Source organism: Gadus macrocephalus, chromosome 8 (assembly GCF_031168955.1).
Source record: "Gadus macrocephalus chromosome 8, ASM3116895v1".
NCBI lineage: Eukaryota > Metazoa > Chordata > Actinopteri > Gadiformes > Gadidae > Gadus > Gadus macrocephalus.
Window position 1 is genome coordinate 20800941 of NC_082389.1, and position 143337 is coordinate 20944277.

At 45.5% G+C, this 143337-nt stretch overlaps 6 protein-coding genes across 11 annotated transcripts; 3 read left to right on the forward strand and 3 right to left on the reverse strand.

Annotated features, from left to right (window-relative positions):
- Positions 1–297: 297 nt before the first annotated feature.
- On the forward strand, positions 298–19648 carry LOC132463598 (ATP-dependent zinc metalloprotease YME1L1-like). Of its 2 annotated transcripts, none has more exons than XM_060059876.1 (18): positions 298–459; positions 1123–1242; positions 1601–1778; positions 3882–3980; positions 4323–4429; positions 5531–5681; positions 7891–7974; positions 8461–8634; positions 9323–9475; positions 9765–9897; positions 10289–10351; positions 10574–10686; positions 12848–13003; positions 16420–16571; positions 16969–17095; positions 17313–17386; positions 17509–17595; positions 18112–19648. In XM_060059876.1, the coding sequence occupies exons 1-18, from the start codon at positions 427–429 to the stop codon at positions 18253–18255; spliced, it is 2148 nt and encodes a 715-aa protein (XP_059915859.1). In that variant the 5' UTR covers positions 298–426; the 3' UTR covers positions 18256–19648. The 2 variants fall into 2 exon arrangements, with proteins under 2 accessions (XP_059915859.1, XP_059915860.1); XM_060059877.1 differs by having other exon boundaries at positions 8482–8634.
- Positions 19649–19658: 10 nt separating this feature from the next.
- Positions 19659–23301, reverse strand: LOC132463602 (patched domain-containing protein 3). Its single transcript, XM_060059883.1, has 4 exons — positions 22312–23301; positions 22117–22238; positions 21880–22025; positions 19659–21443 (listed from the first exon to the last, which is right to left on the reverse strand). The coding sequence occupies exons 1-4, from the start codon at positions 23032–23034 to the stop codon at positions 19939–19941; spliced, it is 2496 nt and encodes an 831-aa protein (XP_059915866.1). The 5' UTR covers positions 23035–23301; the 3' UTR covers positions 19659–19938.
- A 1317-nt stretch (positions 23302–24618) lies between these two features.
- rab18b (RAB18B, member RAS oncogene family) lies at positions 24619–30116 on the forward strand. Its single transcript, XM_060059857.1, has 7 exons — positions 24619–24823; positions 25149–25204; positions 25614–25675; positions 25887–25959; positions 26682–26800; positions 26964–27030; positions 28542–30116. The coding sequence occupies exons 1-7, from the start codon at positions 24756–24758 to the stop codon at positions 28712–28714; spliced, it is 618 nt and encodes a 205-aa protein (XP_059915840.1). The 5' UTR covers positions 24619–24755; the 3' UTR covers positions 28715–30116.
- A 1088-nt stretch (positions 30117–31204) lies between these two features.
- Positions 31205–41825, reverse strand: LOC132463583 (homeobox protein Mohawk-like). The gene is made up of 6 exons (XM_060059856.1): positions 41038–41825; positions 40445–40604; positions 39081–39228; positions 38539–38877; positions 33653–33686; positions 31205–31839 (listed from the first exon to the last, which is right to left on the reverse strand). The coding sequence occupies exons 1-6, from the start codon at positions 41385–41387 to the stop codon at positions 31509–31511; spliced, it is 1362 nt and encodes a 453-aa protein (XP_059915839.1). The 5' UTR covers positions 41388–41825; the 3' UTR covers positions 31205–31508.
- A 4397-nt stretch (positions 41826–46222) lies between these two features.
- LOC132463585 (MAGUK p55 subfamily member 7-like) lies at positions 46223–70901 on the reverse strand. 3 transcript variants are annotated; one of them, XM_060059858.1, is made up of 20 exons: positions 70755–70901; positions 70384–70554; positions 69693–69724; positions 67787–67905; positions 67179–67256; positions 65814–65891; positions 63875–64009; positions 61735–61816; positions 61508–61593; positions 60899–60979; positions 60363–60559; positions 58278–58336; positions 58060–58071; positions 57748–57792; positions 54704–54871; positions 51861–51941; positions 50491–50584; positions 50182–50290; positions 49509–49655; positions 46223–47259 (listed from the first exon to the last, which is right to left on the reverse strand). In XM_060059858.1, the coding sequence occupies exons 3-20, from the start codon at positions 69715–69717 to the stop codon at positions 47014–47016; spliced, it is 1842 nt and encodes a 613-aa protein (XP_059915841.1). In that variant the 5' UTR covers positions 69718–69724; positions 70384–70554; positions 70755–70901; the 3' UTR covers positions 46223–47013. The 3 variants fall into 3 exon arrangements, with proteins under 3 accessions (XP_059915841.1, XP_059915842.1, XP_059915843.1); XM_060059859.1 differs by lacking the exon at positions 58060–58071; XM_060059860.1 differs by lacking the exons at positions 69693–69724; positions 70384–70554; positions 70755–70901 and having other exon boundaries at positions 67787–68217.
- An 8438-nt stretch (positions 70902–79339) lies between these two features.
- Positions 79340–101426, forward strand: LOC132463586 (WW domain-containing adapter protein with coiled-coil-like). 3 transcript variants are annotated; one of them, XM_060059861.1, is made up of 13 exons: positions 79340–79698; positions 80150–80183; positions 80908–81103; positions 82833–82927; positions 86910–87025; positions 88227–88321; positions 93883–94164; positions 95828–95959; positions 96505–96665; positions 97252–97349; positions 98809–99001; positions 100505–100632; positions 100836–101426. In XM_060059861.1, exons 1-13 carry the CDS (start codon positions 79658–79660, stop codon positions 100903–100905), a joined length of 1641 nt encoding a protein of 546 aa, XP_059915844.1. In that variant the 5' UTR covers positions 79340–79657; the 3' UTR covers positions 100906–101426. The 3 variants fall into 3 exon arrangements, with proteins under 3 accessions (XP_059915844.1, XP_059915845.1, XP_059915847.1); XM_060059862.1 differs by having other exon boundaries at positions 79363–79698; positions 97255–97349; XM_060059864.1 differs by lacking the exon at positions 79340–79698 and adding an exon at positions 79705–80056.
- The last annotated feature ends 41911 nt before the right edge of the window (positions 101427–143337 follow it).

Below are 143337 nucleotides of genomic sequence, written 5' to 3' on the forward strand. Positions count from 1 at the left end.
TACTTAGTCTGTTGTAGACTTTAAGAACAGTGTTTTATCAATTTTCAATATCATATGATATATATTATTGTTATTTAACTATGAAAGTAGTGTATTTTTTATTTGTTTTAAATCAAATAAAGAAATTGAAGACCATTTTATTACCATACCAGGTTGCTTGTAGCCTACTTATGTGTGTGTTATATGACCATGGTTCATTTGTTATCTTGAATAATGTACAATAGTTTATTAAATAATTAAAAAAATTAATGTTTGCTTTAAATTTATAAGAGCGTCGTCACTAAAGCGGCATCCGGTTCACGGGGCGTTTTAATGTCGTCACTACCGCTCTAACTGGCTCAAGAAACAGCAATAAAGTGTTGAAACAGTGAAAACAGAGATATATGCACAACTCCACGGTAGTCTAGGGCCACTGACACTTGAAAAATGTTTTCCCTTTCGATGACAGTCCAGCCCCAGGTAAACTCACTTTGTATTTCTGTTTCTGTTGTGTTGTGTTGTGTTGTGTTGTGTTGTGTTAGTAGGGGTCAGGGAGCTAGCTTCTGGAGTTAGCTATGTTTCGCTAGCTGATCATAATTGAAAGTTATGTCACATTATGACACCTCTTATTCTGATTTCCTCATTGAACTAAACGTTTGGCGTAGTTGTCAGCTGTGTTATTGACATTATTATAATCACAGTATTGGACAAGCTACTTATTGCCAGCTGATGCTAGTGTTATCTCAAGACTATCCCTCTGAACCCTTACATATCTATTTTATATATCTAACGTCCATTCACTGAGTGTTGACGTCTGGAGTATATCACTCCGGAAAGTGTTTTATTTATTTAAAGCTGTTTGTGTAGGAGAGCACAGGTGACACTAACGTGTGTAATATTTAGGCCAAACCAAAGTACCAGCCACTGCCAGGCATGTCATGGTATCTTTGGCAGCGTTCATCACTTGTGTGTTGATGTCAAAGGTTCAGACTTTAATATGAACATCCTTACTGTCCCAACAGCGATATATTGTTTCACTTTCTTATGCCAAATGCTCTTATTGTAAGTCGCTTTTGATAATAGCGTCTGCTAAATACCCTAATGCCTATGTAAATGTAATACATCATGTCGCCATGATTCCAGGTGACTGTTCCGTTGAGCCATCTGATCAACGTCCTCCACTCTCTGAAGAGCTCAGTGGGGAGCTACAGCGGGGCGTCCGTCAAGCCCAGTCAACACCAGGAAAACACGATCCAGTCAGAGGTACTGGTACTGCAGTTATATGACTGGATCGCCATGAAGGATGGCGTGTCTTCTGTTACATTCCAAAAAGCGAACAACACTTATGTCCAGTTGTTGAAACATCCGAAATTATTTGATTCTATTTGTGGATTGTCCTGAGCTTCACCTTTCACCTCTCACATGTGGCCCTGATTAAAAGGACTGAAATGTAAATGTGACGTCTACCTCACACATTATATCGGTACCATGCACAAGCACATTGGCCATGACTAATATCTACTGTGTGTGTGTGTGTGTGTGTGTGTGTGTGTGTGTGTGTGTGTGTGTGTGTGTGTGTGTGTGTGTGTGTGTGTGTGTGTGTGTGCGTGCGCGTGTGTAGCCTGTATGGAACCTGCGGGAGTTGGGCATCTCAGACCTGGGAGACCGACAGCTGGATGATCTTATAAACAATGTGTTACCTCGCCTCAACCAACATGCAGAGTCCAGCGCGTCCATCGGCCCAGCAGCTTGGCGGACCTCTCATCTCTCCACACACTCGTTCTTCTCAAACAAGCACGGTACAGTACAACCTCAAGGATTTGGTTTGGTAATATACCAAAATAAAAGCATAGAATCAATGATAGACGTTGTCAAAGTAACTGATCTAAAAGTTATTCTATTTATACAATGACATGGCTTTTCTCCTTCTGAAACCGCACAGAGGTGTCAGTGCTGTGTAGATATGTTTGAAACTGGATTGATATTATGAAATGCCAATGAATTATGGTTTGATGAGTTGCTTTCTACTAGCCGCACTACTAGCCGCACATCATGTTATGCATGTGCAATAATTATGGCTGACACCTTCTAATCAGTAAGTAAATTGGTTTGCTGACATCCTGCCATATGACCAATTGGTCAGCGGTTGGAAAAACGCTTGTTTTACTTCAAAAGGGTAACGCTGCGTCTTAATCTTAATCCATTATTTTTGGGGGCGGGAGGGACATTTGAAGGCCGATGTATTTTTCTTGAAAAACACACGCGCACACGCACACACACACACACACACAACTTGAACTGGCCCAACCTAATGGAGACTGCTAGTCCTAATGTAGTGAACATCTTCTCGGCCCCAAACTAATTGACACCATTTCAAAGAAGACGTCAGTGTTGCAGAAATTTGTTAAAAATAACAACTCAGTAAGCAGGCATCATCTAAAAAATATTACATTCTCTTTTATTTCTTGTCTGGGATAATCATGTTAACTTTAGGGTTTAACGCTTGATAGGCTGTTGGTGTTTTTCCACAATTCTATACCTCCCCGGCAGTGGTCGACCTGGCAGCCCAGCACGGCTGGGATTTGCATTTCCGTTACAATCGAGCTTTCCGCTTGAAGGGCTATCTTTCACTGATGATGCTTTTGTCTTGAGTCGATGACAAAACAACACGTACACGTTTATTGCTTGTGTTAAATCAGATTGGTTCATTTAAGACACATTTAATGTATTTGGGTTGCTTCAGACGGATGATAACACACAGTTTATTTATTCAGTTTGAAATTCAATATTCCCCCTATTTTACTTCCTAATCTCAATAGCTCATTGAGAGCCAATTTTTTCAGTTTAGACCTGTTTACACATCGACATTGTGTCAACATGCTCGATGTCTCATTTAATATTGATATTGGCGATCTGTATCTAAAGTATTGTCCATTCTTTACATTAAGAGTACATAACAAGCTATTTTGTTTTGCGAGGGAATATTGTCAAACTAACCACTTCAACTAAAACTTAATTAATAATTGTAATTAGACTCATAGGAATAAACAAATATAAAGAATCAAGCTTTTGAGAACCCTAGCCATACTCTTGGTTCCTGGCGTTGCATCTCATACACAAGAACGTACAGATCATTGGAGGAATATAGACTTAAAGGAAATACGGGGGTGGCAGTAGCGTGGGAGGTAGAGCGGGTTGGCTGTTAACCGCAATGTTGCTAGTTCGATTGTCGAGGTGTCCCTGTGCAAGGTACCGATCCCTAACTGCTCCCGACGAGCTGTCTCTCACCTTGCGTTGTTGACTCCGCCGTCTGTGTGTGAATGTGTGCATGACTGGGTGAATATCAGGCAATATTGTAAAGCGCTTTTGATAAAAGCGCTTTATAAATGCAGTCCATTTACCAAATACAAGTTGAGAGACAACCTCTGGCTCCTAACGGCGCCCAGGCTGATGTCATCACAGCCCGCTTGGAGGCGAAGGCTCAATCTGGCCCGACCTCGGAGAAGGTCCATCTCGGGCGCAGTACCGCACAGCACTGAGCGGTTAAACTGGAAGTGGCGACGATAATCAGCTCGGTTAGGCTCGGTACGGCTCGGTACGGCTCGGTACGGCGTGAACATATCTGAATTAGCTCTTTGCCACCAACACAGTGAAAAGCCATTGTCAGCCCTTATATTAAACACAGAACTACACGTGTTATTAAGGCTTCCCAGTAGAGTCCATTCAGTGCACCGGGGCCCATTGAGTTCATCTATAGATAACGTGCGTGTGTCTTTCCATCATCGTCTGGTCGATTGTTCGAAGAGAGGGTCAATTTACTTTCAACAAGATGTATTTGGTTGCCATCAGATACCATATTGTTAAACAGCACCGTAATAGGACCTTTTGCCTTCCCTCCTTAGGGTTTTCTGGTATGACGACCCCCTCGGCCCCTCATGTCTTTTGCCGGCAGCATCCCTCCCCTCTTCAAGCTGTTTGCACAGACCTTCAGTCCTGGCCAGGTACTGAGTAACCAGTACACCTCCAGTGTATCTGAGAAGGGATCCCATACTATTTATAATACAGTGTACTGTTATTAATACAGTACACTGTTATTAATATTGTTTACTGTTGTTAATGCTGTTTAATGTTATTAATGCTGGGTACTGTTATTATTAATATTGTTTACTGTTAATACAGTTTAATGTTATTAATGCTGTGTACTGTTATTAATATTGTTTACTTTTGTTAATACTGTTTAATGTTATTAATGCTGTGTACTGTTATTAATGCTGTGTACTGTTATTAATACAGTGTATTATTATTAATACTGTGTACTGTTATTAATACTGTGAACTGTATAGTTTGGATCCAGAGCCGAGGATTCAAAACCTTGAGAAAAACCAGAAGACTGCAGTTGTCCCTGGATCGTCCTGCAGAGTCGGACAGCTTCACGCCGTCCTTCATGAAGGTAAACTTGCATGAAGAGCATCGCTCAGTCTTACAGTTTTTCTCAGTCGCTTTCGTGCATTTCTCAGATCAGAAATGAAATTCTCAAAACTACCTGTTCAATCTTCACATCATTGTGTCACTTGTGCACATCAAAATTGCTGTTTCTCAATTCTTTGAACAAGTTGCAAATACTTTAGTACATCCATGCAAATGATTATGTACAATTCTCTGCTCTTTCCTACATTTTCAATTGCTTATGTCATGTTGGTTCTAGTCAGCTCAAAAGGTAAACTGATGCATCTCATGAACCATGAACTGGCACGTATATAGCTGGAGCACAACACAATGTTAAATTGTCTGACAATGGAAGGACAAGGAATTGGACGGGGTCAACAGCCAGAGAGAAGAAGAGGAGTGAGGCTGCCTGACAGACAGGAACGTGAGGAGGTGTAGGAAGACTGCACTGTAATTCCTAAGGAGATTGACCTATGTTCACATTTCTAGCAATGACATGGTCTGTCAACAAATGATAGTACAAACAGTCAAAGCGTAAATGTGAATCTTGTCCAGTCTCTTGCGATCAATCTCCCACATACACTAAGGTGTAACTTTCAACTTACAATTGTCTTCAAAACTTTAGCCATAGTTTACATCAGAACATCCCTCCAGAGTACACTGTTATATTGACAACATGACTAAGCAATTTGACCGTCTTATCCGTACACAATGACACAAGGACTTATCATTCTGATGGCACTGACATGTTCATTGACATATTTAGTTTTGAAAGATGAATTTAGGATTTTGAGGAAGAGACAGGCTTTTGCAGATAATCCATGGTGTTTTGCTATCTGTACAAATTGTGTTGCAGAACAGTAAATGCATTTACTGTTCTGCAAATGTTGAGGATGATTCGAAAAATTTACCAAAGCGACTGAGAGAACGAAAAAAAAAATTTACAGTTTTATTTTGCCGTCTTTTGTTCATTTAGATATCGAAACCCTCTCTGTCTACTTGGCTGGAGCACCAGGTTTACTGATGCATCTGGTTCTGCATGTTGTGACCCTCCTGTGCTCTACGATTATCATCATGGTCTACCGTCCTCTGACCTCCACGCCAGGGCTTCCTGAGCCGGGACAAGGGCCTGGAGGTGGAGACTCTAGAGGGGCTGCTGAAGACCAAGAACGTTGCCGACGGACATCAGGATGCCTTCAAGAGTGGCTTCGCCGAAGGCTTCATGAAGGCCCAAGCCATGACCCAGCGCACACAAGGTAGACGCACTCTGCCACACAGTTATCCCACTAGGGGAGCAAACGTGAGCAAATTAGTACTCTACAAGCAAACCATAAACGACTGTCTGTGTTTCCTTATTTACAGAACTCTGTGTGAGTGAGTGAGTTAACAAAAAAGTTTAGCTTAAAAACATAACTTTTCGTCTCCTATTGGGTCCATGTTTGGAGCTTTTCATTCTTTCTATTTAGGTTTTACTAATATATTATGCTGATTTATTAGACTTCATTAGACAGGAGCTGATTCTTGGTTGATTGATTAATGTACCCCCAGAAAGCCTCTAAGTGACTTCAAGAGGTGTTTGGACTTGTCTGGCAACAAGTAACCAATCAGTAACCACATTTAGGGATTCAATGGCCATGGCTGACTCCGCCCACTTGGTGCCAAAAAAATAGAGAAAGTCTGCATTATTACAGTAAAACGTGTGTTAGTTATGCACATGCACAAAGTCATTTTATGTATGATATTTACAAAATAATTATTACCGTTGAGATTTGGACCGTGAAAGACCCATTTTCCCGGTATTTCTTGCATCCCTAATGACCACACACATTGAGAGGTTATTCTCTCTGACGTGGCGGATTTACTGGACCGTTAGTTCTTCTTCTTGTTTTCATCATCAGTCAGTGAACGGGGGAAGATGATTCTGGGGGTAGATGGGGTTCCGAGCCCAAGGCGCAATAACTCCTACCTGCTCCTTATAGGCCATGCAGTGTTTCCCCTCTATGCACCTAGCAGCAGCGGTACGCCGCTCCTGAAATATGACCGCCGCTGCTGAATTTCTTTTTTTTTTAACAAGAGGAGCGCTTCAGCTTATCTCTTTAAAATACGACTGTTATATAATTTTGCGTAGCGCAAAATAATATAACATTCAATGCGCAACGGACGCTGGATATGCGCTTAATCTCCAGGTCAATTCACACACTCACCAACTAATGTATTATTTTGCGCTACTGATGCTTCATATCAAGGTCAATTCACCTTCAGTTTTGAAAAATATCTCTTATCTTTTAGGATTTTTTTATTTTGCAACAATTTCAATAGCGGCCTGTAACATAATTCACACATTCATACCAACAGGCCACATATGCCCTTGCCAATTAAAGAGGCTTCTTTCTCACGCTAAGGGGGGATACTGAGCCTAGGGAGGCTTCCAGCTCATACAGGAGGCCATTCATCATGTGTCATTTCTAGAGATACGAGCGGTCAAGATGTTTGAGAGACCAAGATGCTCAAGGCCACAAAATCAAGTGTAATTCCCGCACATAGCCACAAACCAAGTTGCAATGCCAACACATAGCCATAAGAGAGCAGCAGAAAGACACATACGGGTTACCCAGAAGGCGGGAGTTCAGCACCATGCTTAGCCAATCAGTGCACATAACTGAGTCCACGCCTGCCCAGTAGATAAGTCACAACGCATAGCCCAGGGGGCCAGAACGCTCCAGGTAACGCATTTATCTGATGCCCTACTAAGTGTATCTCCACGCGTGCGTAATACAATTCCCCTCCTTTTGCCTCATAGAGACTAGTCAAAACCTTTACCAAATAAAGTGAATTCAAGCGATCCTGACTCTGCAGACTTTTTCCAAAAAGAACACCGCACCCCTTTATTGTCTCTAGAGGCCCAAAACTCGTTCCATATAGGCATGGGCTCGTTTTGAAAAATATATCTCTACTTATTTTTAAGGAATGTCTTTTTAGCAAAAATGTCAATATACCCCAAAACGTGTTCAATAGAGGCATGGTCCTACTACAACCTTTGTGATGGGGAGAGGGGAGGGAGTGGGAAGATGAATGGATTGGAGGCACAGACCTTTTCGATTGTTGTAGTATTTTCTGTTGTGTGATTTTACTGTATAGGGTGGTTGTTGATATAATATATTTTTTGTTAAATTTATGTAAATAATTGTTCTAAAGATTATACTTACTATGTTCAATCTCTCCATATTTCCACTGCTCACTACTGTGCACAAATGTACTGTATGTCCACCCTTCTGGTGCCGGCAGACACATAGAAACCTCCCGGCAGGGTGCGCTTTGCGAGCACACAAAAAGATTTGCGAGCGGGAAAAAACATTTCCCCTCCGCTGCTGCAACTCCACCCTAGGGGAAACACTGACATGTATTTAAAGAAGTCATTATCAGTTGGGTCAAAGCGCTGCTAAACATTCTCTTGTGTGTTGCCAGACTCTCTGAGGAGGACTCGTCTGATCCTGCTCGTCCTGCTGCTGGTCGGACTGTACGGCATCTCCAAGACCCCCTTCCTATCGGGTAACGGCTCCTGTACCACGGCAGCACCTGGCCCACAGCCATCCCAGACCTCCTCTGTGTTGACGCTCCTTCTAACCACTAGATAACCTCTAGAATAGCCTTTTGCTCGGCATGTTGGTGGTTTACAGCTTGTTAAAGGGCAGCGGTTACACTCTTGACCTAACAGATAACTGCCACATACGCGTGTCTTGAAAGGAAAACCTCAACTCTATCTGCGGAAAAGTTGTCGAAAATTGACCCACTGAAGTCACCGCTCCAATTGTTTTATTGTGTTTGTGGAAAAAGAGGGAATTTTCTTTCACAACCCCGACTATCAGAAAATAGCCAAGTGTGACCATGGCTTATTCTGCTTAATCCACCTTCTTTCTGTGTGCTTCTCGTGTCTCTACGTAGTCAGAACAACCCTCAGCCACTTACGACTGCGGCGGTGTGTTTGGTGTGATTTTTTATTCTCTGCCGAACTTTTAATCTAACCATTCCGGGCAGTGCGATTCCGAACCACATCAGGCCTTGACTCAGCTGTGGACCCCGTGCAGATGAAGAACGTGACCTTTGAGCACGTCAAGGGCATCGACGAGGCCAAGAGCGAGCTGCAGGATGTGGTGGAGTTCCTCAGGAACCCCCAGAAGTTCACCGTCCTGGGAGGGAAGCTCCCTAAAGGTGAGGTCTCGTCCATCATCCTTAAGGTAATGCTTGTTGTCAACAGAATAGAGATAATGGAGGATGGATTCAGTTAAGGTTGGATTTATTAAAACCCTCCCCAATGACTATCCTCCTCCTCATCGTCATCCTCTTATCCGGGGTCGGGTCGCGGGGGCAGCAGCTCAAGCAGGGGTCCCAGACGTCCCTTTCCATGGCCACATTGAACACCTCTGACGGGGGGGATCCTGAGGCGTTTCCCCGCCAGTGTGGATATATAATCTCTCCACCTAGCCCTGGGTCTTCCCCAATGTCTCCTCCCCACTGGTCGTGCCTGGAACACCTTCCAAGGCATCCTTACCAGATGCCAATGTAATTAGATAATTTATTAGTTAATTGTTTTTGTTGTTGAATTTCAGTGTTTATCCACTTATTAATTCAAATCTCAGACTCAGTTTTCATGCCAATCTGCAACCCAATGCCGCCTTTCAAATCAACCTTTTGGTCCGACAATATAGGTTTGATGATATGATTACCAACTTTTATTTATACTTGTTCACATATCTTATGAAAGGGATCCTTTTCTTTTAATGGCAGCAATCCATGCATATCAATCAAAGGAAGGTCCCCAAATCCTCTTCTTTGCCTTGCTCACCCTGCCTATAACAAGGCTGTGAGTCTTGTGTTGTTCCTCCCTGCTGACCTCCAGGTCTGCTCCTGGTGGGGCCCCCAGGCACCGGGAAGACCCTGCTGGCCAGAGCCGTGGCCGGGGAGGCAGACGTCCCCTTCTACTATGCCTCTGGCTCCGAGTTTGATGAGATGTTTGTTGGTGTGGGGGCGAGCCGCATCCGCAACCTATTCAGTGAGAGAGCCCCTCTAGTTTGGTTTCAGGCCCTAAATAATGATTCCCTTTTCCGCTTGTCTGTTTCTACTTTTGTATGATTATTCCTCCAATATGGTTTAGTTAAAGAAGCTTAGCAGTCATAGTATGTTAATGATTGATGTTTAATGGATGGGTTTTGTCAGATTGTTAACGATGATGATGGTTAATGACTGATGGATAATATCGTTAATAATGAAGGATTAAATGTCAGTATTGAAGATGGTTGATGATTAATAGTTAGTTAATGAGCTGCTGGTGGTTTCCCCAGGGGAGGCGAAGGCCAATGCTCCGTGTGTTATCTTCATCGATGAGCTGGACAGTGTCGGCGGGAAGAGGATCGAGTCTCCCATGCACCCCTACTCCAGACAGACCATCAACCAGCTGCTGGCTGAGATGGACGGGTACGCTCTAAGCAGAGCACTCATAACGTTCATCACCTGTTATAGCCCTTGGGCTGGATCCAGTGGTGTAAATATCGACGGTGCAACCGGTGCACTGCACCGGGGCCCAGACGGCGTCAGGGGCCCATGGAGGAAGAAAAAGAATATATATCGCCTAGGGTGGCAAATGTGTTGGGGGCGCCCTCTGGTGGTGCCCTTAATTAATTAACTAAATTATACGAAACCCTCACCGTAGTGAGCAGGACAACGCAACCGCGACCACTCCCCCTGTCAGTCAGTCTATTCACCTGTTGTGTGATGGTCAGTCAGTCAGTCAGTCTGTTTACCTTTCGGTTGATGTTCTATCTGTTAGTCAGTATGTTTACCTGTTTGTTGATTCTTATTGTGACAGGTTTAAACCAAACGAAGGCGTCATTGTCATCGGAGCGACAAACTTCCCAGAAGCTTTGGACAAGTATGTTTATGTTCTTATCTTGTTTGAACAAATATCAAGTGATAATCTGCCCATTTCAAACCATTTATTCAAACTCATCGGGGTGGTTATGTTTGTTATGTTTTTCCATACTCGTGTGAGAGTCTACCTTCAGGCCTATATGCTTATGGATCAACATATCCAAAACCAAATGTTTCCTCTGTTTGAATGGGGCTGTTTGTTGTTCACCCCGCCTTCCTGCAGTGCGTTGATCCGTCCGGGCCGGTTCGACATGCAGGTGACCGTCCCCAAACCGGACGTGAAGGGACGCACCGAGATCCTCAACTGGTACCTCAAGAAGATCAAAGTGGACCAGGGTAGGGATCCTTTAAAATTCATTTCCTGTGTGATGGATTTCACAATGTGTTATTTTGTCTATCGTATTAGGTGTGCAACCTTTTTAATGTGTAATATTATTAGTTAGTTTTTATTTAAGCACACTTTGTTGAGATGTATTATTTCTGTATCTTTTGGATGTAACTTTTAAAAAATAAATAAATAAAAATATTCAATCATATGTTTATGTCTCAGTTAAAAAATGATGACGCAGCCAGTGTTTCCAGCAGGATGCAGCGGTGGTGTGGTCCCCGAACCCTCTAGGGGGGTGCGGGGGGGCGCGGGGGGGCATGCTCCCCCGGCCTACATTTTTTTGTACCCTTTACATTGGAATGCATGAACCTGGTGCACTTTGAGAGGAGAATATGCACTTAAATCCTATTCAAACAGTCCTGTGTATTACTGTAGATGGGATTATTGGTGTTGTAATTTTGCCTTTTGTGTCTTCATTTACAGATTTTATATTTTTGTATAGTAATATTTAAACAAAAAATGCCACAACGCAAATATAATTTGCACAATTTATTTACAGATTTTTGCCTAATGCTTAAACACTAAACATGGTTGCTATGCCCAAAGCATAACTGTTTTTTTTTTTACATAAGACACTTTGTTCAAAAATGTCCTTAGGTTTTTTCCCTGCATTTATGCTAATGACCACATGCTTACAGGCGATTAGCATAAATCCCTAACTAAAATACGCGATAAACAGATTTTATATGGCAATAAAGAACAACATCGGATCTAACAGTATGGATTCATTTTTCAAAGTTCCCGAAAATACCTAGGCTATAAATTCCTGACTGGATATAAGCTCCTGTAAAGGCTATGAGTGATCCCAAAAAGAGCGACAACACGCACACACACACATAGGCTTACACACACACACACTATACTAGAGGAAAAACGGCACAGAGGTTGCGGTTTATAGATACAATAAAATGATTGGGCTCAGAGGGTTTTTAACACTGGTGGTCATGTAGCGACACATTTTAGCAACTTACTCTGTCTGTCTGTCTGTCTGTCTGTCTGTCTGTCTGTCTGTCTGTCTGTCTGTCTGTCTGTCTGTCTGTCTGTCTGTCTGTCTGTCTGTCTGTCTGTCTGTCTGTCTGTCTGTCTGTCTGTCTGTCTGTCTGTCTGTCTGTCTGTCTGTCTGTCTGTCTGTCTGTCTGTCTGTCTGTCTGTCTGTCTGTCTGTCTGTCTGTCTGTCTGTCTGTCTGTCTGTCTGTCTGTCTGTCTGTCTGTCTGTCTGTCTGTCTGTCTGTCTGTCTGTCTGTCTGTCTGTCTGTCTGTCTGTCTGTCTGTCTGTCTGTCTGTCTGTCTGTCTGTCTGTCTGTCTGTCTGTCTGTCTGTCTGTCTGTCTGTCTGTCTGTCTGTCTGTCTGTCTGTCTGTCTGTCTGTCTGTCTGTCTGTCTGTCTGTCTGTCTGTCTGTCTGTCTGTCTGTCTGTCTGTCTGTCTGTCTGTCTGTCTGTCTGTCTGTCTGTCTGTCTGTCTGTCTGTCTGTCTGTCTGTCTGTCTGTCTGTCTGTCTGTCTGTCTGTCTGTCTGTCTGTCTGTCTGTCTGTCTGTCTGTCTGTCTGTCTGTCTGTCTGTCTGTCTGTCTGTCTGTCTGTCTGTCTGTCTGTCTGTCTGTCTGTCTGTCTGTCTGTCTGTCTGTCTGTCTGTCTGTCTGTCTGTCTGTCTGTCTGTCTGTCTGTCTGTCTGTCTGTCTGTCTGTCTGTCTGTCTGTCTGTCTGTCTGTCTGTCTGTCTGTCTGTCTGTCTGTCTGTCTGTCTGTCTGTCTGTCTGTCTGTCTGTCTGTCTGTCTGTCTGTCTGTCTGTCTGTCTGTCTGTCTGTCTGTCTGTCTGTCTGTCTGTCTGTCTGTCTGTCTGTCTGTCTGTCTGTCTGTCTGTCTGTCTTTGATGTTGGTTACGTGACGATGTGCCGCGTGCTGCGCAATTGACGTTACGCGCTGTACATTTTCTAAAAGGAGCTACGTAAAAAAATTTGGAGAAGGATTTTTATTGCAGCGGCGGAGAAAATTCAGCAGCGGCGGCGCGCCCCCTCTGCTGTGTGAACGTGGGGGAAACAATGCAGTCAAATAGTGTTTTCCTACTTCACGCCAAGCGGTGAGGCTAATGTGGTTCTACTGTGTCTTGCAGCCATCGAGGCCAGTATCATCGCCCGGGGAACCGTGGGCTTCTCTGGGGCCGACCTGGAGAACTTGGTCAACCAGGCGGCCCTGAAGGCGGCCGTGGACGGCAAGGACATGGTCACCCTGAAGGAGCTGGAGTTCGCCAAGGACAAGATCCTCATGGGTGAGCTGCAGCCACAGGAGAGCCTCTCTCTGATGCTGAGGATGAGTCTTCATCTTATCTGATGATTTAGAATTGTGCTTCTTCTTCCAAATGTTGGAGGTCATTGTAGGTTCAATCTAAGAACCTTTTGGTTGGAAGGAAAAACACCCTAACCGCAGTTAGCCCTGTTTGCCTCAGCCTCTTGTAGAGAGAAGAAACGGTGTGATTTAAGGTTGACCTCTTATCATTAGGGATCGACCGATACCGTTTTTTTAGGGCCGATACCGATACCGATATTTTTTCATCAGCCTTAGCCGATACGGCGATATGCCGATACCGACTTTCTTGAGCCGTTTTTTTTTTTTTTTTTTTAAAGAAACATTTATTGAACTTCAATATAAAAAACAATATTTAACAAATAGTAAAAACAGGTGAAGTAGAACAAGTAAGAACAAGTAGATGAACAATATTTAACAAATAGTAAAAACAGGTGAGGTAGAACAAGTAAGAACAAGTAGATGAACAATATTTAACAAATATTAAAAACAGGTGAGGTAGAACAAGTAAAAAAAAATAAAAAATCGGCGAAAATCAGCCGCGTATCGGCCGATACCGATACACGTAAAAAACGCGAATATCGGCCGATAATATCGGTCGATCCCTACTTATCATCATTCAATTCAATTCAATTCAAAGTGTTTATTGTCATATGCATAAATGAGACGTTCTCAGTTGTGCAATGAAATTCTTCCTTTGTTTCCACAGACTGAATGCCAAGATTTTTTTACAAGATAGATAGAACAAATAATACATTTAAGTTAAAATAAATAAATAAATAAATAAAACGGAATGGTGCAAATCCAAGAAAGCCAAAGTGCATGAGCAATATGTAAACAGCTGCGGCAGTCCTGAGGTAGAATACTCCTTAACAACAGACTCCTATCTGTTGTTAAGGAGTCTGAGGGCAGTGGGGAAGAAAGAGTTCTTTAGTCTTGAAGTTTTGGACTTCATACTTCTATACCTCCGTCCTGAGGGTAGAAGTGTAAACAGTCCATGCTGGGGGTGGGTGGGGTCCTTGAGTGGTGGCAGCTCTCCTGTGGACTCTGCAGTGGTAGATGCTCTGCAGAGAGGGCAGTGGGGTTCTGATGATCCTCTCTGCAGTCTTTACCAGTCTCTGCAGTCGTCTGCGGTCCAAAGCGGAAGTGCTGCCGTACCAGACGGTGATACAGCCGGTCAAGATGCTCTCAACAATGCAGCTGTAGAAGTTTCTGAGGATCTCAGGCGACATGCCAAACTTCCTCAGCCTCCTCAGGAAGTACAGCTGCTGTTGGGATTTCTTAACCAGCTGTGTGGTGTTGAGTGTCCAAGTGAGGTCGTCGCTGATGTGGACGCCGAGGTACTTGAAGCTGCTCACCCTCTCTACTTCAAGCTCCCCGATGAACAGTGGCCGATGAGGACTCCTTTTCTTCCTCAAGTCCACTATCATCTCTTTGGTCTTGTCCTTGTTGAGGGTGAGGTTATTGTCCTCACACCATGACACCAGACTGGCCACCTCCCTCCTGTAGGCCGCTTCATCCCCGCCCGTGATGCGTCCTATCACTGCGGTGTCGTCCGCAAACTTCAGGATGGTGTTGTCTATGTGGGAGGCGACACAGTCATGAGTGAACAGGGTGTAGAGGATTGGGCTGAGCACGCAGCCCTGTGGCGTGCCAATGTTTGTGATGATGCTGGCTGAAGTCCTATTTCCAATCCTGACAGATTGGGGCCTGCCAGTCAGAAAGTCCTGGAGCCAGTCACAGATGGTGGGGTGCAGACCTAATGTAGACAGTTTGTCTGTGAGTTTGTGGGGGATGACTGTATTGAAGGCGGAGCTGTAATCCACAAAGAGCGTCCTGATGTAGGAGTCTTTATTTTCCAGATGGGAGAGGGAATAGTGGAGAACAGCAGCGACAGCATCAGAGGTGGACCTGTTGGGCCGGTAGGCATATTGCAGGGGGTCCAGGGTGTCTGGTATTCTGCTCTGAATGTGGGTCAGCACCACTCTCTCAAAGCACTTCATAATGATTGGAGTGAGTGCTATTGGTCTGTAGTCATTCAGGCAGCTTGGTGGGCTCTTCTTTGGAACAGGGATGATGGTTGTGGTCTTGAAACAGGAGGGAACTGTGCAAAGGCTGATGGAAAGGTTGAAGATGGATGTGAGAACATAAGCCAGCTCGTTGGCGCATGCTCTGAGAGCTCGCCCAGGGATGTTATCTGGTCCGGCTGCCTTGCGAGGGTTGATGTTCCTCAGGACTCTGTGTACCTGTCCTGATGAGACGGTTGGTGGGGGGGAGAGGGGGAGGGTGCTCCTGGTGTGTGAGGGCCTCCTCTCTGTGGTGGGGCTGGAGGTCTCGAAGCGGGTGTAGAAGGTGTTGAGCTCATCCGGCAAGCTGTCTGTGGAGCTGATGGTGCTGGTGGTGGTCCTGTAGTCAGTGATGTGCTGCAGGCCTTGCCACATCCGCCCGGAGTCAGCAGTGGAATAGAAGCCATCCAGCTTCACTCTGTACTGCCTTTTGGCTGCTCTGATGGCTTTTTCCAGAGCATACATCGCAGCTTTGTACTCCGTCTCATTGCCTGATTTAAATGCAATAGAGCGAGCACGCAGCATGTGGCGTACCTGACTGTTAATCCAGGGCTTCTGGTTGGGAAACCTCTTGACTTGTATGGTGGGCACGATGTTGTCAACACAAGTGCTAATATACCCAGTCACATACTCAGCATAGTCCTGTATGCTGACAGAAGAGTCCTCCAGTGTGGCTGCAGCTTTAAACACATCCCAGTCTGTCTGAGCAAAACAGTCCTGCAGGATGCTCTCAGTGTCTGGTGTCCAGAGTTTGACTTGTTTAGTCACAAGGTTTGTCTGTTTCAGCCTTTGTCTGTATGCAGGATACAGGAACAAAGAGATGTGGTCTGAGTGCCCGAAGTGGGGGCGGGGTGAGGCCCTGTAGGCACCACGTATGCTGCTGTAAACATGATCCAGTGTGTTCTTATCACGGGTGGGAATATCCACATGTTGGAAAAATTTGGGGAACACAGTCTTTAAGTTGCAGTGGTTAAAGTCGCCAGCGGTGATGAACGCAGCATCAGGATGAGCTGTCTCGTGCGCGCTGATGACGTCATAGAGTTCGCTGAGCGCTGCCGTGGAGTTGGTGCGTGGGGGGATGTAAATAGCAGCCAAAAACACAGCAGTAAATTCCCTTGGTAGATAGTAGGGACGGCATCTCAACAGTAAAAACTCCACATCTGGCGAACAATGCTTATGCACAGTCCGTACATCTCCACACCACGAGTTGTTGATGTGACCACATGTCGATCTTATCTCTTTCTCAGGACTTTACCCTCAAGTCATGAGGTCTTCCCCGTTAAATCCCTTTCTCCTTATGATCTCTCACCCTCAGGCCCAGAGAGGAAGAGTGCGCAGATAGACAAGAAGAACAAGCAGATCACAGCCTACCATGAGTCGGGACACGCCATTGTGGCGTACTACACCAAGGACGCCATGCCCATCAACAAGGCCACCATCATGCCCCGAGGCCCCAGCATGGGGCATGTAGGTTAACAGACCCCCCCTACAGTGGTAGCCTCAACGCTAGCCTCATGAAGACCACTTACCAACTCAAACCGTGGTAGCCACTAAGCTAGCCTCATGAAGTACACTTACCCACTCTAACCGTGCTAGCCACTAAGCTGGCTTCATGAAGACCATTAACCCACACTAGCGGTGCTAGCCACTTAGCTAGCTTCAAGAAGACAATTAACCCACACTAACGGTGCTAGCCACTAAGCTGGCTTCATGAAGACCATAAACCCCAACTTGCTTCTAAACCACCCCATTTTGGCAGATACCTTTTGAACCAAAAAAGCTCACATTGAGTTTGTAGATACATAATATTAATTGCATATTTTTGTTATTTTATCTCAGCCGTCTTTTATCTCCTGTTCTCCAGGTGTCCATGCTCCCGGAGGACGACCGCTGGAGCGAGACGCGGTCTCAGCTGCTGGCCCAGATGGACGTCAGCATGGGGGGCCGGGTGGCAGAGGAGATCATTTTCGGCCCAGAGTACATCACCACCGGTAAGGAGCAGACCTGATGGTTGTTAAAAGCACCTCCATTTCCTGTAGCTAAGCATAGAAGTATCTTCTGATGCCTGCCTACCAACTGGGTTACACTTTAAAGTCTAGTTCATGCCTGCTTTTTGTTATTCATGTTTCCAATCAAAACATTGACAAGTGATAATAAAATCATATTTTCGATCAAAGGTGAATTTGAAGGCTGACTCTGTCTCTTCAGGTGCATCTAGTGACTTTGACAGTGCTACCAGTATCGCCAAGATGATGGTCACCAGATTTGGGATGTGTGAAAAGGTAATTCTTCAGGTCCATAACCGCCGCTTTCCTCAGTGCTGCGTGGATCTGTATACGAAGCATGCGCTGTTATTGATCACCATCGTAATGTGTTGGTTCTCTCCATCTTCTGTCTCCTCAAGTTGGGAGTTATGACCTACAAAGACCTGACCCGGCAGAGCCCTGAGACTCAGGCGGTGGTGGAACAGGAGGTCAGGAAGCTGCTCAAGGTCAGTCTTGGTGGCATTGAATCCTAACCGTTTCGCTGTTCCGTTCTCCATTCAGCAGAACACTTATCCAAACCACCTAGTGAGGCTGACTACAAATATAACAAGGTGTGATACTACGAATGTAGCTATAGAAATCAGGACACAAGTTAAGTGGTTTGTTATTATTGTTTGTGCCAATGGTTCCATCTGCGCAATGCAGAGGTAGCTCGTCATTACAAAGTAATGGATTGTCATTAAACACTCCCATTCAGTTTGTGGGCGTGTTTTAATACATCACTGGGAGAGGCATTCTGATCTTCACCAGATACATTAAAGTGGGTCTGATTCAGGATTTAATATAGTACAATAAATTGTACTATATATTGAATCTTCAAAATTTGGTTGAAAGAGAGGAATGACAGCGTGTCAGGTGAGATCGAACATGTGGCGGTACAAGCCCCATGGCCTCTGTGGTCTGAGTCACCAAGCCACCCTGAAGCAGTCCTTTTGTGTGTACGTGCGTGTGTGTGTGTGTAGGACTCGTACGAGCGAGCCCGGGCTCTGCTCAAGTCTCACGCTAAGGAGCACAAGAACCTGGCGGACGCTCTGCTGATGTACGAGACGCTGGACGCCAAGGAGATCAGGCTGGTCCTGGAGGGGAAGAGCCTGGAGGTCCTGTGAGACCAGAGGGAGGGCATGGGCGGGGCGGGGGGTTGGGTCATATACCGTGAGGTCAGGGATCCACAGCTCATGGGTTATATTTATGTATACTGTCAGTTTAGGTTTTAATTTGTTGGTCTGGTTGGGATGTGATATTGTGAGGACATCAAAGTCATCTAGTAATTCCTAGCCATCCTACGTCTGCAGTGCGAGAGACAGCGTATCAATACAGAATGTTTAGAAAAGCAACATAAAAACGATTTTTACATCCAGCAAGAGGAGTCAAATGTTTGTTTGAACTCGCGTATGAAGAAGCCTGGCCGGTCCTGATCTACCCGGTGAACAACACTGCAGCACATCAGATCTCCCTTTGTGCGTGAGTTGAGGACAGTGTGAATGCTCAGGTATGTGAGGAGATGAATGTATAATTTGTACAGGAAGGGAGGGGAGGGAGTTGATGTTCTCAGTCATGAATGTAAATAAGCAAGTCCAAATTAACTAGTCAGGAAAGCATTGTCCTTTTTACTTTTATTATGCCTTTGTTGTGTTTCTGTTGGCACTAGTAGGTTGACTCTTTCTATTCGGTGTCCACACTGAAACGTTGACCTGATAGTTTTCCTGTCCTCTCCTTTTACTTAAGTGTCCCCCGCAATGACACAGACGCGCAGCAAACTGGAGATGTGCTGGTGTTTCTAATGGTGGCCTTGTAAGAATTGAGTGAAGAATACCTCTCAGCACTTTTAAGTGTGAATGGCAATTGCACACTTTTTATGTAATGTATGTAAAGGCTTGGTACTAAAGAAGTGTTTTGATTTTTGTTTGACCGTAGAAACAGGGTGCGGAATTAAAAAGGTGTTGTAGCTTGTCAAAACAAGTTTCTCAAATAACATCCAAGAAGGTCATTCTCTTGCCCATTTTCAGACTCGCGTCACAAGGTTTTGTTGTGCAAACGTGCACACGTGGCTATAATTCTCCAAATGTAAAGTATCTATATGCTGGCTCTCAGGCACTGGGGAAGAGGACAAATGAACATAGCTTTATTTTCATTAAACTGAGGATTGTAACGTGATTTATTTTAAAGGTGACTTTTGTGGAATCATGTATTTGCTTATCAATCATATTGGAAAACATCTTTTTTTTGCTTAGGAGCTTATTTACACAACCTCACATGGTTGTTTCCAGTAACCATTTGTCTTTTTTTGGCTCTGCTCATGCAATATTTCTATGTTTATTGGCCTTTTACTGTCCCGTAGCTGTAAATACATGATAATGAGATTGATTCATAATTGTACATAGATGTATTTTATGCTGTACAAACATCCAGTTTGGCCGAAATCTGTAGACAAAATTAGACCAGAGATGTTATGGCTGAGTTGGTAAAACATTGTTGTCCAAAATAAAATATATAAAATCATGTTGAGCTTGCAACGTTTTATTTTGACGTTTTTGAAATAAACAAGATATTTGTTACAATGGCCATTATTGATTTAATTGTGAAACTATCCTTAATGTAATGAAGTCTGATTAACTATTCTAGTTAATCAGAGGTCATTATGGTTAACTGATCATTTGGCTTACACTTGCACAAAATCTTCATTGCTTGGCTGGCCCCAATGGGCATCAAACCCATAAGCTTTGCACTTTTAATGCCACACTCTTCAAGTGGAGCCAGAATATACTTTCAGTATTATTTTATTATTATTATCACAACTTCCTGCATGCAGTAAAAAATGTTAGAAACACAGGGATGAACAGCAGGCCATGGAGCAGCCCAAACACAATGACCAAAAACATGACCTTGAAGAAGGTCCTGAAGATGTAGCTTCCAGATGCGGACAGCACCAGCACCCCCAGGATGGTGGACAAGGCCCCCTGGAGCACGGGACCGCCCGACTGGGCCAGGGCCTCCACCGCCTTATCATTCGGAGCACATTTGGCGCTGCAGACAAAGGAGTAGGAGATGTGGGTGGAGAAGTCTACAGAGAAGCCGATGCAGATGACAAGGTTGATGGCGGAGATGGAGTCCAGGCTGACGCCCCACAGGGCCATGAACCCAGCCACGCCGACGAGGACCGAGCACACGGCGAAGGCCACCCACAGGCAACATACCGGGTTCGGTATCAGTATGAGCGAGACCAACAGCATCACGGCCACGGCCACGAGAACAGTCTTCACAGTGTGGTCCGTTATGATGGCGTATTGGTCATAGTAAATAAACGCAGGGTGGTAGACCAAGAGCTCCACCATGCAGTGTTCTGCTGCTCTCCTCAGACCAAGCAAGGTCTCCTTCTTGGTGGCTGTGTTAAGGGTCTGAACAAAAAAACGAGAGGCGTGAATCTCGTCCATGCTGTAGTTGAGATCTTGTCTGAAGATGGGGTTGAGTTTGAGGAAATTAGGCAAGTGGCTTAGAAACGCCTCTTTAGAACTAACGTTGAGGTTGGTTTCATTTGCGTACAGCTTAAATGACAGGAACCAAGCCGATGTGCTGTTGACGTAGCTCAAGTTTTCAAAATCAACGAAACATAAAAAATGTTGTGCCTCTTGGCTCCAGTAGGGGAAAGGCTGCTTCACAGCCACCATTACATTCTGACCATACTCTGAGAAGTGCTGTCTCTGGGTGTTGTAGTAGCGGATGATGTAGGAATCATCCAAGGCCAGGTGGCTGACATCAAGCCCCTCCTCCAGTGTGGAACAGCCGTAGATACCGCCAGCCAGATACCCAACATAAACCATGGATACCAACCCTTTAGTCCACGCCTGTGTCACAAACGGTCCGTAGAACTTCTCAAAGAATCGGCTCACTGGGTCGGCCTCCTTACCTGTCGCCCGGTCGTAGCTCCCGCCAACACAGCAGACGCCAAATGCCCCTGACCTCCCAGGTGGAAGTTCTTCGGGGATCTTGCTGCAGATCAACCAGTGCCTGTTCTCAGCTTCCCTCTGGCCATTCAGAGCCAGGAATGCCCCCAGGAACGTGATGTTGTACAGGTAGCAGAACACCACAGCAGCCCCGGCGTAGAGGCTGAAGGAGCGCACCGAGCCCAGCGGCGAGCAGCAGCCCATGAAGAAGGCCAGAGCGTCCGTCAGGCTGGTGATGGTGATGGAGACGGCCGCCATGCCGTACGTACTGGCCAGCCGGTCGGGAGGGCTGTCCATTACCCGCGTCCTCTGCCAGCAGGACACCATGATAAACATGTCGTCGATTCCGATACCTTAATTTGAAAAAAGTCACAATTTAAAATTGTCAGTTATTGTCTGAAAATATAGGAAATTGAAATGATTTGTAGGGTTACAATTTACTACTGAGACCTACACACGACAATTAAGAATCACTCACAGTACCTTTTGGCTGGAAGTCAAACACCTTAACCACTACTTTATGCTGACCCCATTATTCAGTTCTTATCTTTCTTAAACTGGGTGGCTTTACAGGGCCCCTCCGACCCCAGGACAAGGGTTAATGCAGAGCAGCGGTTCAATACGGTCACATTGAGCCCTCTCGCTTCACGCTACCCCAGCCGGCAACCAACCTGACTCAGGCCGGGTGAGGCTGAACCACACGCACTCCACACTGCTGTTGGACATGGGTCCTTCCTTAAAAAATTTGTCCGGTGGTTTTGGATGTGTTGATGCCCATTAGAACCTTACCCAGAATCATGAAGGGACAGGAGGCCACCGTCATGACGAAAGGACAGCCCAGGAAAAGCAACATGCCGAAACTGCTCAGGACAGCGAGTCCGGTGGACAGAACTCCAACGCCTCCCACCCAGATCTCACTCCGCACGTTGTCCAACCTACATCAGTCAGTGACAAAATTACAGTTCAATATTGCATTTTTTTTTCTACCTTTGATTATTTTGATGAATTAAGTAATGCGTTACTAACCTCCAACAACATAGGACTGTAAATAAGATAGTAATGGCATATGTGATGGAGAACAGCTGGACGATTGAAGCGGGGGTCTTTTCAAATTCCCACTGCATTGACATGGAAGTGGTGTGTGATACCTGGAAAGATATATAATAATTAACACATACCACAACATACAAAAAAGGTGGTCCAACACTACGATAACCATACCTTAATCTTTTTCATAGACGTATTGGACATCAGAGCCATGAAGTCCTTCAGCCAACGATCCGATACCATCTTATTATCCCCTAGTAAAAAATAACTTAGCTGAATGGCTTCAGCACTTTGGACAACCCAGTTCCCTTTGTTCAAAGAGACACTCCCTAGACTATTGTACAACGGTACCCTCCCAAAACGACCGTCATACCACGGAAACGTCAAATTGATGAGTTCCAAATTCCTTGCATTGTAGTTAAGGATCTTCAGGATATCATTGGAGTAGCAGGCTCCCCTCGCCACCTGAGCACACAGATCTGCATATTGAAATGTTTGGTTGTCCATCTCCACCGACATATTCCTCACGTGTACATCCAGGTCAAGGATCTCCTGAAGGGACTCTGCTGTGAGGATGTCTCTTTCATGGGTGACTATGAAGGTCCCATAAGTCCCAGCGGTGCTCAGCCTCAGACTGGAGAACATGGAGCCGTCCTCTGGGAAGGTGTCTTGAATGTACCTCCTCTCCGTCTTGGCTGCTCCGCTCACAGGGGTGAACTGCTCCTCTATGTCGTTGGACAAGCGGTTCTGCACGAGGTAGAACCCGCTCCCCAGCCCGGCTGAGAGCATCAGAGGAGCTGTGAGGAACCACCAGGGATGGCTGCCGATGAGACGACCCAACGCACAGAAGAAGATGCGCAGAGGTCGTTCCAGGCAGTCTGTGTAGCATCGGGCCATGAGGAAGAACAAAAGAAACCTGATAGAATATAACTCTGAAGTGCAGAAATAATGTGTGCTAATGCTCTGCTAGTGCTGATGCTTGAAGCTCTCCACCCCAAAGACTGAAGAACTCATGGACATGATTTAAGCTGCTCATTTATTTGCTGTGTGTGTGTGTGTGTGTGTGTGTGTGTGTGTGTGTGTGTGTGTGTGTGTGTGTGTGTGTGTGTGTGTGTGTGTGTGTGTGTGTGTGTGTGTGTGTGTGTGTGTGTGTGTGTGTGTGTGTGTGAATATCTAATACATGGGTAGATCCCCTAAATGGGTAAAGGTGTAATTATCGGTAGCCTAACTGAAAAGACAATTGAATACTTGTGCTATCCAATGGCTGACAGGTTCCATTCCCCTGTGTTACTGGTGTTGTGTCTCCCCCCAGCGGGCCCCGAGGCTCCTTCCTGGGCTCCGGGCCCCTCAGATCACTGCAGTGTTTGTAATGCCTTAGGCCGCACCACAATGGGGGCTTGTGGTTGGATGGTTTTCTCTTTGTTTAGGATAAAGCAGACTCTTTGTTTAGGATAAGGAATGGGAGAATTCCACCTGTGTTTCAGGATGAAAGTGGAAAGCGATACTCAGGATAAGCCATGGATAGCATATCTTTCAGATTTTATTCAGTGAAAAACACATTGTGTTACAGAAAGGCAAATGAAAGACTTTTTTATTTGCATGACAACAATATTGCTGGGGGTGACCATGTTTTATATTGTAAACCAGATGGGCATGTAAACCAAGATGTTCCGTATGAGGATGATTCTGTGTAGAGCCTCATTATTGTTGATTTAATACCTTTTTTTTTAAGGGTGCCTTTGCATTCATAAACGATACACGTGGTTTCAGCAGTTACGTAATCGTCTTACAAAGTGATTGTAAAATGTATAAAGTAGTTAAACCCCGCAGACCAACTGATTCTTCAGCAAACAAGAAGATGGTTTTGGACTTTAAGCCAGGGGTTCCCCACCTTTTTTGTTCCAAGGACCGGCATATTCATGAAAGGATTTTGAGGACCAGCAGTCATTTTATTGCATTATTTTAAGATGCATCATTTTAAAACTAAAGATGTGGCTGTTTTTCAAGATGTTTTATTTGTCATATTCACAACAATTAAAGCAACACTATTGAAATGCTTGAGTCTCAGGCTCCCTTCAACAATGCAATAATAAAAAAAGTTGAAATTGAAGTTCAAGAGTTCTATTGGACACATACAGATAGAAGAAATGCAACGATATGAAAATTGGCAGTGTCTACTAAGACACAGTGTGTATTTACAGTGCTTAATTTACAGTGGTTTAGTTATATATTACGAACTAGGTGGCAACAAAGACTGATTGTGTGAATTGAATACCAATATGTAAACTTTCAGAACATTTAAAAAAAATAAAAAACTTTTCTCCACTACAAATAAGTGTATGGAGTCTATGTGTTGGAGGAAAGAACATGACTCGTTTAGCCTCCCTTTTTTGTTTTTTTTCTAAATATTTCAAGGCCCGGTTCTAGGGTTGGGTATCGCTGCTTTAAGCGACATGGACCGGCATGACGTCACATGCGGTTTGCGGGCGGAAGTGGCTCAGAAACCATCTGGAGGCTTCGGATCACCCGCTAGCTGCTCCTCCGCTCCCCGAACAACACGTTAACACAACACGTTAACAAACCTCAAAGCACTGCCAGAGGTGGTCTATAGTAACACTATGGACGAAGACATCCTGACAACCCTCAAACTATTGATTATTGGCGAGAGTGGAGTCGGGAAATCCAGGTTGGAAACTCAGTGGCTAGCTGGCTAGCTGTTTTGTTGACATTGTGTTGTGTTGTGCACTCGTCCTGCTGTCCGCTCCTCCTCAGGGCTTTTGTGTACAGACATATGGAGCCTACATGTATTGTGTGGGATAAGAGACTGATCTCCACTGTCTGCAGAACTTATAACGTGTTAACTAAGTTGTTACAAGTCAGATAGTTTATCATGTTGTTTAATCAAGTAAACAAAGTGAAAGTACACATTTTGTTGGAATGCCTATCAAAACACGACACGTTTATATCATGTATGAATCGCTATTAACCAAAATGCCTTCCCAACCCTGTAGTCTCCTGATCAGGTTCACAGATGACACGTTTGATCCAGAGCAGACAGCGACCATAGGTAACAAAAACACACACACAGGACCATATGTAACACACACACACACACACACACACACACACACACACACACACACACACACACACACACGACTAGAGGTAACGCACTCACACGAGACCATAGAACACACACACACACACGCACACATGACCATAGGTAACACACACAAGACCACATATATTAAAACACAAACTAACACACACAAACACATTCATCTCGCCAAAAGTAAGAGGTATGTTTTGAGCAGTGTTAAGGGGTCATTCAACTTTGATAACCCTTGATGTGCTCCTAGGCCTCACCCATATGTATTCAAATGTACCAAACAAAACCAATAGTAACTCTCCTCTAGTGCTAACTACACTTCTTAAAACTCTTATGTTCTCTAAGCATTTTACTTGTTTATTCGAAGGCGTGGACTTCAAAGTAAAGACAATCGCCATCGATGGAAATAGTGCAAAACTTGCCATTTGGGTAAGATGAATTCAGATTCTTGTTACAGCATTACTGACATCATAATCTTTGGTCATAGTGAAAAACATATTGAAGTGTAACATCTCGCCACTAGGGGGCAACAAAGCACAGTACTGTCAACAAAAAGTGAGCGATGAGTAAGAAGATATGATTGGTCACTGGGTAAGATATCCACCCTCCTTTGTTTTTGTTGTTGTATGTGTTTTTATAGGACACAGCTGGGCAGGAGAGGTTTCGCACCCTCACTCCCAGTTACTACCGTGGTGCGCAGGGTGTTATTCTGGGTGAGTCTTCTGCAATCGGATCTAATGAAACCATACCTTACTCCATATCCAAAAGGATATCCCTCTTTGACCTGCTTTGTCCAGCTAGAGTTAGTGTCCCCACATGACTCTATAACAGTGGATATTATTCACTGTTACTGTCCCCACGTGACTCTTTATAACAGTGGATATTATTCACAGTTACTGTCCCCACGTGACTATATAACAGTGGATATTATTCACACTGTCCCCACGTGACTCTATATAACAGTGGATATTATTCACAGTTACTGTCCCCACGTGACTCTATATAACAGTGGATATTATTCACAGTTACTGTCCCCACGTGACTCTATATAACAATGGATATTATTCACAGTTAGTCTCCCAACGTGACTTTTTATAACAGTGGATATAATTCACTGTAGGGTTTAAGAAAGCTTGCTCACTGTATCATGTAGTGTGTTCCCTCTCCTCTCTTTCATCCGTCTCGTATGGAATCGTGTGTTACCTGTTGTCTCTGTTGGTTCAGGTGTGTTACCTGTTGTCTCTGTTGGTTCAGGTGTGTTACCTGTTGTCTCTGTTGGTTCCAGTGTGTTACCTGTTGTCTCTGTTAGTTCCAGTGTGTTAGCTGTTGTCTCTGTTGGTTCAGGTGTGTTACCTGTTGTCTCTGTTGGTTCAGGTGTGTTACCTGTTGTCTCTGTTGATTCCAGTGTGTTACCTGTTGTCTCTGTTGATTCCAGTGTATGACGTCACTAAGAGGGACACCTTCACCAAGCTGGAGAACTGGCTGAACGAGCTGGAGACGTACACAACCCGGAACGACATCGTCAAGATGCTTGTTGGCAATAAAATTGACAAAGTATGATTTATTTTCCTACATACAGCATTACTTACTGCATGAAACATATTATTTTATCAATTTCTTAACTATATAAGCAATAGAATATCTTTTATCATTTTAATTTATTGTATCTGTAATCTGAGCCATTTATTTTACGTCTGATCTTTTCTTTTCTTTCCAGGACAGCCATGAGGTGGACCGAAACGAGGGCCTGAAGTTTGCTAGGAAACACTCCATGTTATTTATCGGTACGTGTCTCTCTATCCCCAGAGACCACCATGGGTGGGTTAGCCTTTTAGGGACTTCTTCAATGGTTTTTAAAGGGACACTGTAACATTTTAAGTAATTTATTACCTCAAATCAACGTATTCATTCATAAATAAGTCCTCATTGGTGTAAAATGATCTCTGCCAAAAATCTCACTTATCCTATCTGAGCGAAGAATAATTAATATGTAGTTACATAGGACGGGTAAGCTTCATGGAGGCTTCCATGTTCTTCCGGTCTATGAACTGCCGTGAGGGACAAAAAGCACTACGTGGTACAGGAAATGCAAACGCGTTTTCACTCTGAGCCAGCGTGAATGATGACTGAAATAATTCACTATCTTGCTCAAGGAGTAATTACTCGTACATCATTAGCTTACACTAATGATTCAATGCAGTTTGAAATTTGTTTGAAATAACAAACCTCATCATCACTCGAATGACTCGATGAGGTAGTATTGGATGTCATGACACAGATTCTTGGCACATACTGCCCACCGTAGTTTTTGAACAAGCGAGCACTATCAGTTTGAATGCAATATACAATTGTACCACTAGATGGGAGTAATTTTTACACAGTGTCCCTTTAAGTCTGTGAAATTCTATTTTTATGTTGATGATTGTTGTCTGCCTGCCTAGTTTATTCATCAGATCTCCCTAGGAAATGACACGCATCATTTTAGTCCCAATAGGCCAAAATAAAGAAGATAAACAATACGTTATTTACATTTTTTTGTCAACATTTTGAAGTTGTATACAGTACGTTGAAAAATGTATCTAATCTCAGCAGGGGTTGCGTGCATCACAGTGAATTAGCTTTAAGTGTGTTCTGTACCAAAGCCCAGCGTCCATCCCTCAGACTGGGGAGAGAAGACGAGGAGACATTAGCCCAAGCTGCTCTCTCTTTAGTTCAGGTTTGTTGCTTTGTTTATTCAGCTCTGGCAGCCCATCACTCTCTGCCATCAGCGGCTGGAAGACTCTCCACAAGGAGCTCATGTTGGAATTAAAAGGAGCGGGCTGTCTTTGGTTTATCAAACCACGTCTCTACACGTGTTCCCCATTCCCCCTCGGTCCGCCCCGCTCCGGGGAAATTAGGTTAGCCTCTTCTGTGGAGTTTCCATTTTAGAATGAGTGAAAGTGAAGAGAAAAAAAACCATCGGTGGCCAGGACAGAGAAGATGTCATGGGGTTTTAGGGCCTTCACTGCGTGCACCCGTCGTGTTTCCACAGGATGTCTTTTAGCAGCTTGGATGAAGTCATCTCGTGCCATTTTATGACATCTTTGTCAACGCGTGTCCATCATAGACGAGTCCAAATCAAATTGGTTAGATTTGGTTATTTGGATCTTGCAATCACATTTGACTGGCTGACGTGACAGCTGTGTTTCCTTGACATTTATTGGAAATTTTAGAGAAGTTCTCCTAACCATGAAACTTGTTTATCTGTTTTTATTGTACTGTATTGACATTTGTTGATCGACCCACCCTGTTGCAGAGGCCAGCGCCAAGACCAAGGACGGTGTCCAGTGTGCCTTTGAGGAGCTGGTGGAGAAGATCCTCCAGACACCAGGGCTGTGGGAGAGCGACAACCCGGGCCAGGGGGTCCGCCTGGGGGAGCAGGAGCCGCGGGCTGGTGGGGGCTGCGGAGGGTACTGCTCCATACCCTGAATACCACCGACCTACCTGGGGAAATGACCGGACACAGGAAAGGCAACCGAATGGGGGGGGGGGGGGAGAAGGAGAGAGAGCGAGAGAGAGCATAGTCGTACAGGTTCTGTATTGAAGGATCTCATTGATCGAAGGCCTCAAATCTTATCCGGTCAGGCGAACTTTTGCTGTTTGCACACTTCCTGTTAACTCTCGTTTGTCTTGGTTTTTTTGTTCTTTCACAGTTTTTTTTTTTTTAACTTCCTGGTCAACTCTATATCAAAAGATACAAAAAACAACTCATGACAGGAAGTGCATTATTTTAATTAGTCCACCCATGCTAGATGATTATCATCTGGTTTCCATTCATCACGTCAGCAACAGTTACTCTATTTCCCCCCATTTTTTTTGTTCTTGCTCAAACTGCTGCAAGATAAGACTTAATGTAAAGCGGCTATATCATGCGGCAATTTGTAGGATACAGTGCAGGGCTGGGAACGGTAAATCCAATAACAATATCTACATCTAAAATCCTGCAGGGCTTGGGCCACGGCTCTCATGTATGTATGTATGTATGTGTGTGTGTGTGTGTGTGTGTGTGTGTGTGTGTGTGTGTGTGTGTGTGTGTGTGTGTGTATATATATATATATATATATATATATATATATATATATATATATATATACACACACAAACACTTGGAGAGAGGCTGTTGGACCTGGAGATTTGGCTCTTTTAAGATGACCCTTATATCAAAGAGAGGCCTGTTTTCCTTTTCATTTGAAGCATTAATAGATTTTATGCATAGACCCCCCCCCCCCCCCCATTAATATGTATACCAAATCAGCAGTTTTTATTATCTTTCTTATGTAATTAGATCTATTTACTCATGATTTTCATTATTCTTTATTTATACCATTTTCTGTACTTTGATGTCTCATTGCAGATTTGCTGCCACGCAGTTCTCTAAAATCGACTCAGTATTTGGTCAGGAGAGTATGCATACACTAATTTTGGCAATTTAATTCAAGAAGCTTTTGCAGTAACACAAAGCCTCTTTACTCACTGGCACTTTCTCCTTGCGTACCCCTATCTACTCTGGCAATTACAAATGGCCTCAAAAAAAAGATTATTGATTAGACCTATTGAGTAAAGACATGACACTCTACCGTTGTAAGTCAATATTCTATCAGAGGCACGTCTCAGTAAGTTTCCTCCAGTATCTGTGCCACCTGCAGTTATTTCATGGTCACTGTACTGCAACATGTTTTCTTCATCATTTCTATTCGTTTTTGCTGTTGGCTGTTAAACATGTAATATATGAAGGGTTTGTTTTTTCTTTATAGGTTACCGGTGTGCTCTTTTCTGCATTTTAGTTGAGTCGAATACCCTTAAAATAAAGAATTGCCTTATTATTCCATGACACGTGGGACCGTTATGAACTGCTATTAACTGGACACGTCTGTGTTTCCAACCGAAATAAAATAAAAATGCCTACCGTAAAAAACAAACATCTTTGTAACAACAACAACAAAAACACCCAAATGGTTACCTCTGGACAGCCGTAGACTAAACATTGTCCTGGACTAATCAGGCTGGCCTCTGCTCAGTGTGTCCGTGCTAACCAGAAGCAGCTTGCGGCGGACGGACGGAGTGAGGCTCAGTGTTTCCACTAAAGCCTTGCAGATGACTCTGAGCCGGCTCCACGTTTTTCGTGCAGAGAACATTCTTCAGTCCAAATGTCACAAAACAGGCTGGAGCAGGGACCCCGAAGTGGAAACCTTCTGGTTAGTATGTCTCCCAGTGCGGGCTGCCAGAGGAGTGTGTGTGTCATTAGGGGACGGCGGCTGTTTGTGGCGACGTGGGACGGTCCCCACGTGTCACCAGTGGCTTATCGTGTTCTGTGGCCCTGCTGGATTCAGGGGCCCTTTTGCACGGGATTCTGAGGGGAGGTTACACATTTCCCAAGGTCTTGTTAATTATTTAAAACATGAAGAACTTGAAGGTATGATGTTTGCTTTTGGAGGTAATGAGGGCCAAGAAAAACAACTGGTTTTGTGCTTTGAAAGGGCTCAAATTAAACTGTAAATGTGTAGACTTGGACTCTAGGGAGAGCACACTCTCTATAAAGCAGCCCACACTATAGTCAGTGGGTCCTTACAGTGTGAGCCCCGCTATATGTTGACGTAGTTCTGGTGGTGGCATGGGTGTTTCACTCCCAGCTGAAGGCTTCTTGGTTCTCTAATTATTAAATAGTAAAAGTAATAGCCGGCCATCTAAAGAACTAAATGTTTTAAGAAAGAGTCAACTATCTACAACTAGAGTCCTTATATGTTTACTAATGTATTTGTGTTTTCGTTTACGACTGCAGCTTAGTGCCCTGATTAATTAAAAAAATAAATGTTACTGTAAGATGGTATTGACATGGGGCTGGATCATAATGATCATGAATCATAAAGGATAACCATGCAGATTGTTTTCACAATTTGTTTATTACAATTGTACCTTTAAGTATAAATGTATCATTGGATAACATTCCAGTCTCGTGAAAAGTTAATATAACTTACATCATCAGAGAGAAATGGAAGAAAAATAAAACTGCAGAACATTTCATTTTACAATTTAAAGATATCAAAGTTTAATAATGTTATAGAAATTAACAATATTAATCAAGACGCAAGAAGGAGTGTTTTCCATTCCTGCCTGTATATAAAATGATAAACCTTGACGTGAGACAATACATCTAAATGCTATAAGCGAGGGCGAACCTGACCAACAGCTTAAAGCTGTTAGCATGGGCCAAGCTAACCAACTGCTACACTCCGTTAGCCAGGGCTAGCTTGACCGTCTGGATTTCAAGGATGTGAGAAGACTTCTGGATGATGCGTCTGGTGAGGGTGTTTCCCACGCTGATAATGGAGCCCACAGTGCAGCTCTGCCACGGGCCTCCAGTAGGGCCCAGGGTGCAGGCCTTGCCTACACTATTGGTAATTGCGCTGCTGGTAGGTCCCCCGGTGCAGCCCTGTCCTGGGATGCTGGGGGACAGACACAAATGCTGGCCCTGGGCCAGGTTGGTCAGAGCCATGGCAGCGTGGATCTCTCCCCAGCCCTCCCTCTCCTGCTGGCCTCGGCCCCGCTGCTGCTCTCTGAACCACACAACCAAGAAAGAAATAAAGTGCAATGAATACCAGAGTGCCTAGCCAGAATAACATTCAACAAATAGATATTTATCGGCAAATAGTCATGCCCTCACTAATACTGGGTGGGGCAGAGAAAAGACTACTTTATCCTGCTTGTTGGTTTATTATTATTATAACTAGAGTTTTTCGCGCGCGCATTGCGTGCGCTCAACCTCTAATTGTAATTAGACCCATAGCAATTATGTGGAAACCCCAGGCGATAATGTAACAAATTTCTGAGCGCATAATATAACATTTTGCCTATAATGTTACAACGTATAACATTCGTTCACCACAAATTACTCTTAAAAGCAGTGCTAACATTAAAATATTTTTTAACCATTCAGCGAACAAAGGCAACAGGCTGATTATCATTTAGGGGGCAACTCAATGACATGCATAAGCGTCATCAACACGCCCACTGAAGTGGTGTGAGAAATACCAACTTTCTACTCCTTATTCACATTTAAGGTAATTTACATTTCCTACAGAGAAAATACTACCTCAGAGGTATTATTATTCAGAAGATTTTCAGGTTATAAATGTCAGGATATGTTGTTCACACATACGGCCCATCAGGAAAATATCAGGGCTTACACGTGTGTCTGAAAGCAGCTAGTGTGTGAGCATTTGATTACATTATCTAATTAGTCAATTTATGGTAACAGGGGTAATTGTTCAATGGAAAGTGCAGTATACTATTCATACAAATAAATTATTATATAATAGCTTTTACTGTTATTCAGGGCTGAAAAGTGCATTGACATTTTAAAATGCAAGGAAACTACTATTGGTTAGTTATTCATTGCGATTAAACATCTCTTCCAGTGTCCTGGCCAAGACAGGCAGCAGTAGCCTACAGTCACACATAGCATACACACACAAAACATAAGAAAAATTTAACGACTAAAACAGTCCGCAGGGGGGGGGGGGGGATTTCAATATCGCAAGCCACTTTGGGAGGCTCAAGGAGGAGAGTAGTATTAAGTTTGCGCAACAAATTGTCAAGACATTTCGGGAGGCTCAAGGGGATGAGTAATATTACATTTGAGCAACAAAGTGTAGTGTTGGGGTGGAGTCTATAAACATAATTCACCATACTGTGTTATTGTCATGTTTTCGTTGTGTTATAGGGACACTGTCTCTTTAAGATCACGTGACTTGTGTGTTGATATGCTGGTCGGCGTGATGTATGAATTTAACGTTTTTTATATGACAAAATGAACGACCTGCCTTTGCATGTCGAGGTGAAAAATTGTCTCGTCCCTTCTTTTATCGCAATTTCTACAGTATAAACAGGATGTCTTACCTGGGAAAGTTTGTCGACGGCAGAGCCGTTATGTTTAAAAACATAACGTCTTACCTGGGCAAGTGTCGCTGCCTTTGTCTTGACGTGCGGTGTGTGCGCGTGTGTGTTTGCGCGCGCACGAGTGTGTGCGCTTCCATGTATGTGTCACTGTCTTTGTCTTGATGTGCAGTGTGTGTGCGTTCGTGCGCATGTGCGTGTGTGTACGGTGTGTGTTTGCGGTGTGTATGTGCATGCTTGCGGTGTATGTATGCATTCGCGCATGTTGTGTGTGTGTGTGAGCTGCAGGCTGCTTGGCACATGCGCACGTGACCAACTTGAGTAACTGGTGTGACAGGCCTGCTATTATAGTAGTAAGATATATGAGAACATGAATCAGTGTGATACCATGAGTTCATGAAAGGAGTTGAGGATGAAAGAACAATGACAAAAGGACCAACATCACGATCGGTTGTCTCACATAAATACACTTACAGATCACGTTGGGTGGGGGCACAGTTGGTTGTGTCTGAAAGAGAAAGAATCCCAGAAAACCAGTCACTAGTGTGTAGGACGTGTTTAGGGACTCAAGAGAGCCTACAATTGCACAATTGGAAAATGACAGATCACAAGATTACACAGTGTTTGAGTGTCTCTATGGTCCAACCGTTTCTATGTGTGTGTGTGTGTGTGTGTGTGTGTGTGTGTGTGTGTGTGTGTGTGTGTGTGTGTGTGTGTGTGTGTGTGTGTGTGTGTGTGTGTGTGTGTGTGTGTGTGTGTGTGTGTGTGTGTGTGTGTGTGTGTGGCAGCCTATGTGAACCCTTATGGTCTTGCATGTGTACATATGTCTTCCAGGTTGTGTGTGACATTGCCAGAGAGAGAGAGGCTTTATGTGGGGGAGAGGGGCGGTGCAGCCAAACCAACGCAATTAGGAAAGAACATAGATGTGTATCTGTGTAGTGTTGCATAAATCTTCACTGGATTTACTCTGACATGGTCCCCAGGACCCTCCTGGACTAGTAGCAGTGAAGACCTGGCCTGGACCTGCAGTCCCCACCAAGCCCCCCTGGGGCCCGCTGAGATGTACAGCTTACCTCACATCAGCTGTATGTGGTATGTGTGTGTTGGAGGACCCTAGGGTTCATACAGTCTGGAGACAAGAGGGAGGATCGGAGTGTTTTGCTATAAGGCAAGTTCAGGGCTAGAAATGGCTACACCAGAACTCATTTGTGTTCAAGTCAACTTCAAATCATTCTCTTTTTAAAGTCAAAAGCGGGTTGACTGTCGAGTTTCTTGCCAAGAATGTACAAGTGGATAAGCCATCAAGATTTAAGGTTTCTATTGACCAGGTACCAAAGGAAAGCGAACATCAATCAACTTAAAGAACATATTCTTTCATAAAGTGTCACAAGCATGATGACATACAGTTGCTGCTGCTTATAAATCATGTGAAGGCTGCTAATATGGGTGATATGATGAACATCCGCCCAAAATGTATGCTTCAATTTGGTTACGATAGAATGACTGGTGGCTTAAATATCTAGAGTCTTAATTGTAGTCGACGCTCAGGCAGGAATCAGAAACTAGAGGTTTTAACTCTTGTTTCCTATTCCTATATCCTTCACTCGTGTCGCGTTGTTTTTAGGAAACCGTGCGAGGTTTACATTTGTAGTCTCTCCAGTATCAATTGTTTTCTTCAGTTGTTTTCAACCTAACTGCGAGTGGATGAAGAGTCTGCTGAAAGACTAACTGCTAACAGTTTTACCGTCAGCTAGAGCCCAGCTACAGAGCCTCAAAAAAGGCTCTAGACGAAACGCTTTAACCAAGCAGAGGTGAGGTATGTGTAATACATACTGAATGTGCAAAAAAAGCCTTCATAGTTTTTCCCCTTGTGATTGTTTATGCAATAATTTGCACAATGACAAAAACATATTTTCCATTTTGTCTTTTTTTTGGAATCAAGCCCCTTGGTTTTATTCCCTTGGACTGAGATGGGTCAGGAGACGGTTTCTTCTGGGAATTGAATATGAGAGAGAAAGAGTACAACTTTGGACAACAAAGTGCTGATTCTCTCTCGGTTAACATCCTTAAACAACCTATCCTGTGGTTTATTCCGTCCTGAGGTAACAGAAAACATCTCTTATCCACTAAAATCGACATATCTTGACTGTCACCTGAACATAACCCTGATTTATAGAAGAGCCCAGCGATGACCCTGCATGACTTCACTCAGAGCTCTGACCTATACACACCAAAATAAAATAAACATTTGGGACTTTGGCGACGTTCAGAGAGATGCTTCATCTAACAACGTGCATATTTTCTTTCAAAACAATACGTGTGGAAAAACTAGACGAGGTATGTGTCAATATAACTTTTCCTCTCCTCTCTCTCTGCGGCAAATGAAACAGCGTTCCAGTCCTTTAACGAGACTCCAGCCTTCATCAGGTAACTCCTGAAGGCTCCGAGAAGACCACTTGTTTTGCGCTCCATATGTTCCTCAGTGGTGTTCATCCAACACAACTCACAACTTTATCATATCAAAATCCGAATTCACTTTTGTTGGGCTGACAACCGACGAAAGACATGGTCGACTAGTTTTGTGAAACAATATCTGCTTTTACTCCTTCGTTTCGAGGGTAGTCCTGCTATGTTTGCCCTCTCCTGGGCAGAGTAGAAATGTGTTATTGGTGTTAAAGCTTGTCATAGATTTGGCTGCTTCGCTTTTCCACTCCACTTCCAGAAAGGAAGTACAGAGGAGAGTGAGGCAGGGAGCTTTAATGCGACCAGAAGGGACACATTAAAAGGTTACACAGACATCTCATCCGCTGCCATCCTGGATATTTTGGAAAAACTTTAAATTGACAAATTACCCAAGAGCTCCAGTTAGAAAAGAGCAACAATTTTGCTCATGAAATGAACAATTTGTTCATGAATGGATGAGGGGATTCTACCTACCTACTATCCAGAAACCACATCCAAGGGAACAGGCTTGGCAGAACCACCAGGGAACGAAGAGCTGGTGGAGCTCCACTCTCACGTGGCAAGGGGAGACTCACTGCCACTCACGTGGAGTCAGTCAGCAGGCCTACAGCTGAGGTCCTCTTTTCCCTTTGGTATTACCTCTACACCAGGTGACTGTATAGTTAAACGTATAGTTTACACTACATTAAACCAGTGTATTCCAATCTTGGGGTCAGGACACTCGGGTTCACAAGATATGCATGTGAGGGACTTGGGAGATGGATGTGATGTTAAGATCAAATAAAACAAATAAGCTTTGGATACTGGATGATCAATTAGGATCAAATCAAACCTCTAAAACAGTCGCCTGCTCGCTACGAGGAGGGGGCGTGTAGTACTCTGTAGGGCTGGGCGATATATCGAATATATGCGATGTATCGCGAGATGTTCTCCAGGGGATGTATAAAATGCCCATATCGCGAACATCGAATATAAATTGGGACGCAATGTTTCTTTTTGCCGCCGCCGGCATACTCGTTGTGCTTTCACGCGACGGGGCGACAAGATCTCATACAAAGTGAACGTAGAGACGCGTATCTGCCAATCAGCGTTCAACAGCGTGGCCACTGAGTGACATGTGTAACGTAACAGCCAACCAGCGTTCAACCGTCAAACTCGGTGCAGTGCAGTCCGGGGTGAACTGCAGCACGGAGGAGAAAGTGATTGTTGCCGTTTGCGACTCCCGGAGCTCTATATATAATAATATATAATATAATATAATATAATTGGTTATATAATATCACGGATAAAAGCTCTGTGCGCCTCCTGATGGCCGTAGCGTGGGGAGCTCTCATAGGGATTGGGCTTCTCGGGGTTTGTTTAACGCACAGCGTTCCCTTCTCTCGCTATTTCCGGTGGCTCTCTAAACTCACTCCCCCCGCCCATTGCGAGTCCACGAGATTCTCATGGACGCGCGTGTGTGACGTAGTCTGGAAGGCGCGCTGCTGTAGGTGCGTGTACCTCCGACTGGTGAGTGAGAACAGCCAGAAAGAGAAAAAAGGATGGAAACGGAGGATTTGGTTTCGAAAAAGAATAGCACTGGATCCTTCGTCTGGCAGTGTATATATAATAATTATTATTCAAACTGTTCATAAATAATTAACGGTTTGAATAAATGCTGTGTTGGTAAATCTAACTTGCTGTGATTTTCCTTTTCTTATGTGCAAGTTCTAAATTGTTCCAATAGAAAGCACTGATGAGTTTAAACAATATGTTGTTTCATGTAATCTACATGCAGACTTATGTTTCAGTAATACTAGAATTATTACTGACGTAACATTATGCCAGACATGGTTGAATCGAGCATTTATGATGTGCTCTAGAGGAGATTCAAAATATATCGAGATATATATCGTGTATCGAGATATAGTAAAAAAATATCGAGATATTCATTTTGGCCCATATCGCCCAGCCCTCTGGGACACATGACTGACAGCAGCTCTGAAGCGGCTCTGAGAGACCTCAACATTGTCAGAACACTTGATGGCGCGAGCCTCCACTTCTCACCCTGGGCAGAGTAAGCGTTGCAGACGTCGGAAAGTTGTCCTTGAGGCAGACTGGACGTTTCCACCACCAAGACGCTTGAGCGGAACAAATGGCACATGGCTTGATATGGAAATCATATTTGTGGTGTGGAGAACTTTGCCAGCTCAAAGCAGCGTCCAACTTTAAAATGAGCATGTTCTGTGTGCATGAGGCCCTAATCGAGACTTGTATTAAAGCCCCTGGCTCATGCCCGCTGGGAAATGTGAGGCGTGTCAACATTAAGTGGCAGCATTTCTTATGAGCGTTAGTTAAAGGTACCAAAGGGGTCCATGTTCCAGTTCCACATTTCTGTATGACTGTCTGTCACCCTCAAAACCGAAGCGAAATAAAACTCACAAATGCCCACATTATTTTGAAGAACCAGGCTTTTATGTAGGAACCAGGTAATAATTCACTACTTGTTTGACTGAACACTGCCGAACACGCTTCATAAAGGCAAATAGCAAGTAATTAAACTATCTTTTATTTTCTGTCGTCGAACATAGGACTAGGTCTCGGGTTAGGGTTTGGAATGACAAACCCTAACCCGATGTCAAACCCTAATCTCCTCGCTATTGCGCTCTGGCTGATTAGATGGGATGTCTAATGGCCTGAATCTGCGGAAATGTGCTTGACTTTTGCTGCTGTTTTCAGTTCTTTTCAAGTTAAATGTAAAATCTGACAAGATGAGGCTATCTAATGGCAGTATTTTGTGACCTATAACTTCCAGATGGATTAATAGGGCATTAATTACGAGAGTCGATGTGCCTACTACTCATGTGTGTATGCGTGTGGAGAATTAAATGCAAACGTATAGGTTTGAAGTCTCTCACCCACGTGGCAGACAAACTCTGTCTCCATCTCCGAGGAGCCGGCGGGAGAGAGCGCCTGCTGCTCGCCCTCGGCGGAGCTGAACGATTCCTCCAAGCGGCTCCGCGAGCGCCGGGCCTTGGCAGCGTCAGCGGGGTGCGGCGTGCCCGCCGGCCGCCGGCGGTCGCTGAGGTAGCGGTGCAGCAGGCCGCTCTTGTACTTGGAGGGCGGCGAGAGGCTGCCGTCGCTGTGGGTGGAGTCGGCCCGACGGAGGAGCCGGTTGTCCTCTTCGTGTTTCAGGGACGAGGACCGGCTGATGTCACACTGCTGGCTGACGGCAGTCTCCAAGGGACATTCTTCATCTGTGGATATATAGATATTTTTATATTTGGATTATTGTAACGTAGCCTAGGTCTACAATCCGAGCATTATTTTATGTTTGTTACCTAGTATCTGCATCCACCATACTTTAAGAAGTATAATTTGGAGCAGGATAGCCTCAATATTAATCAAATAATTATTAATAATAACACTTATATACATGGGTTGATTGTTGGACCCTTACCTTCAGAGTCGTCGCTGCACACACTGAGCTTCTCGGCGTTGCCCTGGATACACTGGTTGTACAGTTTGATCCTCAGCGCCCAGCTCAGGTCCGGCCGCCTCACCGTGTTCTTCAGGCGTCGCCGCGCGTTGGCAAACCAGTTGGACACCTGAACGACACACCGTGTTGTTGTGGAGAACGTTACGGTGGTTATAGTACGACCAGCCTGAAAAGCTTGTATGCTGAGGGTTGACTGATTGCCTGGTTTGTTGATTGGAAATAAATCTGACATGCTGATTAAATCAGTCTGTCGATGGGTTACTTTTAGTCAACCCAGACAATCAGTTAGTCGAATCCAACAGTCTTTGATCCAGTATTTAGCCTGTCCAGCAGGTGGTAAGTAAATGAGGTGGACTGACACATACACAGTCAGACATAGTCCTCAGTCTGCCAGACAACCAGATATACCATCGAGCTGTCAGTCATTAATAAAAGAAAACAACCAGTAAATCAGTCAGTAAGATAGAGATACAGGTAGTAATTTGGGAAGACAGATCCGTCAGTCAGCCAGATAATAAATTACAAAGCCAGTAAATCAGCCAGTGAGACGGTCAATCAGTCAGACAGCTATACAATGGATCAATCCGTCAATTAGACAGTGAAACGGACAGTCCCAGTCAGTCAGTGTTTCCCTGGTCCAGTCAGTCAGTGTGTCCCTGTCCCAGTCAGTCAGTGTGTCCCTGGTCCAGTCAGTCAGTGTGTCCATTTCCCAGTCAGTCAGTGTGTCTGTGTGCCAGGTGGTCTCACCTGAATCAGGGTCAGTCAGTGTGTCTGTGTGCCAGGTGGTCTCACCTGGACCAGGGTCAGTCAGTGGGTCCCCGGTCCTGGACCAGGGTCAGTCGGTGTGTCTGTGTGCCAGGTGGTCTCACCTGGACCAGGGTCAGTCAGTGGGTCCCCGGTCCTGGACCAGGGTCAGTCAGTGTGTCTGTGTGCCAGGTGGTCTCACCTGGACCAGGGTCAGTCAGTGTGTCTGTGTGCCAGGTGGTCTCACCTGGACCAGGGTCAGTCAGTGGGTCCCCGGTCCTGGACCAGGGTCAGTCAGTGTGTCTGTGTGCCAGGTGGTCTCACCTGGACCAGGGTCAGTCAGTGTGTCTGTGTGCCAGGTGGTTGCACCTGGACCAGGGTCAGTCAGTGGGTCCCCGGTCCTCGACCAGGGTCAGTCAGTGTGTCTGTGTGCCAGGTGGTCTCACCTGGACCAGGGTCAGTCAGTGTGTCTGTGTGCCAGGTGGTCTCACCTGGACCAGGGTCAGTTAGTGTGTCCCTGGTCCAGGTGGTCTCACCTGGACCAGGGTCAGTCAGTGTGTCTGTGTGCCAGGTGGTCTCACCTGGACCAGGGTCATGTTGGAGCCCAGGGCCAGCAGCAGCTTCTCGGTCTTGGTTGGGTAGGGGTTGTCCCGGTGCTTGTACAGCCAATGTTTCAGGGGTCTTGCCATGTCCTGCAGGGCCTGTCTCCTGTGGCGAACTTTGACCCCGCCCAGGTGCGACCTGGAAAAGATATCAACGTAACAACGTAGAGCCTGGACACCAAAGCGACATATACCTTAACTGTTGTAGTCGTTTGAGATTCATCATATCACACAGCACACAGTGGAGGCTTGGTAAGAAAACGATTGCAGTAGGCATGAGCAGAGAATGATTTGGAATTCAACCTTTAAACTTAAATAAGATGATAAGCTTTTTTCTCTGCAACTATACATTGATAATGCATTAATTGATTTGGAGCATGGCATTGGATCTGTTTGTTCGATTGATTAACATATAGTATCTGCTAAATGCCACTTTATGTGTAATAACAATATTACTCATTTTCATAAGTAAATACAATTACAGGACAACAAATACTTTTCATGAATAATATTGAACATGCAATAATGCCTTCAAAATAAGAGCCCCACATATATTATCCTCATCATCGTACCCATGTCTCTTGCACTTTATAGTAGAGCTTTGTTCTGGTGACTCTGAGCACGGCAGCAAGTCTGACGCCTGGCTGTCTGCTGAACCAGTTTGTCCCCGAGATGCTTCTACATGGATCAACCTGGTCCTCTCCTCTTGCACTCTCCTCCTCTCCTTCTCTGCTCTCCTCCTCCTGTCCTCCTCTGCTCTCCTCTCCTCTGCTCTCCTCCTTCCATCCTCTTCTGGTCTCCTTTCCTCTGCTCTCCTCCTGTCCTCGTCCTGCGGTCTCCTCCTGTCCTCCTCTGAATGCAGGAGATTCTCGGGCTGGTCCATTCTTCTGGTGCCCGGAGCACTTCCCATAAACAGGTGCATCAGTGGACACGGTACATTCCCACTGACTCCGTAATACGCTGATCAGACCACTAATGTCTGGCCTGCTCTCTTTTGGTTCTCAAAGCACTGGGAAAATCCTCACAGATCAGAGAGAGGACTCCAGTCCCCCCAGCAGAAAAAGTCACCAACGACACAATAGAGCAAAGATCTGAGAATGTTCCTCGGGTGTAGCTGTTGAAACTCCTGGAGGAGAGTTCAAGTAACCTGCTCCATCACTGCCTATTGGCTCCTGCCGTCAGCCAATCGTATCTCAGGAGGACTCGGGGAGCGCATGCAGGCGAGAACAGGCATCTCAGCAGCAGGGGCACCAGTGGAACTCCATGTGTTGAGAACTGTAGCATTTGTATGAATACTAGCAGATGTGGTTGTTCAATTTATTAGCGCGTGTTTAATAATGCTTTATACTTAATGTGAGCGTGTGTATGTTTCTGTTCAAAGTAATGTCTATGTATCTTAAGGTGTCATCCTTGCACCCTTCCCCCATCCCTTCTTGTGTTCTGTCAAATGTCTGTTGTTATTGTTCTCGTACATGTCTGTAGATATTTGTGTCATTGTGTTTTTATGTTTAAATAAAAAATAAATAATAATAATAACAATGTGAGCGTGTATGTGTGTCAGTGTGAATGGAAGCCAAAATCCCTGTAGTTAAGTAATACGACATGCTTCCATATTTCTTCACAAGGCTTATGAATCTCATGGATCTTGTGGTGTTCGAAAAACAGTCGCGTCAGCGAATAAAATATGTTGTGCCCAGAAATTCTGGAGATTTATGGGTGGTAATGACATGGTTCTTAATAAACCAGCAGAACCACTGAACAGCACTTTGTGTTTGTCGGTGAGTCCTGCTAAGTTCGAAGGGATATCAGTACAAATTGGCCTGTAAAATAATTGCAATATAAACAATGGAAAATAGAAATAGATCTCTGCAGGTCTGTCCTGTGAGCCAGGTCGAGTTACCGTTTGCACTGGTGTGTGTGCGTGGGTGTCAGATGGCGTGCATTTTTACGATGTCTAGAGAGAGTATATGCATAGTTAATGGTTAAGAAATAATAGCACATGTTTTCTTGTCTGCGTTTGGCCGTGTGCATTCAGGGCACAACACTGAGCGCGCCAAGGACGTGAACAAGGTCTGACAGCAGCTCGCCATGATGTTGTTAGTTCAACAGTAGGTAAAGATAACACCATGGAATGGGCCCAAAACAGGGGTTGAAAAGTCAAACTACTGTTCTCCAGATCATTTCATCAAGTATGTAATAATATTTAGAAAGGAAAGATCTGAAATCATCAAAATCATTTTCTTTTCATACACACAAAGTTTCACTTTCACTAAACCAAAACAACTCTTGTTCCAAATAGATCTGTCAACTCATTAGAGCATGTTACCTTTCTCATCCATGCCCATATGTCTCCCTGTGAGGTTAGTTCACAACGCTTTTTTCTCCTATTTTTTCAAAGCTAAAAAACACCTGGAGCAACGCGTCTCCGAAGGTGCAGTAAATTCCAGGCGAGCATTCCACGGCAGCGCTGTGAACGGGCCAGCGAGCCACGCGGTATCACAGCCCATTGAGAACGTCCCCTCTATGAGCACGCCACGCGGGATCACAGCCCATTGAGCCAGTCCCCTCTATGTGGTGCGGTCGCCGCTCCACTGTTTATATTAGGTGGGAAAACACCTTCTGACGGGAGCCTTGAGACCTCTCACATAAATATTTTGTCTTTTCGGGGGGTTCGTTTTGCATGGTATTTGCACCCTACACAGTTGGTCGTCAAATAGGTGCTTTCATACATAGCTTTTATATTTCCTGTCAAGAAGTCCCAATTAATAAAAAAAAAAGTCTGTTTCTACATTAAAAGACCATGAGTTTCTAGTAGCTAGCATGATCTAGACTTTTTTGAAATGGTACCATATATATATATATTTTTTAAATATTTTCTGAAATTATTTTTTAACCATCAAATAGCTAAAATGCTATAAAGTGATGGAGGCTAATATATAGTAATTAGTTTAGTTTAGTTTATTAATTTCACATACAATCGCTTTTAAAATTATAGAAAAAATTAAGTGTAGAGGCAAGTGTACAGGCTTATGTAGAAACCACACCCAAAATACATTGACATATTAGTGTCTGCTCATATGCTTACAAACTAGCATAAGAGCAGATGAGCACGTAAGCGCACACACACACACACACACACACACACACACACACACACACACACACACACACACACACACACACACACACACACACACACACACACACAAGCAGACAATCATGTTAAATATATAAATCAAATTCTTGTTTTAAAATAATTGCTTTTGATAGCATGGAATACCGCAATCTCTTTTTGTATATGGTCAATGTGACAGAAGAATCAAGTACATGTATATTTTCATTCCAAAGTATGACGCCACGGTATTTGACAGAAAACTGACTGCGGGAAGATTTATACAAAGGCAGATGGAGATTTTCAGCTTCTCTAGTACAATGATTATGAAATTTTGAGATTGGAAAAACATAACATCCAAATGTATACGGTAAACTTATGGATGAGAAAACACAAATGTGCAAATATGGAGAGTATTTATGTCATAAATAGACAATAATTTCAATTTATAAAAAAAAGTGGTGCACTTGGTACCAGAGCTTTTGAGAAGGTCGCTAATCTAGCAAACTTTTTCTGCAGTAGCACAATTTTATATAGATACATTGAAAATGTTGGAGTTAATTAAAATTTGGCTAGCGTTATTTTTAGCCAGTATTTATTTAAAAGCACATTTGTTCAAAAAGTGAATGCCTGAAAGGACAAGGAGTCCTTTCAGGAATAACTATGAAATATTTTCAGTCACTTTGAGTCCTTTTCTGTTCAAAACCATTTTTTTGTGAGGCAATAACCATAGTACGGTCATTAAGCATGTGTTACATGGCTTTCAGAAGCACAGAAGTCTGAACTCCCACGTAGAGACAAATCCTTTGCTGAACATGTTTATTTTTTCGCTCTCAAAGCGGGACCTTGTGTGAGGACAATTGACATCATTTCTCTCAGGGAAATGTTTGAAGTTGGCAGCAGTGAACATTAAACAGAGTGTGGGAATAATTGGAACATGCCACTGTCTATAGTGGCGTTGAAATGAGCTCAGAGTGTGCTTTGGATTATCAATGATGCAGTCAAATTATACTGTCACGTTTGGCATGCTTCGCCGTCGAGGCTTAAAGCCAGGCAAAGACTCGGCAGAATAGGCTGTGGGGAGGGTTGGCTGCTGGGCGCAGGTTTGGTAAGGAACCAGGTGTGGGGCGAGGGGTGGTAAGCCGATGGCTCTCCAAAAGATACCAGATTAGCATCCCTGATAGTGAACACATTTACGTAAACACACAGTTTAATAAGTGTGCTGGTTCTGTCATGGGCACTCCAACCCCCACCAGGTCACTCCCACCACCACCACCAGGTCACTCCCACCACCACCAGGTCACTCCCACCACCACCAGGTCACTCCCACCACCAGATCAAACCAACCCCCACCAGGTCACTCCCACCACCACCAGGTCACTCCAACCACCACCAGGTCACTCCCAGCACCACCAGATCACTCCAACCACCACCAGGTCACTCCCACCACCACCAGGTCACTCCCAACACAACCAGGTCACTCCCATCACTAGATCAAACCAACCCCCACCAGGTCACTCCCACCACCACCAGGTCACTACCACCACCACCAGGTCACTCCAACCACCACCAGGTCACTCCCAGCACCACCAGGTCACTCCAACCACCACCAGGTCACTCCCACCACCACCAGGTCACTCCCACCACCAGGTCACTCCCACAACCAGGTCACTCCCACCACCACCAGGTCACTCCCACCACCAGGTCACTCCCACCACCACCAGGTCACTCCCACATACAGGTCACTCCCACCACCACCAGGTCACTCCCACCACCAGGTCACTCCCACCACCAGGTCACTCCCACCACCACCAGGTCACTCCCACCACCAGGTCACTCCCAACACCACCAGGTCACTCCCACCACCAGGTCACTCCCACCACCAGGTCACTCCCACCACCAGGTCACTCCAAGCAGCACCAGGTCACTAACACCACCACCAGGTCAATCCAACCACCACCAGGTCACTCCCACCACCAGGTCCCTCCCACCACCAGGTCACTCCCACCACCACCAGGTCACTCCAACCACCAAGGGCACTCCCACCACCAGGTCGCTCCGTTGATCTTACCCTCTATTGCCATATCTCGGTCCACTGTAGCTGGTTTTTATTTTTGTGACATTATGGTTTTAAGTGCAGTCATAACTCCTGTTCAGTCTTTCTCTGGCAGATGGCCTGAGAGAGCCCTAAATCTACAAAGAAACATTCCCTTTACAACCTAAAACCCCATCCCGTGGCCACTCCTCCCTCAAACATGAAGTGATTGACACATTTACACTCATTGACGCCCAATTGACCACAACAACTCCCTCTGAAGAAAAAAGCCCACATTGATAGGTATCAAAAATCTCCTAGGAATCAGACCCGTTCAGACACAACGCTGAGGGTCTGATTATGGAGCTAATGATTGGAGCTAGTGACTCTCAACGTGTTCCTAATGAGGATGTGAAGCTTGCGCTTATCAACACATTTAATTGAATTTAGAGTTTTACATTGTTGATGATGAAGATGTTGTGACACATGTATACCATGTGTGTAAATAACCCCTTTCACATATATGTTTCAGCCTACATGCACACCAATACACACACTAGTGCACGCATCTGTTCATTCTATTAAACTGAAGAAATAATTCACACAAAAATTATTTAATTAATCCGATTTATCTGAAAAATTGGAAGTACGACAATCAGGCTAATGGTACACTACAATACTCCAACAAGCATATTGTTATAATGCTAGTCTTTAATAATAGATCTGGTTCTGATGATGTATTTGATAATGTCGCTCCTGCCGTTATGTTTTTGTATAAGAGTCGACTAATTCACTGTTAGTCGACTCTTTCTGGCTGCCAGGCACTAATAATGTTTCTCTGGTGTGCATTACAGTTAATTGAAGTGCAGCAACTGTCAGAATAATTAAATGCTGATGTTTTTAACTTGGCAGGAGACGGCTGTCTGTGGACACCAGTGACTGGGGCTTTTCCTTTTTCCTTTTTCCCCCTTTTTATTTTTTTACATTGTATGATTTTCTACTACTTTTTTTAATCCCCAGTCCCTTGGTGCCGACAACGTTCCAGACAAATAATGCAAAAAATGTGACTCTCAGACAGATGTGAGGGAGGGAGGGAGAGTTTCTGTTTGGGTCATTAAGCACATAGTATGCATAGAAAGGACCTCTGCCCTGAATGCACACAGCAAACAAGGGAAACTATTATAGAACTCAATATTTTGTTTACATTTAAAGTTCTAATATGCACACATGTCTCAACATTACCGTAAGCACAACGGTAAGCACAATATCTGCTCCTGTTTAGGGTAAAGCCTCAGTAAGCAGCCTACTAGACTAAGGACACATTTCCCCACATTACTGCGCTGCTAAGGGAGCTGTTGCATTTGTACCCCTGCATATGCCAGCCAGGCAGAGCCCAGAGCTCTACCTCCAGCCTGCCACGTGGTCCTGTGACCCCCTGGCTTCAGCGGGCGAGCCCTGTACCCACTCCGCAGGGCCCCACTCCGCAGGGAGCCACTGGAGGTTCGGCCCCGACGCCTGCTCCAGGGCCGCCCGCAGCTCCCTGAACGCCGTGGTCAGGTCGCCGTTGACAACCACCTTGTCGAACATGTGACTATGTTCGGTTTCCATGTCTTCGGCCGAGACGATCATGTCCTCAAAGTCTTCTTCCTGTGAAGGTGGGACACTGTGAGATGAGGTTGCATCTCGGAGGTTAGATAAGAGTGGATGGGTTAGTGTGTTAGTGCATTGGACATCTTAAGTTATAAAAGGAGGGAAATCAGTGATCACAATTCAAATAGACCAACTGGATATCATTTATTTGCCAGAGACTCGAGAAATGCCTTCCAGCGTTTATCTTATATAAGGGGTCAAATTAATTTGAATGATGTGCTCAATGATGTGAATTATTTCAATCCCATGTTTGGATTAGTATTTTTAATATTTGAACGCATCATATCCTTTTTTTTTGGAAGTCTATTGACCATTGACTTCCGCCATTTTCTCTGTGTCATCCAAAGGTCTGCTCGGTGTGAACGTCTCGCCTGAGAGGCGACAGGCCCAATAAACCCTGGGCTTGGAGACGAGGTATTTGACTTCAGCAGGCCCCTTAGACAACGTGGATTCGAATAATCTGAATGTAACAATGAAGCCTAATATGACCTTCCTGTTCACAATGCTCCCAAGAGCAGCAGACGCTAGCCCTTGTTACAAGCTAGCAGTAGAGCATAATTCTTATGATTTGGACGCATAGCCCTATAAGACACGCTTGATTTCTGTTAAGGGTTTTTGGTTCATGTTGCATGGCCACCGCGGTGCAGTACAGGTGTTTGGCCCAATAGGTTTTTAATAAGGGCCGCCCAGAGGTGAAACAGACAGGTGGACAGACAGATGACAGTAATGATCTGATCTGACTTCCTCTGGGGAAGACACAGGCCCCGTCCCACCTTGAACACACAACACAGACCAAGGGGTTTGAGGTTGTTTTGGTTCAGTGGGAACAGGCTTTCAATCTTTTTTTCATTGATGTCAAAAAGGTTACCTCCTCTGTGCTTTGTGAAACTCTTTAATGAAGTCAGTGATGTACTTTTTAAGATCCACATCTACATGTATCAATACTTCATTTGCATTTGCTCCATGTAAACGTTACATTCGTTGATTCAATCACCCTCTCTCATCAATGTAATGTTACTATTATAGGGATAAATATCTAACATTCACCCCCTCATTCACTCACTCTCCCGCCCCCTCACCCACCCACCTACCTGCTAAAAACCATGGACCCTCGTTTACTGACTCATTCATCTACACACACACACACACACACACACACACACACACACACACACACACACACACACACACACACACACACACACACACACACACACACACACACACACACGCACACACGCACACATTCACACCAAAAGGAATGGACGCTCAGTCACTTACACTCCCACACAACAAAAGGCATTGTCCATCTTATTCACTCACCCTCTCACTCACTTTATCACCCAACTAGTAAAATGGCATGTGCCCTTTTTTGCTCACCACCACACACACACACTAACAGACATGGAGCCTCAATCACCCTCTCAACCTATCACCTACCACGCAGAAGGCAGGGCTCGATACTGACGTATTCCCCCCATGTGTTCCCATACAGTACTCCCCACAGCCTCCCCTCCCCTGACACTGCGGACCACCTTTGGGGTCTTAAACGTCACATGGAAGTTACAAGGTCAGCCATGTGCAAGGTATGCATGTGTGTGTGTGTGTGTGTGTGTGTGTGTGTGTGTGTGTGTGTGTGTGTGTGTGTGTGTGTGTGTGTGTGAGTCTGTGTGTGTTTGAGTTTGTGTTTTGCGTGTTTGTGTGTGGGATCTCATGCTTGTCTGTGCAAGTTACAGGACACAGGACCACCACCTGACCTCAGAGATCACACATGTCCGATGGTATGCAGTCCGGGGGTTTTGTAGAGGGGTGTGTCGTCATGATGATGTGAATGCATGTCCTTCATGTAAACCAAATCTGTGTGTGAGCAGCTCAATGGTTAGAAAGTTATTGGTTCAAACCTTTAGACCTAACCTTTGAGCGCTCTGTGTAGAAAGATGTATGTTGTCCTTTCTGTTCAGGAATCTTGCTATCGCCAAAGACATGCATTTTAGCGCATAGGGTGGCATTTTACAGAGCTTCTGCATGGCATGCTTAGTCTCTTGGAATGCCTAGCACAGCATAGCTTAGTTTACGAGGGTCCGTCGCCCGTTGGTGGGCCTTGCATGTTAAGGTACGTAGCGCGGTGGTCCATATGGAACAGGCTCTTTGATACGCTGTACTACACCAATAGATGGACTCTGAGTGCTAGGCAAGCTGGGGTACTTAGCCCTACACCACTTTCCCCCACCTAAAGGTTTGCTTACTGAGAAGGTTCTGGCCTGCCCTGAGCCCTCCTCGGGTGGGCAGATAAACTTGGCTCTCCTCCGGGTGAAGCGCAGCTCCTCCAGCCGCGGCGGCCTCACAAACACCACGTACGGTCGGAACTCGGACGTGTACACACTCTTTATGGCCTGACATGATAACCACAAAACACACACACACACACACACACACACACACACACACACACACACACACACACACACACACACAAACAAACACACACTGTGAGTACGCCTGTTCTAGTCTCATTGAAGAAATACTAGAAGGAAATACAAGTGGAAAGTACATCATTTAGATACATCTGGTATAAGTAAGTTCTATCTGGTCATCAAGCGACACTTTTATCCAAAGTTGAACTAATTAAGACACAGTTTGTCAAGGATGATGGATCATCTTGCTCAAGAAGGCCAACATATTGTGGACGTTTGGAATCAAACCTGAAACCTTTTTACTTCTAGGCGCCCCAACGCCCCTGTACATGTTGTTTTTGTTATCTAGTTCAATTTATTATCATGTTATACAAGTTATAATTATCACTATTACCTTTGTAATTGTTATTGTCATGAAGCGTGTATTACTGATTACTGTGTGCATAATGTCAGATGTCCGTGTCAATACAGCACTCAGAACTGCATGATGCAGCCTGGGACTCACAGCCGGGTGTAGATTGACCAGGCACATCTTCCCCTCGGCCATCACTTCAGCCACAGAGTCCAGACTGGTCCCATAATAATGGCCCCGGTACATCCCATACTCTATGAACCTACAGAGACACAGAGAGAGTTTCATGTTCCACTATTCACCCATTTACTTCGTGATCCCCAGTGAGACGGGTACATGACCTTCAGGAGCAGGTGGGGGTGAAGGCCTCTGGCTCATCGAAGCCTCCAGGAGAACTGAAGACATGGGGAATCGAAGCCAGGACTTTATCTTGAATTCAATGTTAAGTGACAAAACGGGTACCTATGGTTCAGGATGTCTTCTTCAAACTGGCGCTGTGAGACAAAGTAGTAGTCCACTCCATTTTGTTCTTTTATTCTTGTCATCCGTGATGTATCTGCATGAGAGCGAGAGAGAGAGAGAGAGAGAGAGAGAGAGAGAGAGAGAGAGAGAGAGAGAGAGAGAGAGAGAGAGAGAGAGAGAGAGAGAGAGAGAGAGAGAGAGAGAGAGAGGGAGGGAGAGAGAGGCCAAGAGTAAGGGTATGTGTCAGAGATTATTTGAAAAGAGAGAGAGAGTAAGGGTGTGTGTTAAAGGGTGGGAGAGAGCGAGAGTTGAGAACGGGCAGGAGGTGAAGGGTGAGAGAAAAGGGAAGACAACGAGAGGGAAAGATTGGATGAGATGAGGAGGGCAAACATAGAGAAAGTACTACAGAGAAAGATCGAGGGGATTCGTGTACACAGTTCAGCTACCAAGTAACTAGTAGCCTTGTAGGCTAGACAAGTAGGTAGCATAGTCTACTCTACGTGATACGCAGGTATACGCCGTATACCCACTAGGAACGCTCCAGGATTTCCGTATACCCACTTAAAAATGTGCAAGGATACATATTATTCTTATCCTTGCAGTCCTTTTATTGCAGTTATATATTTCAATATATATATAATATATATTGATCCCACTGTATATCTCCTTGTTATTTTAGATGAGAACCCCTGGCCAACCTTGAGTGTCAGGCTAGGGAATTTAAAAACAGACTTCCTTGGTTAGAGTGGAGGGAAAGAAAGTTTGGTAAATGTCAGCCAACATGCAGTTGGTATACACAATTGAAATTCATAAAGTTAATTACCATGCAAATGAGAGTATAGCTAATTCATGGTAATTTTTAAGGCGCAGTAATTTCAGATTTTTACACAATTCAATGACTGTATGGTATGTTAGATAACAACAGTTAGAGCTATAATTAGAGCAATTGAAAGAGTGGAACATTGGTCTCATTTCACCTCCTTCTCATGCATTGGTTAGCCATGGTTGTAAACAGTTCATTCAATCATTGTAGTAGATTTTGACCTTGTTTAGCAGGTGCTATTGCTACTATAGATACACAAAGGACAACTTGTCATTTTTCTGTTCTATTTGTTAATTGTTAATACTGGTATTTAAACTGACAAGTCTATTCAGCTTTTCCATTGTTGTTGATAATACTTGTACTCTTAAATCCATGCAGCGGGTTGTGGACCCCTGCGTTAGTGAGTGTGGTGCACACCCTCCCAGCGTCTGCTGGAAGCGAATCATCACGGTATACCCACTACAATAAAATAGACTGAACCACTGGGCTAGACATCATTGCAAGGACACAACATTGCATCATGGAAACGCTCTTAACCTCGACCTACATGGTACGGTGACACCGTACTGCTCGGGGTCAGAAACCAGCAGCCTTCGCTGGAGCTCGCTCACACCGACCCCCGGGGGCCCTGTTGGGGTCACACAGCAGAACAGCAGGAGAAGAGTTGATGTGGAGGAGCCATGCTAGCTCAGCGCAAGCTAGCTGTGTTTAGCTAGGTCATATTTTCCTCACGTGGACATCGTGTCCTTCAATCAAAGGGCTGCTGAGGTATTTACCTCCACCAAGATTAGAAGAGAGACAGGAACAGAACAAATAAATGAGGGATGGTTTAGGAACGAGAGAGAGCTGAGAGGGGAAAGCGGCCGATGGTCAAGCAGAGAAAAAGACGAGAGGAGCAGACAGAAAGAGCTCTGATTTATTCCGATTTTATTCAGTATTCTCCAGAATCGATCCTCCTCTTTACGTTCACCATGAGCCTCTCTAAAATGTTTGGCTCTTATATATGAATGAATATGGGGCCCTTGGAGGGTCATTTATCCACAAGACATCTTGCATAGCCGTGCGGTATCAGTGGCACTCCAACATGACGGATGCAATGGATTAAGCACACACAGATTCACATCTTCGCATTGCACTGCAGAGCATATAGTCAAACCGACACAAACATACACACACACACACACACACACACACACACACACACACACACACACACACACACGCGCGCAAACACAAAAAGAAAGAAACACACAAAGGCACACAAGCACACACACACACACACACACACACACACACACACACACACGCACACATACACTGACAGGCACACACACACACACACACACACACACACACACACACACACACACACACACACACACACACACACACACACACACACACACACACACACACACACACACAAACAAAGAAACACAGGCCCACACCCACACACGCTTATACACATGCTATCTGGGGTTTGCCTTTATAGATCAATATCAGTATTACCAACGCGAGCCCTGGCCCCCAGATTGCATCAGACTTAAATGTCCGATGAGAAAAAGATTCCTGACATACCTGCCTTTTCCATCACATGACCTCAATACGAGCACAAACTATCAGGTTTACAGCTCCACCACCCCCTCCTCTTCCTCTTACATCGCTAATGTCTTCCCCAGCCTCCACCAGCCACTAAAAGCGGATAGGGCATCGCTGTGCAACATGGATACTTTCCTATGCTCAGGCCACCTTTTAAACCTTTTTAAACGTTACACAATCTTTAAGGATTTAAAGTGTCTGGCACCGGGGTTTTTCCTGGGGCCACAGCAGTACTAGTCTATTAGTTCATTAAGATATGTCAAAAAAGACCTCTGAAACAGGTAGATAGGGTTAAAGCCTCTGGCCCCTGGACCAAGCCCCTCAGTCTGCTGCTGTTGAAGCCATTCCACCTTCACTTTTCCCCCCACGTCTCCGCGGCTTATGTGCCAATACGCTATCCCGCTCCGCTGATGACCTCTGCTCCATGGGCCTTTACGGCGCACACTAAAACAGAATCCAGAGTTCGGATAAGCTCCAAGTCAATTAAAGCTGACTAAATCTAAATCCCGGCTGCGCCAACAGTTCCAGCTTGCTGATGGAGCTCTTGGCTGACATTATCAGGGGTCCATTTCGCCTGATCCAGCCCTCTACCCCCTCCTCCAAGCATCATTCATCTGCTCCATATCACTGTGTCCTCCCGCCCGTCACGACTCATTGCCCTCCGCGGCGCTCAATCACCAGTGTCTCTCGCAGATCCCTACTTACCGCTCTCGCTCCGCCCTGTTTTTGTTCTTTCCAAAGATTGCCTCCTCTCTTGATCGCAGTTGACTCCTGATTCTATTGTAACATGACCAGGCCTTTACTGTGGAGGCCCGGAGAGCCTCCACAGCCCCTCTGCAGCGGGCTGGAGCTGGGGTGGTCACGCTGCTCTCAGATCAGGAACCATTAAACCATCACTGCCCGTCTACAGTCACTATGGTCTGTCTGTCTTCAGTCACTATGGTCTGTCTGTCTGTCTGTCTGTCTGTCTGTCTGTCTGTCTGTCTGTCTGTCTGTCTGTCTGTCTGTCTGTCTGTCTGTCTGTCTGTCTGTCTGTCTGTCTGTCTGTCTTCAGTCACTATGGTCTGTCTGTCTGTCTGTCTGTCTTCAGTCACTATGGTCTGTCTGTCTGTCTGTCTGTCTGTCTGTCTGTCTGTCTGTCTGTCTGTCTGTCTGTCTGTCTGTCTGTCTGTCTGTCTGTCTGTCTGTCTGTCTGTCTGTCTGTCTGTCTGTCTGTCTGTCTGTCTGTCTGTCCGTCTGTCTGTCTGTCTGTCTTCAGTCACTATGGTCTGTCTGTCTGTCTGTCTTCAGTCACTATGGTCTGTCTGTCTGTCTGTCTGTCTGTCTGTCTGTCTGTCTGTCTGTCTGTCTGTCTGTCTGTCTGTCTGTCTGTCTGTCTTCAGTCACTATGGTCTGTCTGTCTGTCTGTCTGTCTTCAGTCACTATGGTCTGTCTGTCTGTCTGTCTGTCTGTCTGTCTGTCTGTCTGTCTGTCTGTCTGTCTGTCTGTCTGTCTGTCTTCAGTCACTATGGTCTGTCTGTCTGTCTGTCTTCAGTCACTATGGTCTGTCTGTCTGTCTTCAGTCACTATGGTCTGTCTGTCTGTCTGTCTGTCTGTCTGTCTGTCTGTCTGTCTGTCTGTCTGTCTGTCTGTCTGTCTTCAGTCACTATGGTCTGTCTGTCTGTCTGTCTGTCTGTCTGTCTGTCTGTCTTCAGTCACTATGGTCTGTCTGTCTGTCTTCAGTCACTATGGTCTGTCTGTCTGTCTGTCTTCAGTCACTATGGTCTGTCTGTCTGTCTGTGTCTGTCTTACCCACTAGTAGGACCAGGCGCGGCCGGTCATTGGGGCCCCTGCGGTAGGGGACCACCTCCAGGTAGGCGGGGGCCCGGGTGAGGCCCTCCAGCCCAGCGGCCCTCCTCCTCCTGGGGTCTGTCCCGTGACCGCCCCTCCGGCCCAGCCTGAAGCTCCTCCTCTGACCGGCTGGGCGAAGAAGAGGTGATTATTTTATGTTTTATGGCATGTTTTTGTGTGCGTTTGCACATTTGTGTGCATATCATACATGTGTATTTTTGTGTAGACAGAACAGAAAATTTATATTTGCCTTCCCCCAAATCCCCCCTTTGTATCCCATGTCCAATAGCCTTAAAGGCGCCCCTTTAAGTATCGTATACATATATATCAACTATGTTACATGGGTAAGAAACTAAATTATGATGGTGATGTCTCTCTTCAACAATACCATCACAAATAACTGATCTGTCAAACCTAACTTGTATACTTTCGTGTACAAGATAGATTACATTGCTATACAATAACAAGTTTGTGGTTCAAGTTATGTTCCCCTGTTTAATTTAAGATTTGTCCTCCTTGTCAAGACTTGGAGGAATTGCAGCAAAACATTGTACAATTTCTGACATGATGTCAAATTCAAGTTTACACACAAAACCGCCCCTTTAAGTATCGTCAGGCTAACGTCGGCTGCCAATCAATGTGCCGCTTTATCAACTCCAACATCGGCACTATACTCTCGGTAGTGGGAGGAGAGAGAGAGAGAGAGAGAGAGAGAGAGAGAGAGAGAGAGAGAGAGAGAGAGAGAGAGAGAGAGAGAGACTCAGACAGACAGACAGACAGATAGAGACAGACAGAGAGAAAGAGAGAGAGAGAGAGAGAGAGAGAGAGAGAGAGAGAGAGAGAGACTCAGACAGACAGACAGACAGATAGAGACAGACAGAGAGAAAGAGACGTAGACATGCTCAGAGCCTGGAGATTCTGGAGTACTTCTTCAGGCATGGCTTGCACTGCCGTGTGCGAGCGCCACGCTGCAGCGCGTGCCATGCGGTGTGGGGTTGGCAGCGTGACACCAACAGCTCTTTCCTGTTCCTGTTCCTGGGCTGATGTCGACGATGTTTATTGGCAGATTCAGCACTGTTTTTACATTTTCATTGATGTGTGTGCGTGTGTGGACGCACAGTTTGTCTGTTCATCAGATAGTCACTAGTCCTCCCTGTCTGCTGTTCACTATCGAAAGGGTAGTTCGGAAATTTGGACATAGGGCCTGATTCCCAAGTTAGCCTTGGTGTTCTTTATCATTGGAGTCAGTTTTCAACACATTTCATTCTGTCCTTCTAGTTGCAGAGTTTGCTCGTGCTAGGCTAGCACACGGCAACGGGCAATACTAGCCTGCTAATATAACAGTGTTACCCACTCCAAAGTACACCCACGGCAAATCAACTCTAACGCCAGACGGTCGATGTCAATGTCTGGTGTTCACTATCAAGGGCCTTAAGGTGAAACGACGGTCTGGTGTTCACTATCGAGGGCCCCGCTTAAGGTGAACTTACGGTCTGATGTTCACTATCGAGGGCCTTAAGGTGAAACGACGGTCTGGTGTTCACTATCGAGAGCCTTAAGGTGAAACGACGGTCTGGTGTTCACTATCAAGGGCCTTAAGGTGAAACGACAGTCTGGTGTTCACTATCGAGGGCCCCGCTTAAGGTGAAACGACGGTCTGGTGTTCACTATCAAGGGCCTTAAGGTGAAACAACGGTCTGGTGTTCACTATCGAGAGCCTTAAGGTGAAACGACGGTCTGGTGTTCACTATCGAGGGCCCCGCTTAAGGTGAACTGACGGTCTGATGTTCACTATCGAGGGCCTTAAGGTGAAACGACGGTCTGGTGTTCACTATCGAGAGCCTTAAGGTGAAACGACGGTCTGGTGTTCACTATCAAGGGCCTTAAGGTGAAACGACAGTCTGGTGTTCACTATCGAGGGCCCCGCTTAAGGTGAAACGACGGTCTGGTGTTCACTATCAAGGGCCTTAAGGTGAAACAACGGTCTGGTGTTCACTATCGAGGGCCTTAAGGTGAAACGACAGTCTGGTGTTCACTATCGAGGGCCTTAAGATGAATTTACTGTCTAGTGTACACTGTCAAGGGCCACGCTTAAGACAAATCTACCGTGCAATCGCAGAGCAGGGGAAGGAAAATATAAGAGCCACATTATGGCTATCCTATTGACTCAATAAACCCAATGTTTTGATCCAAAGGAACATTTATAAAACAGGTCATTCATGAGCTCATTGACCTACAGGTAGACAATCCCAGAGACGCTCAGCTGGGAGTAGAACCCTCTCCCTGCTCCACTCTCCCGCCTCCTTTCGGTTACTCTCCTGTTCCTACCTCGTTATAACCTCACTGACTTGCATCTATACATTTGCTTCTATTTGTTGTTGCATGCCTATGGATACACGGCACCTATTGTTGCGATCAATACCTGTTCTATGAGAACAAAGGCCTAGCCCGGCTGGGCTGTTGGGTCAGATAACATCCACATTGTTGTTTCATGGAACAAATTAATAAGAATCTGCTGTTCACCTTGCCTGTGTTCTGCAGTGCCAAATTGTGTTTCCGCATCTAGCTGAATGTGGTTTATTCCACATATTTATTGTACAAACAAACATGATTGTCTGTGTGTGTCCATGTTTGGACACACACAGACAGAGAGACAAACACACACACACACACACACACACACACACACACACACACACACACACACACACACACACACACACACACACACACACACACACACAAAAGGACACAGAGAGAAAAACAGGGACACACACACACACAAACACACTACCACTGTGTCCAAGACATGAGATCAGTGGAAGGAAAGAAAATGTCATTAATTTGTGTTTTGTAGTGCGGCCTGAAGCCACACAGAACGACAGCTGAATCAGATGACCTGTGTTTATATCAAACACAGGTTGGCTTTTCTTTCCGCTCCATTTGCATGTCAGTAAATACTTTCAAGGCAAAGCATGGTTCCAGTGGAGTATTACACATCTTACCAACACGGACTCCTGATATCGCCCCATAGTCCACATCCTCTTTAACTGAAAACCAGAAGAAACACAAAGATAAGGCCTTCAATGAAGTAAATTATGTCGAAAAACAATTAAATAAATAGGCTGGCTTTAAAAACAAGCCCCCCCATCAAAAAAACATTAGAAAGATGTTATTTGGAAAATATCCTCAGTGCAGCCACTTGAAACATAAATGTAATCTTTGAAACTTATATATATAAATATATAAATATAAATATATATATATATATTTATAATATATATATACAACGATATGGCAGTGCACGCCGCCAGTACCTTCGTCGTCTTCTGCGCAGCATGTGGAGGGAAAAAGACAAGTCAGAAGAACAGCTGGGCCACAGCAGTGGGCTGGCCTCGACTACAACCCCTGACCCCTCATCTTTGACCCCAGACCCCAGCGGCCGCCGCCCCCTGATGTGTTTATTCTACGGTGTTAAACGGTTGGCTGGTAACTGTCTGCAGGTGCAGCGGTGGGAGAGGTGTTTACGGCTGACCTGGAGGCTGGAGGCACCCGGACGGGAACAGGGCCTGGGGCTGCTGCAACGCCAGCCTCCTGGAGAGGAGAACCAACACATCAGATACACAACGCCAGCCACCTGAAGAGGAGAACCAACACATCAGATTCACAACACCAGCCTTCTGGAGAGGAGAACCAACACATCAGATACACAACGCCAGCCTCCTGGAGAGGAGAACCAACACATCAGATAAACAACGCCAGCCTCCTGGAGAGGAGAACCAACACATCAGATACACAACGCCAGCCTCCTGGAGAGGAGAAACAACACATCAGACATAATGACATCATGGCATTTACATTTACATTTAGTACATTTAGGGCATTTAGTAAATGCTTTTATCTAAAGCGACTTACAATGAGTGCATTTGTCAGAAGAAGGTGAAACAACAAATATCGCTGTGGGTACAGAAAGGATGTTCATAGAACCTAATGCCAAGTGCTAACAATCACTAGGTTACCACATTACCTGTATACAACAAAGATAGATAGAATAAGACGCTACACAACTAAGTACGACATACAACAAGTTTGTACATTAAATGCATGGACGTACAACATACAATAAGTGCAAACATTAAAGGGGACATATTATGAAAACAACACTTTTCCTGGAATTTGGGGTGTTGTTTTGGGTGTCTGGTGCTCCCACAAGCATTCAAACTTTGAAAAAAGTCTGTACATGATTTTCTGAGTGAGCATTCCTGAAAGTACCCCACCTACAGTTACCAAACGAGCGAGTCAGTTTCGGCGCCCTCTCCTACACAGGAAGGGGGCACAGTTGAATATTACCTCCCACTTCCCCACTCCCCTCCAATCAGAGCATAGGTAAGATTTTGTGGACCAGCGGACAAGCAGCTCAGCTCCTGGAACTCGGCGGCAGCCCGGCAGCTCAGCTCCGGGAGTACAATCCCTTTTCTGCCGGACTGATGCCGAGCTCCCCCCGCCGGAGTTGCCGGACTGCCGCAGATGCTTCGGCGGCCGTCTGGAGGAGGATACATGGAGGAGAAAGGGACTGTACTCCCGGAGCTGAGCTGCCGGACTACTGCCGAGCTACCCCCGCCGGACAGCCGCCGAAACTTCGGTGGCAGTTCTGCTCCCGGAGTACACCCGCTGCAGCAGCCGGAAAGCTTTGGCGGCAGTGCAGCTCCCGGAGTACACCGCCGGAGCTGCCGGACTGCCACCAAAGCTTCGGCGGCGGCCGGGCGGCTTCGGCGGCGGCCGGACTGCCACCGAAGCTTCGGCAGCTGTCCGGCCGCTTCGGCACGGAGAGCTCGGCGGCAGTCCGGCAGCTCAGCTCCCGGAGTACAATCCCTTTCTCCTCCATGCCGCGGTTCATGGACTTTAGAGAGTCAAGGCCAAAGTTCCTTTCCCCCAATTCTTCTCCACCATGGCTGAGATATGCCCCGCTACGAGTCTTTCCTTGTTGTGGAAGTACCAGAGACGTCGGACGCAGTCTTTATGATTCATAATATCATCTGAGGCACACATAGCTTTTGGCCATGATATCATTGGTCAATGGGCAGCAGCTCATTTGCATTAAAGCTACAGACACCAGAAACATCGATTCTGAAGGGACTGAAACGGAGGGGAATAGCGGTAGGCGAGTAGCAAACAGCTTCAAAAACATGTTTTCTGGAACTCAAATATTTTGTTTACTTGTTGGGAAAACACCACAATATGTCTCCTTTAAGTGCCAGGATGTGCAACAAACAATAATTGCAAAGGAGGGATGGGACGGGTGGCTATGTAGAGCCTAGGTGAACTCCAAGCAGGTTAGTCTTGAGTTGTTTGTGGAAGCTGGTGAGGAACTCTGCAGTCCAGACATCGGCAAGGAACTCATTCCACCATCATGATAGAACAACGTCTCTTCTTTATTGGTCATACTTCTATTTCTAAAGCACTTTTCGGAGTGGTCGACATCAAGACATAAAAACAGGAACGATATCATTTGAAGAAAATATATTATAATACATTTATATTTCAGTTTCTCTCATCTTCCCAATGGTCTGAAGTTTTAAACCAATCAAAAAACAAGGGGAAAAGCAATTTGTGAACTGGCCTTTGGTGGAGCTGTTCTGAGGGAATAAGCCCCGCCCAGGAGTCGTGGTCTCCGTGGTGACGGGCCTGCCACCAGGTGTCGTCCTCCTTGCTGAGCACCTGCAGGACGTCGCCCCTCCTGAAGGTCAGCGCCACCTCTCTACACGGGACGCACGGGTCCTTCTCTGGGTCGTAGTCCAGCAGAGCCCTCACAAACAACTCCAGAAACAGGAGATAAGAGGAGGCTTCATACTCGGCATGGGGGGATTCACATCAAAAACTTTTAAAGATAATTAACACATGGCTTAAACCATAAAGATATTGAGCCAATAAAAAACTAACAACAAGAACATGACAATTAAAGGAATTGATATTCTAAATATTTGGGCATATTCTTGTTTTAAATGTGTTTCCTTTAAGTATCTTTTTTATAGTGCTGTTATTTTGCTGGGACACCCACGTTCCCTATCCTGGACGAATAAAGCCCTCCATTTCAGGCATTTAATCAGAACAGATTTCATCAAGACCAAAACATACAACATCCTGTTAGACCAGTACCTCATGCTTCCTATTGGCCGCCTGCTCGGTGTGGACGTCAGCAGGAATCACTTTGAGTTTTACCTCCCGCTGAGAACTCGCCTGAAACAAGACATGCACTGGTTAGCTAAGTCAAAAAGGGCAGACAAGACCCACCCACACACACCTATTCTACACCTATTTGACATAGAGAGAGAGAAGAGAAGAGAAGAGAAGAGAAGAGAAGAGAAGAGAAGAGAAGAGAAGAGAAGAAAAGAAAAAGAGAAGAGAAAGAGAGAGAGACGGAGACAGAGACAGAGAGAGAAAAGAGAAAGTAGAAGAGACAGAGACAGACAGAGAATGAGACAGAGAGAGAGAGACAGAGAGAGAGAGTGAGACACACACACACACACACACCTATTATACACCTATTCGACAGAGAGAGAGGAGAAGAGACGAGAAGAAAAAGAGAAGGGAAAGAGAGAGAGAGCCAGAGAGAGAGAAGAGAAAGAAAAAGAGACAGAGCGAGAGAGACAGAGAGAGAGACAGAGAGAGGGAGAGGGACGGAGAGAGAGAGTGAGAGAAGAGAAAGAAAAAGGGACAGAGACAGTGAGAGAGAGAGACAGAGAGAGAGAGAGAGCTAATACTAACAAGGAGAGGGAGGATCTCCTGTGGCGTCTTGTGATCCAGCGAGACTCCGTTCACCTCTCTCAGCTCGTCTCCTTGGTGGATTAGCCCTAAGAAAAACATTCCCCAGGCAACTCTCTATCAGGGCTACGGAGCCGATGGCTACCACAATGTGGATCATGCTACAGAGCTGATTGGACTAGACAGACGCTGATAGGGAGCTGGGCCGCAGCCTGCACTGAGGTCTGTACCGCTCTTGTCCGCCGCGCCGCCCTTCAGGATCCTGGCCACGAGGATGGCCCCGGTGGAGCAGTCCCGCCTGATGGTGGCTCCCTGGAGGGGGCCGGAGAGGGGGAGTGTAGGGGGGATGGGGGGGATGTTGGGGGGGTGACACAGAGGTGTTGAATGAACGGACAGGCCAATGATGAAGATCAAAAAGAGGAGACCGAGGCAGGAAGTAATGGTTAGGAGATATAAAGAAGACGAAAGAGAGAGAGAGAGAGAGAGAGAGAGAGAGAGAGAGAGAGAGAGAGAGAGAGAGAGAGAGAGAGAGAGAGAGAGAGATGTCTGCACACTGCGGTGTATTTGATTAAAGGCAGAGGCCGACTCAGTGTATAATATAAAGCCATTTCGCTAAAAACCTACAAAGTCATTTGTATCATTGACTCTGCATTTTTTTCCTTCCCCCCCTTCATGCATTTAACAAACGAATGGCAGAAGATCTAAATCAGCATCATGCTCAGCAGATGTTGTTGATGTGGAGCACGTCCAATGGAAAGAGTGTCGTCTTGTGTAGTAGTAAGAGCTACAATCAGCTCCACCACGGGCGGGGCCCCTGTTGTCTGGAAAATGGACACACATTGGACCAATCTGGGGCCATGTCAGCGAGGGGTCAGGCCCCCTCCCTCCTCGCAAGGGCTCGGGGATCAATACAAACGGTATGTTTTCTATTATTGGCTCTGCGAAAAAGAAATTACCAAAGAAAGAAGCTTCCCCAAGTCAACCATAGACACACACGGCGTATGGCTTACGCACACACAAACACATGCGCACACGCGAGGACACACGCACACACACACACATGTGGAGGGCGCTGGGTCGAAGTTCACTCAGACACACACAGACAGAAACACACACACTCACACACACAGACAAACACACACACACACTACAACTCAATAAACATGCGTAATTTGAAAAATGAGCGTCAGAAATTCAGATCAATAAAAAGTCACAAGGCATTGGTGTCCTTTGGAAAGCAGATCCTGATTGTCACTCAGGAGACCTCCTTCCTTCCATCAATCTGTGATTGATAATAGGTGATTCTGTCCTGGCTGTGCCTTCACTCTGCAGTGATTCTGTCCTGGCTGTGCCTTCACTCTGCAGTGATTCTGTCCTGGCTGTGCCTTCACTCTGCAGTGATTCTGTCCTGGCTGTGCCTTCACTCTGCAGTGATTCTGTCCTGGCTGTGCCTTCACTCTGCAGTGATTCTGTCCTGGCTGTGCCTTCACTCTGCAGTGATTCTGTCCTGGCGATGCCATCACTCGTGCGTCCTAGCGGTCTTGCCGCTTGACAACATGACAGTGGGAGTTTGTATGGATGAGGGCTGGTTTCAGCAGCCTCACCTGGCCCAGTCTGAATGGACTCTGGGGCTGGCTAAGGCTGCTCACCTGTTGCTCATTGGAGTCAGGAGAGACTCAGGAGAGATCTCCTGCATGGCAACAAGATGCCCCATGTCATTTATCATTATCAGCAAACCTTTACAATAAACCTCTTTCAACACCACTGCCCTGCGTCCTTTTCTTTGGAGGAGCCCAATGAAATTCAAGAGGTGAAGTGTAGCATGCACATTGCTACAATGACTTCAATAGCATGTCAGTTTCCTCAACAGTCAAACATGATGTAAGATATTTTAATGCTCAACCAATCGGGAGCATTGGAGTGCTCTGTGATGCTCTTTCATGCAGTCTGCTGTGTGGAAGCCTGTGCATGGCTCTGCCTGCTCGCTATACCAACGTCTTTACTTGTTATGCACATCTTACCCAAAGTCAAAAACCAAACTAGAGCTGGGCCTTATCTGAGAACATGGTATATGGTTGGCTTCACTCGCAATGGTCTCTTCTAAAATGCTTTCCTTGGTGGAGCTGGAGGAAATGAAATCGAAAGTTGAATGAGGCAGTCGTTGTGGAGTCGTCAGTACAGTCAGGGAAAAAATGGCATGTTCAGGGGTGAGGTATCAAAACAAACCAAGGAGAAAGCAACATGCAGAGTGGCATATAAGAGTCACGCTAGATTGAGCTCGAGACGAAGAAAAAGTTGATCTCCCCAAAGAACATTTCCTAAGTACTTAGTGTAACTGCTCATCACCCCTCCCGACTCATGTCCACTGACCAGTGGCTCTGCACTCTTCACCAGACTGACGATCTTGACCGAGTCGTCGCTCTCTTCCAGAATGTTCTCGGGTAGCGGTGGCAGTTGGGGTTCAAACTGATGCTGGGCCACAGCATCGTGCACCCACAGGAGGCTCTGGGGGGGCCGGGGACAGGTTGGGGGGAGACCGACAGGAGGGTGGGACACAGGAAAAACTAATTATTTAATCCTTTGATGTCTGTCCCTTGCTGAAATAAATCCCTGACTCTACTCTTTATTCTTAAAGAACAGTTTCATCCTGGGTCATTCCTCTCAACTGTTTCATGAATGAGTGCTACTGCTGCAGAGGGCTAGGCTGAGGTCATAGTTATCATTGGCTGCTGTGGAGCCCTGAGGTGTTTGAAGCAGAGCAGTAGGCCACACTCATGCGGTTGTAAGTCCCCACCAGCACTGGGCAGACCAGTGTCCCTCCTCTAACGGGAATGTCTTGTGCGCTACGGACTGAAGGCCAGAAAGATCTGCTCATCAAGTCTAAGGCCAACAATCAGCACATCCGTCTGTCAGTAGGTCTCGTTGAGACCCCCGTGCCCGTCAGCGTTGGAGCCTGCCAACCCATGAGCAAGGCGTTTCTGGTGCCTCTCAGGGCTTTTTCAAGACCACAAACAATCAGTAACAGGATATGATATGCCCCGGTGTCTGTTGCGAGTGTGTGTGCGTGTGTTTACGCGTTTGTGTGTATGCGTGTGTGTGTGTGTGTGTGTGTATGTGAGCTTCTGAATGCAGGCCAGGAACTAACAGGTCGTTAAGTTCTGTTTAAACAAACCTGTCGGCTTGCACTTGGCCACCTTCAGGTCCTCTTTAGGGACAAGCCTGGTGCATTACGGCCTATTGAAAAACAATGGTGTATGTGTGCCTGTGTGTGTTTGTATGAGTGCGTGTGCTTGTCTCTGTATGTCTGTGAACTCTGTATGTTTGTGTGTGATTGCATGTGTGTGTGATTGTGTATGTGAGTGGGTGTGTGTGTGTCTCTGCAAGTGTGTGTATGTGTGTGTGTTCGTGTGTGTGTGACGTGGTATGCATGCCACAGTGTGAGGTGTGAGTTAGTGAATGTGTAGATGTGCACTGGCCTGTGTGTGTGTGTGTGTGTGTGTGTGTGTGTGTGTGTGTGTGTGTGTGTGTGTGTGTGTGTGTGTGTGTGTGTGTGTGTCTGTGTGTGTGTTTGTGTTTGTGTGTTGTGGCATCCCGCCACGTGGTCCTCGGCCTGGACGGGCCCGGGGTACCGTGGAGGACGGGGTGTACCACCCCCACCCACCAGCTGGCGATGGAGAGCAGCCCTTTCGGCACCCCAATCAGGGTGATTGGGGGACACCTGGCCGAAAGCACGGGAGCCATTTTAAAAGGAGGCACAGCACAGCACAGCACGGGTCGGGAGCAGGAAGGAAGGGCTCGTGGCAAGGAGAGAGCCTAGAGGCCCACGGAGGCCCTAGAGGCCCACGGAGGCCCTAGAGACCGCGACTCCTTCTTTGATTTGATTGTTTCATGTTGATGGTTAAATAAATGCCTGCCATGGCTAAAAACCCTACGCCAAGCGAGTTTTGTCAGTGGATTCCGGCTCAACCGAGCACCGGGGTACCACAGTGTATCTGTGTGTTTGTATGGTGTATGTGACTTTGTGTGATCCTCTAAATGAGAGCTTGGGTTAGAGAACATTACCCAGAGGGTGGTTTGCAACATGCTGGTGGGGCTAATATGTGTCAACAGGCCATGACCCAGGGACCAATGAGGGGGTTGAATACATTCCTCAAGACTCTAATATGTCTATATTAGAGTCTGCAGGGAGATTCTATAAAGCAGAATCCTAAAATCACATGAATTTCCTGTGTGAGTGTGTAGTGTGAATGTTGGTGGGTATGTCACCTTTGGATGAAGAGAGTGGTTATAATACAGCCTTACTACTCACCTTGAAGTGAGGCTCACAGAGAAGGGACAGTAGCTCCTCCCCCTGGACTGTGGAGTAATTTGACAACTCATCTACAAGCTGGAGGGAAAGAGGGCAAAAATTATTTATGACATTTCAGTCAGTGAGTTTGAGTTTGCTTTAGATCTTTCGTATTTATACTCACTGCATCAACCTCCAAAAAAAGAAAGAAAGAGAAAGAATGAAAGAAAGAAAGAAAGAAAACAGTCTGATTTCTAATTCCCATCCACCGCAGTCACCGTTTGCATTTTTTAGGGGGTAGAACACAGGATTCCCTTAAAACAATGTAACCGTGGCAACAATGGTGGTACTTTCGATCGAGAGAGAGAGAGAGAGAGAGAGAGAGAGAAACCGCCGCTGCCATTGTCGTGTTGTCTGTCGTATTAGTGTAACAGACTTCTACTGCTTCAAGATGTCCCGGCCGCTCTCCAGCGAACACAATGCATGAAGGTCATTAGTTTCCACTGTGCGCAAACAGAAGCATCGCTGAGGGAAAACAGATCTGTGCAGCCCCCACGCACCCCTCCACTAGCACAACACCACCATCAACCAGCCCAACCACCCACTCTGCCTCCCTCCCCTCCAAAAGGCCTGAGTGATTCAAGCCAGGGGGAGAGAGAGAAGGGGGGGGGGGGAGAGAGAGGCTGTGGAGAATGAATCAGGATCAGTACCAGAAGCATGACGTATGAAGATAGAGGGGATGAGATGGGAAGGGTTGTATTTTGTGTTGGGGGGACAGACAGTGTAGTTAGGAATGAAGAGAGAGGAGAGGGGACAGGGGACAGGGAATACATAGCTAGAGACCAGGTGAAAAGTATGTTTATTGGGGAAAAGACGTTAAGGGTAGCTCTTAGGTTTTCTGTTTTCTTCTGAAGAACACTGAATGCTTGTTGGAAAAGTAAATGAAATCAAAGCTGTGAGTGCGAGGAGCAGTGAGGAGCCTAGCAGTAGTTTTGGATCATTGTAGTGGGAGTACTCAGCGTCACTTCATCTTACATCCAGACTGAATATTTCTCCTCCAACCTGAAATATTAGCCAATGCATGAAATCCTTTTAACAGCTGAACAGCTCAACAGTGCCCTGGATAACCTAAAAGAGACCAAAAGTACACTAAATAAGCAAAAAGTACACTGATATTAAAGATGACCTCTTCTCTTTCACAGATCAAAACATAACATGTTTGAATCTAACATGCATTCCATAAGCTTTGAGCCATTAGGTCGTTTAGTACAGGATACATCGTCATAATGCTAGTTGTATTAGGTCATTGTGGAATACTACTTACGCTGCTACTATAGGACTGCTATGGACTTGTACGATGATCCTGTAGTATTACAAGGTACCTACGTTGGGCACCAGCGTGGAGGCCTGGTCACGGGCTGGGATAGGACCACGCTTCTCGAAGCGTTTCAGACGCTCGTGGATCTGTGGTAATGACAAGGTTATGAAGAGGTCACCACGATGTCCCATCGAGGTTCCACTGCGGACCACTGTGATCTATATGCTCCACTTCTGTAGATGGATTTGAACTCTGTCTGTGTGCTTCTTCTCTATCAGAGGGCATTGTGACTGCTAATTACACTACTACGCTGACTAATAAACCACCTGCTACTAAAGCTATTATATTACTATTTACAATTACCAAAACTACAACTGAAATTATAAGACTGCTAATGCTACTCCAGCTACTGCAAACACCTACTACTAATAATTTGACTTCACCTCATCATAATCATCCTCATTATCAATCTCACCATCATCATCATTATCAACATCACCATCATCATCATAAATCGGACACATTTTCAGGAAAATATGGAATAAATGTTTCTAAATCATGTAGTAGGACAAGAAAGGGTCCATCGTGGTAACACCTTCTGTTCTGCATTCAGTTCCTCCAACCATCTGTGTTTAGAACAAGATGGCTGCTCGGTGAATGATAGGCCCAGAACTACCTTGAAGAGAAGATGTAGTTTCTTCTCCATCAACATGCTGTGGAGGAACCGATAGTCCTCCTGTCTGTCTGCATGTGCCTCTGTTCCGGACATCACTGATGACAGCAGACTGCATACGCCTGGAGAACAGACACACACACACACACACACACACACACACACACACACACACACACACACACAGACAGACAGACAGACAGACAGACAGACAGACAGACAGACAGACGCGCACACACACGCACACACACGCGCACACACACACACACACACACACACACACACACACACACACACGGCAGGGAGTAGTCCACCTGTCTCTGTGTATTAATGATGGGAGGAGTGGTCTGGAGACGACAAAACGAGGGTAGGAACACGTCTGAGGGGTAATAGTCAAAGTCAGGGTGTGGCAAACGTTGGGGTGGGGGGGGGCTTTTATGTGTTTAGAACAAGATTGCTGCTCGGTGAATGATAGGCCCAGAACTACCTTGAAGAGACAGACAGACAGACAGACAGACAGACAGACAGACAGACAGACAGACAGACAGACAGACAGACAGACAGACAGACAGACAGACAGACAGACAGACAGACAGACAGACAGACAGACAGACAGACAGACAGACAGACAGACAGACAGACAGACAGACAGACAGACAGACAGACAGACAGACAGACAGACAGACAGACAGACAGACAGACAGACAGACAGACAGACAGACAGACAGACAGACAGACAGACAGACAGACAGACAGACAGACAGACAGACAGACAGACAGACAGACAGACAGACAGACAGACAGACAGACAGACAGACAGACAGACAGACAGACAGACAGACAGACAGACAGACAGACAGACAGACAGACAGACAGACAGACAGACAGACAGACAGACAGACAGACAGACAGACAGACAGACAGACAGACAGACAGACAGACAGACAGACAGACAGACAGACAGACAGACAGACAGACAGACAGACAGACAGACAGACAGACAGACAGACAGACAGACAGACAGACAGACAGACAGACAGACAGACAGACAGACAGACAGACAGACAGACAGACAGACAGACAGACAGACAGACAGACAGACAGACAGACAGACAGACAGACAGACAGACAGACAGACAGACAGACAGACAGACAGACAGACAGACAGACAGACAGACAGACAGACAGACAGACAGACAGACAGACAGACAGACAGACAGACAGACAGACAGACAGACAGACAGACAGACAGACAGACAGACAGACAGACAGACAGACAGACAGACAGACAGACAGACAGACAGACAGACAGACAGACAGACAGACAGACAGACAGACAGACAGACAGACAGACAGACAGACAGACAGACAGACAGACAGACAGACAGACAGACAGACAGACAGACAGACAGACAGACAGACAGACAGACAGACAGACAGACAGACAGACAGACAGACAGACAGACAGACAGACAGACAGACAGACAGACAGACAGACAGACAGACAGACAGACAGACAGACAGACAGACAGACAGACAGACAGACAGACAGACAGACAGACAGACAGACAGACAGACAGACAGACAGACAGACAGACAGACAGACAGACAGACAGACAGACAGACAGACAGACGCACACGGCAGGGAGTAGTCCACCTGTCTCTGTGTATTAATGATGGGAGGAGTGGTCTGGAGACGACAAAACGAGGGTAGGAACATGTCTGAGGGGTAATAGTCAAAGTCAGGGTGTGGCAAACGTTGGGGTGGGGGGGGGGCTTTTATGAATGTTCAATGTGCAACCTGGAGTATAGCTGTAATCTCTAAACTCTAATCAACATGGTCAGAGGGGGCAGGTAGCAAAGCCAATCTCATGTTGCCTTGCCAGAACGTGCCACAGAATGCACATACCTCTGTGTTCGGTTCGACTAAGCATTCTCACACTGGAAAAGAAATTTGATGACATTAAAATAAAGCAATAATACTAATAGGGTTACTTTGTAAAAATTGTGCGCCCTATTGATGCGTAATATAGCAATGATAGAGGCCTCTGCATGTCGTATATTTTTAAGAGTTAGTCTTTTGTGGAAATACTGCCCCCTGTTGGCGACAGATGCAAAGGTGTAGAACCATTAAATAAGTCATTAGGATGACATTACAATTTTTTCCTTTCATGGAGAGAAAATTTAAAACCTACACAGTAAGGGCCTTTCTTTTGACAGCCACATATGTAATGATAAGCTCCACAAGAAATTATACAAAAAAGTTGGGAACACAGATGACGATTATTTAATGGTTTAATTCTAATTCAATCAACGCCCGATATAAATGGGATTCAACTAGTCGAAAGAACGGTATTAGTTTACAAACCATGATTCCTTGTTATGAAAAACGTAGTGATCTTTGAATGCAATTATTATTAAATATCTACAGAAAGAACAGGCCTAGAACCTTGTCTATATTATTAATTAATGCAAACTAATATACTTTAACCAGTGGAGATTTCTGCTCATCTCAACAGCAACAACCACAATAACAATGACATTCTAGTGAACAAAGTTTTTTATCAAGAGAATAACAGTTGAAGAAGATGGAAATGTACCTGAGGTATTACACCGCCTTCTGGTTGGCCATTATTCTTCAATCAACCAAAGATTTATTTAATTTACTATCCAGTATCCACTGTAAAAGGTTAGGCAGAGTGATAGCATTGCTTGATGAGTCAGATGGTAGAGGCAACTGGCCGATACGGGAAATGTGTGTCAGCTCTGACCTAGTTGAGGCACAAGGACAATCAATGCAATCATTATTGGACATATCCCAGTGGTACTCACTTTGTAAATGAGGAAAATATTCATGGGAAGTTTACATAACATAGCCTATATAATTCCAGGTAGACGGCTCCTAAGTGAACAAAAAGTGTTCAGGCAGTTTAATGAATAGTTTTAGTGTGTTCTTCAGAAGACAATTTACAGGTAAGGATTAATGGATGGATGGATGGATGGTTGTTGTAGTTGTTGTTCTTCTTGTTCTTCTTCCTCTTTTCTTATTACAACTTGTGGCAACCCGTCTCTGGCATAGCGCTCCTGGAGGCCCAGGGGGCAGGTTGTGGAGGCAGTGTACCACAGATTTTCAACAGATGCGCCAGTAAGAGCATTGGTGCCAATCATTGAAATGCGGAGCACCTGAGGAGCAGGTGGGGAAGCATGCTTTAAAACGCATGCTTCCACACTCATTCAGGGCGCTGGAGACAGTTTTGTGGTAAGATAGGAAGAACAACACCGGTAGGAGAAGTGTGGGGAATGATAAGGAAGATGGGAGGAGATAGAAGAGAGTGGGAGTACCCAGTGATTACGTTAGAGGAGCAAACTGCAATATGTGATAAAGATAAGGCTGAGTTGATGGCCAAATCTATTGCTAAGGTGCATAGTATTGATCAGTTGACAGTGGAAGGGAGAAGGAGAAGAGAAGTTACTTTGAGTAATTATCCTGATGTGCTTGTTAGGAGAGTAGATTCTAGGGAGAAAATAGATGATGGATTTACAATGGCAGAGAGCAATTAAAAAAGCAAAGCCCTCAGCTCCAGGGGGAGATCAGGTGAGCTATGTAATGTTAAAACATCTAGGAGAAAGAGGAATGGAAAAATTGTTAGAACTATATAATAGAGTATGGGTGGAGGGAAAGTTACCAAGTGTATGGAAGGAAGCGGTGGTGATTCCGATTAGGAAACCAGGGAAAGATCCCGGTAAACCTTCTAGTTATAGGCCAATAGCATTAACGTCGAACATATGTAAAATAATGGAGAGATTGGTGACAGAAAGGTTAACGTATGAGCTTGAGAAGAAAGGGTTGTTGACAAGTTGTCAAAGTGGTTTCAGAAAAGGGAGACATACAATGGATGCAGTGGTAAGGCTTGAAAATGAGATACGGAAAGCACAGGCAAACAAAGAGTCAGTGGTGGTAGTGTTTTTTGATATCGAAAAAGCATATGACATGATGTGGAAGGAAGGTTTGTTAATTAAGTTGTACATATTCCAACTCCGGATTGGGTCTGAATTGTCAAATAAGTATATGGTGGGGAATGGCACTCCCCAAGGAAGTGTAATTTGTCCTTTATTGTTTATAATCATGATAAATTATGTTTTTTCAAAGGTACCAGAGGATATAGGAAGTTCTCTGTTTGCAGACGATGGGGCTTTGTGGAAAAGGGGAAGAAATGTGATGCATATTATTAATAAAGTCCAGTCTGCAATTGATGGGGTGACAGAGTGGGGATTTGACTGGGGGTGCAGATTTTCGGTAGAGAAAACTCAAACTGTATTTTTCACTAGGAAAAGAATTGAGGATGGGATGAAATTGAGGATGTATGGGAAAGAGTTGGAAAGAGTTGGCTCATTTAAATATTTGGGAGTTATTTTTGATTCTAGGGTAACATTGGCAGACCATATTAGGAAGATTGAGGATAAATGCAAAAAGGTAATAAATGTGATGAGATGTTTGACTGGTAGGGATTGGGGAGCGAGCTGTTCAGCTTTAAAGACTATATGTAGCTATGATTAGATCTGTGTTTGATTATGGGTGTATAGTGTATGGGTCAGCCGCAGTGTCTCTCGAGAAAGCTGGACGTGATTCAGGCTAAGGCATTAAGGGTATGCAGTGGGGCTTTTAAATCATCACCAGTGCCTGCTCTGCAGGTAGAAATGGGGGAAATGCCACTGGAGTTGAGAAGGAAACAATTGATGGGGAACTATTGGGCTAATCTGTGAGGGCACAGTGAGTCTCACCCCACAAAAGGAGTGTTGAAAGAGTGCTGGGTTTATGGGAAGTGTGAGAGGAATCATTTTGGTCGGGTGGGGAATGATATAACGAAAGAGTTTGGTGTGGGTGAATTGAGGCTTAGTCCAACAGTGGTATATCCATTAATGCCGCCATGGAGGATGGTGTGGCCAGAGGTGGACTGGTTTGTGTTGGATATAAAGAAGAGAGAGAGAGAACAGATAGACCTGGCTAGTGTTTTTAATATTCATCTTCTTATAGAGTACAGTGAGTATGTTCATGTTTTTACAGATGGTGCCAAACAACCTGAGACACGAGTGACAGGGTTTGGAGTAGTTGTTCCATCAAAAAGAATAGAGTTTAATAGAAGAACTTCAGATAATTTAAGCGTTTATACAGTGGAGATGTTGGGGGTGCTGGTCGCATTAAAATGGGTGGAATCAAGTACAGTTGAAAAAATTGTGATCTGTACAGATTCAGCATCAGTTTTGGCAAGTATGAGGTCTTTTTATTCAAGTAGTCGCCAAGGTTTGTTGTATGAAGTTCTACAGTCAATTACGAGAATCGTTCAGCAGGGGAGGCAAATACATTTTTTTTATGGGTTCCAGCTCATGTAGGGGTGAAGGGAAATGAGAAAGCCGATAAGATGGCGAAGAAGGCATTGGAGAAGGAAAAAGTAGAAATGAATATCAGTTTAAGTAAGGCAGAAGTTAAAAGCCTGATATGGGGAAAAGTTAACAAAATGTGGCAAGACAAATGGGACAGTGAGGAGAAAGGGAGATATTTATATAATATTCAAAAAAGTGTTAATGTTAAAATAAGGTATAGTGGTCAGAGGAAGGATGAACAAATTTTGATAAGGTTAAGGTTGGGGCACAGTGCACTAAATAAAACAATGAATTTGATAGGAAAACACCCCACTGGATTATGTGAGGGGTGCCAGGTAGAGGAGACAGTGGAACATATTTTAATGAACTGTAGTGGTTATGGGATGGAGAGGGAAATTATGAAAAATCAATTGAGGGAATTGGGTATGCAGGAGTATACTTTGGAAAATATTTTAAGATTAATGAAGAGGAATTGTATAAAAGTATTGTTTGGCTTTTTGAGAGAAACAGGGTTATATGATAGGATATAGAGTAGAAAGAAGGTGTGAATGAGTGAGTGTTTGGATATTTTTGTTTTGATTCATTAACTGGATCAGAAGAGGGCGGTAATGCACCAAGTTGTGGATGCCAACCGCCGTAAAACCCCAAGAAGAAGAAGAAGAAGAAGACTCATAGTAGTGAGTGGCGAAGTCACGACCCTTCCGGTAGGGCTCATGGGACCTATGAGATCGAAAAATATGAATGGGTGTCAATGGAGAGAAAATAATTATTTTCTGGTCCCGGTCTTTATATGCCCTGGATTACACATATGTTGTTTGTGGATTTAAAGGATAATTTTTCATGCAAAGAGTTCGACCGTTTATTGTGCAATTGTTCAGATAAAGGCTGTAGAGAAAACACAACGAGAAAGACTACACGGCTCGTATGTGACGTCACGCTCCCTGCGACTGGCGTGGAGAAGACCGACAATCTTCCCTTCGGCATAACTGAAACTCTGCACGTGCCCCGATTTATAATGGTTTTCACCTCTTTCGATGCTTTTATCCTCCCCTTGGAAAAAGCGGTGAAGTGGGGCAGAGAGATCGCCATCTCTGTGCCGAGTTCCTAGGGCGGGTGTGGCGACGCATATCATATGCGTCGAGAGCAGCGAAGAGCTGTAGTTCACAAAGCGGCCTCACATAAAACCTAAAATTATCAAACTTCTTCACGAACATTTTTAGTTTTCTTTGCATGAAAAATTATCATTTAAATCCACAAACAACATATGTGTAATCCAGGGCATATAAAGACTGGGACCAGAAAATATTTATTTTCTCTCCATTGACACCCATTCATATTTTTCGATCTCATAGGTCCCATGAGCCCTACCGGAAGGGGCGTGACTTCGCCACTCTATTCAGGGCTCTCCTGGTTCGCGTGTGCGGAGAGACCAGTCGCCGTGGGCGATGTGATTCCACACGGAAGAACAAGACTGTGGATTCCTCCAAAGCTGGGTTTTGTTTGGTTTGATAGATATATAATTTATGTTTTAATAAAAGTGCCATTTTGGATGCCAACCAGAGAGTAACTGAACTCCTCCTCCTCCGAGAGGCGGTCCAACGGCTCGAGCAGAGCGCCACGCTCAACGAGAAGACCAAGCAGATCCAGGAACGGCCCGAGGAGTACACCCTGAACAGGGAGTTCCAGGACCTCAAGGACATGCTGGAGGTTAAGGAGCGGAAGGTCAATGACTTGCAGAACAGGATGGAGAACCTGCAGGCAGGGTCGCTGCTGGCCGTTTTGGTTCACTACGTGAGCGGGGGGGGGGGGTGGGGGAGGCGGGGCTTTTTATATATTAGGTAAAAACATGTAATTTGCCGAAATTGAGTGATAGGAGGTTATACAATTAAGAACAAACAACGGTGGGCCTCTTCTAACAAATTTACATATTTTTGTAATTCAATACTGTATTTTTTTATTTATTTTTTTAACTTAATTTTTGGTGCCCCCTAAGGTACTTGGTGCCCTACATACTCTGCGTATAGGGAGTGGCGGGCCTGCCTGCAGGAACAGCTTCGGGACAAGGAGAAGCAGATGGGCAGCCTGAAAGGGAGGGTCAAGTCGCTGCAGGCGGACACCTCCAACACAGACGGCACCCTCACCACGTTGGTGGAATCCCTCGCTGAGAAGGAGCATATCATCCAGCGGCTGAAGGAACAAAGGTTCCAGGATGACTAGGAGAAAGGTGAGGAGCTGGTGGCCAGCAGGACTATGCTGGAGAGGATGAAGGTGGAGCACAAGATGGCCCTGGAGGAGACTGCCGTCAGACACAAGGCCCACAGCATGGACTGGTTCCAGGAGAGGGAGGCACTGAAGGCCCAACTGTTTGGTTTGATGAAGGAGCTGGAAGAGAACCGGCAGGTCGCCCCATAGCTGAGCTTCAACGTCGTCCCCAGCCCCAGCCAATTGAGACTCGTCAGGACAGACGGGGAACAGCCTCACCTGGACGGGCAGCCCAGGCGACGCGTCAGAGATGTGGAGAGGCGGGATCGCATCCGTCAGTTCCAAGAGGGGGAGGAACGGGAGCACGTGATCCGCAAGAGGAACTGGCTGGAGGTGGAGAAGCGGCGTCTGGACGCCGACTGCATGGAGCTGCAGTTCCTGGAGCGTGAGCGGCAGCGCATCAGGTTTGAGCGCCGGCGTGAGCGGTGCGGGAGCGGGTCGAGCTGCGCCGGCAGCAGGAGCAGCTACGCTTCGGGCAGGACTACCGCTCCGGTAAGAGGTCCTTCAGGTTCCAGGGGGGTCACCGGCTGGGGCGGGCCAACGCCAACACCTTATCCAGCCGCGACGCGGGTTGCTGGTCAGGTGCCCCGAGCCTTCATCAAAGGGTGGAGGAGTGTGGCAACCCGTCTCTGGCACAGCGCCCCTGGAGGTCAAGGAGGCAGGTTGTGGAGGTGGTGTACCACAGATTTTCAACAGATGGCGCCAGTAAGAGCATTGGTGCCAATCATTGAAATGCGGAGCACCTGAGGAGCAGGTGGGGAAGCATGCTTTAAAAAGCATGCTTCCACACTCATTCAGGGCTCTCCAAGTTCGCGTGTGTGGAGAGACCAATCTCTGTGGGCGATGTGATTCTACCCGGAGGAACAAGACTGGATACCTCAAGCTGAGTTGTTTGGTTTGATAGATATATAATTTATGCTTGAATAAAAGTGCCATTTTGGCTTTAAGTAAGCTCCAGTTTGTGTGCTGATTGGAAGGAGGCGGCTCACTCACCAAGCCGGGTTACCACGAACTGTCTAAGTTTCTCTTATCACTTGTTTTTTTTCGATTATTATTGTGATCTATGCCTCTACTTTTTTTTTATTTGTACTTATCTTTATTTACTTTATCTTGTATTGTTGGTGCTATGTGGCTGAGAAGCCTAAGAATTGTGCACACTGAACAATAAGATGGAATAAAAGTAACTGGCGTTTTTACACTGCCAAATATGCCAATCTTGTGCCTTTTTCCCGTCATGGTCCGCACGATTACAATGACCGTTGTAAATTACCGGCTTGAGCTAGCACCCCATTTTACCCTCCCAGACCCTACACAGATTGGTGGTTTCATTTTGATGTAATTGCGATTAGACGGCTATGCGGTTCCAGGGGCGGGACTTGGGTAGAGGTTTTGCTACGTTGTCTCTACAATAGAAACGACACGATATCAACATGAGTAGTTCTAATGGTGTGTTCCTGAATCCTCGGACGCCAGCCTTCAGAGTTGCATCATTTGCGATTTCGGAGCATTTATAGCGTTCCTGTTCGTCTTTCTGATTGTGTCATGAAATTGGCTAGTCGTTAGCATTAACATTAGCCTCTATAGCAAACCAGCCCGAAAAAACAACACAACTTTAGATAGTATTGTACGCACAGCAAGACCATGCAATGTATAAATTGGTGACCGGAATAAAGTAGCAATGTAATCAAGTGTGTAAGAGCATTTAAAATGACCAACGTGGTACAAATGCAAAGCAAATAAATCTCTTCACGGGCGCAGACATTTTGTTGAGAGCGTCATCACTGCTCTCGGTCTATTCTCAGATTTCCGAAAGATGAAGACAAAAAGGGGGCGTGCCTCAGAGAAATGCCGCAAGAAAGCTGGGATATCTTCGACTTTTGACTCGGAAGTCTCGGAAGTCCGAGGAACACAACATAACAGACGTGAATTCCGCAATGTGATGTCCATCTTGGGAGAGAAGGTGATGCAGTCGCATTAAACAAAGACAGGGAAAGGGTGCGATCTATGAGAAGGACGCAGAGGAACTTTCCTTACGAGGCTTTTGTCTAACCCTAATGTTACATTGTCTGACAATGGAAGGACAAGGAATTGGACAGGGTCAAGAGCCAGAGAGAAGAAGAGTGAGGCTGCCTGAGAATTTGTGGCCCAACAGACAGGAACGTCAGGAGGTGTAGGAAGACTGCACTGTAATTCCTACAGCAAAGCATGTACAGTTTAACCTAAGGAGATTTTCCTATGTTCACATTTCTAGCAATGACATGGTCTGTCAACAAATTACAGTACAAACAGTCAAAGCGTAAATGTGAATCTTGTCCAGTCTCTTGCAATCAATCTCCCACATACACTAAGGTGTAACTTACAATTTACAATAATTGTCTTCAAAACTTTAGCCATAGTTTACATCAGAACATCCCTCCAGGGTACACTGTTATATTGACAACATGACTAAGCAATTTGACTGTCTTATCCGTACACAATGACACAAGGACTTGTCATTCTGATGGCACTGACATGTTCATTGACACAGATATTTACTTTTGAGAAATAAAGTAAGGATTTTGAGCAAGAGACTGGCTTTAGCGGGAAATCCATGGTGTTTTGCCATTCGTTCGAATTATTTTGAGAAATGCACTTACTGTTTTGCAAATTTCAATTCTGATCTGAGAAATGTACCAAAGCGACTGAGAAAAACTAATAACAAAGGGAGTGGCACAGGGCTCTGTCTTAGGCCCAGTTTTTTTTCAATTTTTTTTATTAATACCATTGTCCCCATGCTTTATTGCCAGGTTCATCTTTATGTGGATGACACTATTCTGTATTGTATTGCTGACTCTGTAAAGATAGCCATGGAACAGCTGCTTCAGGTTTCGTTTAATGTCCTTCAAAATATTTTACCTGGTCTTAAACTCGTGATAAATGCTCAGAAAACCAAATTTATGCTGTTCTCTAGAACTAGGAGCAACTGGCATCATGACATGTGCATGACCACTCTAAAGGGGTCTACCATTGAGAGGGTCTCGGAATACAAGTATTTAGACAGAAGATAGGCTTTTTATTTAGGAACAGATGTAATTTCCCAATTTTATTCTCTCTGCACTGGATTGCGGAGATGTGGTATATAGACATGCATCTGCCACGTCTCTCAGGGCCCTGGATACTGTCTACCATTCAGCCCTTAGATTCATAACGGAGGAAGCCTATAGTACCGACCAAGTTGGATGGATTTCTCTCTCCGCAAGGCGCAATTTGCATTTGTTTTTATTTATTTATAAAGCATTATCAGGGAAACTTCCAGTCTATATCACATCATTGATTGACTGATATTCAAGCCCCTACCAGACACGGGCTGGCAGGTTGGCATCAAAGATCCCTCAAGTCTGTCCTGAGCAAGGGAAAACTGCTTTTAGTTGTTATGCCTCGTCAGCCTGGAATACCCTGAAGCATGAGCTAGGTATTAACACCTTGGTTCCAATTAACCTTTTTAAGACATCGCTCGAAGACCACCTGTCTCATTCATGTAATTGTATTATTACATTTTGTCTGTTATTATTTATATGTTTTAATTGTCTGTGTTTTCTTTTTCTGCTCTTAATATTTGTATCCTGTTATTTCAGTTAAATTCCTAAATCGATGAATCCTTTGTACTTTGTAATTCAAGTGTATTTCACTCGACATCATTGCAAATGAGGGTTTTGCCCTCATTGAAATTAGAGTTTAAATAAACAAATCAGTGTAATTGCCGGGTGTTCTGTCGAGGCTTGGCAGTGTAAAAATGTTGGATCAACACTTTTACACTGCCAAGCCGCGACAGAACCGGCTTGGCAGTGTAAAAATGTTGGATCTACACTTTTACACTGCCAAGCCGGTTCCTGACGTTGTGGGTGGATCCCGGAAGCCCGGCCAGAGGCGGGGCCTGGATGTAGTGGGGGCGGTGCCTGGCCCGTGGGGGCGGGGCCTGAAGACGGTCCTCTGCTCCGTCGTCTCCTGGTCTCCTCGTCCGCTGCTGCTCGGCCCATATCCAGCACTTCTCTACTTAAAGCCAGCTGACACACCCAGGGTGGTTAACAGAACAGGCCGCCCGCTCTGCAAATCTCTCGCACCACTGATAGGCGTTAGTTATAATATCGTAGACTAATTAGTTTGGTCAGGTTAGCAGAGAGAAGCACCAGGTCCGAGGGCAGACGGAGGCCCCAGCCCCCGTCACACGCACACACACATCACCACGGCCTTATGGTGATGCATGCGAGGAAACCAGCAAGAGTCAGCGATGGGTAAATCCACTGTCATGGTTGTTATAGTATAAAAACACAATGTCTGTCAGGGGGTTGAGGCAACTCAATATCCGCTAAGCTAGCTGCTAAGCTAACGGCTAACGCTAGCCGCTCGTTAGCCGGGTTAGCTTGTGTTAGCTCGTACCACAGCAGGGCATTTCCTGTTCACTAAACACGTCCGTTTAGACCGAGTCTGGTGTCTAGGTCTGGATGGGTCACTCCATCTGGCAGTACACCGATCTCTGACAGTAGGACAGGTTTCCAACGGATCGTAGTATGACGAGTTAGTTGGCTAACAATCGTAACTGACAGGACGACTGAGTAGCTAGTTAAAAGTCTGTCGCTAGCCGACCGTTGGGTAAGTTAGCATTTAGCTCAACTTGTTCATGATCGTAAGATAACACTGCTATTAAACAATGTATTAAAGGTTTGTTTTCTTTGTCTTGTACAGGTGCACCGACAGAAGGCATTCCCAACCCTACCAGGTGTGTGTCACTGGAGGTCTCAACGATCATTCATTTATATTTTATTTTATTCGTATTGCTCAAAAGGCTTAAGAGGCCGTATAATTATGATACCTCCTGACCCTAGCCACCAAAAGGGCAAGAAAAAAATCCCTTAATTAGCAAGGAAGGAATCTTGAGGAAGGACACAGAGTGGGTATCCCTCCTTCCAGGGATGATCAGGAGTGCAAAGGGGGCCATAATTGACATACATTCATACAGGCAAAACATATTAAATTGATGATGGGGTGCTTGCCGGTTAACCCTAAGTAGAGTCCAGGCATCCAGTCGCAGGCACCGCAACAAACTAGAACAGACTTGAATTACTGGAAAGGTCGACTGCTGCTAATTAAGTAACAACAAAAACAAGCTATCGTCAAAACTATTGTCTCTGAAATGTTCTACTCCGTTGGTTTCAGTAGATCAGGCAGTGGAACCGTTCTTTAAGTTGAACCCCTGGTTGATTTGTATATTGTGTGGTGGTTTTATTTGCATGTTATCCAGACCAGCTTTTACTTTCATTCCTAAAGTAAATACACATAGTAAAGGTTGCCATAAGACTTTAATTTACACTTATTGTAGAACGACATGGCAATCATCCTTGACATCTCTTCCACTAACACAAAAATAACGTTTCGATGTCTGTAAATATGTCAATGATTGAAACAAATGATCCCATACGTACTGTTCTCGCCATCTTCTCCAGCCCCACAAGTCCCAACCAAAGAGCCAGTCGGGCAGTGTTCACCGTTACGACAAGGTGCGTGATGGTTCATCAGAGCCCACTCCGCCCTACAAGATGCTGCGGCGCTCAGACGAGAGTCCCGTCAGTCGGCCCGGGGACGGCACCGTGGGGGGCCATGGCAGGGCCAAAACTACACACTCACTCGGTGGAAAGAATGGTATGCCGAGAGGTTCTGTAGTGTTTAAAAACAGTTAAACTCTTATCTGTAGCAGTATTCTAATATTTAAATGAATGTGACATAGGTGAACCCTTATGTTACATTGCTGTTTTATATAATGTAAGGTCCTGTTCACTTTTGGCTGTGATGCAAACTTGTTTCTGGCTACAATATTTTTACTGTAACCGAGTTAACTCTACTGAAATGTCAATAGTTATGTCAGGCCAACTAGCCTGTTACAACAACCTTGTTGAAACTGATCTTAGGGAGAAATAGGAAATTCAACATTGTCTGTTTTTGTAAACAATTTGTTTCCTAATCTCTGAGGCAAAATTGGAACGTTTGCTCAAAAATGTTGGGTTTTCAAGAGGTCTTAAACAATAAAGAAGTCGACTAAAGAACAACATGTAAATATGTCACAGGACAATCCTCTGGAGGAAAGTAGACTGCAGTTCCACTTTTGTCACAGTGAAGTGAGGAAATATTGGAGTGGACTCCTTTCGGATTAGTGTCATATTGGAACCAGTTGCATAAAGATAAGAGCGGCAACTGAGATCAGTACCCAGTTGGCTCTGCTTAGAAAGCCTCCCTACCTACCAACTAGGGCTGTAACGATACACAAATTCACGATTCGGTTTGTATCACGATTTTTGACCCACGGTTCGATACATCCCACGATTCTTTTAAATTTAAAAAGCATTTTATTTAAACAACACTTAAATACCAATTATCTTAATGTAACATTTAATAACAAATAATTTGGAACACTGAACAGATTTGAACCGAAAGAATACTATTAAAGTATAGCTAAATTAATAAAGAAATAACCAAAGATTGCAGTTGGAGGATGCTTTTTGCTGGTAGGCATAATAGGGCCCCTTTAACTGTTTGGTTGGTTTATTCAAATATCCTTATTAGCGCTTCTTATTAGGCTATGTAGCTTAAATAATGACATAATCAGGCCGTATAGAATGCAACATGTTTAATAGCCTAACTTTCAATAGATGAGGAAAAACATGAACGTCGCAATAACGAGGCATAGTGTTACGAGTAGCATATGTGTGTGCGGGAGAATGGCAGTGTGCGTATGCGTGTGTGAGTGACGTCAGCGAGTGAGTGGACGAGCGAGGAGAGCGAGCGGTAGCGCGTGTGTCTAGTGAAGAAGCGAACGAGTCCGGTAGAATAAAGTACCCATCCTGTCAATAATCGGTGGCCGCTTCATTCCGACCTATAAGCAGACAAACTGCCAGTCAAATCACACAAAACAATAGAGACAGGATCACGCAGGCAATTTTTTTCGCGCTTGGCCCACTCTGGATAAATGTCGTTCATATCGCATATGAGGACTTCGACGGCTGTGGAGAAATGCAATCCTCCGTAGCCACGGAGAGCTGTGATCACAGAGAGGGCATCTCGTCACATATTTACGGCATCGATAGGAGGGGGCGCTGTCAGCAGACTATTATTTAGACAAATTATTAGCAAATTTCAATCTGACAATTTGACCGAAGAGTTAGAAAGGGCATATCGCGCTTCTGCCTTCTCACACCGCGAGACAGGTTCGTGGCTTTGAGTATCGCGATTTTCGGTTTGATACGCGTATCGTTACAGCCCTACTACCAACCCAAAACCCATTTGCCTGAAACAAGTCTTTGGTCATCTTCATGTTTTGTTATAAGGGTTCTTCCCCAAAGCCTAACTTTAACTTTGTCATACGCCTGCGTTTCAGGGACCAGCGGATCTCCACAAGAGAACCCTCACAACAATAATGGCGCCCAGCACAGCTCAGACTCGCAGGCCCCTCAGAGCAGACCCACAGAACGGGTAAGATTGAGCTTTCTTTACTGTGGTTCCCCTGGCCAATCACCCGGGATACGCAGGGACACAACACTACAAAGCCGCAGAGTGATTGTCTAGAATTTTTGCGTACCTAGTTTTAGGGATGCACCGAAATGAAAATTCTTGGCCGAAAATGAGGAAACCCAGGCCGAAAACCTAAACACCGAAAGAAATTATTATTACAATTATTAGTACCATTTAGGGTTGCCGCGGTATTAGGTTAAAAAGGTTAAAAGTTCGCCAGTTTGTCTTTGCACTGTTTTATTTTTGATGTGTTTTTTCTAATAGATAGGCTACCTAAAAGTGTTGGAACGCACAAGACCGGTAACCATAGCAACGCCGGTAAACAAACCCCCCGAAGCCCAATCCCTACGAGAGCTCCCCGCGCTACGGCCATCCGGAGGCGCACAGAGCTTTTGGCCGTGATATTATATATAAAATTATTAGGGCCCGACCGATATTGATTTTTGAGTGCCGATGCCGATTATTTTCAGAGAAAAATTACGATTACGATTTAATCAGCCGATCAAAAAAAAACAAAAAAACAACAACATATAAAACGTAGTTTTTGATACCTTAAATATACTTTAAACACTTTTGACGAATATGTGAATTGAATGCAGAACCTTTGAGTGTTTTAGAATACATTTACAGTCAAAAATGAGTGTAATGTAAAATAAATAACTAACTCCCAATGTGCTGCGCTCGTGAGCAGTGACTAACACGTGCGTGCTGAGCAGTATGGTCTCACCGTTAGAGTCTACAGTATAACAAATTAACATGGCCTGGGACCTAAAGAAAAACAGGCACAACATGCTCAAACAACGCGTCTTGTGTACATTGGTGAGGTGAGCGCGCAGCTGCCTGAGCGAGCGTGCTTTCATGTTGTACGGTAAAATTCAATCTCCTCTTTTTTACTCCGGCTAAAGTTGTTAGTTAGCAAGGCGAGTAGGAGCGCAATCTGCAGGATACTAATCGCAATAACATTTATAAAAAAAAAATAATAATAATCGGTTGTAATCGGCGTCTTTTTGGCCGATGCCGATTATTTTCAAGAAGGCTATAATCGGCCGATTAAATCGGCAGGCCGATAAATCGGTCGGGCCCTAAAAATTATACAATGGGGGTCCTAAATCCAGCGATCTGATTGGTTCCCAACTGTTGTATAAAGAGCGTATACATAACTGCTATGACGCCCGATCATTTTGTCAAAGTATCACTCCGCGCCTTGAAGAGGAAACCGTTACAAAGTATCGTAAGAAACTTTATCACACGGAGATTTAGCTTGACCATGGAGGAGGGGATTCACCAGCGGGGAAATATACCCTTCGAGCTCCGGGAAGGCCTCACAACCGATGAGTGGCTTCGGCAGCTTTCCCCGGTAAAAGAGCAAAATAATTCACGGCACGCAGAGCTAAGAAAAGAGGAAGTCGACCAATTAGAAAAAGAGCGAAACGAGTTGAACACCGTCAAGCAAACGACATTTTGCCATAATTTTAACAGTTGTATAAAAGCAATAGCACAGTTCACTGAAGTCTAAAATCGGCGAGTGAACTGCTCCATAGGATAAATTGCCGGCGAACCGCTCTATCGGAGCCTTCTCTCGGAGGGACGCTAAAGTGTGTTGCATAGCGACCGTCGATGCATAGCGGCAGCCAGGAGGGACTACTTTTTTGTATTCTTTAACAAAACGGCTACTTTGACTTTCTTTGTTTCTTTTTAAATGTAGTGTGTCTATGACTTTCGTTTCGCCATAACAGTAACCATTGTATAAAAGCAATAGATCACTTCAGTCAATGGTATGTGCTCACATTATACCACTGTGAAGGGGGTCGCCGGCCCTCCGCTGCGCGTCGGGGCCGGACAACGCCCCTTAACAGTGGTATGAGCACATACCACAGCCTGGCGGGATCTATTGCTTAATTATATTATACTATTATATATAGAACATTATAAGACGCTGTCAGCGAGAATTGGCGCACTGCCAGACGCTGTCACCGAGTGTGAGAGGAGAGTTGACGGAGAAGATGGCGGTTGACCTAGTTTCAAAGTTTATACCGTTTATACTCGGTAATACAACCCTAGTACATGGCATTTATGGCTATGACTGTGTACTAACTTCATTAAAATCAAGGCATTGCAATTTTTGCAAATCGTTATACGTGGGTCTTTCTCAGAAACATTGAAAAATGTCCACACCGCAGACATATTGGCGCTTATCCAGACAAGCGTGTGCTGGCCGCGCTTTTTGTTTGCGTCATCACAAATTTCTGTTTCGGTGATAAAGTATTTTGGCCGAAAACCGAAAATGCGCTTTTGGGCCATTTTTCGGCCGAAAATTTTCAGTGGCCGAAAATTCGGGACATCCCTACCTAGTTTCATACCTTTTCTAAATGATAAGGCAGAATCAGTACAAGGAAGCCATTTAGAAAAACGACATTGCTAAGGGATGTTTTAGTGAAGCAGGTTATATGACTTGGCATTTAATGAATGCTGAAGTGGAACACATAGTATTGTATACATTTAGATCATACAGGGTCACGTGGGTTTCAGGGTGGTTCATGATCATTCTCAGAAACAATCTTTTATAAGTGTGTGCCGGGGAGGTTCTAATAATGAAAGGCCATTGCGTAGACAAACCCGCATAACAAGATGAGGAGAATGTATAGAGTTCTATTGTGCATTCATTAGGTGACAACATAAAGAGAAACTAGGCTGTTCTTAACTGAAAGTGAAAGTTTGTTGTCAAGTCTTTGTCTGATGGCAAGGGATCACGATACGGGATGAACCTTCATTCCAAATCCCTGGTGCAGCTCAGCTTTTGTGATCGCTACGCTTCCATTTCGGACGTCGCGGAAGTCCAATCGATTTAAAATGATTAACCGATTGGAAATAATTATTATGTATCGGGCGTTTGTGTGGTGGCCTCTAGCCAGCCTTTTTTATGGCTAGAGGCTAGCTGCATCATACATATCAAATGTACTTACGGTAGAAGCTTAATGCAAACGTATACAATATTTTTCATGTCATGATATCTACACAAACGATATGCCATCTGAAAGAGACTCCAAGGAGTCAAACGGCACGAGCCTTATCATTTTGTGAGCTTATCTCAATTACTAGATGTGAAAGAATAACAACATAATACTTTTCCTGTTTTCAAGTGATGGTGATATGCGAGATGTTTTAGGGTGATTAATTGGCAATCAGGAGCAAAGATCTTCCGTATATTATAGTAGAACTAAGTATCGGACTGATATCGATATCGGCAGATAGCCAAAGCTACGGTTTCGGAAGTGAAAAAGTGTTTTTGGGAAGTCCCTAATTAGAACCATTAGCAACACAGACATGAATTGCTACTCTTGAAAGACTTCTCGGCCTCCTACTCTTCTTTGGTGTTACCAGACCCAATGTTCTGCTCTTCTTTTCTCTGCTGCGAGGTGTGTGTGAAGCATGAGAGAGCTGTTCTATAGCCCAAAGCACTTTTTCCACTCAGAATCCAGTGGTTGTGGATGGATATATTTGATAAAGACTCCTGCTCCTAAATGACTACTAGATTAATATATGCATGACACATGGTTCCGGTAAGGTAAGGTCCGGTAGTGTAGGTGCGGTTAGGCACTGCTCAGTTAAGTCTCGTGTTTCCGCCTCCGACAGTACACTTAGGGTAGAGCGGGGTTTAAGCCGGATGGCAATAGCCGTGGCAGTTACGTAAGCACGACAGCCAGACACGGTGAATATATAAACCTACCCGTACCCGCCGGTGGAAACTTGAGTCCAGAGTTAACCTATATTTTCAATGCTGTTACAGCACTGTATAACTAAATGTGACATGATAAATTATGGATGGATTTACATGTATATGTGTTATTTTCATGCTAGATAGATGAAGTGCTTTAGTGTTTCCTTTATTTGATGTAACGGGGTGGTGGTCCTGGATGTTTACCCTCTTGTATCTCTTTCCCAGCGCCAAGAGCCGGCTGACGATTGGACAGAGCACATCAGCTCCTCTGGGAAGAAGTACTACTACAACTGTAGAACGGAGGTGTCCCAGTGGGAGAAGCCCCGAGACCTGCTGGAGAGGTAAAGGACTACAGCTAAACTCTTCATGTTTGTTAGCCTTCTGATGATACTCTCCATGTTTTCTTTGCGTTGATTAGTTTCTCAATTAGTAATGTGTAGTGTCAAAGGAAAAGAAGGATTGTCTAGTAGCTAGGGTGTTTGACTCACAGCCCAAAGGCACTGGGTTACATCCTAAATGTCTCCAGTCCAACTGTAGGCACACCTGGGCAAGATGCGTAACCCCTACCTGCTCCTTATGACATGTCTGAAGCCTGTAAGCATCTACCAAAAGGCTAAATCCAGCTTTATACTAGGGATGGCGAAAATGTAAAATATTCTTGACCGGCCAGCGGGCCTCATTAACCGGTTAATACCGGTTAACCGATCAGATTAAAATGTGCTATTTGAAATAACCGCCATTTCGAGGCCGCGCCAGCCACCTGCTATTTCGTAACTCTACTTATCTCTCTCCCGTTCCGCCTCCGTCTCACACAACTACACACACACTCTACGAGTGAGAGGCAGTGGCTCTAACCGCGGCACGACCTGTGTTTGAATTGAAACACGAGGCATGTTTACTGCAAGTTGTCTGTGTGTAGAGAGCGAGCTCGAACGCCCACAATGGTCTGAGATGGCGCGGACCTGGTTGAGACCCTGCGCGGGATTCACCAGGGGCCAATCTGAAGCGGGCAGCGTTAGGAGCTCATTTGCAACATTGCCGCGGCTCATTTAAGAAAATGACAGCTCCGAAGAGACGCCGCTTGTTTAGTTTGGAGGAGACGGAAAAATTGAGGGTGAGGGATAATTCTTTTCACTTCACACAAAAAGATCTTGGAATGAAATGGCTAACTGTAGTCTGATAGCCTTTAGTCTACTGTCCATAATAATTTAGACCTCATATCCTCCGTCGCTCGCATGCGGGAATAATTAAGACTTGTGGAGAAATTAAACAGTGGGCTAGAGACGCGGTGTCCGTCCAACTTCCAATAAGTCACCTCATCTGATCATCTTTTTTTATTTATTTTTTAACCGACAAGCGACAATTTTGATCGATTAACGTTGATGCGGTCATCGGTTAGCATCCCTACTTTATACTTATCTACTACCTGGGAAACTTGGTGGGAACCTCCTGTATGGCATAGCACATTTCAGCTGGCTAGAGATCAGTGGTTGGAATGAACACGGTGCTGCTCGTCATCCGACTGTTTCCATTGTATCACAGAGAACAACGGCAGAAGGACTCTTCCAAGACGACCAACAGCTTCCCAAGGGACATGGACTACAGACAAGAGGCCTTGCAGGACAAAGCCACAGCTAGTGAGTACAGGTTACATCCACTAGACTTGGTAGTGGCTTACCTACTAAGGGCGGCAGGTTGCTAGTTAGCTGATAGTTAGATGTCTGCATTCCTTTTCAAGATTTATTTCGGAGATGTATTGAATCAACTATGTATTGCGGCTTGTCCTGCACGGTATGTAGCAAATTACTTAATCGCGAACACAGAGTATTTTGCATGAGACTCTTTGGCAATAGCTTCTCAGCCATCCTCATACCTTTCATTGTTCCCTGCTTTCCTCAGGATACAAAGACAGGCACTGAGCAGTGCAAACATACATGCTTCTTTAAGTGAACCCACTGTTGCATTCAAGCAATACGATAAAGAAATGTTTTGTACTGGTCTATGAAGGAGGGGGCCTATTACGACCCACGGCAACTTTGTGATACTTTTTATGTACCGTTGTGTACGAGTGTTGTAATGAGCGATGTTGTTTATGAAATGTGCCACACGCCGCGGCCGTTATACTACAAGTGTCAGAGAATCTTAAAGAAGACATATTACAGGGGTTGACACTAAGGTTTCAAAAGCACTTGCCCATCGGGCAAGTACAGGTCAGGTTCAACTTGCCCGAATGTAATGTTCACTTGCCCAAATTATAATCAGAATCGTGAACGGGCCTCTTTTTGCCAGGCACCCGGCCTGGTTTTGGGGGGGCTCAGAAAAATCATCCTAGCTCAGACTGAAGCTGAAACGTGAAAGCTGGGAAACGTTTTTTTCAGGAAAGAACATACCCAAAGTAAAGAGATTATATCTCCACAACTGCAAGGGCGATAATGTCATCTTTGGGCCAAAAGAAAGATTGTTGTGCAAGTGAAATATTCAATGGGGATAATACTTGGTTAAAGTGAATAAAGCCACGGAACACAGCATAAGTGGAAGATAACATTTCCACCTGAAATAATTATCAGTATCAGTTGGTCGTTATCAGTTGTGAGCGCTGTCTTACTATGAGACACAAATAAGGTAGATGTCTTACAATTTTGACACTTGACACCTCTATTTAAAGTTCAGGGCAATCGAATGCACCAAGCCAAACACTCGCAAATAAATATATGGCCACTAGATTGCGCTGAAGAATATGTTTTCTGATTGAAGGCAATTTACCTATTTCCAACGAAACCTTCTCTTATTCATTGATTGAAAACACTATGTTAAGTTGCAAAATTTGGCCCAGATACTGGATAATCTGTTTATGGTGGTTTTATTCGATCAGAATCAACTTTGTGGACCAAAATCACAAAGATAATACTTCATTTTTGGTTGTTAAAAGAAAAGGGGACGTTTCTTCTTAAAGGCACCCAGTGCAACTTTCGAGGCTTAAAAATGAACATTCAATTTCTAGTCTTTTTTACACGTAGTAAGTTTCAATAACTCCATACCATTACATACCGACATTTAAGCAGCAAAGATGAGACGTCGTTGTGTGGTGAGAACTGATACAAAATCGATAACAACAACAATGCCGCCATTTTCTTTATTTTTTGTAACCTACAATAAATAAAGCAGGCTTCCAGTCAATGGAAAAATGGCTTCTCCCCACCGGCGATTGTTGTTGTTTACGATTTTCTATCAGTTCTCACCACACAACGACGTCTCTTCTTTGCTCCTTGAATGTCGATATGTAATGGTATGGAGTTATTGAAACTTACTACGTGTAAAAAAGACTAGAAATTGAATGTTTATTTTTCATTGAATGTTTACATAAAGTTGCACTGGGTGCCTTTTAAGTTATTTGCGAGTTTTAGTCACAGAATGATATGGTTTGGACTGTTGGAATAAGTGGAGGCTCAGCTTTCATGTAATATATACAGTAGTTTGTGAGGGTCCAATTTCGTGAAAAAGATCGCTATTGCTGTGTGCATTTGCACAGTTATGAAACACAAAACCGTGTTCTTGACTTTCCTTGATAATTTGCCTCAATCCAAAGTACTTCCAAACTGCACTCCTCCATCACTACTCCATTTAAATTCTACCTAAACTGTTTGCGGAGGTGCTGCACTTGAGATGCTAGCTGTGTTGGCTAACCTTTAGCGAATCACTGCCAGAGACCGCACTGCGAGTGAGTGACAGAAGGCGGGGCTATATTCGCACTGAAGCGATGCGTGTCTGTTAACTCGCTTTCCGAGAGAAGAGAAGACAGCGCGCTGATCAATTGCAAATACTTCTATTTTGTGTGGTTTTGCGGAACAAAAGGTTGTTCTGCAGTTTCTAAAAACATTTGAATAAATAGCTTTTATATTAACATCCACCCAAAATCCACTTGCCCGTTCGGGCAACCAGAAAAAATCGTAACTTGCCCAAAAATTTTTTTTACTTGCCCCGGGCAAGCGGGCAACCGTTAGTGTCAACCCCTGTATTATATCACCAGGTGTGTGTGATTAGCCTTACAAGCGGTTTCAAAAATCTCTAGTGGGCGTGTCCACCTAGATCTGTGCTGGATAGATGAGCAACGTTTACTTCAGTCCACTCGGTAGTAGAGCCCGACCGATAAAGGATTTTTAAGGTCGATACCAATACAAATATTTGGTGATTTTAAAATGTAATACTCCGATATATCGACTGATATATATTTTAAAAAGAAATTCCAGAAATGCGTAACAAAACATAAACAGATTTCCCTAACATTGGTTATTTGTAGTTATTTTCGAGTCCTCACTAAAATAATATGGTAATGCAGTTTAAAAATATTTTTTATTTGGGTTATTGTTTTATTGTGTAACAGAAAAGTCAAAATCAAATTTTATTAAAGTTCTGATAAATAAAATGCATACAAATGCAAACTTAAGATATAACCACACAGCTAGCTGGTAGACTGATCTATCCAGCAAAGGTCTATGTCAGTGGTTCTCAACCTTTTTTGAGCAAACCCCCCCCAATAAAAAAATAAATATAAACTATCAACCCCACTCACGCTCGTGTTATATTGCTTAAGTTGTCAATGCATCGTTTTTCATTGATTTAGCGTTGCTCACTAATAGCATGAATGCCCTCCGAGTCGATTTTGGTGCAAAAAATATAAAAATATTAATGAATATTCATGACATGCAAATGTCTCCCCTCTGATTGGCTAACAGCACTGTCCATCATTGTAATAAACCCAGGCACCGGGCAACGCGGACACCGCGAAAACATCACTATAGCTGATGTAAAGGGAGTCCGGGTGTGTGCAGGACCGAACCGCGCTGTATTACCACTGTTCCACTGCGCATAGACAGTAAAAAGTAGCTGAGACGGTAGAGGGGTTAGAAACCAATAAATTAAAATAGGTTATTTATTTCAGGTAGCCTATTTTTTCACCCAAAAAAATTAAAAACAATGAAAGTTTAAAAGTAGGGCTGTACGGTATGGACAAAAATGTATATCACGGTATGATTTGAGGAATAAACGGTAACGGTATATCACGGTATGTTAATTTTATCTTCTAATTTCGATATAAATGCCTCAGAAGGGGTAAAATACTGGAAAGGCAGAAAAACCGCATAAAAAATAAATAAATAAAATCTTTTCTCAAGTTACTTCCATCTCTGAAAAACACGAATGTTTAATAGTATGGATTTGTTTCTCCACTTGCTTGCGGACCTTGCCGTATAGTTTTGGCATCTCAATTTGGCTGAAGTGTGTGAGGGCATGTAACGCGTACCTGGGATCGAGTGTTTTGACCATCTCTTTAAAGCCCTTTCTATCGACATTTTGAATATTGTTCTTTTGAAAGGGAACAATGTCCTTAGACAGGTAAACAGTGACAACGTTTGTCATCTCGTTCCACCGCTGGCATTTTGTTGTATGGACTGGCTTTCAAAAGGCCTGCGGAAGCAATGTCTGATTGCAGAGACGGCTTCACGCTCTTAGCGTCTGTCTCGTACGTTGTGGAATGAGAGCTCGTGAAGGGACTATTGCGCAAGCACGCAGGAGCGCTTGCTGCGCACCTGCGTACTTGCGCAATAGCATACTGCCTGAGAAGGCAGTATCGCTGTCAATCTGTCCCTGGGAAAAGTAACGTGGTGCCGAATTGAAAAAGGAACTATGTTTACTATATTTTCAGTAGTTGCTCGTAACTTTACTTTTTACATGAAAAAGTAGTTAGCAAGTATTAACGCATTACTTACTTTGTTACGCGTTACACACAACATTGTCTACCGGTCACACCGGTCCCGAGGTAACGTCAAAATCCATACCGTAGCTCAAATTCACACCGGTATACCTTCAGCACCGTTTACACCGTACACCCCTAGGATGGACCCCCCCTCACTAATGGAGGGATGGACCGCCCCGAACTAATGGAGGGATGGACCCCGACCCTCACTAGTGATGAACCCCCCCCCACTAGGGATGGACCCCCGCCCACTAATGGAGGGATGGACCCCCCCCCTCACTAATGGAGGGATGGACCCCCCCCTCACTAATGGAGGGATGGACCCCCTCCACCCTCACTGGTGATGGACCCCCCCCCTCACTAGTGATGGACCCCCCCTAACTAATAGTGATGGACACCCCCCCCCCCCTCAATGGTGATGTACATCACTAGTGATGGACCCGCCTCACTGGTGGAGTGATGGACCCCCCCCCCCTCCTTAGTGATGGACCCCCCCTCACTAGTGATGGACCAGCCTCACTGGTGGAGTGATGGACCCCTCCTTAGTGATGGACCCCCCCTCACTAGTGTGGTCATTTATGTCACCACAAGAGGGCTGTGGTGACGTTAGTCGAGTGGCTGTCTGGGACCAGAAGTTGTCTCTCAACTTGGAGGAATAAAGACTTATAAAGTACAATAATCTGTTTGTTTGTGTGAGAGACGCAACGCCAGGAACGGAGAGTACGGCTAGAGTTCTCAACGGGTTGAATCTTTATTATTCGTTCATTCCCTTAATTACGGTATATTTATAGGACCGATTTAAAAGGAAAATGAAGGTTTAGATTCACTGGTGATTTTAGTTTGACAATATATCATACAATATTTAACACTATTTGTTTGCTGATATTGATGGTCAACTCGTTGGACCTCAAGATGAGCGCCAACGAAAAAACTCTTATAAGCGGAAGCCCTGCTTCAAGGTCTATATTATTAGATTGGATCGGATTGATAAATTGAAGACGCATTTCCTTTTATTCAGGTTGACTCAGACAGACGGTGACACACACGATGCCATACTACCCTTTTTGGCTTCCAAATCTCAGTAGCTCATTGAGATAAGATTTATTTTGAGTCCTGTTTAGACATTGACAATGTTTCCCACATATTTCCTCAATTGCCTCACGATATTGTTATCAGTGATCTAACGGTGTTAAATAATTTCCATCTTGTACCAGTGGGCTGAGCAAGATGCTTTTCCCCTACCTGCTCAATGAGGTCTGAATAAATGAGCCATTTATCTGACTCAACAAAATAATTGATGTGGCAATATTTTCTCGCCACACCATCATTTCCACTGACTTTTGTATTTGTCTTCTCTGTGGTCTCTGTTTAAACTCTAATGTTGTTTGGCCAAGGCCGACGTGTTGAGTAACCTAGGGAGTGATCTCTATCCCCCCCCCTCCTCAGAGAGCACCTCCGGGGACCAGCCTACCGGGCCCAACAACACAGCCTCCCATTCCTCCTCCTCCGCTCCGTCAGCCTCTCAGAGCTTGAGCTCCGCCCTCCCCTCCGCCCTCCCCTCCTCATCCGCCACCTCCACCTCCTCCTCCTCCGCGTCGTCGGCGGCGGTGCAGGCCCAGTCCTCGGCGCTGCTCCAGGACCCAGCCATCCTGCACCAGCTGCTGCCAGCGCTGCAGGCCACCCTGCAGATGACCAACGGCAGTGTGGACATGGCCAAGATCAACGAGGGTGAGTGTGTCTGTGTTGGTAGGAGTGAAGGGGCCGGCTTCTTTGTTGACATTGTTTCATCCTCAAAGACCAAAACATGTTGCTGTGGTACTGGGTTAAAATGCCAAACCGTGACCTGCTTTTGGATAAATAGTCCTTGTGCAATGTCTAAATAGTAATATTACATTGTTTCTGGAAATTGTTCTTTTGAAAATAGGTTGAGTCCAGTAGAAACCAAGGCGCAAGAGGAGCATAAGGAGGTATAGAATAAACACCTGAGGGCTCAGCTATATATGGATTTAATTGTTGTGAACAATCACAAGTAGAATGTGCATACAGTGTTTAGATACATGTTTAGTCATTTAACGGGCCAATGTTTTCAAAGGAGATCTTCCCACCAAACTGTCTGAAGCTCCAAACAGCACCAATTGTTCTCCTTCTTTCTTTAAATTGTCCTTTTATCAAGAATCTGGGGATGACAACTCGTTGCATTTCTCCACCTCAACCATCACCCGCACCTCGTCCTTGAGAGCCAATTGAAACTAGCGTGAAATTGTGAAGTAAGCGAGGTGCATAGGAGGGACTCGAGGTGGTCGTTATACGGGGGCTCTATATAACTAGTTATTTCTTTGTATATGACCTGGTCAACGGGGGCCTCTTGATGACCACTTATGGACTTCAAAATATGCTGGTAAAGATTTTATTTACAAATATAACAAGAGGTCATGTTTCCCCATGCAATATTGAAACTACTAACAATACAATCTAATCTAGATACACACATAAAATCTTTCTGCATGCGTGCAAAAATAGACTTGAAGTCTATTAGAATATTTTGCTGTACGTGAGACGGGCTACAGGGGGTAGTTCAGTCCCCACCCTACAGGGGGTAGTGCAGGGCCCACCCTACAGGGGGTAGTGCAGTCCCCACCCTACAGGGGGTAGTGCAGGGCCCACCCTACAGGGGGTAGTGCAGGGCCCACCCTACAGGGGGTAGTGCAGGGCCCACCCTACAGGGGGTAGTGCAGGGCCCACCCTACAGGGGGTAGTGCAGGGCCCACCCTACAGGGGGTAGTGCAGGGCCCACCCTACAGGGGGTAGTGCAGGGCCCACCCTACAGGGGGTAGTGCAGGGCCCAACAGGCCTGCTCAGGACAGGCTGTTGAATCGGCCTCCGGTATTGCTGCTTGCAGCTTTATGGAGAACCGATCATCCAAACCAATTCTAACTCAATAAGGCCCTATTTTTGGCTCTTGGCAATACTCCCGCCACGTGTGGAGTCAATCGGATGAACGATTGTCGAGAAATTCGAAGGGCAGACATACTCTCATACAGAGACTCCTTCCAATTGAGTCATGTCCAATGTTTATTATCTGACTGTGGAAGTTCAGAAGTGTCGATGCATCTAGTTTCCCCCTGGTTCATTGATGGAGTGCACCTTGGAAGCATCCCCCCTTCTCACCTAAGCCAATGATTACTTTATCACCAAGCCCGCTTCAGCTATCATGTGGTTTGAAGTTTACTTCTGTAGTGGTTGGGGACACTGAACTGAAACTATGTGGAAACGACAGACTTTGCTCTCCTGCCGAACTCCCCCTTCACGTCTTATCAGCCTTTGAAGCGATTCACTGCAGCCTCTTTCCATCCCTGACTAAGTGTGTGTGTGTGTGTGTTCATTCCTCCAGTCCTGGCGGCCGCTGTGACCCAGGCTTCCTTGCGGTCAATGCTTCACAAGCTGCTGGCCGCCGGGCCGTCGGGCTACAATGTGACCGCTCTGCTGTCCCAGGCCGCCGCCGCCGCCCAGCACTCCAGTCAAGGTAGGGCCCATCTGCTGCTGCTTCTCCTCCACCCCCGGCTGGTCCACATGCTCCTTCTGAATGCCTAGTGTAGCACCCTCCTCTAATGCTGCGCCATTGAAGGCTTGTTGGCTTTGGCGGCAGTCCTTCCCTTTAGTCTGTTGTTTAGTAGGGGGAGGATAGGCTCTTGTTTAGGGTGTTTGGATCCCTTAGTAGTTAGGATAGAATACTACTACTACTTAGTTATGTAAAATCTTTGTTGTGTACGTTAATCTAGTAATTGTTAGTGCTTGGCTCTATGAACATCCTTACTGTACAGACAGCGATTAATTGTTTTAAATTGATGGTTTCTGACGCGGTTTTGCCTTTCCTTTGTCAAAGCGATGAATGATTTTGATTGTGGGAAAACATGCTTACATGGAGAAGGTCAATTTAACAGCGTCTCGAAAGATCAGACGATGGAAAGGCATCAAATAATGAATGACGGACACCAGTGTTGATCACCAATGGATCGTTACAACAATGACCTAACCCGGTTCTGCTCTCTCTACCTCCTGCCCAACCAGCCCAGCAGTCGAGTCAGTCACCAGTGTCCCTGTCGTCGGACACGCCCTCGCCGCGGCCGTACAGCTCGCCAAGGAGCACCTCCACACAGTCCAGTGCCTCTGCGGGCCAGAAGCCTATGACGGGAGGTGGCTCCGCTGGCTCCGCCCCCTCCCAGAGCAGGGTCAGTCATCTGGACTGTTTCCATTTCTATTGTGGGTCGGATAGCAGGGGTTAATCTAAACCGGGAAAGAGGGGCGCTGCGCCTCCTTGTTTCAAGCCAGCGCCTCCTTGTCGAAAATTTTTAATTACTTAAAATCTCCCGGAATGGAGAGCGAGCGAGCAAGACCGCGCACAGGAGACAGACGTGCTCCTAACCGCATTCGCATCTGTGTAGCGAGCGCGCAGCACAACAGAGAGGGATCTAGAAACTGTGCATGAGGCAGTGTGCAGTGTGCACGTGAGCCTCAGGCGCCTCCTGATTGGCCTGGATCGGTAAGTCAACCAATCAGTTTACAGTGTAGGCGGGCTTTTATCTCTTCTCCCGAACCAAATTTATCAGTTCAGTGAATCTGAGAGTGTCTGAGAAGAAAGAAAATATAGCGTTTGGTGACTTAGTTTACAGTGTTTTTAAAATGTCGTACTGGTCCTTCACAAGCCTCAGAATGATCCATTTCTGCCTCAAATTTTCAAAAGCTCCGCACCGTAAAATGTTTAATTCTCCTGTTCGTCATCATCAAGATTCACACTGTGACCGTGACTGTGTTCAGCAGGGGAACATGTCTTCAGGTAAATCTGGAGCAGCTCTCATGTCCCAGTCCTCCGTGGAGAAACGCCCTGAGGACCCCAGAACGCTCCAACTGAGAAGGTAGTACGCACAGACACTGACCATGTGCACACACAGGCAGCGCTCTACTTGGTTTAATTATTTTTATTTTTTTTCATGGATATTTTAACTAGCCTGGTCCTACCAGACTCTTGTACTTCCTTTAATTTGCACAGAGAGTCTGGACCACTCAATTGACAAACGTTAGCTCACTTGAAGGCGCGTGTCTGTTGAAGTTTAAAACTATTGGAACTGCCCAGTGCCACTCCGGATCTGCCATAATCAATCGCTAACGTTTGGCCGGGAATCACGTTGTGCGCAGGCTGTAAACAAACACCGTGCGTGAAGATGTCCGTCAACGAGAGCTGACTTTAACGTCATTGTTCTAAGCCACTCCGCCACTCTGTTCGCTAATTGGTTGCACAAAATTTGGACGGAGAAAACCCACTAACATACCGCAGACCCAGGCGTTGTACTGAAGGGAAATTTAAATTGAGCAGCAGTACTTGGCAGGCCGGAGCCAGGCTATATTTTTTACCCCTTCTACAACTAAACATTTTAGGGAGATGAAACTTTTGTGAGGCATTTGCATTTCTTCTTGGGATCTCCTGAAGTTGAAAAGTTGACTCTAAAAACAATCAGGATGGCTTCCTAATAGGACACTGCTTTCACTTGTCACACGTGACTTCTGGCTCCTCCCCTAAAAGAACACCAAGCCAGAGAGGCAGAGTGTGCAAATAAACCCCATGACTGACGGCCATGTTTCTGTTCTAGCTTTAGAGCTCGTAAGTCCGCCCCTTCCGGTAGACCCCCTTGGGACCTATGAAAATATGAATGGGTTTCAATGGAGAGGAAGTAATTATTTTCTGGGCCCAGTCTTTATATGCCCTGGATTACACGTGTTGTTTGTGGATTAAAATTAGAATTTTTCATGGAAAGAAAACAAAAAAAATTGCGAAGAAGTTTGATAATGGTTTTGTGTGAGGCTGCTTTGTCTCGTAGCCCTGCGGTCTTCGGTGAGGGTTTCAGTTCTAACGACTATTGTTTTGAACAGTATCACGATGCATTATTTTTCTTTATTTTTTGTACCTGATGGAAGTATGTTTTCTTAAAGCATAATAATAATTTAAAAAAAATTATATATGTATACACATGCATACATGCACTCATTGCGGGACCCTATTGTTGTTAAGAAGAGCCGCCTTAACCATACAGTGCTGGGGGAAACACTGCATGGGTCCCATGGGGGTCTCCCAGAAGGGGCGGATTTACGAGCTCTATGCAGCTAAAATCGAGAATCTGCAGCTTCTCCTTTCTCGTTATTCTTTATGTAATAGATTTATATCTATAAATATATATCAATTTTTTATATACCCCCTGAAATCCTTCGAAGTACCATTTAGGGTCCGCCTATCTCCATTGGTGAAACTCAGAGCTAAAGCAGTAAACCTCCCTTTTCTCATTGTAGAATGGCTCCAAACTAATTCACTTCCCCCTTCAGCCAGGAGAATCCGTCCCCTGGACCAAACGCATGTGGAGCCGGCATGGCGGCCGCCTCCTCCACCTCCTCTAGTGGGGCCAGCCAATCACAGCCCAGCGCCCCGGGCTCCTTCACCCCCTCCCTGGCCACCCACTTTGATGAGAACCTCATCAGGCATGTCCAGGGGTGGCCGGGCGAACACACGGAGAAGCAGGTGAGACCTCGGCAGATGGTTGCGGTGGTCAGGATAGGACAGGGTGAGACGGTGCTGATCTGGAGGCTGTCACGGTGGTCAGGATAGGACAGGGTGAGACGGTGCTGATCTGGAGGCTGTCACGGTGGTCAGGATAGGACAGGGTGAGACGGTGCTGATCTGGAGGCTGTCACGGTGGTCAGGATAGGACAGGGTGAGACGGTGCTGATCTGGAGGCTGTCACGGTGGTCAGGATAGGACAGGGTGAGACGGTGCTGATCTGGAGGCTGTCACGGTGGTCGGGATAGGACAGGGTGAGACGGTGCTGATCTGGAGGCTGTCATAGTGGTCAGGATAGGACAGGGTGAGACGGTGCTGATCTGGAGGCTGTCGCAGTGGTCAGGATAGGACAGGGTGGGACGGTGCTGATCTGGAGGCTGTCGCAGTGGTCAGGATAGGACAGGGTGTCTGCGGTCAGACGGTGCTGATCTGGAGTCTGTCACATTGGGTTTCTCTAATCACACTGTAGAACTCCACAAACGAAGGAAAGTGAGGCCTGAGAAAAGTATCAGTGACGGTGCAGTAGAAACAATGATATCTAAAATGGACTGAATAACCATGATAAAAGCCAAATAGGTATTAGTGCCTTTCACAGAGTAGGTGTGGCTTGGAAATGGCAGCGCTCATTTAATGCGTCATGACTTCTTCAATGTGATTGGCCGTGAGTTTTATCCTTATGGTCTCACCAAGCAAAGGGCCTCGCTGCTCCAAGATGACAGCTTCCAGTCCATAGGTTTGCACTTTAATTTAAAACATCCCCTCTCCTATACCTGCTCCAGCATGTTCCTAAAATGACATGGTTTTACATAAAGACACTTCTTATTCCTACCTGGTGAGACTATATGGGCCCCTTCTGCTTTAGCCACATCAGGTATCTGCTCAGGCTCTGCTGGGAGTCTAGAAACATGGCCCATTGTCCCTGGTGATGACTCGTGGTAAAGATGAATGGTTTCTGAGATTAGTAATAGACAGACGGGTAAGACATCCAAAATCTAATTTGTGCCGTGTTAAATGATTTGAGGGGCATATTACAGGTCAAATTGTCCAAGTAAAACGCAATTATACCGGAATGTCCCCCATTTCAAAAAGTCCCAAATGGCTATAACATGCTTCAAGTGTTTAATGCTGTCTCTACAACGGTAGAAGAAGGGTAAACTACTGCAAGGCCAGTGGAATTGGGGTTGGCCCCAGAAGGACTTTCAATATGAGGTGGAAACTATTGCAGACTTAAAAAGACAGTTGTAATGACTTGATGGAAGGTCATGTCCCTGTTCAAGTGGGTTCTCGTTGAGTTCAGGGCAGTGGACAGCTCTGGACAGTTGTTATTGTGATGTGTCCACAGTTCATCCAGTTCTGTAGCAGGAGTGGGGATACGTTTTGTTTTCCTGCCCTCATTGTGATAGTTGAGGTGCTTCACTGTCTTCTTAATGAATGTCAAGGTCAGCAACGTTTTCTGTCTCGCAGGCGGCTAGGCTGCGCGAGGACTTCCACAACATGGGGAGCTTGTACATGTCTGAGATCTGCACCGAGCTGAAGAACCTGCGCTCTCTGGTCAGGGTGTGTGAGATCCAGGCCACGCTGAGGGAGCAGAGGTGAGGGGTCACTATACACCACATAAAACCAAGGGGGTTCAGGATTCCATAACCTAAAACATCAGGGTTTAATGATTCATTAACCTATAACATGGAATGATTGGGTAACGTTTAACATGCATGGGTTCGTTGATCAGGGAATGATGTAACATGGGTTTGAATGAGCTCCATTGACCCGTGTGCCTCCTGTCCTTATCACCCAGGATCTTGTTCCTGAGGCAGCAGAGCAAAGAGCTGGACAAGCTGAAGAACCAGAACTCCTACATGGTCTGAGGACGGAGAGATGGAGATGGTTTTATATAAAGGGACAGAGAGGGGATGACGAAGGAGGGGAGTGCTGTAGGCTCTGATGCTGCCAGCGGAGTGGATGGAGGCCCAGAGGACCAGCGTCGAACCCAACGAGGGGAAGCCCCCCCTGGATGGAAGGAGATTCCCCCCTTTACTATGGTGTTGTCTGGGGAGACAGCACCTGTTCTTGGAAAGATTCTCCATTCGGTAACATAACGACTTAAAAAGAAAAATACAAAATGTCCTGACGTCTTGAGGTGTCAACTGGGCGGAACGCAGAAGATGTTTGACTTGTAGGATGCGTCTGCTCTGACAAAGCCTTTCTCAAGCCCCTGAGAAACTCTTTCAAATAGCACCTTTCTGGACTGTGAACTGTTGGATTTCTGTTTTTATTGTGCAGGTTAACCGTTTCTTTCTTCTGGTGTTTCACATGTAGTTGTGTGAGCAAACAAGATCGTCTTTACGTCCCCCCCAAAGGAAAAAAATTAAATTTAATAACTTAAAAGAATTGGTTTTAGTTTGTTTTTGTCTTCTTTCCATCAATCATGGGTTTGAGGCAGTACAGTGTGACCGTTTGGTCTTCAGGAAGCGTGATAAACGGTTGAATCAACCGGGAGTTCATACTCAACAGAACTACTCATTTACCACGGCTCAGATTTAAAATGGAGCTGAGAGTTTCTTCACAAACGAAGTGAACCAGATGGTAATTCAGCGTGACTCAAGACCTCAGCCTCCGTTGTAAGCGCTGTGTTGACACTTACGGGCAAATCTTAAAGTCCCGGGTTATCCCAAAGGTGTTATTCACTTCTAATCATGCAAAACTAAATGTTTCACCAACGTTTTAGTTTTGGGCTAAAACAAATTGGCCCTTGATGAATTGCAACAAACTTTGGTTGCTCCAGAGCAGAAATACAAGCAATGTTTAATACCTGCTCTTCTGACTAGATGCTCAGCCTGCGGTGTTACTGCCAGCCGTTTGGAGCTCTGGATCCAAGACCCTGGGTTGTAGATGTTTGATCTACAACTGGCCTACTAAAATTTTGTAGCCCAGCAAAAGCTATCAAAACTTCCCTCCTACATTTCATAATGCAAAAAAAGATTTATTTTACAGATAAAAATATACAGTTTGGACCTAGCTCAGCTCTCCACAATGTCTGTCTTACAATACCATTTGTATTTGTATGTTCCCCAAGGCCCCCGCTGGTTGTTTTGTTTGGTCAGTGTTTTGTTTCGCTCCGATAACGGGCTGAATATATCATTCCATAGAGCAGCTTTGCAAGAGATGACGAGTAGATTCTTTTTTTCTTTCTTTTTTTATAAACTGTTATGTAAACTTAAATTATTGTTGCACATTACTGATTACGTCCTTTTTTCTCCTGTGATAAATGAAGACGTAAAGTTTCTAATTTTGCTTTCATCCTAACAAACTCATCTCTTTTTTTTCTTCTTGCAAATTCGCTGCCTTGGTGGCAGCTCAGTTTAATTCCACAGTAGGCAGAGTGTGGTTGCTTCTCTATTATTAATGTATTCATTTATGACTCTTTTGTCTTTTTTTTAATATGAAGACATTTCACGTGAAGCTGCAGTAATACTTTTCTTCCACATTGGCCCCCATCCTGGTCTGTTTTGGACCATGAGTTTACTCCCTCATCTCGAGACCAGTCACCCGCCATGTAACTGTTGGACTTCTTGTTACTCCAGTTGTGCATTGGGAGGGGGGGGGTGTGCACATCTGTTTTTGGAGGGGCGTTGGGGGAGTGTCTTATGGGCATTTCTGTAGGGTAGAAAGGCTTTGTATGTTATTCCGTAAAATATATGAGAATAAAATATTCTACCTTAATTCTGTTGTTTTGGCTTCTGTCCACTGATAAGTTTTCTGTCAATTTTATGGTTGGATGTATCCTGAATATATCTGTTGTCGAACTTGATGATTCAGTTTGGGACAAAGTGATGTTCCCTTCTCAGCCAGGAGATGGCGCACTTCAGCCGCTGGTGTGTAACTTATGACTGACAATCTCCTGCATAATTGCGAATCCTTCTGGCCGAGTTGATATGGTTTCAACAGCTTTTAGTCAATTTTTAATAAAGCTATTAATGAACATGTCACCTCATCTAAAGCTGATCATTGAATACAACGGAGTAAGGGTGTTGATGAAAGATGCACAAAGTAGATTGATAGGTCTGAAGGTCCTCAGAACAGACCACCAAACATTGGCACATTTCATTCACTGGTGCTTAGAGTTGAGACAGATTTTGCTGTACAAGTCGTAGGTCTACAATACATAAGCCTACAATACATTGTAGTTTGACATTTAATAAAGATTTGAACTTTAAAAATCCCTTGAATATTTAGCTTCTCTGTCATGCATTGCCCTAAATGGAAATGTGTTCATTTTTGTAATCCCTTGGTATCAAGTTATTTCAGAATTAAATAGGCATTCACCTCCCGTTTGTTTCTTGTTCAGTAAATTCTGTTACAGTGAAGTGTCCTCTTGTTGGAGACTAATGAATCGTTCATTATAAAGTTATTTTTGTTTGTGACTTGAAAGTTGTTTGCTGCTGTGGTGTTCTGTCGTCGAGTTTCTGTTGAAGTTAGCAAAGTTGTTGGCCTATAATAACACTGCCAACTATCTATAGGGTTCTGTAATAATGCCTGTAGATGATTACGGGATCTGGTTCCCAGGGGTAATCAAACATAATGTGGAAGTAGAAGTATTGATCTTCACAGGGTGTCTCATACGATGTAAAGGTTAGCCCATCACTGATAGGCGACCCAGTGTGATGGCGCCACGCTGGGAAGCTTCCCGTTGTTACAGACCAGAAAATAATGCCCGTTTGGTATTCGACCTCCACCACCTACGAAGCAACCCTGACCCATAGCAGGCCTACACAGTCGCAGTATGTTGTGCGTGTGTGTCCCACTCTGCCACTGCATTGTTAACACGCCCCGAGGGACGCTGATCACTGTGGGGCTGTCATTTCAGAGCAGGTCCTTGACCTAGCGGTTTTTCTATATAACTATTGGATATAAAAGACCTGGTGAATGACGTAGTCACTCATTACGGACACACTATTCATCTTGAAGCAGGTGGACATGTTCCGATCCAGAGGTCAGCCTCGGAGGTCCGATGCGCTCCTCGTGTTACGAGCCGCGCCCATCTCCCACATCTTATCACAGCTTAATGGCTGCCCCAGCAGACCTGTGGAGTCGATAGGCAGCTTGTGCGGTGGTATGGCAGCCAGCTACGCCCTCGGAGACAGCCAGAATTGACTTTGGATTTTCAGACCTATATTAGACCTACATGTATTTCATTTTTGAGTTTTATTGGCAAACAATCCATGGCAGAAATCCACTAGTGTATGTAGCACATGGAATCTGCGCTACATTTGCTCTCAAACAGATCCCTGGAGGCTAGATCTTCTGGTGAAGCCTGCCTCAGATGTATGTTTTCCAAAGCTCAGCCCTGCTGGGTGGTCTTGGGGAAACCCGCAGTCAGCCATGACACCCAGATCCCCCACAATCATTCGGTTTGAATTCGTTTTACTCGCCTTGTGGTTTCTTCGAAAGAAAGGTGTGGAGTCCAAACGCTGACCGATCCTTTTGGATCTGTTGTGTTGCGACATGTTGACAGTGATGTTATCACTGCTGTCTCCTCTCTCTCAAAGCGTCCCAGCCACCTGTCTCCCTGGGGGCCTCCCCAGCCACCTGGCAACAGTGGTTTTGTAATTCAGCCGCCTGCAGCTCAATAACAAGGAGTCCTCGGCGAATCCGATTGGCCGGCCGTTCAGTTTGATGGATTGAGGCGGTGTTGAGTCTGTGATCAGCATTCAAACCAGGAAGAAGAAACTCTGAAGCATCGCAAAGTGATTCTAAAGCATGCTATCACAGAACCGTCCTGCTGCGTGTTGAATATAGGGCACCTTCGAGACGGAGACAGTGAACGCCATCTGGAGGAGACCCTCAGGTCGACCGCTGGAGTGTGGAGGCCAGCCCGGGCACCCTGACTCAATGAGCATTCATACTTTCATGTCTTGATGCAATAATTAAATATAAGGTCAATTCGTGAGTCATCCCTCAGAAGGTCGATGTTATTAAGCAGCCCATGTGCTGTAGGAATGCAGGATGACCTGTCCCCCTGCGTGTCCAGCAGCGACAGAGATGGCCTTATTTCTATCAAGGTAAAGATGTGTGGGTGTAGGAGGATGTATACAGAACAGCTTGCTGAATCTCGGAGGCTCATAGAGGACATCAGAAGACATCAGTAGTAGGGGTTTGGCCTCTAGTTCAGGGTTCATCTCCCTCCTCTAGCTTCTCCTTCTCCTTCTCGCCCCAGCTCCTCAGTAGACCCCACTTCTTCTACAGGTGAAGCCTCCTCTCCAGGTAGGCTCCACCCACTCCCCCACACCCCGTGTGTCTGCATGATGCCCTGACAGCCCACCTCAGGCCCACAACATTTTCTTTATGTTTGTCTTTTGACTTAAGAGAGGAAATAGTAGACTATGTTTAAGTTTCAGATGAATGATAATATATATTAGCATATACTACAAATGAACCTCCTAAGATAGCGCAATATGATTGGTTCGCTATCTCGGGATACAATATCCCATGATTGAGATCTCAAACTCAGCATATTGCGTGGCGGTTGTCAAGTCACGCTAATAAAAACAAATGAACCGCTAATAAAACAAATAAATCCTGGCAAAAAGTGTTATCTTTTTAATTTTTGGAGTGTTGCCATGTAGTATATACTAAAACAACTCAACGAATACTTGTCGGCGAATAATTGTTGATTATTATTGCAATGTATATAATCTAATATATAATATTCAAAGGATCTACTTTTTGTTCTAACCTTTATGCTGCATAATGCATGAACAGATGTCAAACAATACAATATAAAGACAAAACATTGCCGCTTCACCCTTTACCGTGACCTAAAGTTTGTTTCTGTATCGCCAAACATTTTCTTCTGTGTCAGCAAGAATGGTCGCCTCCCCCACAGAGGAGTGTCTCAGACACGATACTGCCTGTTCCGCTCGAGGGACACTTTCAAACACTCCCTGTTTATTGTGTTGTTCCTGCAGCCGCCTGCCGCGGTCTGCCGGCTGGAGCTCCATGAGGCCCTTATCTCAACCACCATCGCTTTGATTGATAGATCGCATCACTCTTTACCTTCCATCTGCTCTCTCTCTCTTCCTCTCTCTTCCTCTCGTCTTCCCATCTCTCTCATATTCTCTCACTCACTCTCATCTCTCCCGGCTTGAAAAGTCATCCCTGTCCGACCTTGTGTTCTCTTCAGTTCAGGCCCACCCCAGCCGGTGGTGAAGGTGGAGGCCGCTGGGTCGTCATTCAGTCTGTCTGTCAGCATGAGGCCCTTGTTGGGACACAGGGGGGGGGGGGGGGGGTATTTGGCCGGTGAAAGTGTCATTGGTGGAGGGGTCGGGGGAATTTGTTGGGGTACCCCACTGCATTCTGCTGTTAATGTATTTATGGGCTCCGCACACGTTTATTTCTGGACTCTTTCTTCTTCTGGCCTCCGTACTAACAGCCCTCAGTGAGGGAGAGCTCCCATCACCTGTTCAATGAGTCTCTGTGAATCCCGCTTTACCTCCAGCCTGACAGGGACAGCGTCCCCCGTCCCCAATATATATATAGATTAGCCCTCCCCTAGGGGATGGAGAATAGAAGCTTAGGCGTCTCTGTGTTGTCGTACACAAGGAGTCGTGAACACAGCTTAGGCTTTTGTACAGGGTGAGTAATTTGTTGGAAATGGGTCAGATGTTTTGTTCGGCCTGGCAGCTTTAAAGACACATTAATCACAGATGGATTTGCTCAATGGTGTGGTGTTCTTCGGTTTTACTTCCTCCGTAAATGTGAAGGTCAACGTTCTACTGAAAACGGTTATGGAAACGTTTGACTTCGGGCTACTTTTGTGACTTGGGGACAAGTATTAGATTTAGGCCATTAGATTGATAGATTGAGAACAGCGCAGTACAGAGGGCGAGAGAACCTAGGGGAAAAGCATTTCAGACAACACTTGGATAAAAGTGGTGGATAAAAGTCAGAAAGGATATAGTTGAACATTGGAAAGACATTGATATAATGTGCGAAATAGGTGGAGATAGCTCTGTCTAAATAAAGGATAGCACAGCAGAGCACTTTGTTTACTTCAACTTATCTGCAAAATCCTATTTAATCATATCCAGTATCTAGCATCTAGTCCTCCATGAATAATTGTCCAGCCTGACCGGTGCATTAAAGCCTACTGTATTTACGTCATGTTGCAAAACGAATTGACTACCATACTAATTTATTATATCTTTTCCATATTTATTCCATTATATTATCTCTAGCCTACATAAAAACCATACTGTCAGAACCAGGGGCGGAGTGGGGCACTAATGGCCACCGGGAGAATCCTCGGAACGGACCTATTCCCCCGCCTACGAACCCTGATCGTTGCGTGTTAAGAACAATACCGTACCCCTCGAGAGGATGTGCTTCCCTTTTGCAAACATCGGCACAAGAAGATTGTAATCACAGCTCCGGTGCTCTCTAGAGACGTCCCCCAGAGCTGCGGAGGCGGTGCTAATGAGCAGCGTTTGGCTGCCATTGGCTGCCCGTCTGCGTTGGTACCAGCCTCTGTTACCGATGCGTTGGTACCAGCCTCTGTTACCGGTGATTGTCTTTCCTTTATTTATTTATTTACATTTATTTTTGCCTATGGTGAACAAATTTCAATTATGTCAAATATATGCTCATGATCTGGCGTATTAAGTTAACAGAAAGAAAACGTTCCGGCTCTCTCTCTCTTAGATCGCTCTCTCTTCTAAAACTAAGACTAGGATCTAACAAAAAAAAAAAAAAAAACAGAACAATCTCCCCCTTCCGAACGGTTCTATAACCCCTAGGGCAGGGGTCGGCAACCTGCGGCTCCGGAGCCGCATGCGGCTCTTTAGCCCCTCAGCCGTGGCTCCCTGCAGTTTTCTTAAAAAAAAAAAAAAATAATAATAATAATTATATATATATTTTTATATATATCGTCAACTAAACGAGAGGTCGCAATGAATGCGCAATTGCGCTACCGTGAGGGGGGGAGTGAATGACAAAGCTTCGTTGATTTGCAGGTGGCTAATCCCAGTAGGAGTTAAATCTTTAACTGGCATCTGGCATCAGGAAGTAGCCTAGATGCTGCCATTGGCAGGAGGCGGGACATGCCAGTGAGCCGCCAATCAGCAGCATCCACCGTTGACAGCCAATTGCACGAACGAATACTGAGCGAGAAGGGTTTACAGCATTAAAGTTATTTTTTTTTTTTTACAGAGTGTCACAAAAAATGTCTGTGCGGTGCGCAGCGTTAGCGTCTCCAGAGGGGGGAGGGGGTGAATTAAAAAGTTTGCGGCTCCAAAAAATTTTTTTTTGCGGGAGATGGGCCAAAATGGCTCTTTTGATACAAAAGGTTGCCGACCCCTGCCCTAGGGCAACACAAAGCACTTAACCACTTATATTAGCATTTTCCAATTTCGGAATAAGGTTGCTTGCGAAAAATAAATGCTAATCATGATTTCCTGGTGGGTCCACGCTAGGTCCCCTTGTCCTCTGTGTACCTGTGTGCCGCGGCCACCTGGAAGCGCTCTTGATTAGATGACAGGGACTCCCCCGGCTACCTGGTGTGCTGAGCTCTCAGTGCCCCAGGCCGCTCCGTACATATACAAACATCACCATATAGTATATAAGTGTGTCACATGACACTTCAAAAATTTTCTCAGAATTAACCAAGACATCAAATTAACCAAAGCTTCGTACACATGCTCTATGGACATGCCTCACTCAGTTATAATTGGAATTCTGAAAGAAATCGAAATGGCTGACTTATGAGTGACTCCCGTGTGTTCTAGAATATTTACAGAACACGGCTAAAGGCTGTGTGCGCCTCGCCATTGCGATACATCCACTGTAAACAGAGCGCATGGTACCGTGGCTGCAAGCTGCTCAGGGCCACACCCCCACCCTCCTCCTTGACCCGCCTCGCTCCTCCTCATTTGCATTATAGCTACAGACACCAAAACAGCGCATTTGGGGGAAGCTCAATGTGCGACTGGCTCGGAGTGGCTGTAACTCTGCACCACGGCTGAATTTCGGGAACGTCTTTGAATACTGTGTTAGTTGCCCACTAATACCTATATTAAAGAATACATAAAATAGCATGTCATGGGACCTTTAAGTCAAGTCAAGTCAAGTTTATTTATATAGCACATTTTAAAACAACAGTAGTTGACCAAAGTGCTGTACACAAATACAATATAAAAACAAAACAAAAAACAAGAAGGCTTAAAATTGCATATTAGCAACAACAATGAATAAGATAAAATAAAATCTTAATCTGTATTAAACGCCAATGTAAAAAAGTGAGTCTTTAGTTGCGTTTTGAACTGGTCGATAGACTGGGCAGTTCTCAGACTCAGGGGGAGACTGTTCCAAAGATTAGGAGCGGCCACAGCGAAGGCTCTGTCGCCTTTTGTTTTTTGTCTGCACCTAGGTACATCCAGCAGCACCTATATGGTCGTAACACGTGTGTAACTACACATTGTTTATTACACGCTAATGCTCCATTTCCAATACAAGTCTGTGTCAGAAGGAACTCGAAACTTGCCAGGAACACAGAGAGGACACCTCCCCCAACATGTGTAAAGAGTATTGTGTTGATATCTCATTCAATGACGCCACAGTGACAATTACAGAAACTGCTCAATGCACACTTGTGTGTATGTGTGCACGAGTGTGTGTGTGTGTGTGTGTGTGTGTGTGTGTGTGTCTGTCTCTGTTTGTGTGTCTTTCTTTCTGTCTGAGTGTGTGTGTTTGGGTAAAAGCCCCGCCCCACGGAGGCATAGATGCGTCGATGAGTAATGACCAGCCATGATTCGCTTGTAAAGGTAGGCTTCTGGGATAGGCGGTGCGGGGCATTGAATACCTTGGGGGACAGCTCGCAGTCCTAGTTCATTTGGTTGTCATTGGACTCGGAGGGTGACACTGACTTATTTAAATGATTTAGTACTAATACATTAGTTATAATTGGCATCTGGCTGTGTTTGGTTTATTATAACCCTACAATCCTCTTAGCCATACAATAAATCCACATTGTTGCAAAGATATTCACATGCATTCACCGGCAAGTAACTAATGACTTAATAGATTGTATTGTATAATAAACAGTTTTTCGACCAGCGTGCCCCAGTTCTTGGTGCTCAACAGAATCAATCAAATTAAATCTAAAGGTTTTGCTGTTGTTCTCGTTCCCCCTCTGGGCCGCGCTGTTGCTGCTTTACACAGGTGGATACTGAAATCAACTGCCACTGACTTTCCTGCCTTCAGCTCAACAACCCATTCCACCTCCAAACACACTTTTATGATCAACAATCTTCACAATCTACACACAATCTCTCATATAAACTCAGCTATTCCTGGCCACTGCAATAGTTTGTTTTGCGAGTCATTCATTTTCCATATGGCCAAGGGCCCTCTCATCAAATTGCAGCCAATGACAGAGGAGGAATAGATCTTGCCGCGCATAGGAACATTTCCCCGCTCTTTTTTCCTGACCTCAACCTTTCTGTTTCAGCTGCTATGCATCACACTCAGGGGTGTAAGAACACTACTGATCAGGCTCGGGACGTCCATATGGGCAGGTGGGGCAGCGAACTACTTGCAAAAGCATGCTCCCAAAAAAATAGTTCCTCAGTAAATCATGGCTCCAAGTCTATTCTTTATAATGTCAATTTCACATTAACAGTTTCTGTAGCTTGCCGACTGTTTTTGGTTTGTTGACATCAAATTTTGGATGATGGTGGCAATTCTAGTTGAGTTTAACGTGTCATGCAATGTGGGGAAGGATAGCTCAGGCACCGCGTTCCTCCGTATGTTTATCGCATAACCCTGTACGCTGCAACAAGAATTGCAATCCGTGCTAAAAGACGCCTATATGGTCGTAAAGAATTCTGCCCCATGGTCATATTCTATAACTCGTTATTTTAACTCAAATAATTCCGTCTTTCATCGTTTCTATATCAGATGCAGATATGGCGAGTGGTGTTGCACCTGTGATTAACAGTGTTGAGTTCTCTTTCAAGCAATCGTGAGGTATCTCACATATGGGTACGCCTCCCCGCGTATCCCTCAGAAGCACTTTATCACTACGCCAGCCGTGATTGGCTGGCCACGTCTGACGCACCCCGGGTCAGCCCCCTATATAAGTATCTGACCGTGCGTACAGCGTCATTCAATTACCTCTTCTCGCTCAGAAGTAATTGTTGACGATACTGCTAAGTGCCGAGGTTCTATGCTACTGTCCACAGAGTGAGCTTACCACTCGCTCGCCGGGCGCTAGTGCCTACTAAGCGGTTGTCGACGGATAGGCTTGTCACCAAACATCTATCTTTAACCAGCCTGTTTCCAAACAGTGGTTACTCGCTTCTACAGTGACTAGCTTGTATCCAAACATTAGTCACCGGGAACGTCTAGCTGCAAAGCTAACTCCGTCTAGCTGGAAAGCTAAACCGAATCAGCTGCAAAGCTGCAATAAATAAAAATACAACTGGCCAGTCTCCAAACTGCAGTTAAGCCATGGCTTCTCCCCCTCCTGACACGGTGGATGGGAAGCCTGGACGGGTGTGCTTTTGTGGGAACCATATCTCAGAGAGAGATACCCACCTCATCTGCAATGAGTGCCTCGGGCTGAGACATGCCCGAGAAGCACTGGCTCCCATGGGTACCTGCGACCACTGCGCACGGCTCCCTATGAAAAGTCTCCGACATCGGCTAGCTCGCCATGTTAGCCTGACAGACGATGACCCGTTGCTGTCGGGGGCCCCCCTTCCTAGCGACCATATCCAAGTAGCCACAGCGGACGCGAGCACCGACTGGGGTGAAAGGATGGAGCAAGAAGACCTAAGGGGGATGACCGAGTCCGAATGCCTGGGGGGCTGCGAGGCCCACGATGAACTGGACTCGGTCGATGGCTCGGACGAAGCGATCCTCTTTGAAGAGGACGGCGCCGACCCGTTCCAGCCGGTCGAAGAGGCTGGATTGCGAGGAACCCTGCTTGACCTGCACCCAGAGGGTGCGAGAGGCGATGACAGCGGTTCCCCGACTATCGGCACGAGCCTACATGATGTGTGCAGGCGCGCTGCCGCCAAGCTGGAAATTCCTTGGCCCAACGCTCCGCCCGAAAAGACCGGTTCCCGGTACGACCTCGGGTGAAAAGCGCGGAGAGGCAACTTCTCCCCTTGTTCCCCGAGTGTGTGGAAGAGGCTACCCGCACCTGGTCGCAGCCTTTCTCATCGAAGAGCCCGATCCAGGGGGGAGCCGCGCTGGAATGCGTGGACATGGAGGAAAGAGGTCTGTTCAAGTTACCACTTGTGGAACCGCTGGTCGCTCAACATCTCCACCCGGGTCAGAAGGCCCTGTCCACATCGTCCGCACCAGTCTTTTCCAGTCTTCTATGACCGACAAGGCATACAAGTCTGTTGCTCTTGGTGTGCGGGCCCTCAATGCGTCGTCCATGCTGATGGCGTATCAGGCGGAGCTACAGGACGAGATGTCAGGATCGGGTGTCATGGACCGCAAACTCTGGGACGAGATGTGTGTCGTGACCGGCCTATGCCTCCGTCTTCACCGGTGCACCGTGCAGGCTTCTGGAAGGGCTATGGGCACCATGGTGGCGCAGGAGAGAGCACGTTGGCTCAATTTATCCAGCCTCTCTCACCGCGAGAAAGTACAGCTCCTCGATGTCGCGGTGGATCCAAAGGGCTTGTTCGGCCCCGCTATGACCACCATGCAACGCCGCTGTGAGGAAAAGAAACGGGAGGGGGAGGCTCTGCAGACCTGCATGCCCAGGAAGACGCAGCCTCCTCCCGCTCCGACTTCTCGGCCATCCTTTGCACAGGCGGCGGCGAGGCCACCGCCGACCTACAGGATTGCGAGACGCCCTGGTTCGCACCCCAGACCTCCACCTCAACCCAAGACTGAGGCTGGGGCTGCGTGGGCCAACAAACCAGCTGCACCAGTGGATCAGCGTGGAGGCAAGCCAGCGCCACTTCGCCCACGCCCGGGCAAGAGGCCTAAGCAGTCCGCCTAGCTCGCTGCCGGGAGAGGGAAAACGTGTCTGCCAGACGCACGCTCCTCTCCCACAGCAAAGGGGTATGTCCGAAGGGTCTGCCGTTGCGACTCAGGACAGTTTGCAGTTCCAGAACCCCTCCACTGTCGAAAACACACACATGTTTTCAGCAATAAAATTTTACCCCCTAGTGCATCCAGGCCGAGGGCCGAGGGCACTGCTTTTGAAAAAAAGACAAAAAATAAGCCATGAGCTCTTTGTCGGAGCAGGCTATAAACAGGGGGACGCAACGCTCCCTGCCACAAGCGGGCGGCGTTGCTCCACCTGTGGCGCCGGCGCCGGCAGTGGGCTCACTCGCACAGCGAATGCAGCACTGGCGGCCAATTGTGAAATCAGAATGGATTCTGAAAACCATAGAAAAAGGGTACAGAATCCAGTTTATGCATTCCCCTCCGAGTTTCTCGAGATTAATACACTCGCAGGCAGTGGGGGAAGCGGCTCACTTTCTTGCAGCAGAGATAAAGTCTCTACTGGAGAAACGCGCCATTCAACTGGTTCCACCAGCTCAAGCAATGAGCGGGTTCTACTCAAGATATTTCATAATAAAGAAAAAGGGAGGGGGCATGAGACCTATATTGGATCTGAGGGCGTTGAATACGCATCTCAGACGATACAGATTTCGGATGTTGACACATTCAGCACTGCTGAGGTTCGTACGTCCAGGCGATTGGTTCACCACCCTGGACCTGGCCGACGCATATTACCATATCCGAATCTACCCCCCGCACAGAAAGTATCTCAGATTTGCCTTTCAAGGGGTGATTTACGAGTTTTCGGTTCTTCCTTTCGGTCTGTCACTAAGCCCGCGAGTCTTTGTGAAATGCACAGAGGCCGCGTTAGGTCCACTCAGTACGAAAGGGATTCGTCTGGCAACCTTTATAGACGACTTCCTCCTGGCTGCGAGGTCAGCACAGGAGGCAATTGCTCATACGGAACACACGATGGCACACTTGTCATCGCTGGGGTTCAGGTTCAACTTGAAGAAAAGTGTACTGACCCCTTCCCAGTCAATAACTTTCATCGGGCTGTCTCTGGACTCAGTCACAATGAGTGCTCAACTAACTCCGGACAGAGTGAAGGCGATACATGCATGTCTCGCTTTGTTTCGCAGGGGAAATTATGTCACACTGAGGGATTGCCACAGATTATTGGGTCTGATGGCGTCAGCTCTGATGGCGGTTCCCCTTGGCAGGCTGTATATGAGGGGTTTTCAACGCTGGGTGTCGAGTCTCGGTCTGGACCCACGAGTTCATGCACACCGCCGCATATGTGTTCCAGTAGACTGCACGCTGGCGCTTCGTCAGTGGAAACATCCGTATTTCCTTACACAAGGCGTGCAACTTGGCACGATATGTGCGAGGAAGGTGGTTACCACCGACGCGTCTCTATGGGGGTGGGGTGCCACCCACGAAGGGCGATCGGTGAACGGACGATGGAGATCAGAACTGCGCTCTGTTCACATCAATGTTCTCGAACTTATGGCAGTGTTCCTGGCGCTGAGACATTTTCTGCCGTATGTAACAGGCGCTCATGTTCTGGTAAGGACAGACAATACGACGGTAGTGGCCTACATCAACAAGCAGGGAGGCTTGCGCTCCCCTCAACTACACAGACTGGCACACAAACTGATCCTCTGGAGCAGCGCCAATCTACTCTCACTCAGGGCAACGCATGTGCCTGGAGTGATGAACCACGGCGCGGATTTACTCTCACGAGGGCACCCTCGTTATGGAGAGTGGAGACTTCACCGGGAGGTGATGGAACTGATTCGGAACCGCTACGGGTGCCTGTTTGCCTCCAGGGAGAACACACAATGTCCCCTGTTCTTCTCTCTGAACGATCCAGAGGCTCCGCTCGGGGTGGACGCATTGGCGCATGCGTGGCCGCGCACACTCCTTTACGCATTTCCCCCGTTGGCTCTGATAACCCCGACATTAGACAGAGTAAGGACCGAGGGTCTAATTGCTATTCTGGTAGCGCCGAATTGGCCTCAGAAACAGTGGTTGGCGGAGATAACGCAAATGCTTTATTCACAACCGCTGCAACTCCCGCTGCGCAGGGATCTGTTGTCCCAGGCTCGGGGGGAAATTTTTCATCCCCACCCAGAACGTCTGGCTCTCTGGGCTTGGCCCGTGAAAGGATGAATCTTACGTCATGTGGCCTGCCACAGAATGTTATAATGACCATCCAAAGCGCGAGGGCGCCTTCGACGCGTACTGTGTATGAGGCTAAATGGCGTGTCTTTGAGGATTGGTGTACTTCTACTGATGAAGTCCCCTTCCAGTGTTCTGTTGATACTGTGTTGATATTTCTACAGTCTCTCTTTGACAAGGGGAGGGCGTTTTCTACGCTGAAGGTGTATCTCGCTGCCATATCAGCATGTCACGTGGGTATTAACGGCAAGACGGTGGGACAGCATCCCTTGGTCTGTCGTTTCCTACGGGGAGCACGTCGTTTGCGCCCTGTGTCAAAGCCTCTATCACCTGGGTGGGATTTACCACTGGTGTTGGGGGCTTTATCGGGGCCTCCTTTTGAACCATTGTCGGAAGTGGACGCGAAAACGCTTTCCCTTAAGACGGCGTTGCTCATGGCGTTAGTTTCAGCAAAACGAGTTGGTGATCTACACGCTTTATCGGTGCATTCGTCGTGTATGCAGTTTGGCTCTGGGGACTCTAAGGTGTCGCTGCGGCCGAATCCGGCGTATGTTCCTAAAGTCATGGACACGTCTTACTCGTGCCTTTCCATGGAGTTTGGTGCTTTCTACCCTCTACCGTTCACCTCTGAGGAGCAACGGCGGATGCACGGACACACGTTGTGACTAATGGGGATGTGACTGATGGGAGAGTGACTGATGGAGGAGACTGAGGAGGAGAGGCTGATGGAGGAGTGACTGATGGGAGGGTGACTGATGGAGGAGTGACTGATGGAGGAGTGACTGATGGGGGTGTTACTGATGGAGGAGTGACTGATGGAGGAGTGACCGATGGAGGGGTGACTGATGGAGGAGTGACTGATGGGGGTGTTACTGATGGAGGAATGACTGATGGGGATGTGACTGATGGAGGAGAGGCTGAAGGTGGAGTGACTGATCCCAAACCTTTTTTATGCCAAGGTACTATGTCAGAAAATATAGACCACCAGGACTCGCTGTTGCATATTTTCAGAAACATGCACTACTTAAAGCGTAGACTGAGTTCACTGCTAATACAAATTGTGTTGCCATTGCTAGGTCAGGATGGGTTCATTTGTTTTGTTACAGGCATTAAACCCATTGAGTGGCCGAGGCATAGTGTTTGATTTGCCTCTATGGTGACATCAGGGGTTTTACTTTCTTGCAGGGCTTGTCGAGTCTGTGTCCAAAGAGATTTGAGTCCAAGTCAAGACCAGCAGCATTGGTCATGCATCACGCACAGAGCGTGCAGACGTTGAGATTTGTTGTGGCCTACGATTGGTTACCAGGCGGCCAATCTCAATGCCCGTTCTATTTCAAATTAATTAAACCGATGCCCGTTGTTGAACAAGCACGCTTAATCATTGATTCGGCCTTGAAAAGGGAGTTACTTTTCAAGGCAGCAATAAAAATGTGAAAAATAAAAATTCAAAGTTATTTATACTTTCTTCGCAACCCAGTACCACATTTGCCGCTGGGGACAGATGGTCTATCTGATAAAATTGTGACTGATGGAGGGTTGACTGCTGGAGCTATGGTCCGCTGAGCTGGGCTTGACAAGGCTCCGCTGTCGGAGGCATGGCTGATGGAGGTGCGGCCCAATCAGTCTATGACCAGATCCTGCCCTTATGAACAGCAGCTGATGGAGTCCTGGTTTACTGCGCCATGGCATACAGGAGAGAAGGGGTGGCATAGGGGTGGCTGACTGTAGCAGGGCCGACTAAAGTGAGGACAGTGAAGGCGTGGCTGGCGGGGGCGTGGCTGGCGGGGGTGTTGCTGACGGGGGCGTGGCTGGCGGGGGTGGGGTTGTGGCCGGTTGCGGTGTGGCTGTTCAGGGCGTGGCTGGCGGCATGGTGGCCGCTCGAGGTGAAGGTGACTACACCGAAGCCAATATGAGAGTGGCCAACGACAAGGCCGACCACAGCGAGGCAGCACGGGGCCTCACCTGACCCCTGTGGGGAGGCGAGGCATCAACTGACCTACATCACGTTCTCTGGACTGCGTGCATGCTTTGTGTGCTGTTTGTCTTATCCACGACACTAGGAATTCAGTGATGTCTGATTGAAGATTCAACAAAATTAAGATAATGAATTGAGGCAGATTCTGTCTGGCAAACATTTAAAATGTTTTGCCGGATTTTCAACAATAACAAGGGAAGTGATTAAAGCAAACCAGAACAGCTGCCAGGTTTTAAAACATGAGGCAGTGAAATGAGGAATGTTGTCTTGGTAAAACTTGATACTTTGTAAAACTGATTTTGTCATCTTCATCAATGTCATCCGGTAAATGCCACCAATGTAAAAGCCCCTGGGGAGTTACGCATCTTGAGGTGAAAGGTCGGTATACTTGAGTCCTTGTTTCCCTGCAGGGCTGTGGCCCAGTCTGATAAAGGTCAGCTGGGAACACATGTGGCCCTGATTAATTGCAGTTAAGATGTGGCATTTTACTAACCTTTTAATCGTGTACAGCGATGTAGAGGATGTAAAAACTAAGATAATACCATAGTATGGCTAAGCCCACCAACAACGAATCATTAAGGATCTTAAAGATGTGTCAGAAAACCTCTGATATGTGGACCACATATTTTCCAGGAGGTGTGTTATTGGAACTAAATTGCTAGACAGCTGGATCATAAAGATTAACAGTAATAACAGTACATAGAGCACCCTGAGACCGCTGGGAGCACGGATAGATGGACCCGTTATCCCTCATTAGCCAGTACGTCATTTTGGTGGTTGTATTTTGATTGTTATTCGTTAGAGCATGTGATGTCCGCTGAGGAAAGTCAAACTATTTATATACATTGAAAACATTAGCATGTAGAACCATCCCCACATGCTGCTTCCTCGTGAATACTCCAGGAGTGAATTTCCCAGGAGTGTATTTAAAGCTTGTTCTGACAGAACTGGGCCTCATTTCAATATGTATGTATCTCCTTCCAATGCCGAAGGTTCTCTCCAGTCCACCTCCTTCGCCTCCTGCTTTGTCCTTGGCCGATGGACAGACTGTCAGACGAGAATGCTGCTGTGACCAAAAACAAGGACTACTTTCTTTATAAGAAGTATTTTGTTATGCAGCCGGGGCGTCTGACTGAGGTGTATTGGTGCATACCAACATTTGAGTGAACCAATCAAGAGTGGCCAATAAAGACGTCCTATCCAATAGAAAGAGTGAACATGCAGATCAATGTGCCCTCTGGTTTGAAGACCAAAAATGGGTAATGTTTAGGTGTGTAAAGGAGATGTTGGCAGCACAAAAAATGTTTTCAGTGCAGCAGAGCAAGATGTCATTAATTCCTAGAAACCAAAAAAGATTGGCTTCACCAACAGAAGTTTGAGTCATTTACCTGGTCGATCCTGCAATTTGGGCCAGACTGAAAGGGTTTGAAAGGTACATCATAATCTTCTACTTGGATGATTAGGTAACACTCGCTCTCTCTAGAGCCCCAACGACCTTCACTTTGTTCCTCAAGGTTATGTCCCCACATTTCCCTGAAGAGCGTCCTGGGTAATGGTCCCTGAAACCTTCTCCCAGGTTCTGTCCCGCCGTCCATCACTTGCCACTACACCCCAACAATACCCCCCCTCTAACCACTAATATTCCTTTCTCAAAGTCAAACCTTTCTATGGTTATTTTCTTTCCTTAGCCTAAACCTACATCCATCAGCCCTACCCAAAGCTCTGTTTCTGTCCTCTCAACGAGGAAATTCAAACATTTCTCGCCCAGAGACAACGTATGTAGAGCAGGAGGAACTAGGGCTGGCATGGAGTGAGTCGGTGTGCCAAGAGACCATCTCAGGGGGTATATCCGTCATCATCCTACCAGAATTCTATTAAAGGTAGATATGCTGTCGGACACGCCCCACTCTGTTGCCGTGGGTACCAGATGGGAGGATTGAGGTCAAATATACACCGATATTGTTTACCTGCTGTTTAACAAGTTGAAACAGACAGCTGGAGCAAGAGCAAAATGGAGACATCTTCAATACAGAGAAATACTAACTTCAAGACTAAGAGCAACAGACTTGATAAATTCAAAGATATGTATTTCAATGTTCTTGATGGATTAAAACATATATTAAAACAATCCGTAGCTGGCTGATCCTCTCTAGCTTGGCTGATCCAGCCCAAAGGCACTTCAGCAGCCCCTCTGTTCTGAGCTATTTACGCCCCTGAGGAGAAGCTGAGATGGTTTTTATATTAAATGGGGAGGAGAGTTATTGGAGGTTTGGCTTTGTCTTGGTTTTAATGAGAAATGTGAAAGTCTTACGCAACGTAAGCCTCATTATTGATGTGTTTCATCTCCCAGAGTGTTAAGCGCTGTTCAAACACCCAAAGCAAACCGGATTAACACAACACAAAAAATGGTTTAATATTCTCCAATGAATGTTCAATGGTTTAATGTTCTCCTTGTAAAAGGAGAGGAGTATTGCTGATCACCAATAATCAAATATAGTATGTATTACTTTAAAGATTGTTGAGCAGTCGACCAAATGAATTATCGATCTCCCCTTAGTGCTGCGTCGAGATGAGAGAACGATTGTACATGTGAGTGATGAGACAGCGAGAGAGAAGTGAGTGATGTGGTTTCAACTGTGGTTGTTTGCTTTCTCTTCGGTTTTCCTCTCTCCTCTCCTTTAATCTCTCTCTCTTCCTCCCTCTCTCTCTCTCTCTCTCTCTCAAAAAAAAAAAAAAAGCTGGATAGGTACTGTTTTAAAAATAATTTCCCCCATAATGCATTTTGATGAAACTTACCAAAGATCATTGTTCCTGTTCCATGGCTTTTAACTAAACAGGGAGACAAGGGCTCCTCAATGAGCACAGCATGAGGGTCTATGTGCTTAATGATCGGGTAGATACATAGAGAGAGATTATGCAGAGATTATGTGTCTCTCCTGATTGAAACACCAACACCTAACTTCAGATGTGGGCCATGCAAGGCTGACCCTCACTGATTCAATATGTCTGCCAACAACAAACTCCCTCCGCCTTCATTCAGCGGCTGGTTTGTTGCTGTGTTAGGCTCCTTAAAACTCTGTATTCACCCCCACAAACAACCAGACCAAAGGAAGAGTCCGGATTTATTGCGAGAAAGCATATCCCACAATCGCTCACTTTACAAAAATGTACTCTTTTCCCATTACAACAATATGTCAAGGTGATTGATTAGGTTCTATCCCTTTTAACTATTTATTCTAACTAAAATGTAATGCATAAAAAATAAATCTGAAAATTATTAGCTTTCAGCAAAATAATCAGTTGGTTTTGTCTGTGTCAGCGAAGGCCTCCGTTCTGTTTGAGGGCCCTTTCTCTTAATGCAGAATAGAACTGCTGAGCTGGCACTTCACAGAACCACAAAGTACACGTTCCTCTCTGCCAGCAGGACAAGAACATCCCCCCCTATCAGGAGTCTGCACACGGCCCTCCTACACCAATGTACTTCAGTTTAAATATGAGATTTATTGTTCTCCTTCTATGTACATTGCCTGGACCACCCACAAACCCTCATACACACACACGCACACACACACACACACACACACACACACACACACACACACACACACACACACACACACACACACACACACACACACACACACACACACACACACTTAATCATACACACAGACACACACACAAACACTTTTTGAAAACCTACCTATATTTTGTTTTAAAAACAATATAGGTTATATGATATTATATGCTATATGTCAGTATTTATATTACCCCAAATAACAGCAATTAAGAAAAGGCATATATCTTCGTTATTCTATGTTGATGGTTTTCCCATTTCATCAGTAGCAAAAGTAGATATAAACGCAAACAGCATTATACTGCAATGTAGCTGTGTGTGTCAGACAAGCTGATTATGCTTATAAGCTGAAAAACAAATCATCTCTGTGAGAAAGACAGACATGAGTCATTATAATGCCCTCATTAATTCCAAATTGCCTTGTAGCTTATTGTGTCGGATATTTGAAACAAGATCCCATTGTTCAATAAACAATAAACCAAGGTCTCTGTTTATAGCACTGGTTAAAGAGGACATATTATACCACCAGGTGTGAGTTTGATTAGCCTTACAAGCCGTTTCGAAAATCTTCCCCATATGACATCACTAGTGGGCGTGTCAACCTAGATCTGTGCTGGATAGATAAGCAACGTTTACTTCAGTCCACTGGGTAGGCTGGTAGACTGATCTATCCAGCACAGATCTAGGTGTCCTTGGGCACATGTCCTACAACATATACATTGTCCATGGTGACGTGGACAAAGATGTACAATTGTGGTTGGCAAAACTCATTTATTAGCAGGCCAAAGCTGTCAGAAATCGACCTTGGTGCGGTAATTAAGGCATGTGTCCCATTCAGCTCCATGATTTGTATTCCTTTTATTAATGGTTTGAAGCCCAATGAACAATCGCGTTCACTGTAAAATAACTTTTTTAAAGTATGACCTATAATTTTATATTTATTTTACACTAGAGACAATTAAAAAAATCAATCAAGGAACCTCATCAATTGCCCCGACAACGCAATGCTCTCTTGGATATTGACATCATTTTGGAATTACCTACTGGCACCTCACACAGTACAGACCAGTACAGACCAGTACAGGACACAGTGTTCACGTTAGCCGGCTAAAGCCGGACATTGGCCGATTGCACGCACGCATGGCCGGTATAATACAATGTAAACGGCCCACATGTCCGAGAAAAAAAAGAAAGAAGTTCACATTTATGCATGAATTAATCAGTAGCCTAGCCCAGCCTTTCTCAAAGTGGGTGCCGCGGCACCCTGGGGTGCCCCGTGACTGTGTCAGGGGTGCCGCCAAAAAATTACGTATTCTGACATTTAATTTAATTTAAAAAGAAAATCTGACATTTCATATATGACATATATGAATATATTGAATGCATAAATACATTCTTTCTTACATATGAATGGATTAATAAAATTGTAAAGTAATTTTAGTTAAACAAATATATAAAATTAACCATAAAAATCTGTCTCACGTAACGTGACGACCCCACCGGTTTCAGCGTGACAGCGCAGCACACAGCACATTGTTTTATAATTTAACCGCGAAAATACATTTCACAAAGAGCAAGGAACAAGCATCATGGATCGTTTTTTAAAAAGAAAAGCCCCACAAGAACCAGACATGATTGACTGTGAAATGGAGCCTCAGCCTACTACTTCATGCGAGCCTTCGTCCACCAGCTCTGAGTCTGCACCAAAGGTCGCAAAGGTAGATAAGGCTAAAAAGAGAACATACAACGACAATTACCTCAAACTTGGCTTCATCAGTACTGGGGATGAAGCATGCCCTCTCCCTTTGTGTCTAATATGTGGGATGAAACTGTCAAACCAAGGGATGGTTCCGAGCAAACTTAAAAGACACCTGACCACTAATCATCCATCACTTGCTGACAAGGATGCTGAATATTTTGTTCGAATGAAAAGTCAACACAGCCGTCAAGAACAAATGATGATTAAATCTGCAAAAGTCTCGGAGAAGGCACTGGAAGCTAGCTACCTCGTAGCTGAAATAGTAGCTAAAACAAAGACGCCCCACACTATTGCAGAGACTGTAATTATGCCAGCCTGTACAGCAATTGTAAACAAAATGCTAGGGCCTCAAGCTGCAAAAGAAATTTCAAAGGTCCCGCTGTCGGATTGTACAATAGGGAGGCGTATCAATGACATGTCTGTGGATATTGAAGCTGCCGTTTTGGGGAAAATCAAGACAAGTGGACATTTTTCTTTACAACTTGATGAGTCAACAGACGTGATTGGGCACGCTCAGCTCTTGGCAAATGTTCGGTTTGTGGATGGGGACCGTATTAGAGAGAATTTTCTATTTTGCAAACCGCTGCCAAACAAAACGACAGGAGAAGAAATTTATCGTGTGACAAATGAGTATCTTGAAAAGGGAGGATTGAGTTGGAAGAACTGTATTAGTATCTGTACGGATGGTGCGGCTGCAATGACGGGCTGTGCCAAAGGTTTCATTAGCAGGGCCAAACAGCAAAACCCTGACATCCGCACAACCCACTGCTTCCTTCACAGAGAGGCACTTGCTGCAAAGACGCTCCCAAAAGAACTTTCGGACGTACTTGACAGAGCAGTGGACATTGTTAATTTCATAAAAGCGCGCCCGTTAAAGAGCCGCCTGTTTTCGATTCTGTGCAAGGAAATGGGGGCAGAGCATCAGAGCTTGTTGCTACACACGGCAGTCCGCTGGCTGTCACGGGGGAAGGTTTTGGGCCGATTGTACGAGTTAAGAGAAGAACTCAGAGTCTTCTTGACAGAAGAGAAATCTGCATATGCAGAGCTGCTCGCAGATGAGCAATGGTGCGTAAAACTCGCGTATTTGGCTGACATCTTCAAGCACCTCAATGAGCTGAACATTAAAATGCAAGGCAAAGAAGAAAACCTCCTCTCCTCGTCTGACAAACTGCGTGGCTTCAGATCTAAGCTCACACTCTGGCGTTCCTTTGTGGAACAGGGCAGGCTGGATATGTTTCCCCTGTGCAATGTGCATGTAAACAGCAGCACGCTTTCTGACCTCATAGCCCAGCATCTGAAATCTCTTGACGAGCGATTTAATCATTATTTTCCATCGGAGTGTTATGCACAGTTTGACTGGGTGCGTGATCCATGGAGTTCACGCGCACTGGAGAGCGCAACGGACTGGCCACTGCCAACACAGGAGCAACTGATGGAGATCAGGGAAGACCGCACATTGAAAATGAGATTTGGTGACATGGAATTGGACAGGTTTTGGATATCAGTTGAAAAAGAGTATCCAGTGGCTTCAAGTAGCGCTGTTGCTATTTTGCTTCCCTTCTCCACAACTTATCTGCGCGAACTGAGCTTTTCAAGCCTGACATACATCAAGAACAAGTACAGGGAGCGACTGAGGACTGTGGACCAGGAGCTCCGTGTCTGCCTCTCATCCATCCCTGCCAGCAGGGGCGGACTGGCCATCGGGAATACCGGGGACATCCCCGGTGGGCCGATGGCCCAAAATGCTATTATGTACCGGCCCACACCCATCATCGCATCAGCCCTACAATGGTTATCACAGCGGCACAAGCGTAATTTTCTCCAAGAGCTATACCTATCTAATCAGAATCGCACTGACTGAGTTTTATACTGCTACTCGCAATCGGTCTTCACACTCATGGTGACTATTTTTCGATTTTTTTTTAAGTGTCTTCTAATATGTGTTTTACAGACTTCGGAAGTCCAAAGTAAGAAAAGATCTCCACCTTATTAATAAACACCTCTAAATTGGTTCTTACACAGCCGAAGTGTTCTCAGCTGTGCGGATTGAGGTAGAGAATTTGGATTTGCATACATACACGCAACGTGGCACCCAGTTCTACGCATGCGCTCAACCCATGAGGAGAAAGGGATTGTTAGCGGCGAATGTCTCCAGCTTGAGACCCGCTGAGGGACCACCGCCGGAGGCGGAGGTGCCTAAGCGCTGCCCGGCAACGATCCCTTTCTCCTCCTTGTCGTGGTTCAGTCTACTTCACATTGATGAGGACGTTGAAGAACCAGGAACGTCGGAGAACCCAACGCGGTCGTTTGAGATTCATAATATCGGCTCACACATCTTTTGGCCGTTATAATATGATATAGATATCTATGTAGGCTATATGATAATATTTTGATAGAGAGCTCCAGGACTCCCGTGTGTTCTAGAATATTTACAGAACACGGCTAAAGGCTGTGTGAGCCTCGCCATTGCGATACATCCACTGTAAACAGAGCGAATGGTACCGTGGCTGCAAGCTGCTCAGGGCCACACCCCCACCCTCCTCCTTGACCCGCCTCGCTCCTCCTCATTTGCATTATAGCTACAGCCACCAAAACAGCGCATTTGGGGGAAGCTCAATGTGCGACTGGCTCGGAGTGGCTGTAACTCTGCACCACGGCTGAATTTCGGGAACGTCGTTATGTAACTTACTGTTTTGTTATGCACCTTCGGCACCCCTACACACACAAACAATCACACACCCAGCATGCAACACTACTGATACCACTGATGTTCACACCCCATCGTATGTTCTGTTCATTTCTAATATATTGTTCATGCTAATTCTACCCTCTGATTCCAGTTTCTTTATTGTGTGGTCTTTCTCTGCTGACATTCATTCCTTAAGGCTTTGTAGTTATACTTGTATAACCATCTGATACTAGCCAAGAGTTAAGCATATTCATCTAGCAAACTATACCTACCTTGGAGTGTTACAATAGCCAATAATCATTTTATTCCATGTGTCCATCCAGGCAAATTGGTGGATCCAAATGTTATTAAAAAACAAACATACATATATGATGTAATTTCTTTGTAATCATCCAAAATAATGTTAAGTGTATGGGTATTTTTCCCAGAAGGCCACTGACTGTTCGATACGCGCAATCCATTGAGTGGGCAACGCGGCGTGTACTTAGTGGGCCGCGCGCCGTGTATTGAGTGGGCCGGTCTGACAGAAACTCCCGGGCCACTTTTTTCCCCCAGTCCGCCCCTGCCTGCCAGGATAGGCCGGTTGTGTGCGTCGCACCAGGCTCACGTCTCTCATTGATTGTGAGTCACACCCCCCTCTCTCTCTCTCAATTGCGGCTTATTTGTGTGCGTATGCGCGCTGCATGCGCGAATGTGGACCTCTCTCATTGCGGATTATTGTTTGCGTGTGCGTGTGTGTGTGTGTGTGTGTGTGTGTGTGTGTGTGTGTGTGTGTGTGTGTGTGTGTGTGTGTGTGTGTGTGTGTGTGTGTGTGTGTGTGCGTGTGTGTGTGTGTGTGTGTGTGCGTGTATGGCACGGATGGAAACAAGCACTATGATGGAAAAACATTCCTGCTATCTCTGCACTTCATTTGAGTTCTCCTGGTCTCAATTTGTTGGGTTCTTGTATTGCCTGTGTTGCTGTATAGCTTGGGCGGTCCACCTCTTATGGTTTTATGGCATTTGTGTCTCTGATTTATTGTTTTGTGAAGCACTTTGTAAACCTGTGTTTTTAAAGGTGCTATAAAGTTGCTATGAAGTTGTTATTATTATTAATATTTACAGTTGTATTATGCTCTGTTCATTACTGTCCTGTCTAAATAAACAGGACATTTGCATTTACGTTTAGGCTATGCAGTGTCGTTTTTAATGATATTTTACACTGGGGTGCCTTGAGATTATATGCACTTTTGAAAGGTGCCCTGGCTGAAAAAAGTTTGAGAAAGGCTGGCCTAGCCTATGAAAACCAGTAGCGGTTCCTGGCCAAGCTCACCAGGGAGGCAAACACGAACGTGCATTCATGAATGTGCGCAGTGCACCCGCACATGCAAACACATGTCACTGAGTTGCCACGCTGTTGAACGCTGATTGGCTCTCATCACGCGAAATTCACGTCAAAGTTGAAATATTTCAACTCGAGCGAATTTGTCGCGGCACAAATCCTCGTGAACTCACTCGCCTGTGCACGGCGAAAGTGTGGCGCGCCAAATCAAAACTTGTTGCCGGTTTTCTCTCGCGAAAAATGTTAGTCTCTACGTTAACTTTGTATGGGATCTTGTCGCCCCGTCGCGTTTGGTTTGAACGCACAAATCTTTCCCGACCGGGCAAAGCTGGCCAAAAGTACAATCCCCGTGTCCAGTGTTCCTGCGGAACAAGCGTTTTCTCTCCAAAACAGAATTAAAACATCTATCAGAAACCGCCTAGCTGAGGAAAAGGTGACGAGGCTGTTGCGCATATCGAGCCTTGGGCCGGGGTTGAAAGACTTCAACTTTTCGCGAGCAGCGGAGCACTTCCATGCCATGAAGTTGCGCCGAAAGTAGCCTGCAAGAATTGCAATTATCGAATTAGTTATTTTTTACCCGTTTACCATTTTTGCTGAGAATGGCTGTTATGTTTTTTTTGCCTAGGCTAATTTAATAAATGGCATTTATTGAAGCAACTTAGTTTATGTCGTTTGTCGTTTAAATGTGGACTTTTGGTGATTATTTAATTATTAGTGAATAACATTTGTCCGCCCAAGAAAAAGTCTAGCGTGAACGCTGACAGGACACCTCACACAGTACAGACCAGTACAGACCAGTACAGGACACCTCACACAGTACAGGCCAGTACAGACCAGTACAGACCAGTACAGGCACCTCACACAGTACAGGCCAGTACAGACCAGTACAAGACACCTCACACAGTACAGGCCAGTACAGACCAGTACAGGACACCTCACACAGTACAGACCAGTACAGGACACCTCACACATTACAGACCAGTACAGGACACCTCATACAGTACAGGCCAGTACAGACCAGTACAGACCAGTACAGGACACCTCACACAGTTACAGGCTAGTACAGACCAGTACAGACCAGTACAGGTCACCTCACACAGTACAGGCCAGTACAGGACACCTCACACAGTACAGACCAGTACAGGCCAGAACAGGACACCTCATACAGTACAGGCCAGTACAGACCAGTACAGGACACCTCACACAGTACAGGCCAGTACAGGACACCTCACACAGTACAGGCCAGTATAGACCAGTGCAGGGGAGCGGTGTGGGGGGATTCAGTTGGTTGCAATCTGAAACCTTGCCGCTAGGTGCTACTTAATTGTGCACACTGTTCAGGTAGAACAGGGATTTTTTCCCAAAAGATTAGCGTTCAATAATTCTATTTTTCTCAAGAGGGTATAATGTCTTCCCTCATCAGTGTCCTGATCAATGGGCACACAGCGCCTCCTGTTCTCCCTATGCTCATGTTGTCTGAAACTAAACACCACAAGCCCACTCACTGGTCCCTCCTCAGGCAAAGAGCCTCCTCTCCCTCTGGGCCTGCTCCTTACGTTGAGCACCACAGCCTTGTCCTGGTCTCACTGGTCCACCTCTCCAGGGAGAGGAGCGCTAAAACCATCGTCACTGGTCTGGCGTCTGAGGCTCAACGCCGTGGTACCTCTCCCTAATGGCTCTCTGTTCTCCAGCGGTTTTTCTCCCTGCTGGCCCTCAGTCCTCCAGCCTCTGTCTGTTCCGGTAGCTCCTCTGAGCGCGGGGTCTCGGTGTTATACTTACTAATGTCTTCTGACCCGCTGCCTGACGTTGATGAATGGTTTGTCCGCGCCGCGCTGTGGTCTTGGATTAGCCAAGTGTAGCCTTGGACGACGGGGGGAGAGGTGACCTACGCTACGCTACGCTGGGGCTTTTATTCCAACCAGGCAGGCAGGCTGCGACACAGAGCTCCCCAAGTAGCCTCCTTCTACAGTCCTTCTCAACCCACACACACACACATACATACGCATACACACACACACAAACAAACAGCGGTGGGATGTGGATTAACGTAACTTTGTCGACGAGCATCTGTTGGTTTCCAAATGAGCCGTACTGGAGTCCTAGCCGGGGCCGGGTCTTCCCTTTTGGGTAAATAATGAAAGTGGCCGGACTAGTGGGTATGTGTGTGGTTGTGTGTGTGTGTGTGTGTGTGTGTGTGTGTGTGTGTGTGTGTGTGTGTGTGTGTGTGTGTGTGTGTGTGTGTGTGTCTGCATGTCTGTGTGCATCTGCGTATGTACGCTGTGTGTGTGTGTGAGCAAGAAAGTTGGATGGAACATGGGTTTCACCTTGCCTAGTCTGAAAAACAACCGGACACTTACATGGCAGAATACCGAGACAGAGGGCATCATAATATATAGAGAGACTGTGAGAGAGAGAGAGAGAGAGAGAGAGAGAGAGAGAGAGAGAGAGAGACTCCTTGACCTCACCACTCCAAACCTCTTCCTGCGTACTTCAGCATGATAGTGCCCCCACCAACACCATGTGTGTTTTACTATGCAAAAATCACACCTGGGTTCAAGTGAATAATAGTAATTCATATTTAATATAGCGTGGATAATTATTGTGCTCCGCAAGGACTTTGGCGCCAATATTTTTTCTACAGGACAAAAGAAGCTATTGCTGTTGGCTATGCTGGAACCTTTTGTCATGAATTCAAGTGACCCATGCTGCTGTATGGAACCATCTGGGATGTTCTCCTCTAACGTCCCAGTCACACACTGTAGGTGTTTTGGTAACTAACTTCACCCCGTTTGGAAAGCTAAATACTGCATAGTAATATGTGTCAAACTCAAACCACTTCCGGTGTTCCGGGGATTAGTTTGTAAACCCCAGAGGTTGCTATCCGACCTTTCTGTATTTATAATAGCACTCAGGCATTAGGCAGCTTATTTTGAAGTGACAGTGAGGAATTATTTGGGCTCAGCTCGTCCTGCTGAAGGCTGCTTACAAGTTGTGGAGATTGGGCCTGGAAGCCAATACCACCTCAACCACTACCGCACTCCCTCCCTCCCTCCCTGTCACGCAAGCCTACAGCTATTGTTGTGTCAGTCTGGCTCTGTCCCTGTTTGTGGTGGTTAGCAGGTCCAGCGCGAAAAGAGCGAGAGAGACGGTTCTGCAACGGGTGCAACTGTTCACAGGCTCTCACGGGTCACGGCTGTTCTCTGAGATTGAGTCTGTGTGGGTGTCAGAGCGCAAGGTTCGTCGCTGTAACAAATCACATCGGGTTGTGGATTTGTTATACCTCTTAGAAATGTTATTCTGCCTTTACTTTTATACAGTCCAAAATAATATACAAATGTAATCTTCATGGCTGTCTATTACAGAGCAATACCCTAAAATAGCAGCAAAAATGTAATTAGGATTATAGGATTAGCCCATTGACATGAAAATTCTTTTTCCCAGTACGTATTCTGGATGTTGGTAATTGAATGTAAGATGTTGTGCGGTGCGGGCTGGTGAGGCAGATGGAGGCAGAGCGGCCAGGAGGGTGTATTCTCTTGCCCAGCATAGTTAATGAGAGTGAGGGGTCCCCGATTAACGACTGAATTTGGGGGCCCGCTGGCTCTCTGAACCTAAACTCTCTGTGAGCTAGTCCTCCATTCAACATGCCCTGCCTTTCTTCCCTCCGTTTTCAGTTGTTCTGGGGAGGAAAGTAGCAACGTACAAACCCCCCATGGAACCACTCCTCAGCCAATTACCAACTGTGGGGGACACCTTCCTCCACCGCTACAGAGCAACAACACATACCCTTTCTCTGTATGACAACAGCCACTTTGGCCTGGGGGCCCTGACCTGGTTCTGTTGTAGCGGTGCCCAACTCTGGGGGCCCCTGACATGGTGCTGCTATAGCAGGGCCCTACTCTGGGCCCTGACATGGTGCTGCTATAGCAGGGCCCTACTCTGGGCCCTGACATGGTGCTGTTATAGCGGGGCCCTACTCTGGGCCCTGAACTGGTGCTGTTATAGCGGGGCCAACAGTTGCGAGGCCATACCTCTCTCTTTCTGTCCCTGCCTCTGCATCCCTCGCCTCGGTCCGGTGTGCACAGTCCACATGGGCCCCTGGAGAGCCTGTCTGCGTCAGTGAGACCGTCTCCATGTTGGCGCATCACGGAGAAGTTGTGTTCTTGTAGTGATTCAGTCCGTGTGGAGCCCGGCCCCTCTGGGACATGAATCCCGTGATGCCTGGTCGAACCCAATTAGAAACCATCACAGACTCCACCACAGCTAATCCTCTCCGGGTGACTGCACTCTGGCTCTCATTGGTCCTCAGTGTGACCGGGGTCAGGACGCCGCCGGGCCCACTGAGACGCCTCATTGGCTGCTCACTACCACCTCTGAGAGGAGGTACCAATAGAGATTCAGGAGATCACATGTTAGATCATTTCTATGATAGGGAATAACGTGGATAGCTGATCCTCTGTATTACTAACACAGTGACAATGGAAGGACAACACTGCATAAACATCTGCTCTTATCTCAGACAAACGGGAGATCTCATTGGTCTGGAAAAATGTCCCGACCAATGAGATCTCATTTAGCAGTAAGAATGGAAATAAACGGCATTGGGTTTACAGGTCCTGTGACAGAAGAAAACAGCCCATAATAAAATGCAGGTAGAAAGGTCAGAGGTCATTCTGGGTGGAGAAGGAAAGTTGCAGAAATGCTGAGGATGATGTCCTCTGCCCACGCTGCCTCGATGTTGGCGTAATCTCTCAACGAGTGACATGATAATGTGGCTGTTGATTTATGATCAACTATAACCAAGTTTTATTTCTCCTCCTCTCTTTCTCTCACACATCGCTGACCCCTCCCGTCACGACACCACGCAGCACATTTGAATTATAACCGTGAACATAGCTTAGAGTTTTTTCTCCTTCTTTTATTCTTTCTACCTTCTGCTGACCCACCGTTCCAATTTTCACGCCACACCACGGCGGGTCTGAATTATGACAGTACATACAGATTACTCCTTTCTTACTTTCATCACTGCTCCATGATTTCTTTAACCAAAGCGTTGGCCCAGTTGTACTGGTGTGGTGGTTGGGTGTGCGGCGCGATGCTGCCCACTGTTCTGGGCCAGTGGACCGGTGAACAGTGCGCTACATGGGCTGCTCTGACACATGCTGTAAGTAGACCACTGCTTTGATGGATGGCTTTTATTTTCTTGTCAGCTGGTAGCCCTGTTCTGTTTATCTTCATATCGGCCTGATGGGTCCTTCACTTTGGCCCCCAGACGGCGAGAGAGAGAGAGAGAGAGAGAGAATGAGAGAACTTTGACAGGATTGGTGGAGAGAGGTCATAAGGCAGAGGCCAGAGTACTCCTGTGCAGGTTTCTTAATTAATTACAAATAAAGACCCAAAAAAATGATTTTACTCATTGTTTTCTGATCATTCAACCAAACACCATGCCAATATAGAGAAGAAAGAAACAATCGACAACCGGTAACCATTAGCACTTCAGTTCCTGGTTAAGAATACCCCTCCTCTGACATTGATTTAACCTGCCCAACTCCATTGTCTCCAAATCCCAAGGGCCCCAAAATGACAAATTACACATGAGCCCCCACTCCTCAAGTTTGATACCACTCCAGAGGGGGGGGGGGCTATGCTGCCTGGAGACCCCCTGTTCAGAGGAGGAGTATGAGGAGGAAGAGGAGGAGGAGGTGGAGGAATCTAATTTTCGGTCCCTGATTGTGATCTTCTTCATTTGGGCCCTCCAGGTTGTTAGTCACTTGATGGGAGCTCGCTCCTGCACCTCCTCCTCCTCCTCCACGTTCCCCTCCTGGGAAATCTAACCGCGGCTCACATAGATTTTCTCTGGACCGTCCATTCACTGACCTCAACGCTATCTAGCAGCTTCCTCCATCGTGTTTGGTCTTTCTCCTCCTACTATCCCCGCCCTCCCAGAAGCATCCTCTTCACGTTGGCTACGGTCCGAGGAGAAGCTAATGAACAGTCTGGAGGGAGAAGAGAAGTGCTTCATGAAGCCAACAGAGAATATGGATTTTTCACTCTCGCTCTCTCCTTATTATGAAGACGCGTAAATGTACGATGTACGATGCATTTGAAAAATTTAATTCTGAACAATATTCTAACAAACAATGAACCTTCTTTATTTTATTACAAGTTAATTTATCACACATTCAAGTTATTCTTGCAGCGAGAGGTAGCTCCCGTCCCTTCTCCAGTTTAAAGGTGTTAGTTTGAATATGTATCACCAATGTAGGCAAGTGTCTGTTGTCAAAAAACAAGTCTCCCAATATAGACCATGAGACCACTTTTGGTTTTACCTATTTTACATGGAGAGAACCCCTTTGGTTTGTGTTTGTTTGTATAACTCAATATCCAGGACTTGATTTAACCTTCAGAGTAACCTTTAAGAAGGTACCTTGAATAGCTAACCTTTCTCCTTCAAAGCATTAAGAAATACTGGAATCCGGAATATTTGGAATAGAATATTTAATGCTTTGTCCATCAACAGAAGATTGATTGGGGATTCGTTGGTTTGTTTTTTAATAGATCGTTCAAAGGCTTGCCTGGGAAGAATCAAAGGAGTACCCAGAGTTGTTTTTCACCTAAATGCAGAAAAGTACTAACTAACGTTAAACTTGAAAGAAAAATGTATACATGAGAATTTTACACTGGCAGGAGTAAAAGGGTTCCTAGTATCCAAACAATATTCTTTCTCTACTGAATGGTATTCAACCGCTTGACCCACACATAAAACAGGATTCCAATGTTGATTCAACGCTAGCCATGACGCGACAAGCAACAACGCTGCTGACAATTACCGGTACTACATGCTCAATATCTTGTAGAATGGGATTCAGTGACCTGCTAGTTATTAATGGTTCCAATGGTGTGATTTGTATCCATTTGTGCATAGCAGAGTTGTCTGGGAACACTTCGCATCAATTCAAATGTGTGTTCATAATTGTGTGCATGTGTTTGTGCTAATGGGTAAGTATGTGTGGGTGTGTATCAGAGATGGAAATTAACTTTTTTGCCCACGAGCCACTGTGGCAGGTAGATTTGAAATCTACCAGCCACTCATCTTTTTTACCAGCCACTTTTTATACGCTATATATTCTTTTAATATATGCGTATATTTTAAGCAATATAATAGTAACAATAGATAAGAAAAGTGTTTTTCATACACATAATTTTTTCCATCAGAAGTGATTCTTACTGTAAGTAGGTGCTACCAAGGAACTGAGTTGAAAATGTTACACTCTTTCCGCATATGATAAACAATACACAGGTATCTGCCATGTTAAGTCATGTTTATGTCAAAGGTGTTACGATGAGGTTTTGGGGATAATTCATCTATACAAAGTATTTTCAATAAAAAACAAATTGACATATTAACAATAAAACAACATGCATGACTACACCATCATAAGTCAATAGGAACATTTGTTTTTTTATATTTACATGTGACTGCATACAAATGTGTCCAGACATGGTAACTAACGTATGATAGTAAGCATTATTGGCCCTTAACACTAATATTCAGAAAAAACACTGCCTCAAAAGGCTATTGGCTTAAGCAATACAAGTAGAGGCATATACTTGAACTTTATACCCTGAACTTTTAAACGTTGCAAACGTGCAAAAACATAATTATATATTTATGTGGCATTCAGTCCAATGCTGAAAATATATCTGTGGCATTCAGTAGGCCAATGCTGTGGTAAAGTGTGTAAAGTATGACCAAGTGTTTCTTTCTGTTCAATAGATAGAACGTTATCAATCCCCTGTAGGAGAAATTTGTTAATGTTTGTACCTATAAAACAATAATGGTAAAAAAAAATTAAAAAAACACGACGGTAACTGAGTAAGTCAAACCGTCCAATCTGAAGGCTCTACTTAACTACTCCCCCTACTCACTTCCACCAATGCAAAGCGAACAGAACTGAGTAGGGGAGGGCGTAGCCTAACTAGTTTGTGAACGACCCAGAGAAACGCACCGCAAATTCAATGTGAACATGTATGAGGCTTTAATAAAATCCCGGACGATTTTGAAATTCCGCCACACATTTTTTTAGTGTCTCAAAAAGAGGGCATGTCCGGGCAAAAGGGGACGTCTGGTTACCCTACGTATGGGAAACCCATTTGATTCCTACCTATAACACTGTTAAATAGCGGCCCAAATTGGTGGGCGCTATCCTGGTAATTTCTCTGTGTGAGAAATACGAAGTGTGGTGGCGTGTGAGCGTGTGCATGGGTTGAATTGCGTGTGTCTCACGCCGAATGCGTGAGACTTGAGAGCCCTGTTACTGGTATATTATTCCGGATGTTGACAGTCGCAGTTCAGCAAAAGTGGCGTAGAAGAAGAAGGGGGTCGGATGTTGACAGCAATGGTTGTGGAACTGTGCAGCGCCGTATAACGAATGTATTAAATAGGCTATGCAAATTTGATCGGACCTGACTGGAAAGTATTACCCGACACAGTGGCGATTGAAGTGATACAAGTCACCCGCCATCATACAAATCCACCCGCAAATGGCGTGTGGCGGGTGCTAATTTCCATCCCTGGTGTGTATGTATTAGGCGTTATGTGTGATTCAGCAGCCTCAGAGCCTGGCAAGCGGCTGTGATATCAAGACCGAGCCACTCTCCTCCTCCAGCTCATTCCCCCAGACTCCAGGGTGTCTTCCTACCTGGATACACACACACTTCTGTGTGTGCGTGTGCAAGGCCGCCTTAATGCACGGGCTTACCTGGGCTGAAGCCCCAGGGCCTACGACGATCAGGGAGCTTCAGTAAATGTTTATTTTTATTTTTTTTAATACTGGCTCATGATAGGCCCCCGATCGGCGTAGGCCCAAGGCAATGGGATTTTTTGTTTGGGGCTTACTAAGATCATAGGCCTATCATGAGCCAAGACAAAAGGGGGCCACTAGTGGTAGCTGGGCCCAGTGGCCACTTGACACCACAGCCATGGTCGTCAACCCCCCCCCCCCCCCCCCCCATTAGGATTTCCTGTCCAACCCCCCCCCCCCTGTCGACAACGGCAAAATGTCGGAAAATAATTTACACGTCTTCATTGCAAGAACCCCTCTCAGGGGGCCTACGAAACCTCTCAGCCCCAGGGCCCAATGGCAGGTTAATGCAGGCCTGTGCGTGTGCTCATAAGAGACAGGATCCATGAGCCTCACCAATTCAGGTGTGTGCTTTCTTACAACACACATGGGATAGAATAGGTCAATTCTGCTACTTTATTACTCCTGAGAGAAACTCTTGGTCACAATTATTCTGCTGGAGATAGCAATAAAAGAATAGAACAAATATGAAAAAAAGAAATGGATTAGCCCTGTATTTGTTAGAAAAAGGCCTTTTACAGGCCAGTTATACGGCATGTATAGGCCCAGAATACAGGTCTCATAGAGGACTCTATCCTGTTGAAGAGCACCATCGTTGAGGTGAGAGGTTAAGCCGAGGTCCTGTCCTCCTGTAGTGAAGGGTGCTAGCTCCTGTGTCCAGGCCAAATCCCCCCTCTGGCTTTTGTAAAAACATGGCCCACTTACCATTCCCTGGTCTCTAACTGGATAGGCGCATGCTGCTGTGTATCAGCCAGGTGGTGCTACATGCTGGGATTGGATAAGCATGTACTATCCCCCCCCCCCATAGGGCCATAGGGCCGTAGAGAGAGACCATAGGGCCGTAGAGAGAGAGAGACCATAGAGGCTAGAGAGAGACCATAGGGGCTAGAGAGAGACCATAGGGCCGTAGAGAGAGAGACCATAGGGGCTAGATAGAGACCATAGGGGCTAGAGAGAGACCAGAGGGCCGTAGAGAGAGACCACAGGGCCATAGAGAGAGACCATAGGGCCGTAGAGAGAGACCATAGGGGCTAGAGAGAGACCATAGGGGCGTAGAGAGAGACCATAGGGCCGTAGAGAGAGACCATAGGGCAAAAGATAGAGACAATAGGACCATTGAGAGAGACCATAAGGTCATAGAGAGAGACCATAGGGGCTAGAGAGAGACCATAGGGCCATAGAGAGAGACCATAGGGCCGTAGAGAGAGAGAGACCATAGAGGCTAGAGAGAGACCATAGGGGCTAGAGAGAGACCATAGGGCCGTAGAGAGAGAGAGAGACCATAGGGGCTAGATAGAGACCATAGGGGCTAGAGAGAGACCAGAGGGCCGTAGAGAGAGACCACAGGGCCATAGAGAGAGACCATAGGGCCGTAGAGAGAGACCATAGGGGCTAGAGAGAGACCATAGGGCCGTAGAGAGAGACCATAGGGCCGTAGAGAGAGACCATAGGGCAAAAGATAGAGACAATAGGACCATTGAGAGAGACCATAAGGCCATAGAGAGAGACCATAGGGGCTAGAGAGAGACCATAGGGCCATAGAGAGAGACCATAGGGCCGTAGAGAGAGACCATAGGGCCGTAGAGAGAGACCATAGGGCCGTAGAGAGAGACCATAGGGGCTAGAAAGAGACCAAAGGCCGTAGAGAGAGAGAACGAGACCATAGAGAGAGAGGGCGAGAGAGAGAGCGACCATTAGGCCAGTACATAGATGCATTGAGAGAGGTAGAGAGAGAGATAGCGATAGAGAGGGATAAAGAGAGAGAGAGAGACCATTTACCTGCACATAGAGCCCTAGAGAGAGTCCATAGGACTAGTGAGATATAGAGGTAGAGTAATAAGCTGTCGGCCGAGATCACCCCAGGCAGCAGGGTTCAGACGAGCTGCCTGTTGTTTTAAACCCTCCCGTGGTCTTAATGGCTCAGTGACGGCCCTGGGGGGCAGGCTGCCAGCGCCTCAAGTGACCCTTCATTTAATTTGGAGCCAAATCAACTTGGAGTCTCATTCTCATGGAAGTGGAAAACAGGACGAGTGCTTTCATGTGCAAATTTAATCGACAGAGATGGGGTTGAGGTAGCAACAGTTATAGTGAAACACAATGCATATTAAAATAGCAATGCTAAAAAGAAATTAGATGGGTTGCATGTATATGGTTGTTAGCGAAAAGGTACATTATTTGGTCATCACAATAACAATATATAACAAAAACAACATCACAGAGACCTTTGACTTGAGTTCTAAAACGTGTATTTTGTTGTATTTGTGAGACTCTGTACTATGATAAGGAAGATATAAATTGCAAGGGGAAAAATGAAAGCAAAAAAATAAATATCTACTTGTTGAACTGTTTTTCAAAAGGGATGGAAAAACACAGGGGAAGATGAAAGACCACTGATGATCTAATAGGTCTAATGTGCTCAAGTGGGATTCAGTTGAGGCTGCACTGTTTTGTGTTTCAAATTGATTTTCCTTTGTTTACAAAAACTAGACATAAAGCAGACGAAAGCGATACATGCCCACTGTGATTATGGTCCAAACAAATGTTCGATGTCCCAAGGCTGCCCCCATTATTGCTCCAACATATTTATGAAAATATTTTTTCCATTTAACATTTGAAATGTGTCTTTATTTGAGTCTCCCCACACCTGGTATTAGGGTATTATACACATCAACATGTCTCTGTCTAGGATTTATTTATTTATTCTAAACTTTGTAGTTATTTATTCATGATTTTTATTTATGTTCCTTAAGGCTGCCTCTGAAGACCTCATCAAACCAGGCTTTGGTCGTCCGCTGTTCTCAGCAGACACCATTAATTTCCAGTCTCGCTGTGACCCCCACTGGGTGTGGTTGACAGGCTGTCTGTACCAGTGCCGCTATATCACTGCTCCTGCAAGGACGAACGCAATGTTATGGTACACACACACACACACACACACACACACACACACACACACACACACACACACACACACACACACACACACACACACACACACACACACACACACACACACACACTTTACTGTCAGGGCCGGCTTGGGGCCCGGGTCAGGGTTTTGAGGTTGATTTAGTGCTCTACAACTATTTCAATGTATTTTTGTGTCCTCTTCATTTTTTTTTCAATCCACACCTTTACCCTTCACTGTCTTTTGGATTCCTTATCCTGCTGAAGGCGATATCAAACGACGCAGCTTACACCAGTGGGCTGCGTACGGCATATACATCTCCACTTCGTGGATCGGTATGGACTGTTTAAGTTGCTTCCTTCCCGGACCAGATTGCGAGGAGATAAGAGGTGTATTAACGAGGTGGGGTCGGTTAGGTCTGGTCTCCAGCACCCACCCAGGCCTCGCCACGCAGCGCCCCCCAGTGATAAGCAGCAAACACCCAGGTGTCGCCACGCAGCGCCCCCAAGTGGTTAGCAGCACACACCCAGGCGTAGCCTCCAGACTGTAGACTGCTTGTTCACTCCCAATTGACGTTATGGCCAATCATCGGCCATGTTGTCAATTGAGAGTGAACAAGCAAGGAAGCTCGAATCGCACAAATTGTCAATGACTTTGCTGAAAGCAAGGTGCGTTGAATGCCTTTTCAATAAAATCGCGTTGAATAGGTAAGGTTAGGCCACATGTTAAGTTGAAAAATTGCATTTTGGCTATTCCTCAAACTAAAACTGCCAACATTTTTAACACAAAATATATAGCATAGATTATAGGCTATAACGATATTTTTTTTATGTATATAGAACAATACTGTAATGAAGGACGTTTTATGAATTCATTGTTTTGACGGTCTTGTGTTGGGGGAGGGACCTAAGGGAGGAGCTGGTTAATTAATTGGTCGCACAGGTCACTGATGAGTGTGACAGAGCAGGAACTTGTGAGCTGTGATTATTGATGAGTTTGACAGCGAAGAATAGAGAATAAAAGAAGAGCACAGTGACGGGTGAGTTGATCTGGGAAGTGACGTCTTGTCGTTAACGCAGAGTGGCACTCAAGGTTTGGGGTGGGTGCCGTTTGCATGCTGTTAGGGCTGCCTGCGGCGAAGACAGCTCAGCGGGCTAACTGTAGATAGGGCCGGGTAATAGGAGTGCGTAGGCGGTGCGGCTTCCCATTTAGGTGTTCTCCGGTTCCACTACTTGTCGGAGGCCTCACAAGTGCTGGCATCTTCCTTTTCCCTTTTGCCTACCAGCACCAAAACCTAGACCCCAGGAGAGTGAAGTTCTAAAACGTGCGTGTGCGCATGCGTGTGTTTAACCTGTTTTAAACCTGTTTGAAAGCTCAGAGGCTTCGATTTTGAATTTGGCCCCATATGTTGTCAGAAGGTGCCAAGTTACCTCCCCATTTACTGCCTCCCAGCGTAGAGAATTTGGCCCGCCAATGAGCTACGACCGTGCAAGCACAACGTGTGTGTGTGTGTGCGTGTTGTGGCATCCCGCCCCTGAAACCTCGGCCCGGATGGTTCCGAGGGGCCGTGGAGGACGGGGTATACCGCCGCCACCCACCAGCCGGCGACAGGGAGCACCTGGACCTTCCCCCCAATCAGCGGGATGGGGGACACCTGGCGGCTGGGAGGAGGAAGGCCCGGAACCAGCATAAAAGAGGCTACGGAGCAGGAGCAGGGACAAGGCAGGAGTACGCAACGAATGCGAGACCTAGAGGCTCACGGAGACCCTAGTGCGCCATTATACTGAGAGAGACTCCTGAATAAACGCCGAAGTCGGCTTAACCCATTGCTACCTCGTGTTTAATCCTTGAACCTCGGCTCATTCACCAAGCCGGTTACCACAGTGTGAATACACACACTGTAACGCAAGTGTTGTACACTTCTTTGTTATTTGGATAACCGTTCTGCTGTTGGTGTTATGGCGCATAACATGTCGGGTTCTCTGACGTCTCTGGTATTTCCACAACGAGACTCGTAGTGGGAGTTATCTAAGCCATGGTTGAGAAGGAATTGGGGGAAAGGAACTTTGGCTTTGACTCCCAGTAGTACATGAACCACGACATGGAAGAGAAAGGGATTGTTGCTCGTGATTGTCTCCCGCCTCGGCGCTGCCCGCTTCCGAGGCGGGCAACAATCCCTTTCTCCTCCATGTCGCAGTTCAGTCTACTTCAGATTTATGTGGAAGTTGAAGAAACAGAGACGTCAGAGAACCCGACGTCGTTGAAGATTCTTGGTATCATCTGGAGGTGCACACAGCTTTTCGCCATGATAATATATATTATATGATATAGATATCTATGTTTAATATGATATTATTTAGATATAGAGCTCCAGGACTCCGGAGTAACCAGAGTGTTCTAGACAGAACACAGAATTTACAGTACACGGCTGGGGCCACACCCCCACCCTCCACTTTGAGCCGTCTCTAAAAAATGCCACGTTTGTGTGAAGCTCATTGTGGGACTGGTTCGTAGTGGCTGTAATTCTGCACCAAGACTGAATTTCTTGAACATCTTCAAGTACTGTATTAGGGGCCCACTAACAGCTATATGAAAGCATTCATAAATTAGCATGCCATGAGATCTTTAAATAAAAGACAATTGTTTCTACATTCATGGTGCTGCCTGGGATGTAGATCTTATCCTCTAGCCCCAACAATCCGACCTCCGATTCTAGGTTTAGTACAATACAATAAAAAAGTTTAAGGCTTATATTATGCCCCAGCCAAGCCTTCTATTCTGTTTGTTTAAAGGGTTGTCCATATCCATGCGTTCTTAGAACTTCTGATCTCTTAAAACTAATTTTCAAAAAAAAAAAATTGGAATAGTCTACCATGTAAGGGCAAGGGCGTAACCATGGTTTAGACATTGGGGGGGTCCAATTTTTTATTATTATTTGTTAAGTGCATTGCCTACAATTCTATATTTATATATGAAAATGTGGACATTTAGAACATAGTTTCGAGGACTACATTGACCATTTGAATTCACATCTAAAGGAATAGTGTAATAATGTAATGTCTGTCCCCCCCCCCACACACACACACACACATACACACACACTTTGTTTTGGTTGCTTACTGACCTTAAACACACCTACCAATTACAATTATGCTCTTCCAGTAGTACTGTAGCAAAAAGGATAGCTTCCAATGGAAAAATACCACATACCCAAAGCATGTAATAATGTAATGTCTGCCCCGCCCCCCCACACACACACACACACTTTGTTTTGGTTAGTTGCTTACTGACCTTAAACACACCTACCAATTACAATTATGCTCTTCCAGTAGTACTGTAGCAAAAAGGATAGCTTCCAATGGAAAAATACCACATACCCAAAGCATGTTTTTTTAATGTTATTTTAATTAGGACAACTACTGATGTACTTTTGTGATGTACAGACTTTAACAAAAAAATTTGCTGAGGACTTTTAAGTCCAGGTTAATTTCTATAATAAAAGTGTGTATTAACAATGAGAAGTCTAATAGTCTAATTGAAATCAGAGACTTGAAAAAAAAAACGTGTACGCTCGGCTGCTGGTCCAGTTTTATCTGCTTTTTAAGTAATCTTAAGGCCCAATCCCATTTCTAGCCCTTACCCCTTCCCCTTACCCCTCCCCCTTACCCCTTCCTCTTGCCCCTCAATACAGAGGGGTAAAACGTTCCCCTAAGAAATGGGACGCCCCTCCATTACGTGGCTTCATCGTCGCTGACTGCTATGTCAACAGAAGCCACGAGTAGGCATGTTTCAGATCAAGCATACGTTGCGTTGCGTTGCCTCACATAACATAATGAATTAGTGGATAAAAACGTCAGAAATGCTGGCGTTAACTTCCCTATGTGATGCGACGCGTCACATGGCTTTAAAAACTCGCTGGATCTCCATTGTAACTCTGTCCGTCTGCTTTTCTGTGCATATGCTCTTTCAAATAAATGCAGACATAAGACACTCCCCTCAACATATCAAAACATTGCCATAGGATAGGATAGGATAGGATTTTATTTGTTGTCATTGCACATACACACAGGTACACACAGGTACACACAGGTGCACACAGGTGCAACGCCAAACCACTCCCCAGGGAAACAAAAGGCATGCCATAGGGAACAACGAAACCAACTTACTTAGGAACCAATATTTGGTGGAGTTCACATAAAAAAAGGTATGAACAATGATAAAAAATAAAACAAAATCAAATTAAATTTAGCTCGGCTACACACACACACACACACACACACACACACACACACACACACACACACACACACACACACACACACCAATTGCCTAATGATACATTCATTAGGCAATTGGTATAATGACACAGACATTCAGTGGGCTATTGAGCTCAACACAGAAATACCAAAGTAGAAAACAGACGCAAGAATGAAAAGATTGAACAACGTAAGACTCACTCCCACTGTTTTCTGGCGATCATTTTCGATTTTAGGAACTCATTGTCCCTGGTCCCCCTGAAATTAATGAGCCGTCTGGTCTCCTGTGGTGTCCCTGAGGTAAAGGTGGAAAGGAAATCTTCAGTTTGACAGGCGAGCGACGTAGCCTAGGTGGCAGCTTTACCGATATCAAAGCAGTGCACCGGTATAATCAACCAAGGAATAGTAGTAGTAAGCATATCCACTGCACACAAATGTTACTTGAAACCTTAACATGTCATGTCAAGGGATATCGGATATCTATCTCAACAAATAGCGATAGCGGAACACATTAGCATCGGCTTCTAGTGATTCAAAACAAACTTGACTAGTGAATCAAAACAAACTTGACTAGTGATTCAAAACTAACTTCACAATTAAAAACCGCTCGAAAATAGTATTATTACACCAGTCTGCCGTAATTAAAGTGCTGAAAATACTTACATTTGTGCGTGTCCTTCGCTTGAACCATCGCTGCTGTTTGTTTATTTGGCGATTTCGGTTGGCCACTAGAGAGCGCTAAA

What these genes read in the sequence shown, in the direction of transcription:
- LOC132463598 (XM_060059876.1), top strand. Translation starts at nt 427, where the DNA reads ATGTTTTCCCTTTCGATGACAGTCCAGCCCCAG. An exon ending in CTGCTGGCTGAGATGGACGG is followed by an intron (nt 9,898 to 10,288) that starts GTACGCTCTAAG and finishes TTATTGTGACAG; the next exon opens with GTTTAAACCAAACGAAGGCG. An exon ending in GAAGATCAAAGTGGACCAGG is followed by an intron (nt 10,687 to 12,847) that starts GTAGGGATCCTT and finishes TGTGTCTTGCAG; the next exon opens with CCATCGAGGCCAGTATCATC.
- LOC132463602 (XM_060059883.1), bottom strand. Translation starts at nt 23,034, where the DNA reads ATGGCCCGATGCTACACAGACTGCCTGGAACGACCTCTGCGCATCTTC. An exon ending in CGTCTATGAAAAAGATTAAG is followed by an intron (nt 22,239 to 22,311) that starts GTATGGTTATCG and finishes ATATCTTTCCAG; the next exon opens with GTATCACACACCACTTCCAT. An exon ending in ACAGTCCTATGTTGTTGGAG is followed by an intron (nt 22,026 to 22,116) that starts GTTAGTAACGCA and finishes TGACTGATGTAG; the next exon opens with GTTGGACAACGTGCGGAGTG.
- rab18b (XM_060059857.1), top strand. Translation starts at nt 24,756, where the DNA reads ATGGACGAAGACATCCTGACAACCCTCAAACTATTGATTATTGGCGAG. An exon ending in GTGCAAAACTTGCCATTTGG is followed by an intron (nt 25,676 to 25,886) that starts GTAAGATGAATT and finishes GTGTTTTTATAG; the next exon opens with GACACAGCTGGGCAGGAGAG. An exon ending in ACACTCCATGTTATTTATCG is followed by an intron (nt 27,031 to 28,541) that starts GTACGTGTCTCT and finishes ACCCTGTTGCAG; the next exon opens with AGGCCAGCGCCAAGACCAAG.
- LOC132463583 (XM_060059856.1), bottom strand. Translation starts at nt 41,387, where the DNA reads ATGCACCTGTTTATGGGAAGTGCTCCGGGCACCAGAAGAATGGACCAG. An exon ending in CCAACATGACCCTGGTCCAG is followed by an intron (nt 39,229 to 40,444) that starts GTGAGACCACCT and finishes TGTGTCGTTCAG; the next exon opens with GTGTCCAACTGGTTTGCCAA. An exon ending in GCCCCCACCCAACGTGATCT is followed by an intron (nt 31,840 to 33,652) that starts GTAAGTGTATTT and finishes TGTGTGGTTCAG; the next exon opens with AGAGCAGCAGCGGGGCCGAG.
- LOC132463585 (XM_060059858.1), bottom strand. Translation starts at nt 69,717, where the DNA reads ATGCTTAGTCGAACCGAACACAGAG. An exon ending in GTACGGTGTCACCGTACCAT is followed by an intron (nt 50,585 to 51,860) that starts GTAGGTCGAGGT and finishes GCTCTCATGCAG; the next exon opens with ATACATCACGGATGACAAGA. An exon ending in GAAGACATCCTGAACCATAG is followed by an intron (nt 50,291 to 50,490) that starts GTACCCGTTTTG and finishes GTGTCTCTGTAG; the next exon opens with GTTCATAGAGTATGGGATGT.
- LOC132463586 (XM_060059861.1), top strand. Translation starts at nt 79,658, where the DNA reads ATGGTGATGCATGCGAGGAAACCAGCAAGAGTCAGCGATGG. An exon ending in CTCACTCGGTGGAAAGAATG is followed by an intron (nt 81,104 to 82,832) that starts GTATGCCGAGAG and finishes CCTGCGTTTCAG; the next exon opens with GGACCAGCGGATCTCCACAA. An exon ending in CCGCCCCCTCCCAGAGCAGG is followed by an intron (nt 96,666 to 97,251) that starts GTCAGTCATCTG and finishes GACTGTGTTCAG; the next exon opens with CAGGGGAACATGTCTTCAGG.